The 144,179-nt window shown below is 47.7% G+C and overlaps 1 protein-coding gene across 2 annotated transcripts; it reads right to left on the bottom strand.

The window, feature by feature from the left end:
* Positions 1–28,726: 28,726 nt before the first annotated feature.
* Igsf3 (immunoglobulin superfamily member 3) lies at positions 28,727–140,356 on the bottom strand. Of its 2 annotated transcripts, XM_045138882.1 has the most exons (11): positions 139,801–140,356; positions 78,681–79,058; positions 74,526–74,936; positions 69,606–69,995; positions 68,151–68,210; positions 65,497–65,898; positions 61,443–61,847; positions 48,013–48,423; positions 43,576–43,983; positions 33,329–33,808; positions 28,727–31,594 (listed from the first exon to the last, which is right to left on the bottom strand). In XM_045138882.1, the coding sequence occupies exons 1-11, from the start codon at positions 139,841–139,843 to the stop codon at positions 31,344–31,346; spliced, it is 3,639 nt and encodes a 1,212-aa protein (XP_044994817.1). In that variant the 5' UTR covers positions 139,844–140,356; the 3' UTR covers positions 28,727–31,343. The 2 variants fall into 2 exon arrangements, with proteins under 2 accessions (XP_044994817.1, XP_004667578.2); XM_004667521.2 differs by lacking the exon at positions 68,151–68,210 and having other exon boundaries at positions 139,801–140,353.
* Between the last annotated feature and the right edge of the window lie 3,823 nt (positions 140,357–144,179).

Raw genomic sequence — 144,179 nt, 5'->3', positions numbered from 1 at the left:
CCTTTTTGAGGAAAGACAAATAATTCATGTTTTCTCACATATGCAAAGTCTAGATTTAAGTGTATGTGTATGTGTGTGTGATGAAAATAGAAAGGGGGGCTGGAGAGATGGCTTAGCGGTTAAGCACTTGCCTGTGAAGCCTAAGGACCAGGGTTCGAGGCTCGGTTCCCCAGGTCCCACGTTAGCCAGATGCACAAGGGGGCGCACGCGTCTGGAGTTCGTTTGCAGAGGCTGGAGGCCCTGGCGCGTCCATTCTTTCTCTCTCCCTCTATCTGTCTTTCTGTCTGTCACTCTCAAATAAATAAATAAATAAATAAATAAATAAATAAATAAATAAATAAATGAACAAAAAAAATATTAAAAAAGAAAATAGAAAGGGGACTATGAGAGGGAAGGAGAAGGACCAAATAGAGGAGAGGGGAGAGTAAGAGAGAGCCGCAGTGGACCACATATAACATGAGAGCAGGAGGAGGGAGTATTTCACAGCGAGAGAGGGGGCCAGCAGGAGGGGGAAGGGCACGGGGAGGACAGTGGGGCAAATAATAACAAAATATAATGGTGTGTATGTATAAAAACTTAAAATGTCACAATAAGACTTATTACTTTGTACACTAATTGTTTGTTTTTTTTTTTAAAGAGAAGAAATGAAAGAGGAACCAGAAAAAATGACCACAGACAGCTTTGAGATTTCTAAAAATACAGAGAGCCAGACGAGGTGGCGCTTGCCTATGGAGTTGGAGAGCAGCCTTGGCTTCATAGTGAGATCTGTCCCCAAGACAGGCACAGGGTGCCGGAGGGCAGAGCGGTGCCGAGAGGGTCCTTAGCGAGGTAACTGGCAGCATGTTTGTATGCTGCGGAGAACAATTCTAGAGTGATATCCTGAAGAGGGTGGGAGAGGTGAGACACAGGCCCCATGTGGGACTTTGGCCTCAGGTCCTTCCGGTGGAGAGAAAGCGGGTGCGGCGGGTGGGGGAGGGGTGGGCATCCTCCAGTTATGCTTCAGCTGAGAGCCGGGCGTCTGAGGCTTGAGGAGAGGGGAGGTATCTACTAGGAAATACTGGTTTACTTGAAGGAAGTTATTATAACTTGTAAGTTAAAAGAGCAGGACTGTGCAGGGTGATGTGTTTGTGCCCGCAGGATGTGAGCGAAGAGCAGGAAGGTCACGGGGTTAATCTAATTGTAATCTGGCCATGTGAGGAAACCAAATCAGAGAGTAAGGAAAAGCCAGTGTGCTGGTGCACACCTATAATCTCAGCACGCGTCTGCACGCACTCTCCACACACACACACACACACACACGAAGAAACCTGCAACATACCACTCTTTGTTCTTCTACATCTTACTTTCTGGAGATCCACCGTTTTAAATAAATTCCTCTTATAGACTGTTCACCAAGCCCCAAAAGAAAGAACCGACGTTGCAGTGGGGTGCAGTCTGAAGCTCTCACTGTTATGAACCGATGTCAACTTGGAGTCAGCAAAGCCCGATGCAGCGCTCCTGAGCCCTGCCCGCGAGCGCTGGGAAAGCTCTGCGCTTGGTTTTCATCCTGCTCTGGCTTTAGTCCTTTTGGGCTCTCATATGCTCTCTGACGAGCATCTGACTTGGTGTCTTGAATGCCACACTCTTGGGGGTCACACCCTATGAAACCCAGAAGTGTGCCTAGAGTCTTAGGGCAGAAGACACAAGCTTGGCTTGACCAGTCAGCCCAATGCGCCAGTTGCAGAGAATGGCAACGGTGAAAAGCAAAGAAAGGAAGGAAGAGGACCACAGAAAGGGTCCGGGGACTGAGCCCGTCGTCAGGGCAGCGATGCTATCTTGAACAGACAGCTCTGCTTCTCCCCCATCCTTCCTGCCTCTGCCCCAACCACAGCAACAGTCTTGGTTCTTTCGCTCCACAAGGAGAAAAATCCGCCAGAGCTCAGGCAGAGGAAGGAACTAATCTTTTTAATCTTTTCTTGACAATTTCCATACATGTACAGAGTGTATTTTGATCATAATCCCCTAGTTACCTTCCCTTGTCCCTTCTCCCCCCTTCCCTCCCACTGAACCCCGTTTTCTTTCCCATAGTCCCTCTTCCACTTTGCTGTCTTTTTCCCTCCTCCACCATCTGTGATGCGATGTGGAAGGACCCAATAGTGTGGAGATCCTCTGTAGGTAACAGTAATTGCTGTGAGGTTACAAACACAATAGCAACTTTGTACTTGGAAGGCAGTGTTCATAGCACTCCTCCCCATCTTCCAGCTCTTACATTCTTTCCACCCTCTCTTTGGAGCTTTGGAGGGAGGCATGACATAGATGTCTCATCTGGCGTTGAGCACTCAGCAATCATCCATTCTCATTTCTTTCACAAGCTTTGAGTCTCCCCAGTCACTGGCAACAACAAAAAGAAGCTTCTCTGACCACAGGTGAGAGCAGCACTAGTCTTTGGGCAGAAACATAAATACTTAGGGGACAATTTTCAATGCTTATTTTTTAGCAAGCAAATGTGGAAAATCGGTGTTCATCCAGAATGGAGAGTGGACCAAGCCAAGGAACAATGGCAGAAGGTTGCCTCCATGTTTACCATACCTTTTCCTTTTGTCTAGGCTGTTCTCTTATGCTCAGTTCAGTCTGTTACAAATGGTTGCATTGGGGCTGGAGAGATGGCTTAGCGGTTAAGGCATTTGCCTGCAAAGCCAAAGGACCGAGGTTCGATTCCTCAGGTCCCATGTATGCCAGATGCCCAAGGGGTGCACACGTCTGGAGTTCGCTTGCAGTGGCTAGAGGCCCTGGCGTGCCAATTCTCTCCCTCCCTCCCTCCCTTCCTCCCTCCCTCCCTCCCTCTCTCTCTCTCTCTCTCTCTCTCTCTCCTTTCTAGCTCTCTCTCTCTCTGCTTGCAGGTAATTAAATAAAAAAATTTTTAAAAAGTTGCATTGGATGCAGGAATATGTAAAGGTGTAGTCACCCATAGGCTGAGATGTTAACTAGGGGACGTTTACTGGTTACTACGCAAACTTCAGCTGCAAGCCTTTCATTTACCTTCCTCGGCTTCCCTGTCCTCCAGTTTAAACCCTAACATGTGTCTCAACAGTAACAGTGTGTGATTTAGGGTTAAATTGTGGAAGAATTGGGACAGTGGGCAGGATGCATAAATAATTAAGCAGTCCTGGTCAAGGAAGGTGTGGCTCGGAGCTGCTGTCCTCACTCTATCTCTTCACAGAGCATTGTTCTCATCTTGGGGTGGCCTGTGCCCTTGTTCCTGGAATTTAAACTGACTATCTTTGAGCCTTCAGTTTCAAAGGGGGGTGAAATAGACTAGGATTTAAATGCCTCTTATTCCAGGCTTGACTTTTCAAGAGAGAAGGGCACTATTTACATATTTATTTATTTACTTCCTTATTGGTGAGACAGAGGTCAAGCCAGGTCTCCTGCCACTGTAAACAACCTCCAGATGCCTGCACCACTTTGTGCATCTGGCTTTCTAGGAGTACTGGGGAATTGAACCAGGACATCAGACTTTGCAAGTGAACACCTTTAGCCACAGAGCCCTCTTCCAACCCCAGGAGAGCACTATTTTTTTTTTTTTTAATTTGAGAACAACAAAGAGAGAGAGAAAGAGGCGGGGTGGAGGAGAGAGAGAGAGAATGGGCACACCAGGGCCTCCAGTCACTGCAAAGGAACTCCAGACGTGTGCACCCCCTGGTGCATCTGGCTAACGTGGGTCCTGGGGAGTTGAGCCTCGAACCGGGGTCCTTAGGCTTCACAGGCAAGCACTTAACCACTAAGTCATTTCTTCAGCCCAGGAAAGCACTATTAGAGTTATTGCTAAATCTGGAAGTTTTTGGCTACAAGCAACCAGGATAATTGAAAAATGGCAGGAAAAGTCAAGAACATAAATAGGCAACTATATTCATTAATCTTTAATGAGAAGCAAATGTCCCCCATTTGCCTACTTTCAAGGAAGACCCTTATGCAGGTGGGGAGTTGTTCCTAACAAATGCACCTTCATCCTTGAATGATTGCTTTACCAATCATGCACCATGTCCACAGAAAGCACAGGGAGGCAGAGGAAAAGCAGAGCATGCTGTGAGAGCGCATCCGCTCATAAACTTGGGGGCAAACGCATCTTAGGTGGGAATGACTGAATGAACAACGTTGGCAGAAGGTAGGAGATAAACTGCCACACGTGGGCTGCATGGAGATGGATATGTGTTTCCCAAACAGCTGGAATAGCTCCTGGGCTGGAGAAGAAAGAAGTCGAGAATTGATCTGCTGATAAGAAAGGACAACAGGGAAGCCTTCAGCTCAGAAACACACACTCTCTCTCTCCCCTTCTCCCTCTCTCTCTCACACACACACACACACAGTAATTTTAAGCTGGAAGAAACTTAAAATGTTGTAGTCAAATTACTCTCATTTCCCTGGTGAAGTGACAAGGCACCAAAAAAAAAGAAAAATAATTTTGGTGAATGCCCATCTCTGCTGGCTATGCAGTCACATCCTCCCAGGTCTGTTTTCAGGTCTCTGCACATCCTCGTGCTCTCGTGTTGTAACCCCGTTTTACAAGGAAGGAAATGGGCTCCACAAAGCTCTTCAGCTTGCTCAGTGTCTCTCAGCAAATTTATAGTGGCACAGGGACGAGAATGCACATTTTTCAACTCCCTGTCAGGATTTATATCAGCATGGTCGCCTCATTCACAAGATAGTCAGTGGGCATCTATATTACTTTCCTCATTGCTCTGATAAAATACCTGACAAAACAACTGAAAGACAGATCATCTTGGCTCCTGGCTTCACAGGGTCCATCATGCCTGGAAGTAAGAAAGTGAGGCAGCTGGTCACACTGTCCACAGTCAGAAGCAGACAGAGAATGCTGGGGCCCAGCTGGCTTTCTGTTCCATCCTTTGATTTAGTCCAGGACCCCAGCCCACGTGATGGTGCTGCTTGCATTCCGGGTGGATCTTCCCTCAGTTAAACCTCTCTGGAAATGTGCAGTGCATCTTCTAGGTGACGCTAAACCTCGTCAAGTTCACGTGAAGATTAACCTGCATAGCACTCCTTCTTGAGAACAGCACAGACGTCATTCCCATCCTCTTAGAGCTTGCTTTCTAGTAGGAGAGGCTGTCTGCAAATAATTAGCAAATACCAACTGCAGCTGTGAAAGTGGCATCTAGTAAAAGGAAGGTTGCCACATTGGCACATACATGTGTATACACCACACACACCACCACCATCACCACATTACATGTGCCTAAAAAAAGAAAGGGTGCCATAATAGTTGAGCATGGTGGTGCACAGCACTCCAGAAGCAGAGGTAGGAGGATCACTGTGAGTTCAAGGCCACCCTGAGTACCTAGTGAATTCCAGGTCAGCCTGGGCTAGAGTGAGACCCTACCTTGAAGAAAAAGAAAAGGGAGGGTGCCAATGAGAGCGTACACCTTGGGAGCCAAGGAGGAGTTGCTGGCTCCCCTGAGTACTAGATCGAGGCGGTGTGTACAGTTGTGGCTCTGGCGGGAGGTGGGCTGCATTCCCACCGGGAGAACATATGTGAACACAAGGTAGGAGAAACAATGCTGGTAGTTGAGTGGTATGAGCAAGTTGGCCACTCTGTCAGGACCATTCCTCACATAGGCCCAGACAAAATTTTACTCTTTATTTTGAGTTAAGAAAGGCACCAAAGACAGATGCACAAGGGGGCGCACGCGTCTGGAGTTCGTTTGCGGAGGCTGGAAGCCCTGGCGCGCCCATTCTCTCTCTCCTTCTATCTGTCTTTCTCTCTGTGTCTGTCGCTCTCAAATAAATAAATAAATAAAATTAAAAAATTCTTTAAAGAAAGGCACCAAAGAGTTCAAACGGCACAGTGACAGCACAGGCTTCTCTTCAGAAATGAATGCAAGGCACTGGGGAATGGCTCAGTAGGTAAAATGCTTCTGTGTAAGTATCAGGACCTGAGTTCAGATCCCCAACACCCACATAAAATAGCAGGCATGGTAGTGTGTAGCTATAACCCCAGCACTGGGGAGATGGAGGCAGGAAGGATCCTCAGGGCTTACTGACTAGTTAATCTAGAAGAACTGGTGAATTCTGAGTTCAGTGAGAAATCCTGTCTCAAAAAATAAGGTAGAAAATGGGCTGCAGAGATGGCTCAGCAGTTAAGGTGCTTGCCTGCAAAGCCTAAGGGCCTGAGTTCAGTTCATCAGTATCCATGTAGAGCCTGATGCACAGGCTCAATTCCAGTGGCTGGAGGCCCTGACACACACCCATTCTCTCTCTCTCTCTCTCTCTCACTCTGTCTCTCTCTCTCTCTACCTCTCTCTCAAATAAATAAGTAACCTATTTTCTAAACACAAGTTAGAAAGTAACTGAGGAAGATACCCAATGTTAACATCTGGCCTCTACACACACCTGCTCCTGCACTTACCCCACAAGCACCTACATACACACACATGCATTCACACCACATGCACATACACATGCAAAAAGTATGGAGAACAAAAATCATATGTAGATATATGCATATAATTGTACTCAACTACATCATAATCATGTATGTGTTTTAACATGGTAATACAGGGTTTTCTTTGTTGAAGTACCCCTTCCCAGCCCCCGTGACAACCTCCAATTCTGCACTCTATGTTAACACTGGGGACATAACCTTCATTCTTTTGCCCACATAGAGACAAATGTTCATCACATAATGCATATGTAGATGGAATTAGTCATTGCTTAATTAAAATGAGTTTGTTTGATTGTTTGCTTCAAGGCAGGGTCTCACTCTAGCCCAAGCTGATCTGAAACTAACTCTGTAGTCCTAGGCTGGCCTCATAGTGATTCACTTACCTCAGCCTCCTGAATGCTGGGGTTGGAGGCTCAGGCCACCATGCCTGGCCATTAAAATGGTTCTCATGTACATTTTCTAGCCAAGCACCTGATATGGCTGTACTTCATTCTTTTCAGTAGTACACAGTATTCCAACATGCTAATGTGCCCTCATTGATGTGCCAGCCACCACCGGTGAGCACCCCGTCTCTGGTTCCATCTACCGCAGCAGCCGTCCTCCTGTAGGCATGTTCTCATAGCTATGACATGATGAGCCATGAATGGGGCTGGGGTTGTTAAATCAAGGAGCAAATAGATCTTTTTATTGTGATATAAGCCACCATACTACTTAGAAGAAAGATGTTTGCAATCCCGATTTCCATTAGTAATGTCTGAGTCACATTTTCTATGTGCTCCTACCAGCATTAGGTAATATTTTCACATTTAACTACTCGATAGAAAGTGACATTTCATAGTTATTTGAATGTACATTTCCCTGACCTTTAGAAATCTAAGCATCTTTTCTGTTTGCCAATGATTTGGATTTCCTGCTCTGAAAATTGTCTTTTCATACCCTTTGCCATTTCCCCCATCAGTTTGCTTGTCTTTTCTTGTCAAATTTAAGAGCTCCTGACAGATGAGATTTTTTTTTGTTATCAGTATAATAACTTTTTAAGATCCAACCTTTGCCAACTGACTTTATTAAATAGATATCCTCCATACAAAGCATCTAAACTTTCCAACAATCAAAATATCTATCTTCCCTGGCTGTGGTGTGGAAGAAGATGGGAGGGGCAAGACTAGACAGCAAGCAAACATTCAGATAGGAGGCCAACCCTGTGACCCCTGTGTGGGCAGCAAGCAATGGCTATGGGTCAGGACAGACAAGACCAGCAGGGGGTGACATAGAGCTCCAAGAAGAGACAGCACTTGAAGTCATAGATACATGGTGGGAGGATTGCTGTTACTTCAAGACCACCCTGAAACTACATAGTAAATTCCAGGTCAGCTTGGGCTACAGTGAGACCTTACCTCAAAAAACAGACAAACAAAAAGAACCAAAAAATTTCCCACCAGGAATACATGTTAAGACCCTATTGCTGAAGACTCCACACACTTGAGCTGCAAGGCCACTGAATAATCCTGCTGGCACTGAGCTGATAACCTCCTCCATGTAGACCAGTTGACAGATAGCTGGAAGAAGCCATTCTACATGTAGTTCAATGGGAGAAAGAGATACCACCAGTGAAGATACTCAACAGTGGACACTGCAAGCCTTATAATTGGCCAGTCAGGCCTAATGAGCCAACAGGTGCAATAGTGGCAGGTCTGTCATGGTGGAAACCAACTGCCCTACAACTGGACTGGAGGCCCGCTCCATGGGAGGGAACACATCCCTGACACTGAAAACTTAAAACAGGGGTGGTCATGAGCCCTAGGGGTGTAACATCTGCTGATATCTGGAAAAACATATATACTATGCTTATCAAACTGCCCAGTAAGCACTTTTCTTAATATTTATGCCCTTATATTAATACTACTCTCACTTTGGGCAGAGAATCTTCTCTTTTCAGATGGCAGTGACTTTGAGATGACTCAGAAGTTATCATAGTGCTGGAAAGAAGTGACTGGAGTACTGAGTAACATCTCAATCACACTTTCCAAGGCTCAGGGTCTAATGTGGAAGAGGTGGCGGAAAGAATGTAAGAGACAAAGGAAGGGTAGGACTCCTTACAATGTACTTCCTCCAGACATAAAATGTCCTGGATATCCATGACCTCATAGTTCCTGACACTACATACACAAAACCATTATAAGAGGAGGAAAGTTCATGACATCAAAATAAAAGAGACTGATTGAGATGGGGAGGGGATATGATGGAGAATGGAATTTCAAAGGGGAAAGTGGGGTGGTGGGAGGGAGGGTATTACCATGGAATATTTTTTATAATCATGGAAAATGTTTATAAAAATTGAGAAAAAATTAAATTAAAATTAAAAAATTTAAAAAAGAACCTATAAAAAAGGAAAGTAATAGTATAAACTATATGAAGATACATGCATAGTGGCAAGCACTTAAAATCCTTTCATAGTGACAAGAAAACCGCCTAGCTCAGGAGTTCTGTGTCATATGATGGTTTATGATTGTAGCTATTTGTGGTGGTTTGATTCAGGTATCCTCCATTCTTTAAGTGTTCTGAATGCCATGTTCCCAGCTGATGACAATTTGGGAATTAAACCCTCCTGGATGCAGTGTATTGTTGGGCTGTGCTTATGGGTCCTCTTGCCAGTGTTCGGCACAGTCACCTGTTGCTGTTGTTCATCTGATGTTGGTGAGGTGATATTCATCCTCTGCTCATGCCATCATTTTCCCTTGTCATCATGGGGTTTCCCCTTGAGTCTGTAAGCCAAAATAAACCCTTTTTCCCACAAGCTGTTCTTGGTCAGGTGATTTCTGCCAGCGATGAGATCCTGACTGCAACAGTAAAGTTGGTACTGAGAATGGGGTCATTGCTGCTAGATACCTGACTATGTAGCTTTGGTCTTTCACAACTGATTTTTAAGAGGAATGTGGACGGATTTGAAACCTTGGCCTAAGAGACACCTTGCACTGCTATAAGTACAGCTTGATGGATTATTCTGATCAGAGTTGAAAGACCTGAATTCAATAAGAACTATGAACTGTCAGGTTTGGCTTATGAGGGTGAGAAAAAGCTTTGCCTACACTGGGATAGAAGCAGTTTGTGTGAGAGGCTTGCTGTTATGGCTGTGTCCTGAGAAGCTGTGCAGGGTTGCATTGCATAGAAATGGATTGCTGTGAGTAGAGGGCTATGGCACAGAAAAAAAGTGAAATATTTGGGCCAAAACTGCTGCCATTCAGCAACCATTGTCTAAAAAACCAAAACCATTGAGATTGGGCCACCTGACCTGCACTGGGACAACAGAAAGAATGCAGAGTCTTTGGAAGGGGCCTGAGTGCCCAAGGAGTGTCCTATTATTCAAAGTCTGCTTTATTCCCACTGGATTAACAAAATGGCACTCTACCTGGTATTATGGAATATAAAAATGCAGGAAAGAGGGGGTCATTGAATTTGCAATGTGGTCTTGTGTTTTAGAAATGGCCATGGGCAGTGTGAAGCAGGTTTCCTATATGCCTGCATGCAGACATGATGGAGCCATGAGGATGAACCGTGGATTGCAGTGGAGACCCAGTGGAAATGCCGGGACCATGAGATGGCTGCTAAGAAGAGCTGCCAGCCCCGATGAAGTTTCCCAGGACTGTGAGTAGCCTAGCTGGAGGGGTGGAACTGGAACTCCAGAGGATTATTGCTGGTTAGAATTAATCAGATTTGGAGACTTGTCACTACCTAGAGTTGTTGGACCTGGAGCTACAGAGTTTGGTTTTTGCCCTGGTTGTTTTAAATCTTGTATTGGTTTAATATCTCTTTGCCATATCTAATGCCATCTTTGCAGTGTGAATGTTTATTCTGTGCCATTATGTTTTTTGGTATTATGGCTCAGTTAAAAGATCTTATAATATGGTGATGTTTGAACATCATTCAGATTGATAAAAACTATGGGGCCTTTTAAAGATGGACTGAACGAAGGGCAGGGTGTGGTGGCACATGCCTTTAATCCTAGCACTCAGGAGGCAGAGGTAGGAGGATCACTCTAAGTTTGAGGCCACCCTGAAACTATACAATGAATTCAGGTCAGCCTGGGCTACAGTAAGACTTTACCTCAAAAAATGATGGACTGAATGCATTGTATTTTACATCATGTATATCTGTTTGTGTCTCAGGGGCAGAATCTGGTGGTGTGATTCAAGTGTCCCCCACAAACTTTAAGTGTTCTGAATTCCATGTCCCCAGCTGATGGCAATTTGGAAATTAACGCCTCCTGGAGGCAGTGTATTGTTGGGGGAGGGCTTACAGGTTTTATAACCAGCTTCCTCTTGTCAGTTTTTGACACACTCTCCTGTTGCTATTGTCCATCTTATGTTGGCTAGGAGCTGATGTCCATTCTCTGATCATGCCATTGTTTTCCCCTGCCATCATGGAGCTTCCCCTTTGAGTCTGTAAGCCAAAATGAACCCTTTTTCCCACAAGCTGCTGTTGGTCAGGTGATTTCTGCCAGCAATGTGAGCCTGACTGCAACACTATTTTTTTTAGTTTTTAATATTTTATTCATTTATAAGAGAAAGAGAGGGAGGGAGAGAATGGGCACTCAATGGCCTCTAGCCAACTGCAAAGGAACTCCAGACACATGTGCCACCTTGTGCATCTGGCTTTACATGGGTACTGGGGAATCAAACCTAGATTCTTTGGCTTTACAGCCAAGGGCCTTAAGCACTAGGTAATGTCTCCAGCCCTGATTATAGGTATTTTTTTAAAAGGATAAACCATCCTTTTCCTATTGGGAATTTGGAAAAAGTCTTTGATATTAAAAACAACAGTCAGGGCTAAAGAGATGGCTTAGTGATTAAGGTGCTGCCTGCAAAAGTGAAGACCCATGTTCAACTCTCCAGGTCCCATGTAAGCCATATGCACAAGGCGGCACAAATGCACAAGATCGCACATGTGCACAGGATGGCACACGCATCTGGAGTTCGGCTACAGTGGCTGGAGGCCCTGGCGCACCAATTCTCTCTCTCTGTCTCTCTCTCATGAATGTTTTTTTAAAGTCACAGTATGCAGAATGATCTTGCCATAAAACTATCAAGAGCAGAGCAAACAGTGTGCAGTGGTAGAAGACCTGTGTAGCATATGCAGGACCCAGGGTTCCAGCACCACACCACACACACACACACACACACACACACAAACTAGAGATAGACATATGAATACAGAGGTGTGCGTGCATTTCTACCCCTCTTTTCCCTAGGCTGGAGGCATCTGCATTACCTACCATGGCTACTTCCAGAGACTGAGGTTTCCACCTATGAGTTCCCTTATTACTTTATATATGTCACAACTGGCAAATGTGTTGATTGTAAAGATACATCTCACAGGGCTATTATAAAAATTATTATCCATTCTTAGAAAATAAATAAGGCCATTCCAATATGAAGGGCAGTTGTTAAGACTTACCTCCCATGCTACTATGGGCCTTTACGTAGCATGCAGCCACGTCCGCATTTGCTACTTATACGCAGTCCTTCCTCTGGCACTTCCAAGACTGATCCTGATGTTGCCGCTCCTGATTTTCAGTGCCGAGGAGCACACAATACTTCTTTCCTTTTCTTTCTTTTTGATCCTCCCACCTCTGCTTCCTGAGTGCTAGGATTAAAGGCGTGTGCTACCACATCTGGCTATTTTGTTGTTGTTGTTTTGTTTTTGGTTATTTTGAGGTACAGTCTCACACTAGCTCAGGCTGACCTCAAATAGTCTCATGGTGGCCTCGAACTCATGGTGATCCTCCTACCTCTGCCTCCTGAGTGCTGGGATTAAAGACATGTGCCACCACGACTGGCTTTTCAAAAATATTTTATTTGAGCTGGAGAAGCAAGCAGAAACGTTCACATCAAGAAACAATGCTATGCTCTTCCACACCCATCCACCCAGGCTGGGTGTTCAAGCAGAGATGAGAGGGAATCCAGAGAGACCACCCCCCCCACCCATACACACCAAAGGTCAAGAAAGAGGGAGGAAGCTGGGTGTGATGACCCACACCTTTGATCCCAGCGCTTGAGAGTTCAAGGCCACCCTGGGACTACATAGCGAATTCTAGGTCAGCCTGTGTTAGACAGAGAGCCTACCTTGAAAAACCAAAAGGAGAGAGGGGCACAATGGTTCATTTTGATTGTTAGCTTGGTTGGGTTGAGAGATGCCCAGGGCATTAGTAAGGTACACTCTGAGCATGCCCATGAAGGCATTTCAGAGAAGGTTAACTACAGGGGAAGGCCACCCTGAATGTGAGTGGCACCATCCAGTTGGCTGTGAATTCAATGGAATAAAAAGGAAGCCTGCCAGTAAAGGCACCTCTCCCTCCCTATCCCTCCTCTCTCTCTCCCAATCTCCTTCTCTCCCCTTCAGCTACACCCTCTGCATGAGGTGATGAGCTGAAACTTCTGAAACCATGAGCCAAAATAAATCCTCCTTTACTTAAGCTGTTTTGCTCAGGTATATTGTTGAATTTTGTTTTGTTTTGTTTTCTGAGGTAGGGTCTTACTCTAGTTCAGGCTGACCTGGAATTCACTAGGTAGTCTCAGGGTGGCCTCGAACTCACAGTGATCCTCCTACCTCTGCCTCCCTAGTGCTGGGGTCAAAGGTGTGTGCCACCATGTTCAGCTTTTGTGAAGCTTACATAAGGAATGATTTTTTTTTTTTCCAAATTCAAAAGCCATGGTTGTATGGATGGATGGATACACACACAAACAGCTGCAATGAAAGGGAGCAAGCAGAGATCTAGGTTGTCGTGCTGCTAACAATGAGTCAGAAGAGAGGCCACAGGATGCTTCCTAACCATGCCAGGATGCGCAACAGGTAGTGTCCAAATTGCCAAGTGTGGGGGTGCATGCCTTTAATGCCAGCACTCAAGAAGCTGAGGTAGGAGGATCTCCTTGAGCTTGAGGTCAGCTTAGGGCTACAGAGTGAGTTCCCAGTTACCCTGGGCTAGAGTAAGACTCTACCTTAAAGAAAAAAAGAAACTGCCCAAATTAGAAGCCATATGAGCCCAGGGTAACATCCTATGGTAATGTAAATGTATCTACCCCATAGACTCAGGTGGTTTTTAAAAATTATTTATTTATTTGTTTGCAAGCAGAAAGAGAAGAGAGACGGCGAAAGAATGGGTGTGCCAGGGCCTCTAGCCATTGCAGATGAACTCCAGACACATGTGCCTCTTGTGCATCTGGCTTACGTGGGTCCTGGGGAATCAAACCTGGGTCCTTTGGCTTTGCAGGCAAATGCCTTAACCGCTAAGCCATCTCTCCAGCCCTGAGGTGTTTTATTAAGCTTGTAACTTGGGTCTCCAAGCAGGCTATCTGGAGGAGGTGTCCCTGGGGTCTAGCTCAAAGGTGTGTTTAGGGACAGATCTGATTCCAGCCCCAAAGGTATAAGGCAGCAGTGTGAGCTCCGCAGGCGTGAGCTGGAACTGGTGTTCTGGTTGCTGCAGTTGTTTCTCTCTGCTTGGATCTGTGGAAATTAGGGTCTTCTTCCATCACTGATGGCACTTTCCCTGGATCTGTAATCTTGAAATAAATCCCTTATTCCCATAAACTCTGTCTGGCTGGATGATCCTTCCAGCAATGTAAACTGTTTACCACACACCCTACACTGGGTTCCCTGGATGGTAAAGCAGAAACAAGGCCTGCCACGAAAGCTGGCTTTGGAACTTGGATGTGCCTGAGTCTGCATACTGGCCACATGGAGGAGGCTTTCCAACAGGACTCTCTTCTCACCAAAAGTCAGGCCGGCATCAAGGCATTTCCCAGGGCTGAATTCACTGGGTGAGAACTGGATATGGAGTGATCTCTTGCTATTTCAGGGAACAGAGCTGGAAGAAGGGACAATCTGAACAGATTTTCTTTTTCTTTTTCTTTTTTAAACAATTAGAGGCTTGTTTTGAAGACTTTTTTGTGGCACTAGGAATTGAGCTAGGGGTCTAATGCTTATTAACTAGGCATTCGACCACTCAGCTACATTCCCCAGATCACGTTTTACTTTTGATAATCTCACTAAGTGCTCAAGTTAGCCTTGAACTCAGTCTGTAGCTGAGGAAGATCCTGCCTCAGTGTTCACAGCAGCTGAGTCTTAAATATTTTTCTTTCTAAAATTAAAATGTAAGGGCTGGAGAGATGGCTTAGTGTTTAAGGCACTTGCCTGCAAAGCCTAAGAATCCAGGTTTGATTCCTCAGAACCCATGTAAGCCAGATGCACCTGGTGGCACATGCATCTGGAGTTCATTTGCAGTAGCTGGAATACCCATTCTCTCTCTCATAAATAAATAAATATTTTAAAAGATTAAATTAAAATGTGAGAGTGCCTAACACCTGTTAGTCCTGTATACACAGAATGGCCATGCATGTAAAAATCTCTCATTTCAGCCAGGCATGGTGGCGCATGCCTTTAATCCCAGCACTCAGGAGGCAGAGGTAGGAGAATCATCATGAGTTTGAGGCCACCCTGAGATTCCATAGTGAATTCCAGGTCAGCCTGGGCTAGAGTGAGACCCTACCAAGAACCAAAAAAAAAAAAAAATCTCATTTCAAATATTCTGTTACAGACCCTTTATAAATTATCAATACCAAATTCTGATAGTTCTTGATCTTGGTTCTCTTCTGTTTTCTCTGTCATCTGTAAAATAAAACAGATTCTCCAGCTAAGAGTGAGAGCAGTTTGGGATAATGGGGAGACTCAAAGTTATTTGAGAGATGTTTTGGTGTACAAGAACTTCTTCTCCAGAGTGTGTGTATGTGGGTGGGTGGGGTGGTGGGGCTTCTCTCTGAAGTCTATGAGTTTCCTGACCACGGGATTCTGACTTGATTTCTAGTACCAGATATGAGTTCTCTCCCACGGAGCTGGACTCATGTCCTATCAGAGAACAGCTGGTTATTCACAGAGGCTGTGTGCTACTATTGCACAAGTGTGTGCTTCTTGACCAGGGGGTTGTTTTTCAGTCTGAAGCGTCCCCTGCTTATTCAAGCTGTTGGTGGCCACTGTCCTCCAGCAACCCTCACGGGGCTTCCCAGCACTATGACAGCCAGGAGGGAGCTCGTTTCCCTTTCGGTTCGAGCATGCTATTCCGATGTCCTATGACTGCAGCCTGTGCGTCTTCAGCAATAGGGTCTTACCTCTTAGCTCTGGCAGGTAAGCAAGTGCTTTGGCAATGCCTTACATTGTTTTGGGGACTTCATTGGCCAACAGCTCACTGTGTGGATGTGTGGGCAGGGGGCCAAACCAATTCTGGGCCCAAGCCTTACTGGTCAGAATCTGGTTTTAAGATTAAGTTTTATCTACCTTCTGTCTGGACCGCTCCCGTCCCCCTTTATTGGATCACCATATTTCTTACTATGGGGTTAGCAAAGAGAACCCCCACCTTTGTTCACAAATTCCTCTGCCAGGGCTTACACGGGTCCTCAGATTTAGGTTGGGAGATACTTTTATTTGCTTAGTCTAAGAACTGCATAGTATGCAACCAGAGATCAGCCAGCCAGGCTTGTAGAATGTGAGGGACAAGTTCCCTTGAGTTTGTTCTTACACATGGACAATGCAATTACACAATCTTTTGCAGGCAATGAAGATGCCTCAGCAGTTAAAGACGCTTGCAAAGCCTGCACCAGGTTCAGTTCCCCAGTATTCATGTAAAGCCAGATGCACAAAGTGATGCATGCTTCTGGAGTTAGTGTGCAGAGGCCCTGGTGTGCCCATGCTCTCTCTCTCTCTTTCCCTCCCTCCTTCTCCCTTTCTCTCTAAAAAATAAAGATAAAATTATAAATAACATAAGCCTTAGGGGGAAACTACTGCCATTATCTAGCTAAATGAATATATTATGCCCACTAAACTGCCCACTAAATACTTATGTTTATGCCCATATGTTAACCCTACTCTCAATTTTGGTTAGTGACCACTGGGATGACCCAAACTAACCAAAATGCTGAGAAGTGACAGTGGAGTGCTCAGCACTGAGACATCTCTGTCACACCTTATAGTACTGTCTTCAAGACACAAAGTGGCCATGGGATTCATGACCACACAGTGGCTGATGCTACCTGTACAAAACCTGTATAATAGGAGGGAAAAATGATGGCATCAAAATAGAAGAGAGATTAGTTGGAAAGGAGGGATTCAGTGGAGGAGAGATTTGGAAGGGAAGATAGTAGGAGGAAATTATGATATGGTATATTGCTTATACCTATGGAAGTTGTTAATAAAAAGTTTTAAAAAATAAATTAACATAAAAATTTTCCTTATTTCCAGGCTCCTCATTGTCTACAGATTTTAGCAGTCAGTATAAAAAATTTATTTGGCATCATTTGGGAGGCAGAGGTAGGAAGATCACTGTGAGTTCGAGGCCACCCTGAGGCTACATAGTGAATTCTAGGTCAGCCTGGGGTAGGGTGAGACCCTACCTTGAAAAATCTAAAAAAAAAAAAAAAAAAATTATTCGGCCAAAAGAAAATAATTTCAGTATCCAAATTTGTAAATCTTTGTATTTCATTCTGAATGCCTGACATCATCGGGTAACTGGGTTAAAGTTTTGCTCCAGTCCTGCAATAGCAGGGTTAGCCGTGGGACAGTTGGGTTCCAACATGGCTTCTCTTCAGCCATGATCTGGGATGCCACACCTGCTCTGTTCTCACTTCACATCCCACTTCTGGCAGAAGCCCTCCTGGAGGGTCGGAACACAGTCACCTGGGAGGCAGAGCTTCCCTCTACACACACATTCATGCAGAGCACATATTTGATATCAAATAATCTGTCTAATAAAGGCATGAGCTCAGTTCAGAGCATAGTCTGTATACTCAAGCCAGTTTGGAGCAACTTGTTTCTTTTTACTGAGCTCTTCAGAAACGCAATCCAGCGAGCCCACGGCCAGCCCAGCCTGCTAAGTGAAGTTTCGTGGTAGGAGCAGCACAGACATTCACAGAGCTTACAGCAATCTACAAGGCTGTTCCTATTCTTTTATTCATTCATCAAATGTCTGTGGAGTCTTTCCTGTGTGCTGGCACAGTAATAAGTGCTCAGGGCAGAAGAGTGAGCAACACAGACAAAACCCCTGTTTCCCTGAGTCTACGCTATACTGAGGGCAAGGGCACAGAAAGGCGAAATCACTAGCTGTGAGGGGCTGATGGCTGCTTCCCTGGACCACGCAGACTGAAAGGAACATCTGAGAGGAGGAGGAGAACTTCACTATTATTAATATTATTTTGGTTTTTCGAAGGAGGGTCTCATTCTAGCCCAGGCTGACCTGGAGTTCACTATGTAGTTCCAGGTTGGCCTTGAACTCACAGTGATCATCCTACCTTTGCCTCCTGAGTGCTGGGATTAAAGGCATGTACCACCACACCTGGCTATTTTTATTTTTTTGAGAACTTTTTAAAACTTCTTGTTGACAGTTTCCATAAATATAGACAATATACTATGATCATCATCTCCCACTTCTCCTTTTTCCCCCTCCACTGATTCCTTCTTCTTTCCAACATGACACTCTTCTATTTTGATATCATCATTTTTGTGCCATTATTCAGATCCTGTATGAGTAGCATCAGTCTTTGAGTCATGAATATCAAGGCCACTGTGTGTCTGGAAGACAGTATTGTCAGCCCTTCTCCCCTTCCTCTGGCTCTTACATTCTTTCCACCACCTCTTCTACAATGGTCCCTGAACCTTGGAGGGTGTGATAGAGATGTCTTGCTTAGCACTGAACACTCCACTGTCACTTCTCAGCACATTGTACAGTTTTTAAATATTTATTTGTTTGTGAGCAGAAAGAGAAAATGGACATGCCAGGGCCCCTTGCCACTGAAAACAAACTCCAGACACATGTACTACTTATGCATCTGGATTTATGTAGATATTGGCTAATAGAACCCAGGTTGTCAGGCTTTTTCAAGCAAGTGCCTTAGCCACTAGTGAGCACATGAAATGTGGTTAGTGTACATTGAGACGCGCTGTGAATATAAAACACATACCAGACTCTGAAGGCTTAATATGAAAAGATGGAATATGAAATCTCTTATTAGCATTTTTATAGTAACAACATGTTGAAATAAAAATGTTGTGGATAAGGTTAAATAAAGCACATTATTAAAATTAATCTCACATATTTATTGCTATTTGGTGGCACAATGGCAGCCTGTCCGTTCAAGACCCTCACATCCATCATGCTCAAAGGCCACATTTACCTTTGACGGTGCCCATGTTAGGCCAGAGGTAGTAGAGATCGACAGCATGCCTTGGGGAATAAGGTTATATAACTAGAGTCATTTAAAACCCAGTGAGTCTTTTAAGATCTATTATCCAAGGTGCCTTTCACCATATTGGGAAACATCATGAGCTTGTTTTTGTTGTGCTGGGGCCTAAACCCAGGTCCTTGAGAGTGCTACACAAGTGCAGAGCAGTCAGCCCTTTGGTAACATTATGAAAAGCATGGGAAGGTCCGTGGGATCCCAAGTAAGTCTGTTTCCTGAAAAGACACCTATGGAAACAATGTGGATCCCTGCAGAGGTCATCAGGTGGGTGGAGCAGGCCAGGGTCATAACTGACACAGTGGTCCCCAGGTGAGGGCAGGTGGCAGGCAGGCATGTTTCAGTGACTCTAGGTGGGAGGTTCAAGCACTTGCCATGGTTTTCCTCTGAGCCCTGAGTCCATGGCTAAAAAAAAAAAAAAAAAATCACCGGCACAGTCACTAACAACAGCCAAGAAAGGGGAGGCCAAGGTGCCCAGAGAAGAATGAGAAAGGAGCCAGGTCAGAGAAGAGGTCCCAGGCCTAGAAGGAAGCAAAATGCATCTTCCACTATGGCTGGGAGCAGACACTGTAAGAGACGCTGGAATGCATTTTCCCGAGGCGTTCCAGGGACCATCTCTTCACCTCATAGTCACACAGCACATTCGGGGGAGGCAGCCTGGTTGCATTCCTAACTCTGACTTGCCATGTGGAATCTGAGGGACTACACCAGTCGTCACCTCACAGATAAAAGTTTCAAATGGTATTCTGCACCTGAGCAGAAACAACTTGAGAAGAATTCAAAGGTGAAAAATGTGCTAAACATGACTGGTCAATGGCCACTTCCCTGGGTAATGTCTGCTCTTCCTCTGGTGTCCTCCAGTCCCCGATATTCATGGGGACTGCCCCTTTCAGTTGCTTTTGCAAATCTTTAAGATTATTATTAGGGGCTGGAGAGATGGCTTAGCGGTTAAGTGCTTGCCTGTGAAGCCTAAGGAGCCCGGTTCGAGGTTTGGTTCCCCAGGACCCATGTTAGCCAGATGCACAAGGGGACGCACACGTCTGGAGTTCATTTGCAGTGGCTGGAGGCCCTGGCGTGCCCATTCTCTCTATCTGTCTCTTTCTCTCTCTGTGTCTGTCGCTCTCAAATAAATAAGCAAAAAAAAAAAAATTATTATTAGCATCATATAATGCAACTTCTTTGTTTGTTTTGAGGTAGGGTCTCACTCTAGCCCAGACTGACCTGGAACTCTCTATAGTCCCAGGATGGCCTCAAACTCACAGTGATCCACCTACTTCTGCCTCCTGAGTGCTGGGATTAAAGGCGTGTGCCACCATGCCTGGCTAATGAAACTTTAAAAAAAATTAAGTATTTTATTTTTATTTATTTATTTGACAGAGAAAGAGGGGGAGAGAGAGAGAGAGAGAACATGAGCATGGGTGCACCAAAGCTTCCAGCCACTGCAAACGAACTCCAGATACATGCACCCTCTTATGCATCTGGCTAATGTGGATCCTGGAGAATCCAACTTGGGTCCTTTGGCTTTGCAAGCAAATGCTTTAGTTGCTAAGCCATCCCTCCAGCCCTAATGAAACATTTTTACAGAGGACAGCACTATCTATGAAAGCCCAGCATTGTGTATCTCCAATTAAGTGCCAACTGGTCTTGGCTGGATACTAAAAATGAAACATTAACAAGGTGCACTCTAAATCATTCAGAGCCACCATTGAGCTAGTCCACCAGGCCCTCATTTTCCTGGTGTCACCTTAGGTAACGTAGCTTTGCCTCAAGGAGGGATGTCTAATTATATTACTCAGTTTCTCAGCTTCCGTACCACTCAGAGCGATCCCATTTGCCACAAGCCCCCCATGCGCACAAGCCCCCTGTGAGGACTCCTTCATCCCCTGTCTAACCAGCGTAGATGCAGCTAGTCCTTAATTGCCACAGTTTCTAGACTGGGCCGCTCCTGAGACCCCGTCTGGGTGCCATCACTTCTTCCGCACTCTGCCCCTGCTCACTGTCTGATTCTTCCCTGGAGTCCCAGTCTTGGGCCCCTAAGAAGGTTCTCTCACACAGCTTGAATTTGTCCTCATTCCCTGGTGTCCTGCCAGCTGGAAGACACGGGAAGCCAACACTTTCAGCTCATCCTTCCGTTTTCTCATTTCCACTGCCACACAGGAGGCTGGTGTGGAGGATGGCATCCACACGTCTTGTTCCCACCGTAATTCCTCCATTACATTACAAGTGCTTTTTGGCAGTCAATTCAGCCTCCGTTGCCTATCCACAGCCAAGGCCATTCAATAGCCACCACACAGGACTTATGACACCATCCCCGACAAGCCATGTCCAGGGACTGCAATATATTTTCTAGTTCCTCTGTCACTCACATGAAAGACTACATGGATCAAGGAGAGAGGACAGAAGATGGCCGCCCTGGCATTCCCCTGAGGGAAGGTCCGCTCTCCAGCAGCTTAGCCTCGGTTGCATGCCTCGTGATCCGCCGCAGGGAGTGTACGCCCGCCACTCCAGCAAGCCACATGGGAACTGCCATACCAGGGTTGCCCCACAGATGCTGTACCCACAAGGAGGTCTGCTTCGGTTGTGTGCCTTATGACTCACTGTGAGGCCATGCAAGCACTTCCCACCTCATCTGCTGGTCTTTAATGCCAATTGTGGGGCTTCTCCTGTGGAGATGTGGATAGACATCTGTGCACCCCAGACACAGCACTAGAGACAGACCAAAGAAGCAATTCCACCTATGTCTAGCTAAGTAGACCAGTGAGTTTATTGGGGAGACTTCCAGGAGGATGGCTGAGGGATTACTTACACGAGTGACGAGAGACAGCTGCCTCTGCAGAGGCCACCCTGGCATGCGCAGTGACTCACGAGGCCGCATCCCCAAGCTCCACGCACCACTTACAGAGCTCCACCTGAGGATCCTCCCTGCGCCCACCAGCAACTGCTCGCTTATTACCTTCATGGCTCGGGAAGGGGCCTCAAGACTCTTGTAACTTTCTGAGATTCCTGAGCCTTAAGGTTTTGTTAGCTCCTTGAGTCTTGGGAGGCTTCCTCCCATCTCCAGGAGTTCAGAAGGAAAAAGCTACACTCAAGCTACTCTGCTATTAATGTCCTGAGCAGACTAGGCCGGCGTACTTGACATACTCCCTTCTCCCGCTCACAGGGCAAACCTTGCAGCAGAGGTGTCACGGCCAGGTGCGGCGGTGACCACTGTAGTCCCAGCCACTGGACAGTTAGACTGGCAGCGGTGGGAGCTTTGGCGTAACAAGGGAATGAACACGAAACACTAAGTCTACCACCTGATGTAGACCATACACTTGAATCCTTATATATAGCCCATCATGACGCCGTTTTCACTTGGGTTCCCTTTTATAAATAAAAGCAAAAACTGTAGAAATCAAGTTCTCCACAAAGCATGTGAACGAGTGTCACATAATACTATGACAACCTCAGAGGGAGAAATTTTTGACAAGTACCCTACCAGCTCATGTCCAGGGGGAAGAGTCTGTACTGCTAAAGAAAAACAGCAGGGCTAGAGAGATGGCTTAGCGGGACCCTGGTTCGAGGCTCGGTTCCCCAGGACCCACGCTAGCCAGATGCACAAGGGGCTGCATGTGTCTGGAGTTCATTTGCAGTGGCTGGAGCCCTGCCATGACCATTCTCTCGCTTTCTCTCTATCTGCCTCTTTCTCTGTCTGTTGCTATCAAATAAATAAATAAAAATTTAAAAAAAACAATCAGGTACGAGGGTTGCCATGAGTTCGAGGCCAGCCTCAGACTACATAGCAAATTCTAGGCCAGCTTAGGCTACAGCAAGATCCCACCTTGAAAAACCAAAACAAAGAACAAAAAAACCAAAACAAGTCAATGAAAGGAAAATGTTAGTGAATATGGTTCTCACATACAAGGAACTTAAATTCTGGTAGCTGGGGACATGGCTGGGGAGATAAAGGACCAGCCACAGTAGGATAAGGCAGGTGCTGTGAGAAGCACTGAGCAATAACAAAACTGTACCTGTTGTGTTTCCACTTCTTGCCTGGCACTGCCCAGGTCCTGCCCATGTCACTGCACTGATGCTACCAACATTGAACCCTGCCAGCTCTACCCTCAACACCCCCACCATAGCATTTCCATTTCTCACGTCCTGCACCGCCAGTTCAGCTCTCACGCATGTCCTACCCCTGTTGGAACTTCAGCCTCCCTGCATCTTCCCTGGGCCTCTACAACATGCTGTTAAATGCTCAAGCCATCACAACGTCACTCCACCGAGATACTCCAAAGCTTCCCAGTCTTTAAGACTTCCTAAAGACTCCAGTCTTTAAGAGACTCCCCCAAAAAAATACCTTATGGGAATGGCCCTACTTTCACAGCTTAATTTCCTGCTACTCCTCTCTCAATGGTTTCCTGGAAGGTATTTTGGGGCTCAGTGCCTCCCCGAGTCTTTGTCCCAGCTGTCCCCTCTCCCTGGCATACTTCTCACCTGGATGAGTCACAGCCCACTCCCTCAACTTCACTAGGTCTTGATTACTATTCAAGAGACACTGCAGACAACACTATGTAATACTAACCACAGAGAAAGAAAATGAACTACACCCACACAGCACACTATCAGCTGTTATGAAAGTGCAGTGATGACCTCTGTGAAGTGGTATTTTGTATACATGGCTAAGGGATTAAAAACAAGGAACAAGGAAATTCATATAGTACTGCCTTAATTAAGAAGGGCAGCTAGAAATAAAATGTATTTACAATTCTAAAATGCAATAGGAAAAATAAACCAGAAACAAGCCTTATCTGTTAGAGGAAAAGGAGAGTGTAGTGATGGGCTTATTGATGGAAGGGAATTATGATCATGTCATATTGTTTATGTTTATGAAGATTGTCAATAAGAAAGCTTAAGAATAAATAAATAAAATGAATTCAAGGGGGAAAATCCTAAGATTGACTAGAAACAGCAGCAAATGAATGCATCTCTATATCAAACTGAAACATGGTCACACGGAAGGAAACGATCCGAGGAACCTTGGATTACAGTAACTCTTCACGTCATCACAGGTTACATGCAGCAGTTACCTGCTCACTGCTGGGACAAAACACCCAACCAAGAGCTGTTTGTGGAAGGAAAGTATTTATTTCAGCTAACAGCTACAAGGGAAAGTCTCATCTTGGCGGGAAAAGCATACCAGAGTGGACAGCTGAGGCTCACATCTCAAGGCAGCAGGAAAGTACAGAAAGAGAGAGAAAGAGAGAGAGAGCGGCCTAGCTCTCCAGGCTAGATTATAAAATCCTAGGCCCATCCCAAGTGACACACATCCTCCAGCAAGTCTCCACCAGCTGGGGTTCAAGTACAAGGCTTAACCACAAACACATGAGGCCGTGGGGGACATTTCACATTCAAACCACCACACTGAAGAATGAAGAAACGCAAATGAATCATTAGCTATACTTTGGAAATTGATGGTTAGTAATGTTATTGGTGTAACAATTTCAAATGAACCTTGCTGTGTTTAGATCAACTGGAATACTATTTTGACTGTACTACAAATGGACTCCTAATGTGAGAGAAGGGCAATGCGGACAGGGAGCAGAGAGAGGAGAGCTGAGCATTAGTCTTGGAGGTGTCAGGGTAAACCCCATTTCTCAGCTCTGAAACATGACAGGGCTGAAAAGCAATGACTTCATCTGCCTTGAATACCCCCAGCATCCGAGTCATTGTTTTCAATGCCCTCCCCGCCTCGGGCGGCAAGGACAGCTAACGAGTGAGTCCAAGGCTGAGTGGGAAGATCCAAAATGAGTCCAGAAGAGCCTTCTAGTCCTGGAAGGAAGTACTTAAAGACCACATGGAGGTGGGGGTCCCTGAGCCTCAGAGTGGAAGATGAGGATGTTTCTGGACAGGTGGGCATGGTGTCCTTCCCTTGGCCCCGGTGAACACACAGGCTGGGAAGGCTTGGGCCCTGGGAGCGGTTTCCTCTGTACCTGCAGCTTCACAGCCTGTGGGGAGGGGATCTTGGGAAGGACATCTGTGGTGGTTTGATTCAGGTGTCCCTCATACACTTAACTTGGGTATTCTGAATGCTAGGTTCCAGCTGATAAAGATTTGGGAATTAACGCCTCCTGGAGGTAGTGTATTGCTGGGGGTGGGCTTATGGGTGTTAGAGCCAGTGTCCCCTTGCCAGTGATTGGCACACTCTCCAGTTACTGTTGTCCACCTTATGTTGGCCAGGGGGTGTTGTCCACCCTCTGCTCATGTCATCGTTTTCCCCTGCCATCATGGAGCTTCCCCTTGAGCCTGTAAGCCAAAATAACCCCCCACTTTTTTTCCCAAAAGCTGCTCTTGGTAGGGTGACTTCTGCCAGCAATGCAAACCTGAGGGAGCCTGTTTCAAGAAAATACTGCAGAATTGTGAAAGGAATGCATTCAACATCATCTTCTGGCCTCCACACGCATGCACTGGGCACACCCATCTGCACACATGAGCGCACACACACGCACACAAGAGTAAAGGCCCAGAATATACTGCACAGGCTGAAGCAGCTCAGGCAAACCAAGTTTTTCTTCCCGCCGTCATCTCCCTCGGTTACTAGACACATGAACATTCCTGCAAGAACTCACTCATATGTTCGTAAGTTAGCCATAGCCCCTCACATGACTTTGGTGTGGATGCATCAGAATGTGCACACCCTCCTCTATCACTCCTGCATGTCTCCCTGACGGAGTCTCTCCTTGAATCCAGAGCTGTGCTTTCAGGCTCGCTGGCCAGCAAGCCCCAGCGGTTTGCCTGTCTCACCTCCCACAGGACTGGTGTCGCGGGACGCGTGACCAAGCCTGGCTGTTCATGGGGGAGCTGGGGGCTGAGCTCAGGCCCTCGCGCTTGGACAGCAAGTGCTCTTTCCTGCTGAGCCGTCTCCTGGGAGTAAAGTCCTGCTCCGTGAAACCGGTCACCTGCAGCCCAGGAACCAGGCAGGTGTAGTAGGCCAGAAAGTGAGAAAGTCCTTCCTGACTGGGACCTGGGCTGCCAGAACATGGGCCACCTTAGGGAGGCAGGACGGGCCACACCTCCACCCGCAGGTCAGCTACTCGGCGTTTGTGAGCTGGGAAGAAACAGCCTGTAGCGAAGGATCAGTAGAAGCCAGGGCCTGTGTTAGGTGCACCATCTGGATGGGTTTTATTGGACTGATGTCTACTGTTACAGACGAGGAAACTGGCGTGGAGACAGTAAGTGGCTTGTCAAGAGACACAGTAAGGGGAAGAGCTGAGTGGGAGCCAGGCTAAGTTCAAAGCCCTTCCCACACAGGAACAGGCTGGGATGAACAGACTTTGGGGATGAGCTGCCAGACCCTAGTCAGGCTACAGAAAAGACTGCCATCACCTGGGGCTGGGGAAGAGCCCAGGTCATGGTTGGCACGCACTAGGTGAGGAGGGTTGCACCCTGGCCAGTGAGCAGTGCCAGCCCTCTCATTAAGAAGTGCCGTGTTTCCATCACGCATTTCTAGCCATGCTTATGTGCCCGGCCTAGCGGCCTTCATGAATAAATTGGGCCCGGGGAGACGGCCCTCGCAATGCATTCACAGCCAGCCAAGAAAGCTCCCTTGCCACGCTGGGAAAAGGGAAGGCCGGCCGGGTGTGTTTTCATCCCGCGACTGGTGGTGTGTGGCACGGCTTTACCTGCTTGTCGCCGAGGACAGTCATGGATGCGAAGGTGAGAAAGGACGGCCCGAGCCTAGAACTGCTCTTCGTAGCACGCCGCTCGCTGTTGCTGACTGTAGTCATGTCAAACCCTTGTAACTTCCCACCACACTCAGAAACCAGAGCATAGTGGGTAAGACGTAGCCCCAACCTGCATGGGCCCCAATCACCATTTTCACTGTACAAGTCATGGGGCGGGGTGATTTATGTACACACTACGAGGATTTTCACAAAGGGGTAATCTTATTTTTTCAAGGTAGCGTCTCACTCTAGCCCAGGTTGACCTGGAATTCACTCTGTAGTCTCAGAGTGGCCTCGAATTCATGGTGATCCTCCTATCTCTGCCTCCCGATTAAAGGGATTAAAGGAGCGCACCACCATGCCTGGCTTATTTCCCATTTGAAAATGTACTTCCTATAGAAAAAGAGCATTTGGATGAAAATTATGTAAAAATAATAGCCAAGACCTACATGGAACCATTGTGTGTACCTAACAAAGTTTATATATTCAACTTGTATGCAAAAAATAATATACAGTATCACTGTAGATACCTAAGGGGTAAACAGTCACATTTTCAACTCATGGCCAAGCTAGCAGCTGCTAGGAGGTGATGAGGATGCAGCAAAGGGGCTGGAGCTGGGAGCAGAGGAAAGCAGCTTTGGAGAGTACACACTGAAGGCAAGAGAGGAGAGGGAGAGAGAGGAGAGGAGAGGGAGGGAGAGGAGAGAGAAGAGAGGAGAGGAGAAGAGAGGAGAGGACCGGAGAGGACAGGAGAGGGAGAGAGGAGAGGAGAGGAGAGGGAGGGAGAGGAGAGGAGAGGAGAGGAGAGGGAGGGAGAGGAGAGGAGAGGAGAGGAGGGGAGGGGAGAGGAGGGGAGAGAGGAGAGGAGAGGAGAGGAGAGGAGAGGAGGGGAGGGGAGAGAGGAGAGGAGAGGAGAGGGAGAGGGAGGGAGAGGAGAGGAGAGGGAGAGGGAGGGAGAGGAGAGGAGAGAGAGAGGGAGGGAGGGAGAGAGAGGAGAGGAGAGGGAGAGGGAGGGAGAGAGAGGAGAGGAGAGGAGAGGGAGAGGGAGACGGAGGGAGAGGAGAGGAGAGGGAGAGGGAGGGAGAGGAGAGGAGAGGAGAGGGAGAGGGAGGGAGGGAGAGAGAGGAGAGGAGAGAGAGAGGGGAGGGGAGAGGAGAGGAGGGGAGGGGAGGGGAGAGAGAGGAGAGGAGAGAGAGAGGGGAGGGGAGAGGAGAGGAGGGGAGGGGAGGGGAGAGGGAGGGAGAGAGAGGAGAGGAGAGGGAGAGGGAGGGAGGGAGAGGAGAGGAGGGGTGAGGAGTGGAGAGGGGAGGAGAGGAGAGGGGAGGAGAGGGGAGGAGAGGAGAGGGGAGGAGAGGGGAGGAGAGGAGAGGAGAGGAAGGGGGAGGGGAGAGGAGAGAAGGGGAGGGGAGAGGCGAGGGGAGGGAGGGAGAGGAGAGGGAATGGGAGGGAGAGGAGAGGAGGGGAGGGGAGGGGAATGAGAGGCGAGGGGAGGGAGGGAGAGAGAGGAGAGGGAGAGGGAGGGAGAGGAGAGGAGGGGAGAGGAGAGGAGAGGAGGGGAATGAGAGGCGAGGGGAGGGAGGGAGAGAGAGGAGGGGAGAGAAGAGGAGGGGAGAGGAGGGGATGGGAATGAGAGGCGAGGGGAGGGAAGTACTCCCTTTTCTTTTGGCCCTCTGTTCGGCTCCTCTGAATGTTCTGCGAAGTTTAAGGAACCATGGGGGGAGTTCCAAAACGCACATATCACTTGGCCTCCATCAGCCTCACACGGACTAGTGTGCACCGTGGCCAGCCCCTCACAGCAGTGACAGGTGTATTTCTTGGGCTCATTATAAGGGACCACCCAGCTCCTGCCCTTACCCCACCCTGGAAAATGCTTGCTGACCCCCTTCCCAGACCTGGTGAACTTCATGGTTTGAAAAGGAGACAGCGGCTTTGCTGCAGAGGCCCTGGTGACCCGGAAAGCCGTCCGGTGTCTCTGCTCTGCTTTCCTCCTCACCCAAACTTCCCACCAGAGATGATGCCCACAACACACGCTGGCTTCAGCCTTTGACAGGACACAGGCAGTCACGAGATAGCTCAGCATATGGCAACAAAGTCTCTTGAGAAAGTGATTTTTTTTTTTAACCATTTGTAGAAAAATATAGTTCAGACTAGAGGCAGGGCATGCTCATAAAAGCTGCAACTCATGGACCTTGAGTCCAGTGAGCCACTACCCAGGGCAGAACTCCAGGGCACCCACCACAGCACATTTCACAGGGAAGGTGGCTGGAGAAGTGAGGGGAAGACAGGCATCAGACTCCAGAAAATGCAAGCAGCCATATTGTCAACATAATTTACTACAGGTCTCTGAAGTGTATATAAAAGTCTTAGTGCAACATGTTACAAATAGTTTTTCCTTTAAAAAACGAAACAAATCAATAGCTCTCTACATCATGCATGGGTAGTTTTCTTACCCTATCTCTTTTCTTCAACAATGAACGCAGAGAAACCATTGTTTGAAAAGAATATGAAAAGTTGCTACAGAAACACCCTGGTGAGAGGGCGTGAGCACGTCTGCGTCAGGGAGCGCCGGCACAGCGCAGGTTCTCATCAATGCAGCACTGTCCAGTACTAAGCCGTGAGTATCCAGCAGTTTTCCGCTCTGAGCAACAATGTGCAATAAGGTCTCGCAGCCACTGGAGGGCACCATCACCACTCATCTGGCACCACATTTCCATAGAAATGGCCACAGAAAAGTCCTGCGGTTTTTCATAGAAAGCTCAAAAAGCTCAATCTTTGATGGTATTCCCAGTCCCGCAGAAAATACACACAAAAAGCAACTGTTAAAATACTGGCTTCGGTTTCTTTCGTCCTGTCAAACATTCTGCAATTGCTCCACACGTGTATGTGCAACGCCTACTCTTTACTGCTGGGAACCAATTCGAACTGACGTCTTAATCCCGGCAGCCCTCCGGCATCTGTCTACTCAGACAGGAACAGTCAGTCTCTTGTTGACTCAGCCTAAAGATTTGGAGTCAGCACTTTCCCACTGGACGCCCACACCCCTGAAATGAAGAAATGGAGCAAAAGACATTCTTTCTTCATGGCTGGGTCAGTTCGGTACCTCTTCCATGTTGGTGCAGCTTAAGTGAGAATCAGCAGGGCAGGCACCAGAGGGATAAGGTGGTGCTGCCCACCTGCCATCTCGGAGAACCGGAGTGTGGGGAGGGGAGGGGGGGTGGGTCTGTGAGCCCCGCAGTAGAGCACGGCACCACTGAGCAGCCCACGCGCCCTGCGGACCTCTTGGAAAGATCTGCACCCACGGGGCTGGAGGGTGAGAGGGGGAGGGAAGTGGGGGAGGCTGTTCCACAGCCTCCCTTAGAATGTTTATTCTTAGGGCCTGTTTCCAAAGGAATTTCTCATTAGATTGCCTTTCAAGATTCCTAGTGGATTTTTCCAAATGGGGTCCATCTTGAGATTTATGAACTGAGTTCCAAAAAGGACGATGGCACATTTGGCCAGTGAAGTGCGGGGAAGCAGGACATAAAGGCTCCCTCGCAGAGCGAGCAAAGGTAACAGTCAGCAATGACGTCACTCTGTGGCAGCTAGGACCTGGCCAACGGAGCAGACACACTAAAACATAACCAAATAGCCTAAAATGACAAAAAGATCCAAGAAAGAGAAGGGGAACCCCACTCAATATATGTGCTGCATCCCAAGCCCAGGCCCTGCCTGGACCTTGCCAGGATGGTGAGGAAGAAGATGCCATGAGGTGTGGGCAGAGGTCAGTACCAATAAGGAAGACCCCAGTACTCAAGAAGGCTCGCTGGAAGGAGTTGCAAAACCTGCTCCCAGGGAGGCAGACATTCCTCCAGATGCTGCAGTGTCAGGATTTAGGAGCCACTGCCACACTATGCCAAGCTCAGCAAGGTGGCCCAGTGCCTCTACTGGGCAGGCAGAGTGACCACTGTGCTCGGCTCAGGGCACCTCTTCAGACTCACCACAAATTCCCCTTGAGAATTTGGCAAAGCACCCCCACAGAGAAGCCACCTGCCCCAGGCCTCTGAGACCGCTCCTGGCAACACCCAGCCTTCCTCGCCTTCTCTGCTCACTGGCTCATCATCAATAAGGGCTGGGAAACTGTGCGCTGCCTGGAGCTTCTGACCCACCCTCCAAGGTAGTTTCCTCATTTTCTGGCAAGGACAGAATAAAGCCTTTTTTTTTTTTTTGCCTCCCTGACAGGCTGGCTGAGCACCATCTACTCCTAATGGGGTTATGCAGGATTCTGCTTGCACATATGCAGTTCTTTGAAGCAGAATTCAATGCTTTCATCTTGACTACAAAGTCATTCCAACAACTCCAGCTGAGGGAAAAGATAAGATACAAATTGGGCCCACGCTACACACATTTTCCAAGTCTTGTTAAGAAAGTAAAAAAAAAAAAAAAAAAATGTTTGGGTATATTTTGATCTGCGGGTGGCATTTTCAAATGTGCAAAAACAAAATGTCTTGGAAGAGATTCCTTGTTACTATAAAGTCATTCTTCCTCTTGCCATCAGTTGTATATAAGAGAAACTTGTCCACAACATTACTGGATCTGGAAGGGGTAAAACAAAGGGACCTTAAAAGAGTACGTCACAAAGAATGAGAACCCTCGTCACATGGATCTGAGAATACTAGATATCGGTGACTAGATGTGGCACCTGAGGCTACTCGCTACATTACCAGAACCAAAAACTAGAAACCTAGGACGGCAGGATCACATTTGGGCGAATAGCTAACCAACCAAGACTGCCCCCTGGAGGCAGTCCATCTCTGTGACCAACTGGAGCTTCGAACGCTTCCAGGTCTGACAGATGCTGCGAGGCAGGTTCAGTGGCTGTCGTCACAGAGCAGGAGGCAGGGAGGGAGAGCCGCAGCTCCTCCAGGGCCGACGTCCACTGGGGTGCCGTCCTCCTTAATCGATGGCGCCCGGGTGGATGCTGAGTACAGGGGGCTCCAGACAAGTAGGGGAATAGTTGAGGTGCGGTTCTTTGATCCACAGCAGGGGCACCCCATTCTTGCCGTCAGAGTTCTTGCTGGAGTTCCGGCTTTTGAAGCGCACAAGTAGGATGGTGATGACGAGAATGCCGAAGATGGGGAAAGGGTAGAAGACGACGAAGTAGAAGAGCGCGTCGTTGGAGCAGATGAGTGACTGCAGGCTGGAGCCTGGCAGGGGGCAGGGGGACAAGAGGGCAGAGATGGTGAGCGCGGACTGCACATGAGAGTTCCCAAGGACCTCAGCTGCCCTGACAGAAGCTCCCTGCCTTTTCCAGTACCGGAAACTGGGCGGGGGACCCCTGGACTCTTCTCCTACCACCACCTCTTCCCATTCACAATTATAATGCTTCCTTTTCCACTGAGCTCCAGTATTTCTGCTTGAGAATCATACTGTAAAAGAAGCATTCATTGCTTGTGAACTCAACTGCGTCCAGCTCGGTAAAGAAGCTGACTGCAGCTCATGCTCGGCCTCCGTGTGCTCTGGTTTACACACCCCTCCACTTAGTTCCACTACAAACCTCCTGTCTGGGGAACCTAACATGCTCCCTTCCTGCCAGCTTCAGAGAGCAGTGGCACCAGAAATGACACCTGCTTCACATGATCACTTCAGATGCCACTGTGGGCCACTGGCAGAGCCCCGTGTGTATGGGAGCGCAGAGCACAGATGTAGCCATAGAGGAGCATGAAGCCAGGTGCCTGGACATCAGTCAGGCTGCTCAACTCATCAGACCTCGGCCTGGCCTGGCCTGTGGTGAGCCCCATCCTCCACAGAGCTTAATAATTGTAGGTGTCCACTGATAATGTGTGGCCTCCACACCTTCTCTTTTACTCTGGTTGCTGGGTTATGCAGTGGACCACAGCTCATGCTCGATGTAGGCTTTTTGTCTTTTTCCTTCCATTGCACAGCTAATGATCAGTATTATTAAGGAAAGTTAACACACTTTATACTTACTGGATTGCCACATACATTAAATTACTGACGGTCAACCACCTTCAACCTATAAAATCTCAATCTCATTTAATGCCATGTTAAGAGGAGGTGATTCAGGCTGAGAAAGAACTGAGTTACTCACAACCCCCAAGCAAAATGTGATAAAACGTTTTAACTGAAAAGATGAAATTCTAGCATTTTTTTTTTAAATTCTGGATTCTAGTCTAACGTTATTGAATCAAACACCATTTTCAGTCTGATACATTTTACATTTTGACCAAAAAAAAATCCAATCAAAAGAGTGCTTTGTTAGAACAAATTACCCAAACCAACAAATGTATCTTCCCGTCTCTGTTCGTGGTGAGCATCCCTCTACACAAAGAAACCATGCTGAAGTATGGACCGCTCTGCTGCTAGGACCGTGGCTTTCCTGGGGTACCAGGGCCTTTCTAGGCTGGTCTCTGCCAGCAGCCAAGCAAAATCCACCTAAACCCCCAAGGCAGCCTCCATACTACAAATGATGCAGAAATGTCGGTGGGGGGGGGGGGAATGACTGACAGTGAGGAGTCACTTCTCCCCTCCCCCAGTCTGGGACACTTGATAATTCACTGAAGAGAGACTGGGTTTGATATTCTAAGACGTAACAGAAGAACCCTGAATGATTATACTCACACAATGAATTCTTACAAGATAGTTGAGAAATGAAATGAAATCTTACTAAATAGACTCTTGTGGAGCATCAAGTTTATTATAAAAATTATTACCATGTTATCACTTTAACAGGAACCTCTATTTTTGCATGGCCAATCAAAGGTCAAGTACTTGGATCGGTATACCAAATTCTACGGCATCTCAAACTCTACCCACGAATGCCCACGACAGGCAGGAAATCTGATGAGTAACCGTAATCAAGCTCTGGATTTATTTCAACACAGCTAGAATGCCTTTCCTCTGTAACTGGAAAAACTTACTTGTGTCCAGAACCCGGATGACAATGGGGGCAGACTCCTCCTCAGTCAGCCGGTACCACTCCTTCTGGGGGCTGGGCAGCCACTCCTCCACGCGGCAGGAGTAGTTGCCGGTGTCCTGGGGGCTGGCCTGCAGCACGGTGAGCCGGTACAGCAGGGGCGAGAGCCTCTGGTAGCGCAGCCTGCCCTCCCACGGGCTGCCCTCTGGGCCAAAGACAGCGTCTGGGCCTACGCTCAGCAGCACCACTCGCTCGGCTGGGTCCTCGCTGTCCTCTTCCTCCTCCTCCTCCTCCTCCTCCTCTTCCTGTTCTTCACTGCCAAGGCTGCTCCTTTTCCCAACGCCATTAGTCCTGAGGGAATACCAGGCCACAGCAAAGCGGGAGTCCTGGCTTGAGCGAGACACGATGCTACAATCCAACTGGAAAGCTGCTTTCTCAGACACTGTGGCGTTAGGGACCACTGTGTCCACCTGGAGGGCGGCATCTGTGGAAGGACAAGGGATAAAGGAGACAAGGCTGATTTGCTCACAACTAAATGTCACTGCTGATAATATTAACTATACTAATGCCATGCCCTGGGATTCTGTACAGCTGCTAGAAACGCACAGAGGCAGTGAGCACTGTGTGCAGAGATGTGGGGCTACAAGGACAATTGCACACCAAACACTATTCTACACGCTGATGTCTGCAGAGAAAAGCATTTTATTGTGACAGCCACAGATCTATTTATACATATTTCAAAGATCTGTGGGAGAGTTTCTTAGAAGCAGCTCTGTCGAGAACCCAGGGAGGAAGGCACACTTTCACTGCAATGGTTGAAATGCTCCCCTCAAAATCCATGTCCACTCACTCAGAGCCTCAGAATGTGACCTCATTTGGAGACAGTCTTTGCAGACATCATACTTGGCTAAACCAAGGTCCGACTGGATTAGGGTAGGTACTCAATCCAGTAAATTGTGTCTCCGTCAAATTCACATGTTAAAGCCCTAATCCCCCATGTGACCGAATCTGGAGGTGAGGCTTTTAGGAGGTCACTGGGGTTACGTGAGGTCATAAATGGGCCTGAGCTCATACTACTGGTGGCCTTGTAAGCTGCAGATCTCTCTAGGAACTCGCACACAGGCCCAGGGAGCCCACCAGGAGGATGCAGCCATCTTCACGCCAGGACTTAGAGGTCTCACCAGAATCCCCCCACCCCCCAGGCCGGAACCCTGGCCTCGGAACACCAACACCGGAATCTAGACCAATGAGAATTCCTGCTGTTAAGCACTATGTACTTTTGTTATGGTAACCAAGCAGATTAAGATATAACTAGTGTCCCTGTAAGAACAGGACAGGACACACAGAGAGCAGAAAGCCAATAGGAAAGGAGAGACAGCTTGCAGAGACACAACTCTGTGCCCAGGGGTGTCTGGGCCACCACAGCCGAGAGGAAAGAGGGAGGTTCTTCCCTAGGACCTGCAGGGTGTTTGGCAGTGGTGACAGTGATGGCACGCTTACTCCAGACTGCTGATTTCTAGAACTGCGAGGGAAGAAGTTCTTGCATGCTACCACATTTGTGATAATTTGCTATAGCAACAGTACAAGATTAATATATCCATCCGAGAACTTGGGGATTTGAACTGTGTGCACAGTTCATTGCCTAAACCACAGTAAAGCCGAGGGGGTAAACATGCTGATCAAAGCATGAAGGTGAAGGGCCAACTGCCCTGGCCGGCCCCTCAGAGCAACGACTGCCCAAGAAGACACCAGGGGACAAAGCTCTCCCAGCGTAGGCAGGAAACACAGAGCAATGGCTGAGTGGTGACCCAGGCAGGTAAGTCACCGCTCACAGACACCACCAGGCAGGGTCTCATCTGGAAATTTGAATGTTTTTCCTTTTATCTCTGGCTTACTGTGATGGATGCCAAGGAAGGAACTCACTGCTTACGAAGTGTTTATGACAGACAATAGGGCTGGGTGCGGTGGCACTTGCCATTAATCCCAGCACTCGGGAGGCAGAGGTAGGAGGATCACCGTGAATTCGAGGCCACCCTGAGACTACAGAGTGAATTCCAAGTCAGCCTGCGTTAGAGCAAGAGCCTGCCTTGAAAAACCAAAAAAAAAAAAAAAAGTTTTTTTTATTTTTTATTTTTTTTTTTAGTATTTTATTTATTTGACACACAGAGAGAGAGAATGGGCATGCTAGGGCCTCCCGCCAATGTAAACAAACTCCAGATGCATGTGCCCCTTGTGCATCTGGCTAACATGGGTCCTGAGGAATCAAACCTGGGTCCTTTGGCTTTGCAGGCAAATGCCTTAATGGCTAAGCCATCCCTCCAGCCCAACAAAATGTTTATGAAAGACAATAAACGTAACATCTACAGTGAGCTTACCAAGTCAGATTCTACTGAATGGAAACTGAAACTGGTACTTTCCAACTTGTCTTAGGCTTTCAACAAAATGTTCAATGTTGCTTGAAGGTAAACCTAAAGCTGGGGTTCCTAAGCTTTTGTGGAGCCCTGCAGAGCCCCTCCACCTTCCTGGCCCACCCAGAATCCCAAGTATGCTCCAGGCATAGGGAAGTTTAGTAAGTGCCAATTGGCAAGCTGACAGCATGGGCTGAGGTCTCACAGGAAGAATGGGACCGATATGAATATTTCCCCTGGTGAACCTAACTCACACAACTGGCCGCCTATCCTTACAGACAGCACAGCTGCCAGGTGACCAAGGTCTAGAGAGCTGTTCTCTCGGCCAGGGCTGTCCTGTACTTCTCTTTCAGGATCCAACACGGCATCACACAGTGCCTGTGACTGCTGTGTCCAAGGAAGCCAGAAGATGCTGTCAGAGGTACCTGAGTACCTCAGGTCCTCTTGGCTACCTCTTGTTCCTTTGCTTTCTGGTCTGCCGGCTTCCAGGGTTCCAGGCCTTCCCAAAGCCTTGAGCACATTAGTGGCTCCATACAAAGTTCCTGAATGGAGTCAATGTCCACCTTCCCACACTCTCCTTCCATGAACAGGCTGTCTCCTCTCCATACTTCAACTGTCTACTTGTTTCTTCATTTTCCCCACTGTCCCTTGGTCTAAACAGAGACAGAATCTCACTGTTCTGCTTTTTCTTTTCCTCATTCTCTTAGGCCAGGACAAAATGCAGAATGGAGTCACCAAGGACAGCGGGGATGGGGGTGGGGGGACAGATACCAGGGAGTGGGTCATCCACAATCCTGAAGGAACCACCCAGCCATCATCCTTTCCTCGCCTAACAATGCCCCAGGTCTAGGCGTCCTGCCCCTAATCGCTCAGGACACCAGGTTACTATTCTGATGTCACACCCTGGCTATTTTAGATCTCCCCTGAAGACACCTTTCTTTTACTCCCCCTTCCTCACCTTCCCCCGACTGAAGAGCTCTATATAGCCCATTCTCTGTAACCCCAAGGTGACTTGCTCCGCTCTTGAGAGTCAGTCCTGGTAGCTTGTGTTTTTCTCAGATTAAAAACTTCCATCTTTGCTGCAGAGTGGTCTCTGTGGTCTTGGTCACTCCTGAACCTTACATGTGGTGCCCTGACTGAGATAGGAAGGCTTCTGATTGTCCTCTTAGGCGGCCAGACCTCCTTGTCCCTAACCGGACCACCAAGCTGCCATTCGGCCCTCGGAAGGCCTCGGACCATCACTGCCTGATACAGGCTCTCACACCCACCACGATGCGGCCCCACTGTTCTTCCCATCTCCTCCCTCCTCCTCCGTGAATGTCCCTCTCGGTTGCCTGCTCTCGGATTCATCCCTCCTCGTGGAAGCCGTGACGGCATGCCAGGCTACAACCCTCGGCCGCTAGGCCCCAACCCCAGGTCTCCAGAAAGACACACACTCAACACCTGGGCCTCTCGCTCTCTGATCTACCGTAGCCCAAGGGGCGCCTTTTGGTTCAGTTGCACTATATCGGGAAACACCCTCTGCCTCCCTCCTGAGCTCTCATCTTCCACTGCCAACCACTTTAATCTTCCACAGCCAGCAGCTTTCGCCACCGGGAGCACAGGTGCCCTCCTTGCCCACTAACAGGCTAAAGAGCCGACAGTTGCAACCTGTACAGCCTCTACCCACATGGGAGGTGCAGGCCCCGTTCACCCTAACGGGCCAGGGAGTCATATTGGTGTCCTGTGTAAACCCAGCTTAAGTTTAATATAGCTAACTTAATTTCAGGAACTAACATATAGATTGATGGACATCTTATTTAGCTTTTAAAAGTACTAAATCTCCTCATAAATTATATATATACACATACATACATTATACATATATATGATAAAGGTATCCCACCTCTGATGAGCTTTAACAATTATCTAATTTTTCATGTCTTCATATTTAAGCCAAAAATGGTACTAAGTAATATAGAGTTCTTGTTTATTTTAAACTCTGTCAACAGATCTTTTGTTCATTGTTCACTCTCTGTAGCCTCATGGGCTTTAAATATGTAAACTCTACTTTTTGTTAATATCAGATTTTTCTAGATATCAGAATATTGTAATTTGATTTATGCAAAGCTCGTGATGTTTAGCTATTGATAAGCATGCATTGCCTGGCTAAAACTCTGTAATTTTAAGATGGTTCTTGTCTTGTTCGTGCTAGTTTTGTTAGATGATTATCACTGAGTTTATAATCTAAGCCTCATAAAAAGTGATTTATGGACTTCCAGGTAAGATGGTGGCATAGGAGCCACGCCACACCAGCCTAGGGAGCGATTTAAGCAAAACCCCAGCAAAATATACTCTTCTTCTGCAAAGGGAAGGAGTATAGGTTATTCTTGGACACAGCGGAGAAGCTGGAGAGACCAAGATCCTCAGAAAGGAGGACATGGCCGGAGCCCCACTGAGGCCCTCGCAGCCGGCAACCCGCCCAGCGCCGTCCCGCCAGGCGGCGGCGGCAGCAGAGACCAAGCAACAGCTGTTTAAACTCCATCAGCCTTCTTGCAAAGTTAAGAATTCTGAAGGAAAGACAGCTGAGAACAACCCCAGAAGTCTGAACTCTCCCATCCCCCACCATAAGAACCGCAAACCTCTAGCTCTCCGCCCCCAGTGGCAGTGCAGCCCGCAGAGCTTTCAGAGATCGGCTGCTCTTTCCAGAGGGCGAGGACCACTGGGATGACCCAAAACGCAACACAGTGCTGGGAAGAAGGGACGGAGGAGTGTCCAGCACTGAAACATCTCACACCCTCCAAGGCTCAGGGTCCGCTGCAGAAGAGGTGGCAGAAAGAAGGTAGGAGCCAAAGGAAGGGTACCACTCCTTACATACCAACTGTCCAGGGAGAATTTGCCCTCGATATCCAAGACCTTGCAGTGCCTAGCAATACCCACACAAGACCCTCATAATAGGAGAAAAAGATGATGACATCAAATTAAAAGAGAGACTAACGGAGAGAGGGAGGGGACATGACAGAGAGCCGAGTTATGAAGGGGAAAGTGGGGGAGGGGAGGGAAAGACCATGGTTTACTATATGTAAGTATAGAAGTTGTCAATAAAGAAGTATATATTTTTAAAGTGATTTATTATGATTTTGTCCTTAGAAAATCTAAGCTCCCAATATCTTAAAAAATCCACTATATACAATGTAACAGTCATGTAAATAGTTCTTTAGCTCATTAAAATGGTTCAACGGTAAAAAGTACTTATTTAAGAAATTACTTTGTGTCTGTCATACTGTTTCTAATGTAACTCAATAATGACCAAGTTTTATTTTATTCTTGAGCTATGTATAGTCAGTCCCAGTCAATGTTTCACTTAATTAATTGTCTCATTTCTGACACCTTAAGTTCACTGCTTATAGAGATATTGATACTTAAAACATGAAAATACAAACAATGTTAATATAGTTTATCAAAGCTTTATGCAACAGTCATAAATATTTCTTTAGTTATATATAATTCTCAGTCACTATTTCACTTAATGAATTCTCTCACTTATGGTATCTCTAGTTTATTGATTATAGAGATATTAATACTTAAAACATGTTTCCTACCCTAAAAATAATCTTAAATTGCTGTTCTACTTCAGTTTGGGGGGTAATTGGTACTTGCATTGGTATACAGACTAGCCAAAGTTGTTTTCAAACACATATGCTAAGCTAAGTTTTTATCCTGTCTTGTCTTCTTCCTGGCATACAATTTCTAGATTAAATCAATTGCCTTAAAGTTATGATAAAATAATTTATAAAAATATTGTTTTCAGGACTACTAAAATGTTCTGCCTATACTTATAACTGACAGATACTTAAAAAAAAATAAAATGTGTGTGCTTTCTATGTCTCAGATATAGCTTACACTTTCACCTGACAACTAAACTTAAATATTAATCAGAATGATTTTAAAGTATTGTATCATTCACTAACCAGATCTGCTCTGCACCCTTTTTTAACTAATCTGCTTTGTTAATCAGATATGTACAGTCTCTCTGAGTAATAACCATATGTAGAAGCCAAAATCAATTGGAAACATTGGAGTTAAAAGGATAACCAATATTTTGGCTCCTGCTTCCAGCTCAGTAGGCTGCAGGAGATGATGGGACAATACTGACTTCTAGCTTCTGGTAAGTTACCTTTCTTCTTGACCAGAGAGGATGTGGAGACCCAGAAATGAGTTCCAAGTCAGTGTGTTTGCAACAGGAGAGTCACATTGGAAGAAAACCGGTCTTCCAGGCTTCCCACAAAGAGGGAGGGCCACCTGGTCATCATGGCCTTGACTTATCCTAGCAGATGAGAGTCACAGAACTCCTCACGGGTCCCTGAAAGTCTCTCCTATAGAGCCATTATTGACCTCCAAAATATGCAGTTAATTCTGGTAGCCTAAACAGTCTTAACCACCCAATGAGAAAAATATAACTAGAAAATGTAACTACAATATAAACAATGATTCGGACTAATAGGTTTCCCTGTCTGATGCAGACTTACAGTACTAGACTCAAATATTAACTCATGCCTTCTGCCTCTGCCTGGCCCAGATTAGCTTCACCTGTCCTGACCCCAGTTCCTCCCGCTTGCCTTAGCCAGAATCAGAGCGATTCCTCGGACCCCCTCTTTCCTTAGCCCTTACCCTATCTCATCCAGGGATAAGTACACTCCCACCCCAATGGACACTCTAAAACTTAAACTCTCTTGTGTTCCTACTCTTCCCCTGATCCCCAAATGCCCCTCTGTCTCCTCTCTCTTGCCCCAAGCCCTCTATCTCTCACCTCTGAATGATCGGCCTCCCTTTATACCTGGCATTATTGATAAGAATAACAAGCTCCTTTATTCTCCCTTCTGTCTTTTCACATGCTGCACAGAGCCCATCTCCCTCACCTCTCTATAACAGGTATCTGCCAGCGACTGCCCTGAAGCCAGCTCAATACAGGGACGGTATGAGAGAAGTCTCTGCTTCACTCAGGACCAAGTCATCACAACATGCTACACTGGCGCTACTGATCTCACCACTCTGCCACCTCTAGCCACCATGAAACTGCCTCCTCATCACCTGCCCTGAGGAAAGACCCATTGACTGCATTATCTAGACTCTCCAAGCATAAGAACTCATCGCTCTTAGGGTTAACATAAAACAATTAATCTGCAACTCTTATCATTAACAAAAGGCTAGAATGTTAGGTCAGGACAAAATGGAGTGGGGAGTGACAGATACCAGGGAGTGGGTCATCCACATTCCCCAAGGAACCACCCAGCCATCATCCCTTCCTTGCCTACCAACGCCCCAGGTCTGGGTGTCCTGCCCCTTATCTCTCAGGACACCAGATTACTACTGGTCTGATGTCACACCCTGGGTATCTTAGATCTCCCCTGAAGAAACCTTTCTTTTACTTCCTCCTTCCTTACCTTCCTCTAACTGAAGCGCTCTATAAAGCCCACTATCTGTAACCTCAAGTTGACCACTCTACTTTTGAGAGCCAGTCCTCATGTTTTTCCTGAATAAAAACTTCTATCTTTGCCACAGAGTTGTCTCTGTGGTCTTGGTCACTTCTGAACCTTACACACTCAAAATTCACTGCTAAGCATTATTTGGTGTTGTCTTCATTTTCTAAGGGTAAGACACAAGATCGAATTCTACCCCACCTGTCTCTTTCACCTCAAACAAGTTTGCTACTGGGCCATTACTCTGACTTCTCTATCCCTGGGTCTGTGGTTGATGTATGGACTTTTCTCTCACGTCTACTCACCTACAACCATTTCATGTATTTTACCCCCTCACTCTCAGATTTTATGTTTACAAATCCTTTATCCATTCAACTTATATCTCCAAACAGATCCTGGAGAAACACCCACACACAAGAGTGCTAAGCAGTCAGGGACAATGGTAATGAATTGCATTCAATGACACCAAATAACGCTCAGCAATGAACGCTGGGTTGGTTAAAAAAAAAAAAAAAATCACAACAGTGAGATTCTGCTTCTGTTTAGACCAAGCAACAGTGGGAACACAAAGAAACAAGTAGACCCCCCCCAAAAAAAAAATTATTAACAGAGTGAGTCAAAGTAGGGGTGATTTCCCCTTCATTGTAAGCAAACCTTGGGAATGAAACAATACGCCCCTTCCAGTAACAAAGACCGTGTTCACCTCCCTGAAGCATGTTCCACGACGTATGGGGCACAGCGCCCCTGTGAAGCTCCTGTGTGCTACCACAGCCAAAAGTGGCTTATCCCACACATGACACGGGGACGAGAAGGTCAACAGTGTGGACACCCAGAAGCGCAAAAAAGAAAAGAAAAGGAAAGGAAAAGAAGAGGAAGGAAAAAGAAAGAAAAGAGACAAAGCGTCCTTACCACCAGAGGCGTCACATTTGTTCTCCTCTAACACAGATCAATGAAGTTGTGATTGTTGTAAACGCCACAGGGACTCTGCACATCTTAGCTTTAATTATGTGTCTAAATGTAACAACTACACTTAGTAATTACATGGACTTAGATATGTTAGAAACAGTAGTATAGAGGAGAAGCAAAAGGTCACATGGAATAGTCATTAGCAGTAATAAAATTACTGAGGTGAGAGGGGAGGCTAGAGGTATCTGTTGCTTTCTATTTAAAGCATCATCTCTTTTCCACTGAAAACTCACCAGCTTAACTCTTGAATTAAATGGCTACAGACTTTTGTCATATTAACCACTTGTCCAGATCTGAATGTATTCCTTAAAAAGAAAACAGTCGATGACCTATAATAATTATCTGGGAACCTTTATTCTATCTAATTAAGCAATCAAATCTATAGGCCAAACCAGATGTGCAATTTTCCATTCATAGGAAAAAAGTTGAGAATTTTGAATACAAATGCACAATATGGGCTGGGGAGATGGCTCAACAGTTATGTTTACAAAATCTACCAGCCTGGGGTTAAATTCCCTCTCCATGTAAAGTCATAAGCATCTTTGAGTGCTGAGCCATCTCTCCAGCCTCCTAGGTAAGGTCAGATGAACAAAGTGGTATATGGTCTGGAGTTCATTTCCAGCAGCAAGAGGCCCTAGCACACCCATATTCTCATTCTCTTTCATATTTTCTTTCTCGTAAATAAGATTTTAAAAAACACAAATGGGACTGGATAAATGGCTTGGCAGTTAACGTGCTTGTCTACGAAGTTTAATGATCAGAATTCTATTTCCCAGTACCCAGGCATAGCCAGCAGCGCAAAGTGGCCCATGCATCTGGAGTTCTTTTGCAATGCTGGAGACCATGGTGTGCCCATTCTCTTTCCCTCTCTCTCATCTGTGTCTCCTGTCTCTCTGCTTGCAAATAAATACATCTTGTAAAAACACAGATAATATTCATGTCAATAACTAATAATAGTGTAGTAATTCTATTCAGTACTGCAACTGTTAATCTATTGTTAACCTGATGGGACCTAGAATCCCCTAGGAGCCATGCCTCTGGATGTGTCTGGGAAGGTGTTTCCAGAGAGTTAACTGAGGTATGAAGGCCCATCGTGAATGTGGGCAGCACTGTCCCCTTGGCTTGGGTAGCACATGCTCACGTAGAGAGACAACAAACTGAGCAACAGCAGCCATGTCTCTGCTCCCGACTGGATGCAAAGCGAGCAGCCACCTCACACCCCTGCCACCCTGCCTTCCCTGCAACAATGGGCTCTGTTCCCTAAAGCTGTGAACTAACACAAACCCATCCAGCTTCCTTAAGTTGCTTCTTGCCAGGTATTGGAGACAGTAACTAGAAAAGTCACTATTAAAAGCACCTAAAACAGGGTTCTTGAAGCAGAAACAACAGCGTGAGGAGGCTGGGGACATGAGCCTTACCTGGTCGCATGACTGTGACCACCGTCTGCCCGGCTGTGTCCTCGGCCCGCTTATACCACACGCCACTGGGGCTGGGCAGCCACTCCTCCACACGGCAGCTGTAGGTCCCGCTGTCCTGCACTGCTACATTCTGGATGAAGAGTCTGTACACGCCAGAGGAAGGACTCTCCATGTGCAGCCGGCCCTTTAAGTTGTTTTTGGCTGCCTGCTCACCGTAGTGGAAGGTAGCATCTCGGCTCAGCTGGGCCACGGTTTCCCGCTCCGGGTGGTTGGGCTTCCACACAAACCACTCCACCAGGAGCTGGGAGGCTGTGCTTGTCCGGTTCAGGACTACACACTCGAGCTGTACCTGCACAGTCTCCAGAACAGACAGGTTCCCCTGGGCCTGGCTGAGCTTCAGGCGGCTGTCTGAACAGGGAGGAGAGAAATGAAATGACGTGAACAAGCAGCTCATGGCACCTCCCCAAGGGCAGGTGAATGGCACCTCCAGGTACAGCACACCTCAGACACGTTTCCCAGATGTGGTACCTAAGTGTGCCAAGTCCCCGATCGCGTGTGCAAAAGTGCGTGGGATCCAGCGCACAGCAGCAACTGTCACTGGTGCAGGACTCTGTGGGCTCAGATGGTGAGGAGAAGCCAGGCCCACGATTAGACATTCAAACAACAATGGCCCCAAACACATGACTGAATAATGGGGCAGCAAGGAAGGCGAAGGCACAAACGAACCAGGGGCCCCTCTCACAGCAACAGGAGCCAGCCCTGCAGGTGGCACCAGGAGTCAACCCAGACATGCATGCATCACCAGCCCTTTTGAACTTTTAAATTTTGAGACAAGATCTAAGTTGCCCAAGCTGACCTTGAGCTCACTCCTTCTGCCTCAGCCTCCTATGTAATTAGGGTCATAGGCCTAGTGAGGAATTAAAACATCACAGCTGGAATATGTGGAGGTGTCAATATCAAAACTGTAGGGAAGAAAGCCTAGTTTACTGTGCTTAGGCACTGGTCCTTAGAATCGCTTCCCTTTCCGGATGGAGAGAGGACTTCCTGATGTCCGGAAAGAGAAAATTGATGGTGGTCTAAAATTCATGAACATCATTTCCCTGCACTGAGGTCGTATCATTCCCAGTAGCATGCGCTGTAGCATCCCTGTTACTTCACCAAGGGCTCCAACAAGCCTTCCGGGACCAGCAGACTCTAACAGCTTCAACACTGTAATGTAGATCGCCCGGGGAACAGCGCCCCTGAGGGACTTGTGAGGGGAGGGAGCACTGCCACGTCCACTCTTTAAGCACTTCACTACGGTCTGAGTATTTACAGTCTGCGTATTTCATAATGCTTAGAAGATTACTGTTGCAACTAAAAGGACAAAAATGAAAAAAAACCCCAAACATATACTTTAAATAGCTTCACCAAAATATACATGAATGATGTCACCTCTGGCTATTCTTGGGTGGCAAGATTGTTAACTTTTCCGCTGTCACCCTTGCCACCCACCTCCTCCATGCAAAGGCTTAGTAATGGGCTGGAGAGACAGACTGGACAATAACCTGCTAACCTTGCAAATACAAGAACCTGGGTTTGATCCCCAGAACCTACATGCTGAGCATGGTGGTGCAGGCTTGTATGTCGACCTGAATGTAGCATGTCCCCACAAACTGGTGTTTGAATGCTCAACCCCAGCCAGCAGGACTATGCACGGAGGTGGTGGAACCGGTAGGAGGTAGAACCTTCCTGGAGGAAATGTGTCCCTGGAGGTGGGTCTTGAAGGGTTTTTCTCTTTTTCTTTTCTTTTTCTTTTTTTTTTTTTTGAGGTAGAGTCTCACTTTAGCCCAGGTTGACCTGGAATTTACTATGTAATCTTGGAGTGTCTGCCTCCCAAGTGCTGGGATTAAAGGCATGCACCACCACACACCTCTTTGAGGTTTTTACAACTCTGTCCTGCAAGTTTTCTTTCTCTCCCTCTCCCCTCCTGCCTGCCTTCTCCTTGCTAATGCAATGACAGAACATGAGCTGTCTGCTCCTGCCTGCTTTCTCCCTGCTAATGTGATGACAGAACATAGGCTGTCTGCTCCTGACTGCTTTCTCCCTGCTAATGTGATGATAGAACATGGGCTGTCTGCTCCTGACTGCCTTCTTCTTGTTAATGTGATGACAGAACATGGGCTGTCTGCTCCTGCCTGCCTTCTCCCTGCTAATGTGATGACAGAACACGGGCTGTCTGCTCCTGACTGCCTTCTTCTTGCTAATGTGATGACAGAACATGGGCTGTCTGCTCCTGCCTGCCTTCTCCCTGCTAATGTGATGACAGAACACGGGCTGTCTGCTCCTGCCTGCCTTCTCCCTGCTAATGTGATGACAGAACATGAGCTGTCTGCTCCTGCCTGCCTTCTCCCTGCTATGTGATGACAGAACACAGGCTGTCTGCTCCTGCCAGGCTTTCCCATCATGATGGACTTTCCCTGGAAACTGTAAGCTGAAAATAAGTCCTTCCTTAAACTGATTCTTTCTGGGAATTCTATCCCAGGAACAAAAAAATTAACTGATATGTCTTGTTATCCTGTCTTTGGGAAGGGGGAGACAGGAAGATCCCTGGGGCTTGCTGGCCAGCCAAGTCTAGCATAATTGGTGAAGTCCTATCTCAAAAAAGGGTGGGTTGCATTCCTGAGGAATAACATTGAAGGTTGTCATCTGATTGCCACATGCATACATATTTATTTATTTATTTTTTGGTTTTTTGAGGTAGGATCTAACTCCAGCTCAGGCTGACCTGGAATTCACTATGTAGTCTCAGGGTGGCCTCGAACTCATGGCAATCCTCCTACCTCTGTCTCCCGAGTGCTGGGATTAAAGGTGTGCACCACCATGCATGGCTTTATGCACACATTTTTATTTGTACTTATTTAGTTGAGACAGAGTGTGAGCTTGCCAGGGTCTCTTGCCATTCCAAACAACTCCAGATGCATGCCCCACTTTGTGCACTGGCTTTATGAGGGTACTGGGGAATCAACCTCCAGCAAGCAGGCCTTGGAAGCTAGCATCTTTAAACGCTGAGCTGTCTCCCCAGCCCTACACACACACACACACATTTTTTAAAAGGCTTAATAATGTGTGACTTTTTTCATCTGAAAAAAAAAAAATAGGGTGTAGGGTAAGGATCAGGATTAAAAGATTCAAATGGACTGGAGAGATGGCTTAGTGGTTGAGTGCTTGCCTGTGAAGCCTAAGGACCCCGGTTCAAGACTCGATTCCCCAGGACCCACGTTTGCCAGATGCACAAGGGGGCGCATGAGTCTGGAGTTCGTTTGCAATGGCTAGAAGCCCTGGCGTGCCCACTCTTCTCTCTCTCTCTCTCTCTCTCTCTCTCTCTGCCTCTTTCTCTCTCTGTCTGTCACTCTCAAATAAATAAATAAAAAATTAAAAAAAAATAAAAGATGCAAGCCACAAATCCACAAATCTTAACTGAAAAAGCAATTGCTGTTTGTGGTGCTTTGAATCAGATGTCCCTTATAAACTCATGTGTTCAGAATGCTTTAACCTCAGCTGATGGCAACTTGGTGCAGCCTTGCTGGAGGCGGTGTGTTGCTGGGGGTGAACCTTGATGTTCACTAGGTCCTAGCCTGCCAGTGTTAGTTGGCTCATTGTCCTGCTGCTGTTTTCCACCTGCTGTGGCAGGGGTGATGTCCAGCCTCTGCTCATGCCATGCTGTCCCCTGCCACCATAAAGTTTCCCCTTGAAAAGTTTTTGATAAATATTCTCTCCCATCAGCTGTCTTTATTTGGATGTTTAATCCCAGCAATGAGAAGGTAACTTCAACAAGGATCTAATCAGCACTCTGCGATTTTCTATCCATAGTGCTAACATGAACTGTAACAAAGATGTCACTAACTCATGTCAGCGATCCTTATATCCCTTTTGCACTATCCCATTTGTCCTTGTCACCCCTCCACTCCTCCACCTCTCCTCTCTCACACCATCATCACTTCCCTTTTCTTATTTGAAGTCAAGAGACTTTTCATAGGTCCAAAATTTCTCGGGGGCTTTCCCCATCTGAGAGAAACGCTGACTTCTATACTCAGAAGGAAATGACTAAACTTACTGTAGGTTCAGGGGACCAAGGTTACCAGGAGACTGCTAGAGCTGCCCCAGAGCCTTGAAAAAGGACTCAGCTTGTTCTCTAGTCCCTACGTGTCTGGCCCTATTTGGCATCTCAGGGAAGATGCTGTCTGTGAAAGCCAAGGACACTCATGTGTGTGTCCCATCAGAATCAGGACCATAACAAGCCTAGGAAAGTGTCAACAAGACACCAGGATGACTGTCAGGGCACTGCAGCCACACCCTGGGTGCTCTGCTGCAGTCTCATGTGGGTCCCATAGAGTCTGCTGGCTCTGAAGGCATAGCAGGAACACGTATCCAGGATAGCCACACCTCCACCCTTACCTGGCTGTTTCACAGTGACCTCTGTGCGTCCCGAAACCTCTTCTGCCAGCTTGTACCAAGCGTAATTGGGGCTCAGCAGCCACTCCTCCACATGGCAGTAGTAGCTGCCACTGTCAGTGACCTCGGCTCTCTGCACAGTGAGGCTGAATAGGCCCCCGGACATGTGCCTCTCAAACTGCAGGCGGCCCCGCAGGCCCTCCTCCTCAGCGTAGGTGCCATACTCAAAGGTAGAGCTGTGGGTGGTTTTGAGGATGAGCTTGCCATCGGCGTCCGAGGGCTTGTGGACATACCAGAGCACAGCAAAGTGCGAGTTCTGGCTGGTCTGTGACTTGACGGAGCAGTTCAGCTGAATGGGCCTGCTTTCCACCAGGGTGAGGCTTCTCTTGGACTTGCTCACCTGAAGCTTTGTCACTGAAAAGGGAAGAGAGGCAGCTCAGAGCTGTCAGTCCTGAAATGAGGCCTGTCTCCAGTTCACGTCCAGGCTCGAAGCCTAGTCCCGTCCAGCACAGTCCCTACAGAACTTACCATGAACAAGTTTCCTTCAAAACTGGGCTCTGTGTAAAGCACCCCTTCATTGACCTCCCCCTCACCACATCCTGGCTCAGAGACACCACCCATCTCCTGCCTGCTCTCCCCATCAGCCCTGACGATGAGCCAAAACACCAAACTGCATATGTACTGTCCACGATTAAATGTGCAATGGTTCCCAAATGCCTGTAGATTCTAAACAGAACATTCTTTTTGCCAGCACCAAGCCTACTCAGAACCTGGCCCTTGCTCATCGGTCCTAACTCTCCTCAGGCACCTCCTACATCCCCATGACCTTACTCTGAACTCTGCCCATGGTCTCTGCGGTCCTCTTTGCCTGTGTTCTCTGTCACATCCCTGCCTGGACCTTCTCTCCCTCAACCTCTTATCTCCCTCTGTTCACTGTCTCATTGGACACCGTGCCCTCCCTTCCTTCTTAGCTATTTTTTCTCTCATCTCTTCAATCCTAGAGCCTGATCACCTGAGACTAAGCGTTTCCAATAGTCCAATATTGCTGAACACTCAATCGGCTTCCCCAGGCTGCTTAAAGCTAGGAATTGCTAAAGAACATACTAGTCCTCAGCCCTCAGAGCTTGCTGCTGGTGGACCTTCTCATCGCTGCGCTTGAAAGAATGGGCTTCAGAAAATGGAAAGTGGGGCTGGAGAGACGGCTTAGCAGTTAAAGTGCTTGCCGCAAAGCCAAAGGACCCAGGTTCGATTCCCTAGGACCCATGCAGGCCAGATGCACAAGGTGGCACTTGTGTCTGGAGTTCATGTGCAGTGGCTGGAGGCCCTGGTGCAGCCATTCTCCTTTGCTGCGTGCCTCTCTCTCAAATAAATAAAAATAAACTTAAGCAAATGGAAAGTGGTGGGAGGCTCTCTCGGTGCTGGAACGTGCACGAGTGGCTGAGCGAATGAGCGCGCAGTGGAGCCACGTGGCAGCAGACAGCTGGGGGTGGCAGCATGCGTCTTCCTGGGAGGGGAGCTGAAAGATGGTGACAGCAAAGGGACAAAGCAGAGCCAACTCCAGCCTCTGCTTCCTCTCACCAACCTGGTCCAAAAGCAGCAGGGAGGGCTGACTCCCATAACTGCCCTGTTGGCTAATGAAGACGGAGCTCACCTTTACGATGGCAAGAGGCCAAGCTCTAAAACGTATCTAATGAAGGTACTTACTCCGCTGTTTCTGACCCCTTGCCTTCCGTACGAAAAAGGAAGAGAAGTAATTCTGAGCGTCTCATCGCGAGCACCACTCCACACCCGCCCCATTCCTTGCTCTATGCTTTGGGTTTGGGCCACTTGCCAGCTGAGGGCAGCCTGGGGTGAAGGCCAGGCCCCACGGGGAACGGGGCAGCTGGCGCTTCTTCCAGCTGGGGCGCTCGGCTAGTCTCCAGAGCTCGGCTTTCTTAAGGCCAGAGTCCAGCAGTAGGAGCAGAAGCGGCATCCAGGCACAGGACTGAGCTTGCCGGTTGTGACCCTGGGGCTCCAAGCCAGCTGGCCGGCACACTTGCTTAGAGGCCTTACAGAGACAGGGCTGAGTGTCATTTGTCAAACGTCTGAAAACCATGCAGACAAATGCTATAAATGTGGGGGCTGGAGGCCCTGCTGTGCACCCATTCTCTCGGTCTGTCTCTCTTCTATCTTGCTTGCAAATATATAAATAAATGTGATGAATATATGAAAAGAGAAGGTATGGCAAAGTCCCACCCAGCACCACTGCTACAAAAGCGCCTCTGAGGATCCATTTCCTACTGCGGCCCAGACACCTCTACAGGACCTCTGAATGCACACGGAGCACCCATCTGACTGTAGGGCCCCAGTGCCATCCCCTGCCTTCTCCCTTCCTCAAACCCCAAGTGCTTCGGGGCTTACTGGAAAGCCAGGGCAGGGCTTCCAGGAAGCTACCGGCTCTGGAAACTGCACTGGCATTAGCCTGTTGATCAACTTTTCCACGTGCACTCCTGTAACGCTTGAAACAACCGGTTCCCTTTTCATTCCTTTCCAATCCAACTCACCACATGTGCATGACATCTCTATCCAGGCAAATGACACCACCTGAATTATTTGGTTCTTGCCCCCCCCACCAAAAAAAACTGGGTTATTCAGTGTAGAATAGAAAGAGTTTTAGAATGTATTATTAATTGGGGCCAGATTATTTTTGCAACTGTTACTAAGGAAACCTCAATTGCTATAGTAACTGCATATGTTAAACTAGAATCCTATGACTCAACTTCAGTCCCACGGTCTGAGAGCCAGAATCCAGGGAAGAGAAATATTTCAAAGCATTTCCTTTTTTTTTTTGCCTTTCCATGTCAAAATATTGTGAAGCATTAAGGAGCTTAAAAGAGAAGAACTCTGCAACTTGGTCCATGCCTGACAGGTGGGCAAGAGGTCAACTCTTATTATACGCTCTGCATTTCCTCTGACACCTCAGGAGCAGTGAGGATATGTCCTGAACCTGGGGACACTGGAGGCTCCACAGCTAATTAGAAAGGGCTCACATGCCCACCCCAGCACTGCCCGGGGCAGCGTGTATGGGGAACCTCACTCCCTCGGGGTAGGAGAACCTGGATTCCTTAAGGACAGTGTTTTCATCTACAGACAGAGCAACAAAGAGTGCATCTCGTTCATTAGGAGTGCTGTGCAAATTAAATGCAAGTTTACAGAGTTTAGAGCCAGGCCTGGTATATTAACACTCAGTTTTAACTATTCTCATTCCCTCTTTATTTCTGCCTCCAGTCCAGAGTTCAAAGGAGAACATTAGATGGGAAACTGACAAACATGAGGCAGCTGAACTTTGAAAAGTGCTACTGGCCGGGCGTGGTGGCGCACGCCTTTAATCCCAGCACTTGGGAGGCAGAGGTAGGAGGATCGCCGTGAGTTCGAGGCCACCCTGAGACTACGTGGTGAATTCCAGGTCAGCCTGGGCTAGAGTGAGACCCTACCTCAAAAAACCAAAAAAAAAAAAAAAGAAAAAAAAGAAAAAAAAGAAAAGTGCTGCTGGGTTGGGGAGATGACTCAGGGCAGTGCTTGCCTTGTAAACACAAGGACCCATGTTCAACACCCAGAACCCGTGTAAAAATGCCTGGTATGGTGGTACACGCCTGCACTCATAGTGCTGGGCAGGTCCCTGGGTCATACTAGAAAGTCAGTCTAGACTCATTGGTGAACTCTATCTCAAAGGTAGACTGTATGTATACCTGAGAAACAAGGCCTAAGGTTTCCCTTCAGCCTCCACACATGTATACCCACACATACGGAAACTCAAACCCAGGAAACTCGGGGCTTGGCTGTGTCAGTGAGCACACCTGGGCAGTAAGTGCAGTGGTGAACGTGAAGATGATCAGGACTGAGGCTGGGTCAGGGCCCCACACTGAATCAGCAGCAGGAAGAACCCAGCAGGAAGAAGGGGAGGGATGCCTGGCCTGCAGGAGCAGACAGGACTTCTGGTCAAAGCTTGAAGAGCGTTTGGTAGTCATCCCAGGAGATCCTTTCATGCTACAAGCCAGGACAGGGGAGTGTCAAGATGTGAGAAAGAAGAAAACAGATCTGGGCAGCAAAGAATGGCAGTTGCTTCTCCAGCCAATCAATGTGCCCACCTCTTCTCGTGCCAAACGCATTTATTTCCTCAGACAGGATTCTCGAAGACTTGACTACAGGTATCTTATCCTGTAAGTCCTCTTCAAAGGCTTTCTTTTTGCAAAAGAACTATGAACCATTCATTGCTAACCACATAATAAGGCATATAAAATGTGATTAATCTCTTAAAAGAAAGGCAATTAATTCAGGCTGTGATAAGAAAGGGAACCTCTGAAGAGCTGTGATTCCTGAGCCAGGCTCTGAGAGACATGTGAGCAGGCATTCACGAGGTGAGGAAGGGAAGTGAAAGGGCACCTGGGGTTGGCTGACGCCAGCTTCTCTGTACACCAAGGGCATGGTGGACAAAGTAAGAAGAGCTGCAACTAGACCCACGAGTGTTCTCGAGCCTGCCCACTCCTGGCTTCCACAGAGAGATTCATGAGACTGCAGCACAGCTTTCACCTGGGAACTTGCTAGAACCTGCTGGACAGAAATTCAGCGGGCAAGACAGCACCCAGCAGCATGTGGGCCTGCCATGACCCTGATGCACACTCAAGGTTGAGGAGCCACAGGCGTGGAGGCCAGGTGGCTGCTGGGCAGTTGGGGCACAACAGTTCCTGGGTGGCGAAGCAAGCGGAAGGCAGAGGTGGCAGGGAGAGGGAGATACCACTCTTTCTAAAACACCTGGCAAGAATGGCAGCGACACAGGAGGCTGGTAACTAGAGCAGGAGAAATGCTTCAAGTGGAGAGAAGCAAGTGAACCAAGAGACTGGGAGAGAGCCGGGCATGGTGGTGCACCCCTTTAATCCCAGCACTCGGGAGGCAGAGGTAGGAGGATCGCCATGAGTTCGAGGCCATCCTGAGACAACACAGTGAATTTCAGGTCAGCCTGGACTACAGTGAAACCCTACCTCGAAAAACCAAAAAGAGAGAGATATTGGGAGAGAATGAAAGGACCAGTGCTGGGGACACACACCCTCCATTCTCAGGGAAACGGGCAGAAATGTGCCCGTAGACACAGTCACTGCCATGAAAAGTGCCCATGTCCCTCACTCCCATCAGATCCCTGCTGTCCTCCCTCTGCACAACCATGACCTACCGAACCCCTAAGAACCTCTTCCTCAGGTGGTCATAATCAGGACACTCGACTCTCTGAGCCTGTAGCCTTAGCCCAGCCAGGGGCACCTTCCTAAGGACAGGCAGGCATCGTCACTCACCAGCTTACCACCTGCCCTCAGCTCCTTGGGGCAGGAGCACTGCTTGGGGCATCCAAGACCCTGGGATCAGAAGATTCTGTAAGCAGGTTTTTAGTATGTGCTTGAACACTTGCCCCCTGCTAGTGACACTGTCTGAGCTTGTGAAGCCTTTAGGAGGGGCAGCCTTGCTAGAGAAGTGGCCACTCAGGGCAGGCCTTGAGGCTTTACAGCCTGGTCCTACTTCCTGTTTTTGTCTGCTTCCTGACTGCGCAACGATGAACCAGCTTGGCTTCATGCTCCGGCCACCATGACAGAAAGCACCCTGGGGAACTGTGAGCCACAAGCCTCTCCTCCCCTAAGCTGCTTTTTGTCAGGTATCTGGTCCCAGAAACAAGTAACCATGCCAACAGTGTCACACTGAGTGGAAGTGGCAGGCAGACACAGAGTGGATCAAAGTCAACAACAGATGGACAACATTCACAATAAAATTCTGTCTTGTGTCCAGTATGATTTTCAAGTGACATTCACATGAGTAAAAATTCTGCTTTTAAGCCTAGAACCTACTTTTACTATAAACATGGTCTTTTTTATTTTTCATGGTTTTAATCTAACCTGTCAGTCAGAAGACATGTGTCCTTTGTGTTCTTCAGATTTGCCAGGTCTTCAGAAAACTGCATGGAAGGGCTGTCACTCTGAAGCCAAGAGCGGCATTCATAGCCTCTCTGTCACTCTGCAGCTAAGGGCAGCAATCACAGCCCCTCTGACCACTGCTGTGTGTCCTGGTTCGTGTCACTGTCTCTGAGCGCAGTGAAGTATATTATTTTACTTTGTTTTACTTAAAGTGCCTGTAATCCTAGCACTTGGGAGACAGGCAATAAGATTGTGAGTTTGAGGCCAGCCTGGCTATATAGAGAGGAAATGTCTCAAAAATATGACAATAATAATGGTAATGATGATCCTTTATTCTGCATTAGGTAACCAAAGTATGAGAAAACTTGTGTTTTCTAAAGATTAAGACAGTTATATTAAGCTGGGTGTGGTGGCGCACACCTTTAATCCCAGCACTTGGAAGGCAGAGGTAGGAGGATCGCTGAGAGTTCGAAGCCACCCTGAGACTACATAGTGAATTCCAGGTCAGCCTAAGCTAGATTGAGACCCTACTTTGAAAAACCAAAAGCAAAAAAAAAAAAAACAATAAAGTTAATACTGGTTATGAATTTCACTTCAGGATAGTAAAGGGAAGCTTACAAGTTGTTATGATAAAGGAGTATGTTGGGCTGGAGAGATGGCTTAGTGGTTAAGAGCTTGCCTGTGAAGGCTAAGGACCCCGGTTCGAGGCTTGATTTCCCAGGACCCACTTAGCCAGATGCACAAGGGGGCACACACATCTGGAGTTCGTTTGCAGTGGCTGGAGGCTCTGGTGTGTCCATTCTCTCTTTCTCTCTCCGTCTCTCTGTCTGTCACTCTCAAATAAATTTAAAAAAAAATTTTTTTTTAAAGGAGTATGTGATTTGCGCATGATCTAAAGTCCTCCTTCCTCCGATTAGGGTATTCTTATCTATTAAAAGAGCTTTCATATAATCATCTCTTTCTGAGTGTTCAGCACTATTCCCAGCACCTGACAAGTCTTCATGAATCCTGTAAAAATTATTACCCCGAGGTAACAAACATGTTTCCTAGATGGTGGCTCATGCTTCTTGTCTTCTGGGGCCCTTCCCTGCGCTGGCCCCGCCACACCTGGAAGGCCTGATTACAGCTCTCTACTGCAAGCCTGCACCTTTTTCTGACAGAACCATAAGGCAGGAACTGTGTGATCTACCCATTTCTGCTGTCTCAGCCCTCACCAGGGCAAATGACACCCAGTGGTTGCTTACACATGCTAACCGGGGTGCAGAAGGGGCGGAGCAAAGGAAAAGTAGCAGCGTCTGGAGGTGAATCAGTTCATTAAGAGAAACCTAGGCACAGCCCACCATGCCTGACCTGTCTGCTGACAGCAGTGTTCTGGCTGGCTGTCACCAGTAACAAGTGTACTTAGTGTCACCATGACAACGAGACTGGGGCACAGACCGAGGGCTGAGACTCATCCTAGGGCTCCTGTCCTCACCTTCACTCTGTCTTGCACAGCAGGCGTAGAATCACACTGGACAGGAGGACCCAGGCTGCCCTGGGAGAAAGCCAGGCCATTCTTCGGAGGGCTGGCACAGCTAGCCACTGTGACAAGGACAGCCAATGTTCACATGCTCTGGACTCACGGAAGTCCAAAAGAAAGCCCTCAGCCAACCCAGCCTGCTAGGTCAGCAATAAGAAGGAGAAGAAAACGGATTTGGCTACATCCAGAAGGCATTAAATATTCATCCTGACTACCGTCAGTGCGCTCCCAGCAGAACGCACCCTCTGACAGTGGCCTTCCACCACCGGAGCCTGTCCTCCTGGACGCTTGTTTATTGCTTTGTCAATTTTAATGTGCACGATTTAATAGCCAGACCAAGAGACGGCCATAAGCATTTGCAAAATGAGTGCTGGCATTTCCCTTAGTGCTCTGTAAATAGCTATGTATAACTGGAGGGGGCTAAGTACTGACAATCAGAAGAAAGCAAGGTGGTGCTTCCCAATTAGAAGAGAAAAGGCACTAACTGAGAATTAAGAATGGAGCATGCTGATTGGCTGAAAGTCCCTCCTAAATGCCCCTTGGGATGTCAGTATGCGATCAATGGGACAAGACTAGCTATATCAAGCACAGGAGGGAGAGAGGTGCCCACACTCCGTCCTGAGATGTACACACAGAAGAAGAAGCACCCGTGCTGAATGGACAGTGACAGGCAACAGCAGGCCAAGCGCACCATCTAGTCAGAGCCTGATGAATCAAGTTCTGGCACTGAGGTCAGGATCAGCAGGTGGCTATGTCGGGTGGGTCTGAGAACAGACCACACAGAGCCTTCCTGGGGGAAATGACATCACAGCAGTAGAAGCTGACGATAAATGGATTGAGCTCATATAGTCACCAGGGCCTGGGTTTCTACGAGATTCTCTGAGCATAATATTACTCACTGAACTATTCTTTAATATAAGGTAAGGGTAGGAAAAGGGACATTTCTTTGGAAGACGCCGAGCAGGGCTAAGGGTTCATGCTCTCAGAGAGCAGAGCCATGCAGACAGGGCAGGTGGCGAAGGGCTGGCACTCCTTTGGGGCTCTGGTCTTCCCGGGTCCTAGAGCCACCTTGTGGCAGAATGTAAAATCAAGAAATTCAAAGAAACATAAAGTAAACTTTTATGCCATTAGCAACCAGTATCTCCAGGAAGTGCTAAGGATGCCTTTGGATTCCAACTCCCACAAAATAGCTAGAGGATCCAGAAATCAAGGTGGCAGACCAAAGGGAAAACCTCAGATGAAAGTACATGGGGGTGGGGGACGCTTCAGCGGGTATGAGTGTTTGCCACTTAAGCATGAGGAGCCCTCAGGCCGGAGAGCCATGTAAGAAGCTGGGGTGGGCATTCACCTCCGTAACCTCAGCCCAAGAGGCAGAAACTGAAGAACTGCTGTGACTGCTGACAAACAGCAGTGCCAGGTTGAGGGACTGACACCAGCAAGGGAATATGCAGGTAAGCAGTAAGAGAAGAATACCTGATCTTCTCCTCTGGCCTTAGCACTCACATGTAGGGGCACACAACTGCACACATGCATGCATTCATGACACACACACACAACAATAACAAAAATGGCCTTGGGAACCAGGCGGGGTGTCACATGCTTTTAATCCCAGCACTGAGGAGGCAGAGGAAGGATGATCACAGTAAATTGAAGGCCAGCCTGAGACTACATACTGAATTCCAGGCCAGCTTGGGCTAGAGAGCGAGACCCTTCTTTAAGAAACAAAAAATTGGGATAAGGGGAGTAGCTGGAGCGGTAGAGTGCTTACACAGAACACAGGAGGCCTACATTTCATCCTTGGCAGGTGCCCCCAACATGCACTTGGTACCAAAGGATGCCCAAGGAGGAAAACACTAAATAAGTAAAGATAAGTATATTGTCTAGACAGAACATAGCATAATAAAATTAGGACTTGGACTCTGGGGCCAGACTGCCTATCTAGTTGAATCAAGGCTCTGTCACTTACTATGGACAAGTGGGCAGCTTATTTTCCCTGTTGGCCACGTCCACCTCTGTAACTGGGTGAGGCAGCACCCCTCGTGACACTGCCTGGTTTAAGGAAGAACTACGTTATCAGATGGAAAGCACTCATGGCTGTGATGGCCACACTAAAGCGACCTGCAAATAGAACCTTCTTCTGTAAAGGATGCTGTGAGCTGAAGGCAGGAGAAATAATCAGTGATTACATGGCCTTGAAGCAGGGCAAAATATCCCCACTCCAAGTGCTATTCATTAAGGCACACCTTGTTTCAAATCTCCATTTCCCACTCATTGCTACTCAAACAGGGGTGTTCATTGATCGTTTATCACACAGGAATGTGACACCTTTCTCCAGGTTGCAGACTAGACTGAGTGAGCCAGCACACACCCAGCATCCAGGACTGTCTCTAGGACAGTTGTTTCTACATCTTCCCTCAGAGAAAATCACCTGTACATGAAGCATAGAGGAAAAAGAGGAGAAAGGAGCATGGTGCTCTTTGGAAGGGATTAAGTGCTAAGTGTATAAATATTTAATAAAGGAGAAACAGTAACACTTAGAGGAGGCACTCTCCCCAGTGTCTCAGCCATGCCAAGAGTCATATGCTGTCTTGGCACCTACCACTTTTGCTTTCCCCACCTCCAAATGGCCATAAAGTGTATCAGTGTATACCTTTAAGCAGAGGTCCGTGACAGCCCAGCCCAGAAATGCTCCCATGTCCCCAGTGCTAAACACCGCTCTACTCACTTCACACTGAAATTGTAACCAGACGTGAAGTCAATCCTAAGAGCTCATCCAGGGTCTCCAAGCTCTCTGGCTATTTTCTATCAAGCCGCAATTAAGATGGTAAAATGGAGAGTGCAGATGTGCGGCTGGGGAGATGGCTCAGAGGTTGGAGGAGCTTGCTTGCAAAGCTTACCAGCCTGAGTTCAATTCCCAAGCCACCCACATAAGCCAGATGCAAATGTTCATTGGCAAGCAGCAAGAGGCTTTGCCATGTGTGCACGCACGCATGCACACAAAACACAAGCCTAAGGACTCATGTGTGACTCTCCATGTCCCCCATAAGCCATAAGCATAGTGACACAAGGGCACAATCGCACATGCGCACAGGGGGCTCATGTGTCTGGGGTGCAACTGCGGTGGCTAGAGGCCCCAGTGTGCCAATTCTCTCTCTCTCATTAAAGGGGGGAGGCAGACGGCCTTTTTGGCTGCTCATTGTTCCTGAACCTCCAGGTCCCTGCTCTGGTAAGCGCCCCTCACCTCAGTCCACCTGGGCTGAGATGGGGGTACCCCTACTCTCACGTGGGCTCTCTAGCCCCTCCTACTTCCCACAGGGGAGGAGCTCTGTGCACTTTCTTCTCTCTCCTTCTCTAAATCTAATAAAGCCTCCCTAAGACTTTTTTTTAAGGGGGGCAGATGTACAGGCTCAGAAGGACCTACCTCAGGCCACCTGTCAGTTCTGCCACGTAACTGACTGGTTGGCTACTGTCAAGGCCCCAGTCACTATGAACTTGGCTTTCCTCTTTCACAAAACAACACAGACATCTACATTCTCAACTTTTTGAATGACTTTAAAGAGAAAATATAAGAAGTCAGCACACCCTTCATAATTCTTATAATTGTCTCCTTCTGCCAAAAGTTGTCACCATAAATCAATCTGAATCTAAATAATGGAAATGTTCAATGAACTAATTCTGTATTTGTCCTTTTGGTGTTCCAGTCTTAGATTCCAACTAGAATCAGAAACAAGCAATAGCAGGGGTTAATTCAGAGACAACGACAGTGTGTGTGGGGGGGGGTGAGACAGCATCTCCTCTACCTTCCCAAGTATGACAGGCACTGCTGCTCAAAACATTGACCTTCAGTGGCAGAGGAGACAGCAAAATACAGTTACACTCTACTCCATACGGCAGGCTAGTGAGCCTCTGCATCTTCTACAAGCTCTCACATCAAATGGGGTCCCTGCTTAACCCTCCATTAACCTGGACATCCACTTAAGAACAGCCTCCTCCCCGAGCATCCTGCCAGCCCAGGTTCAACTCTAATTGGCCAAGGAACAGTCTCACCATTTATGTAAGTGCTTATTCCAAATCCAGCACAGAACACGCCTCTGTGATGGGGTCAGACGAGGGTAGGGATATACTCAGACATTACCGTCACCTAACCTCACATTGCTGAGAATGGCCCTGTGGCCATCTGAGGTGACCAGGATGGGCACTAATCACAGCTGTTAGTGTGTCAGTGGGGGTGACAAGGGAGCTCTTCACATGAAGTTCACATCATCTTTGCAAAATGAGTGGGTCAGGAAGTCAAGAAAAAGTTTTTGCAAAGTCCGACCATCTTCACCACTGGCTGTGACAGTAGCTGGGTCAAGGAAAGAATGTAAGAAAAGGGCCACAACTCTTTAAATCCTGTCTCCTCCAATGACTACCTGTGGTCCGTTAACCTTCTTGGAGCTATGAAATTCTATGGTATGGGTTTGTTTTTGTTTTTTTTTTCCTCAACCTAGAGTCTAGCTCTAGCCCAGACCGACCTTGAAGTCACTATGTAGTCTCAGACTGACCTCGAACTCACAGTGATCCACCTACCTCTGCCTCCTGAGTGCTGGTGTGCACCACCACGCCCAGCTTGGAGCTGTGAGATTCTAATCACACAACTGATCTTCCACACCTAGCAAAAACCATTGTCTTTCCCTTCTCCTGGGATCTCTTTTTTATAAACAGGGGACAGTGAAACCTCTTTCACAATGTTGGATGGTAGTTTGAATGCATGGTCCCAGAGACTTGAGATGTTTTATTAAAATTGAGCCCCTAGCAAGCAGATCCCTGGGCATCCTGAAATCCAACACACGGTGTGTTTGGGGCGGATCTGGAGCCCAGCCCTAAAGTGCGTGGAAAGCAGTCTGGGGCTCTGCTGCTCACACTCTGTGCTTGGATTTACGGGACCGAGTCAGCGTCTTCTGCCACTGATGGTGTTTCCCTGGGAGCTATAAGCCTGGGATAAACCCTTTCCTCCTATAAGCTGCTTCTTGTTAGGGCTCTGCCCAGCACTGAGAAGCTGACTGTAGCAGTTGCTGAAGAATTATAAGAGATGAGGTTAAAGAGTTGGCTCTTTCCACACAAGTGGCCTGCCTGCCAACATCAACACACATGGAGGCTGAAGGATTATCATGGATATAAGGAGTAGAAACAGGTAATAGGACAACAAAATGTACTCTGTGATCCAGATTGAAGCCTGGTTGAAAAGAACAAAAAATAGCAAAAATGAAACACTAGAACTGAGGATACGGCGTAATACAGAGCTGGGCTGGGCCTGGGCCTCAGCGCCACACAGAACTAGGCAGGGGGGCACACGCCTGTGATTCTAGCACTCAGGAGGATCGTATCAGGAGTTCAAGGTCATCCTCAACTACACAGCTGGTTCAAAGGAGTCTAAGCTACATGAGACTTTCAAAAACAACCAATTAACAAAAGGCACATACTATAAAGGCATTACTGGTACACTTGGAGAAACACAGCTCATGGGACTATACTAATGCATAAGTCCAAGTGCATGATAATGGTGCTGTGTGCCTGGGCAAAACAATGTCCTGTTCTTAGGGGTCACATGCCAGAGTCCTAGTGAACACAACTTATCCTCAAATGGGAGGGAGGGAGGGAGGGAGGAAATACACAGTGAGAAAACAAATGTGGTATGACATTAACTGTCCACACCCCTTAAGGAAAGGACATGCAGACGGATACTGCACAAGTGTAGCAACTCCTGGTGGCGCTGAGATTTCTCCAAGGGTTGGGAAGCAAAGATGTAGTGCCAGGGCTCAGTACGCATTTCTTCCCTCTTCCCTTGTCTCCCTGTCACGCGGACATGCACCCTCACACGTCCACTATGGCATGCAAGAACGTGTCCTGTCAGGAAAGCACAGGTGCCTGTCTCACCACACCATGTAGGAGCACGCCCCTCAGACCCCACAGCGGCGAGGGCCTCACGCGGCGGTACGTACCTGGCTGCAGCACCCGAATCTCCAGCAGGTTGGAGGTCCTCTCTGCCAGCCGCGTCCACGTGCTGTTGTCGTTCTTCCGCCACAGCTCTGCCACACACTGGTACTTGCCTGCCTCTGTGTCACTGGCCCGGCTGATGCTCAGGCGGACATTGTTGCTGGACTCAGCCTTCTCGATGGCAGTCCGAGTTCGGAAGGTGGAGGACCTGTCCCCCCACTGGACCCCTCCATCCCGTGTGAAAGTCACAAGATCATGGAACTCCAGAGTTCCCACAGGCTGGAACCGCCATGTCACCGACACGGGCACCCTGGCCGGATAGTGGGGTTTGATGATGCACTGCAGGTCAAAGGAGTCGCCGTAGGTGACTCCTGGAGTCCGGGAGATGGCCGTGACCGCAAAGCCTGTTTCTGCAGGGAAAGCAGAGAAATGAACCAGGGGAGGAATCTGCTCTCCTGGGGCCGAGTGACAGTAGCCATGGGCAACTGGCAAAGGAGTGATCCCAGCAGAGGCTCGCGATCTCCCTTCTGACTTTTGACTTTTTGTTCACATGTAGGCTAATATTACTTTAGATTTCAAACTAAGGGATAATCCACCAGTTTCCAACCAGCTCCTGGGGCTGGGGAGATGGCTCGTTGTTAAAGGTGTTGGTTTGCTAGCCCGTGGTCCTCCCAAGAAGCACCAGTACAATCCAGTTTGCACTATGTCCTCCTCTAGAGTGAGACCCTAGAGCCCTCTCAGGGTTTCAACACATAGCCTAGGTCTATACCTGGAAATCCCAGGATTCTATGCAAAAACAGGGAGAAAAAGCCACAATGCATATTTCCTTTACTGCCTGCAAGGAGGATGCACTTCTACCCTTACACCTGACCCTGCCTCTACAGTGCGTGGTGACAGGGGGACAGGGGGAGGGGGCAGTCACACCTGACCCTGCCTCTACAGTGCGTGGTGACAGTGGGGACAGGGGGACAGGGGGAGGGGGCAGTCACACCTGACCCTGCCTCTACAGTGTGTGGTGACGGTGGGGACAGGGGGACAGGGGGAGGGGGCAGTCACACCTGACCCTGCCTCTACAGTGCGTGGTGACAGTGGGGACAGGGGGACAGGGGGAGGGGGCAGTCACACCTGACCCTGCCTCTACAGTGTGTGGTGACGGTGGGGACAGGGCGAGGGGCCACCAACCTCTACTTCTCCACAAAGTCCAAGGGGAGTGAGGTGGCAAGCAGCTCACGGCAGGCAGGAAGCCTGACGGTCAGTAGCATGTCATCCCAGGTGCAGTGCAGCAAGGGCCTGAAGTCCAGGATTCTAGACTCTCAGTGGACTGTGAGCCTCTCCATATACCTTACTGACTAGGCAGCAAAACGAATTTAATACTAACTTCTCAGTACACATGCCTCAGAGTTCCTTCAGGGTGGGAATACTAAGTCAGGTTCGTGTATGGGTTTGGGATCTTTGAGCCCTGAGGTCAACTCTCTCTCACCCTTCACTGAGTCACACTACCTGCAGCAGGGAGGCTTCGTGTTTCTTTCTGCGGGATGCAAAGAAGTGAAATAAACTGCCCAACACTATGGTGCTAGTCAGTGACACATCCAGGCTACAAACCTGTGCACCTCATTCCAGGGGCTTCTTGAGGTTGCTCTGCACATGGGAAGCATAACACAGTGGTCAAAGGTATAGACTCAGGTAGCCATTGGACTGTGACGTGTGGAAATGATCACCTTCACTCTGCCTCTATTTTCCCTTCTGGGTCCTGCCAGCATGGTGGCACACACCTTTAATCCCAGCACTTGGGAGGCAGAGATAGGAGGGTTGTTGTGAGTTTGAGGCCAGCCTGGGACTACAGAATAAATTCCAGGTCATCCTAGGCCAGAGTGAGATCTTACCTCGACAAAAGAAAAAAAGAAAAAGAGAGAGAGACTCAGAAGCCCATCATTAAATAAAGATTATGTGGCTGTTGAGGCCACATGGCTGTGATGGTCACTTGGGCGCCTGTGTGCATCTTTCCATAAGAATGAGGGCACCGGGCGACAGGCCCTGCATGAGGGCATTCCTGGCCCCACCCCTGAAGGGGAGACAGAGACAGGCATACACCACAGTGACAGACGGAGCACAGTGCCCGAGCGCTCCTTAGTCCTAACAGCCTGTGGGTGTTTGGAACATGTTCTTCCTATTATCTTGTCCATGGATCCTGTCACTATAACCTCCCTGCTAAGTGAGCATCCATACCTAACTGCATCGATAGCGCGCTTTCTGTGAGTCTGTTTCCTTCTGGCAAACACTGAGGCTGGAAAAAAGTGTTAGTCCAGGGTCTCCTAGCCCTGCTCCCCAGATTCTGGCTTTAACTAGACACAACCTGAGAGAGAAAGTCAGGGGAATAGACCTGGCCCCAAAATCCCAAGGTAGCATGACTCAGAAAGCTGCTAGGCAAGATGTGTGGTGAGCAGGACCACACTCCGTGGACAGGTAACCTGACACCAAAAACTACTTCTAGAAAAACCATCTGGAGTAAGCATTCCCTGAGAACCCCTGTCCTCCAGGATGGAAAAACTACCAGTTCTGGATGCCCAGAAATTCCCCATGTTCGCTTCCCAGGGCCATGCTGGTGCCTAGCACAAGGGCTGGAATCATCAGAAAATTGCATCACTGGAGGAAGTTTCTAGAGAAAGCAATGTGAGCCTGAGACTGGGGAGCTAGCTCAGTTGGTAAAGTGCTTGCCTTGCAAGTATAAGAACCTGAGTTGGGTCCCCAGCACACACATAAAAAAGCAGTGTGTGGTGGCACATGCTTATGATCTCAGCACTGGGAAGGTGGAGACAGGCAGGTCCTTGGGACCTACTGGCCAGCTAGGCCAGCCTAAGGGGTGAGCTGCAGGCCAATGAGAAACCTTGTCTCAAGTGACGATGGTCTGCCTGAGAATGGCCCCGAGCTTGTCCCCTGGCCTCCCCCCATGCACATTTCAAACAGGAATGACTCCAAGCTGCACAGTAGCTGCAGAAAGCAGCCCATATTTGGGATGAAGTTCTGGGGAAACCACTGTTTTGCTACGCTCACAGGAGATGGAGGATGAAGGATGTGAGGCCATCTTTGATGCATGTCCAGCAGCACCAGCAGCCCTACCTGTGGGAAGCAGTGATAAGGGTCCCCAGGGAATGGGACATGGAGCTGCTGAGGTAACTGACATCAGCCTCCTGACGAACAGATGACCTGACAGAGGCTATCTTCCTCACAAAGTGGCAGGCTGGCCTCTGAAAATTTAATCGACTGATTGTGTTTGGCAGATAAATGTTGGCAGAAGCCTCTTTAGCAACCCGGTGAGAAGTAAATCTAATCAGCTTTGGTTTTAGCGAATCTCAAGGTATCTTTTCACTCTGTGCTAATGAGGAAATGGCTTTCTTAAGTGGGTGCCTTAGAGAGGAGCAGATAAAAACACAGGCCTTGAAAAAAGGGTAAGATGAAGTGCTGGGTTCCTGAGTCATTGACATTGGACAGCTATAATCTCGGGCACATGTGTCAGCCTGTCTTCACCTGTTTCCCGGTAGATTGAAAGTTTCTACTACCTCCTGGCGTGATGGGGGTTCAGTGGTATTTCCTACGCTTGGCCTTCTGGGGAAGGCTGGGCTATGAGCAGCAGGGCAGGACACCATAAGGGCAGGAGACACTTGCAGCAGCACTCAGTTGCTCCTCCCCTCCCCTCCCCTCCCTTCCTTCCTCTCCCTTCCCCTCCCCTCCCTTCTTCTCCCTTCTCCTCCCCTCTCTTCCCCTCTCCTCGCTCCCTGAACAGTTTTGCCAGTGGCCTTGAGCCTGATGGTGATGGCACTAACCTGACTAGAATCCCGACTTGACCCACGCACATATGTTACCAGTACTCAGGAATGATAACAGCACCCAGGGGCCTCTAAGCACCAGAGTTGTCAACATCCACTGCTGGCTCCCTCCACCCTTCACACATTACCCAAAGGGTCCCTTCAATAAAAGTCTTCAAGAGATGTCAGAGCTTCTAATCAGGGGATAGGGCTTGACATGGCAGCATCTGTCACGGTGGTCCCACCACTCACTTACCCAGAGCCGTGATGGAGATAAGGGTGCTGGCACGCCGCTCCCCCACTATCTGCCACTCCCCATCCACTGCTCGCACCCATTCGGTCACGTGGCATTCGTATTGGCCCTCATCCTCCTTCCTGCTGTTGAAGATCCCGAGGCTAAAGGAGTTGGGCTGCACCTGTTCCATCTGGACGCCCCCAAAGCTGCTGCGCTCCCAGTAAGATGAGCCCGGCTGCATGGTGCCGTCCCGGTCTAGCCACATGATGTTACTGCGGCGGTTCTGCCTGTCCACCAGCTGCCAGATGACAGAGAAGCGGCCCTGCAGCCTGCCCGCTGTGCGGACGCTGCAGGAGAAGCGCAGGTCCTCGCCCTCAAGAATGACGCTGGCATTGCTGGCCACCTCCACGGAGATGCTGCTCTCTGGGGAAAGGAGAGAGTGCCATGCTGGGGATGTTATGGTCTCTGGGGTGCCCTCCCCGTGGCTGCCACAGGAGGTGGGTGCAAGCAGAGTCATGGTGACAATGGGCTCAGGATTGCAAACATGCTAACACGTATCGCTGCAATATTGGGCTGGTTCTGGGATTCTAGATCTGACAACCATGGGAGCTCTGCTTTGTGTGGAGGACTGGGATAATGAGGTGCTAAGATCTGAGAATGAGCCAGAACCTGAGAAATACAATGCAATTACGTGATGTTTATGGCATAAAATAATTTATGGGGTAACCTCTTCAGCTGGAGTTTAGGGCTTTCAAGTTGGATTTTCAGCATGATGATAAATGTGTCCCACATCCTATTGCGTCTCAACCCTCCACCATTCCATGCTATAGCTAATGCGCCATTTGAGCCCTTAGGGGTAATGTTAGGAAGTAGAAAAACCATCAGGAAGTATTTGGAAAATGGTATGAGCTTGCTTGCATGTGGATAATGGATGGTCTAGTTAAACAGAGTGTGTGGGGAGTGAGCTTTCATTCTTTCACGAACACAGAGGGACAAACCACAGCGAGCGGTTTGCATCTACCCTCTCTTGCTCACACCCTCAGCTCTGGGGCTCCTGTGCCTCTACCAACCGAAGTCTGGGCTGTGCTTCACCGCCCCCTCGCCTTTGCCACTCAGCTGAATGACTACAGTTTGGCAGGCTTCGGTTTCTTCTTCTGTAAGGTAAGTAGAGCACACAGTACGTTTTCAAAAAGTAGTCACCATGAGCAGGATTACTTTTACTATTCCCAAGAATTTTGTTTTTATAAACAGCACGGACACCTTATTTATTTTAGTTGTGCATATGTAAATTTTGTATAATTACCTATGTTGAGTTCACAAGGCCCATAAGTATTAAACACCACAAAACAGTGCCATAATCAATTTATATCCAATTTTCTGGGCACCACTCACATGAAGCATACAGTAATTTTAAACCAATCAATTAAATCAAATCCCAGATTAAGAAGCACACCCAATTACCAGAAACACACATACACATAATGACTTTTGGATCAATCCTGTCTCCTCCAGGCGAAGACAGACAAAGATGAGCTCCGAGCTCAGCCTTGGCTTCTGTCACAGTGAGCATGCATGCCGCACATTCTAGAGGTGCCCGCTTCTCCGAGAAGAAGCCTGCACACAGGGGGGAATGCAAGTTTCCAGAAGGGCAACCTGCAAGGAGTCCTGTCAAGCAAGTGATAGACGCTGAGCCTCCTTCAGAGCCACCCTCCACCTCACCAGTGGTCAAGAGGGGAGCTCAGGTATACGACTTCCTAGCTCTGGAAACTTCTTACTTAATCGAGCTAAGCCCTAACTTCTCATGTGCAGAGCAGAGACACGAACGGTGCCTGCTTCTCGGGGTCATGAAACTGAGAGGATTAGATGAGGCACTTGTTTCCTTCCTTCCTTTCTTTTTAATCATCATTAATAACAACATTCCTCTTCAGGTAAAGGACTCATCCCCACTGCCTTCAGTTCAGAGTTGGGAAGTGAAGGAGCAACTTCAGCACCGAGGAAGAAAACCCTTTTGCGTGTCTTAAGCAGAAGGACGACTTGGAGGACATTAGTCCTGTGCTTGTTTGGGCCGATTTACTGCAAGGGCTGCCGTCTGGAGCAAGCTTAGAAAAACACAGTTAAGGGCTGGGGAGATTGCTCAGTGGTTAAGGTTGCTTGCTTGAAAACCCACAGTTAGAAGAAAAGCCTTTCTGGTAGCCAAGGCACAGGTAGACACAGACCTGGTGCTGGTGGCCCATTATGACTATGATAAAGGTTTCCAGGCCTGTAAAAAGGCAGCCAACAAGTTAAAATTCTCTGGATTAAATGAAAACTAGGACAGAACTAATGAGAGTCTGAGTACATGTTCACAAATGAAATTTAAAATCAGGAGGCTTATGGTGGAGTACAGGCCAAGCGCAGAGCAGTGGATCTGGAGTTAGAAGCAAATGTTTCTAATGCAATTGCAAGTTTGACCACTAACTGAACAACGGGCTCAGGCACATCCCTGTGTGGTGCTCTGGCGTCGTTGTTCACAGGATGGATGATACAACAGTGGCCTCCACCGGGCCTGGAGAAGTGAAAGCACAGAAAAAGACTATGCAGAAGCACTTGGGGCTCATGGGAAGAAAAGCGCTATTGAAATCCAGGGAATAATCACCATTACCAATGTGATTGTCGTTGTTCTTTAGCAGACTTACCCAAGTGGCCTTGGGGCAGGATCTGGTGGTGCTGGGGAACTTTAACTACCCAGTTATCTGCTGGAAAAGCAATATAGCAGGCCACAGATCATCAAACAAGTTCTTGGAAGGGGTTGGGGGAAATCTTTTAGTACAAACGTTACAGGAAGTAAACAGCGTGGCTGCCCTTCACTCCATCCTCATGAAATGAAGAATTAGTCGCAGATTTAAAAGTAGAGAGCCCGTGGTTAAGGTGAGCAGAGAGTGGTAAGAAAACAGGAACGAGCATGGACATTCAACAACTTTAATTGAACAAGCGCTCAGGAAGCACTGACTATGCAAAGCACCATGCCAGACAGCGCAAGAGAAGTATGAAAATAAAAGGAGGTCAAGACAACTAGGGTATGTGTGCATGTGTTTAAAAAATAATAACTGTGATGGAAATAATCCTGTGGATGAGAAAAGAAAGAAGAGTGGCAGGCCTCCTGTATTTCTGACTTCACACTTACAGATGATATTTTTTAAATTGTAAAAAAAATAAATAAAAATGTAAAGGAAATCATTACAAGGCTGAGAGAGAATAGTGTGCACAGCTGAGGAAAGGTTAAAGGTTAGTTTTATAACCTTATCATCTTGTTTAAAATCAGAGCACTAGAAGTCTTATGATTATTTTACTCAAATTAGAACTAGGAGAGAAAGGAGGTTAATAAGAACATTCTGACGCTATGGATATGGACATGACATGCCCAAGCCCTGGTCCATCCTGGATGCCCCAGGAACGGATGCCATCCACCCAGTTAACACCAGTGCGTGTGGAAGTGAGACCCCTGGAGCAGCCTTGGAGAAGCCTAAGCTCTCAAAGCATGCTCTAGGAGGACTGAGAAATTCTAAAATAGCCTAGCTTTTGTGGGTGCTAGGATGGACCCATTGCTTCATGCATTCCTGGACAACTGCTTTCCCACCCACTTACTATTAACAATGCAATCTCACAGGGAAGAGGCAGTTAGGGAAATGCCCAACGTTCTCCCAGGAAGACCCCAGATAGCAAATCTTCATAATGCACTTTATGATTTAAAATCTTCCCATAAGAAATCAAGTTTCCTTATGTGAGATTTTTAAGATAGGCCTCCACCCACTTCTGGGATTTAATTCCTACAGAGGGGCAAATGGTGGCTTCCTGGACTTCCTGCAAGCCGAGCGGGCAGGGCCGGGGTTTACGCAGAGCTGCTCGAGCGCAGGTCTGCAGCTGCCACCTCCAGCCTGACCTCTGCCCCGGCTGCTCTGTGCACCGGGCTGCTGGGTGTGGGCAGGTGGGCTGGAGGAGGCAGAGAAGTCTGTGCTCCCTGCGGGTCAGCTTTACCCGGGGCTCTGCCTTCCCTCCCCACAGCTATTCTTTCTCTCGCCACTTCTCCGAGGTGTCACTAGCCACTGTACCAGGCCCCGGGGAGGACAGGCATGCGGCGTGTCTGTACTTACTGAGCGGGAGGACCACGATGGGGATGTTCTTAGGACGCTTGCTTTCCTTGTCAATGAACTCGCCGGTGACTGTCTTCTCCCGCTCGGTCACACGACAGTTGTATTTCCCACTGTCCTCCTGGCGGAGGTGGTAAATCTTCAGAACAAAGACACTGTCACTTTCTTTGGCCACTTTCAGCTGTCCCCTGGCTTCGCGGTGGGCGAATTCGCTGTTGAGGACCGGCACAGCATTAGGCCCCATGCTGGCAATGAGCGAGCTGTTGAAGGCCCAGGAGACGGCGAAGTATCGGTCAGGAATGTTCTGCGCCTCTAGGATGCACCTGAACTCCACCGGCTCGCCCACTGTGTGCAGCCGCTTGTCTGTTTCCAGCCGCACGGTGAACTCTTTGTCTGAGGAAACAAACAAAACAGATGCATTCGGGGCGAATGAGATCTGCAGCTCTCCACATTGCCTGGGCTGCCATACCACCGCAGCCCTCTTTATGAAGCTAACTACAGAGGCGGCTCCACAGCATTTCCTGTGAGGGAAAATCTCACTCTTCTGAGGCTCAGAGGAAGCCATGAATATAATCAGAGTCCCAGCTTGACCTGGGCAGTCTAAGATGCTTCCCATCTCTGTCTAGACCAACACGGCTCTGTTTAAGGCAGACACTGCCCTCAATTAAACTGCAAGGGCCCAGCAAGCAAGCTTGGTTATCAGAGATGGCAGACTGCAAAGGTTAGGCTGGATGTACATGCCCAGAACTGCGCTACAGGAACACCAGTACAAGGGTGTTCAGCAGATACTGTCAGTCTTACCCCACAGAGGTCTGTGAGACAAACTTACAGAGCAGCCTAAGTGCCAGCCCTAATCCTAATCAACATCCAAAGATGAAGATATGGAAATTCTCTCTCCAACCCCATGAAAACACTGAAAATCAGATGTGGATATAAAACAGCCTTGCGTCTTTTCATGGGCCTACCACCTGGTAAGTCTCGTCTGTGGGAAGAGTGGGAAAGTACGCACTTCAGCTAAGAGCCTGAAATGGTCAAGGGAACCAGGCGCTTGCAAATGAAGTGTCTAACAAGGCCAAGGATGACCTAAGCAGGGATTGTCACAGCGCTACACAGCGGGTACCTAGTGACCTCAGTGGCACCCATGGCAGAAGTGAGGAGAACAGAAAAGGAGCTGAAGGTTGAAGGATGAATCACGAGCTGGCTGTGGCTGTATCACTACCCGAGTCCTGACTCCATCAGCTCTGTGCTCTCCGGGGCGCATGGCAGGGGGACCACAGTGCATGAAGCTCAACTCCCTACAGACTCGCCGCCTCCACTGCAGCTGTGCTCCCTGTGCAGCGTGCCCCAGCCATCCCACCAGCGTCGGGACCCATGCTGCGGCCGTCCCCAGCTCTGCAGGCACAGGAGAACCCTGGTTCCTTGAGGACACAGGGATTGCAGTGAGCTGCTTACATGTTATTCTTCTGCAGCCTCCACTAGCCTATGCCCTGTCCTCCCACATGGCCACACACTCCTTGCCAGTGACTAGCTCTTCCCTGTATCACCCAAACTTCCTGACAGCGCCTCCATCTGCAACATCTCCAACAGGCTAGCTGCCACACCACCTACCCTTCCCAAGGGAGACATGAGCAGAAAGCAGCCAGTTTTGTAACTCCATCACTGTCTGCTAGATGAACACACCGAGCTGGGTCTGTGCCCGTGTCATCTGCTCTCGTGTTAGACCTCTGGTCAAGTGAAGTACAGTAATTCACAATCCACCATCAATGCTAGAAAAGCACTTACTCCACATGAGCACCAGCATGAGGGCGCAGGGGGAGGGAAGACAGACTTCAGACTTCCTGTTGGTCCCAGGCTAGGCTAGCTACTGTCCAAGACCCTGCTTATACCATGGGCAGCCCTCCATGGCTCCACAAAGCCCCCATTCCCAGCTGAAGAAGCACACCATATCCCTGTCTGCAGAGTAAGTTCTTGCCTACACACCCGCCAACTGAGACTCCAGTCTTTGATTTGAGCCCTTTGTCCACAGTCAATGACCCAGCGAACAGCACCATGGTCAACCCTACCCCACCCTCACCTCAGGCCCTCAGGACGACTCTCCTCCCTTGATCCCAGGGCAGCCTTGCCCTCCTGCCTCCTCTGTGCCTGACCCCTGGCTCCTAAGCCCTATTTTTCACCATGGGCTCCCCTGAGCCTTCCTCATTGGCAGGTTCAGTAACCGAGCTCCAGATGTCCATGTGTGGTGGTATACTCTGAGCTTCTCTGAATGCCTACTTTGCAAGATGGATTCCTTGACACAAACTTACATAAACAAAAAGAGAACCAGTGCTGCCATGACCAGGCAAGAAGAGACTCTGTGTGTCCCTGTTGCTCTGCCTCCCTCCTTCTTTCCCATAGCTCAGGGAAGGACGGGAGTCACAGGCCCAGAGTTCCCAGCTAGCTGGCTTCCTCCTTCCCTTAGTCCCTCCCTCCCTGGCTGTGACAGCCCTGCCTTGGCTATATAAGCTCTTTGCTACCTGGTCTCTGTACTTCATACCCAATCTGTATAACTCTGTCCGTGCCATCCTTCCCCCAGAGTTGTGCTTTCTACATACTCGATTGAATATCATTTTTAAGCAGACTTAAAAATATCTATCTTGAGCCAGGCATGGTGGCACACGCCTTTAATCCCAGCACTCGGAAGCAGAGGTAAGAGGACTGCTGTGGGTTTGAGGCCACCCTGATACTGCACGGTCAATTCCAGGTCAGCCTGGGCCAGAGTGAGACCCTACCTCGAAAAACCAAAAACCAAAAAACAAACAAACAAAAAAACACACTATACCTATCCTGTACCCCACAACTGCCAGCGGTAAGGGTATTCAAACTTCATCATGTGGGCTAAGGAGAGGGGGATCTCCTCTTCATGAAAAATCTTTGGCTATCCAATATAGTGATCATTAGGTGGAAGCAAACGGGGTGAATGTGGGTCCTCATGTGCTTACCCAGCACCCCGTGTCCACACATGTCCATGAGTATGTGTACCTACTCCAACGGGTCCCTAAATTTCTAAGAATAGCCTGAAAACCACCGGTTCAGAGTCAAATCCATGCTGTACCTCAGAGCACATAACTGCAGGCTGCCTTTACCTTCTTTGTCAGTCTAGTACTCAGCATCCAGTCCTTTTCTTTGCTGGCCAACAAACAAGCAACTGGGGGTTCATGCTTTCCTCCTGCTATCTCCTCAAACTCAAGACAGCCGAGCGACTGGAAGTCCTAGATGCGTCTTACCAGCTAGCCTTCCAGGGAAAACGCAAGCAGCAGCAAGAACCCTCCCGTGCCCGGCCTCTTTATGCAGATGCTTTCCCAGCACCCAACACTTTCCACTTGGTCACTGTGCCAACTGTTTACACAGACCGAGGTGAGTCCTTGGGCTGCAGAGACTAACTGTTTTCTGGGCGGGACTAAGAGAAAGGGCCTAAGGTGGAGATGTGACGACTGAGCCCGAACAGAAGCAAAGTGAAGTTGAAGTCATTAACTTTTTTTTTTTCTATTAAAATTTTTCTCTGCTGGCTTAGTTGGGATACATTTACAGGAAGAATTCAAAATGTCCTAATTGCAAATTGGTAAGATTAAAATAAAGAAGATTAACTGATGCAACCTAATATAAAGGATTAACTCAAAATGTGGCCCAGACTTTTGAAGCTGATCTTAAAGCCAATCCAGGAAGGAAAGTGAGAAACAGGTAAGGTCTGTTGGGAAACTGCTAAAAAGCCCAGGGCCCCAAAACTAGACAAGTCTGCTCTCCCTATTCATGAGCCCAGCCCTGCGGGAACACCTCTCACATCTGCTAGGTGTCCAGAGAATCCACTCTGGCCTCACCTGTCTCGGTGGAGCTGAAGGAACACAGACAGTGTTCCACCTGGGAGTGTACAAAACCCAGGAGTCTCAGAGGTGGGCCTCCCGGGATGAGTCAGGAAGCAGACTATCAGGTGAGGATGAAGCACTCCTCTCAACTGTCTGAGTAGCCAGGCGGAAACCAGACAAACAGTGACCAATGACAAACACCAGAGAGGCAGTCATCATGAAAGGCTCACTGGTCACCTCACCAATGGCAGGAGAGTGACCCTCCACAGGAGGACATTTTCTCCCCATGCCTTCACCACCACCGCACCACACACTGCCCTGCTAAGGCCACCAGAAACAGCTATCAGCCCCAACCTGGAATTCAGCAGGCTCATGAGGGTAACTGGGGATCACAGGAGACACCAAGAGAAGCCAAGAGGGACTGCAGCTTGCCGGGTCATCATGATGCCCCAAGCAAAACATCAGATCCCCTTGGGTGCCACAGGTCTTCTCTTGTGGAAGTGTCACAGTGGGACCCGGTACTCTATGCTGGTTGCCTCAACACACGGTCTGACTGTTTGCAGGGCTGCGCCATGAAGTACACTGGACTTGGCATGCTCACAGGGACATGGGAATGCCTTACCATTTACTTTGCAGAACCTCTGAGGGGCTGTGACAATATGTGAAGCATTGTTAAAATTATACAACACCATTATAGAAAAATTAACATGAAAATAATAGTGTAAATCAACATTTCCATAGCTCATATTTTTATACCTCTAATGGAAGGCTCAAATGTCTTCTATAAATAAAATGTCATTAAACTGGGTGGCAATTGTGGTTAATAAGAACTGACACCCAGAGTTGAGCTAAAAAAAAGTGTTTTCTGTGAAGTCTCTCAATAAATCTCTTATTCTTTCAGGTCACCATGTAGGTAAAGAAAACATGACCATGAGCAAGGGGGGTATAGCACCTATCTTTGACTTGCTTGAAGGTCAGGTCTGAACACCACTCTACATTCCCCAGCCCAGGGCAGGATCATCCCGAATTTCACATAAAACCCCACTTTACTGTTGCAATCACCACCAGGATCACAGAGACTGACCAGTGGGCTGGATGTTGACCACGGCACCCTCAGAGCGCTTTCGGGTCATGGCGTACCACGACCCATCTGGATCCTGGATCCACTCGGCGGCCTCGCAGTAGAACTCGCCCTGGTCAGAAGGCTGCAGGTGGAAGACGGTGAGTCGGAAGGTGGTCCTCCCCAGCTTGTCCAGCCGCACTTCCCCCAGGCTCTGTCTCTGGGCATACTCGCTGCTGGAGTGCAGGACGAAGTCTCGGCTCAGGGAAATGACCTCCACAGGCCTCTCGCCACCCCTCTGCCGCAGCCAGGACACAGACAGGTGGCTGTGCTGGACTGTCTCGGTGGCCACCTCACAGCTGAGCTCCAGAGGGTCTTGTTCCACTTTGTGCAGAGTCTGGGGCATGGCAGTGGTCTGGAGGGTGTCTGGGATCACTGAAACACAGAAGGTCCCCATTGGAAACAGTCACAGAGCTACCTAATCTGAAAGTGGCCTTCCAAGAAGTACAGCCCTCACACTACACAGGTTCCACTGTTACTATCCCAATAAAGTATCCTCTGACAATAAATTCAAAGCCACAGACAAATCCAAAAGCATGTAAACAAAGAGTTTTATGTTATAATACCAATTTTTTTGGCATTTACACTTACCTGGTTTTAGTGACAGAGCAAACATGGGGTGGATTTTGAAAGTTTAATCCAGCAAATAAATTCCCTCTCCACCTGATTTTTTTGAGACACAGTCTCTCATTGTACCTGAAGTTCACCAATTAGGCTAGGCTAGCTAGACAGCTTAGGCCAGAGATCAGCCTGTTTCTGCTTCCTCAGTCTGTGAATTACAAGTGTATGCTGCCATGCCGGTATTGATGTAAATGCTGGGGATCTGAACTCAGGTTCTGTTTGTGGTTTGACTATAAAATACTCCATAGATCCATGTGTTTAAATACTTGATCCTCAGTTGGTGGCACTGTTTAGGTTTGTGGAGCCTTTGAGAGGTGGGCCTTGCTGGAGGAGCAGTTCTGCTGCAAGCAGGCACTGGGATGTTGTAGTCTAGCTACCCTTGCTGCACTCAACTAGCTTGCCTTTCCTACTTCCTCCCTGCTGATGTGAAAGTGTGACACTGGCTGACAGCTCCTGCCATGCTTTCCCTGCCATGAGGAAATGTCTCTTTGAAACAATAAGCCAAATAAACCCTTTCCCTCCATAAGCTGCTTCTGGTTGGATGTTTTGTCCCAGCACCAAGACAGTAACTACGCAAGTGCTTTACTGGCTGGCTAACTGGGCCACCGTGCAGCCTCTTCCTAATTTCACATGTCTGAACAATGTTCTCATTTTCTGTTTTCACCAACCTACTTTCCTTCCCATCTTATATTTTACTTTAGTCATGCATTGTCTTTGCAAGGCTACTAAAGGGAAAACATTGGGTGATGCACAGAGAAAACCATCATTATTTCCCAGCCCCCCACCCCCCGCAAAACAAAACAAAACAAAATAAAACAAAACAAAACACATACATCTATTTTGTTGTATTAGAGCTTGAGCCCAGGAGCTCACGCCTGCCAGGCAAATACCCTACCACACACTACAGCCCCAGACACACCCCTATATCTTGAGACAGGGATTTTCTTTATCCTTTTTTTAAAAATTTATTTATTTACTTTTATTTTCAAAGTAGGGTCTTGATCTAGTCTAGGCTAACCTGGAATTAACTATGTAGTCATGTGGTCTCAGGATGGCCTCGAACTCACAGGGATCCCCTTATCTCTGCCTCCCAAGTGCTGGGATTAAGGGCATGTGCTACCACACCTGGTGAGACAGGGATTTTTTTGAATTCCCCAAGCTGGCCTTGAACCTGTGACCCTCCTGCCTTAGCCTTCTAAGTACCTCAGAGTATAGGCCTATATCACCAGGCCTGGCTTATTACCCAATTATTAGCAAGTTAATTTTCATATAACTCATCAAAGTGGCCCACAGAGGAAGTAAGCCACAGAAAGTGGATTACTCACGCAAAAGAAGCAGTGTTCTGAGTCATGAGGTTGCAGTTTTATCCCACCCTTCCAATCTTCATGGAGACTAAACCCTACCTCCCTCTGTCTGACAAGGGGGTGAGTCCTAAAATCACCTCATAAAGACACAGACTCATTAAAGGAAGGGAAAGTAGACAAAGGCAGAATCCATGTTGGTACAAGAGCCAGTGGCACTCCTGGCACACAAACCAGAACAGCCTCGCTGCTTTTCGCCTTTTCACACTGGCAACTCAGATGCTTTCTGGTGACTTGACACTCACCTGTGATTATGGGCTTAGCTTAGCCTTGGTACCTGTCTGTGAGGGACTATACGGATCGTAGTCGCTAAGGGGCCATTGCATGGCTGGGTTCCTGGACTGCATGAAGAGGAGCGCTGGCCGAGCAGCAGCACTCCTGCTCCGCTTCCTCGCTACGACCAGCTCCTGCCACCAGGCCTCCCCGCCATGACGGGCTGCCACCTGGAACTGGAAGCTGAAATTCAACTCTTCCTCTCAGAAACTGATTTTTGTCAGTTCTCTTGTCTCTTCAACAAGAAGGTGATTGATGCAGCCACAATGTGGCCAGGGACCTCCACTACGAATGGTCCCCGCTCCTCCTCCTCCTCAACCTCCCCCGTCACTCAGGGAGCATCCAGAGACAAGCAGTCCACCACTCTGTGCATGCAGCCACGAGGGCTGGGAGGGACCTGCAGCCCTTCTCTCATCCTGACTCAGCAGTGCCTGCAGCTTCAAGCCGGTCTAAGGACCCATCAGTTCTGAGAGGTGGAGTTCAGGAATTCCACCCCAAAATATGAACCACAGAATGCTGATTATATTGATAGTTACTGATATTCTGATTGATAGACAGATAGTTCCCTATGTGCCTAACAGGCAGTCCTACCACAGAAGAAAGCAATTACCTTTGTTCCCAATCCTGGATTTTCACTAACTAAACGCCTGCTTACAGGAAGATTACAGAGTGCAACCACACCCAGGCAGCCTCCCTCACAGGCTACCATCGCCCAGGCCCATTCATTCACAAAGAAAATCATTTACTAACTATTGTCCTGCTATCAGCACAGCTTACTTACTAAACGTCACTTATTATCCCTCTAAACTGCTTCATTCCCTTCTCTCACCCCTATGAGCATCTGGACTGTGCTGGAGTACCTGGGCAGAAACTCTCCAGTGATCCCCTATGAGGGGATTTGTCACTATTCCGTTAGTTTATCAGCAGTCACTCCATTCCAGCAGCTGGAGGGTGGGACACTTCCCTCGGCTCCTAGGGGGTTTTGCCTCTCATCCTAGGCCTTTCCTCCCATGCCACTTTCCAGATCACTGCCCACAGGTGTCCTTGCCCTCCCCCTCCTTTCCTTTTATTTTGTAAAACAGAGTCTCACAGGCTGGCTAGAATTCTTTGTGTAACTCAGGCTTGCCTCAGATTCACAGCAGTTCTCCTGCGCCAGCCTCTTGGGTGCTGGGTTTGTAGGTGTGCACCACCACACCTGGCTCTTGCTCTGTCTTTTCACATTGCCTTTCACCAGCAAGAGGATTGGTTAACCTCTGGCATTCTTAATATTTTCATGACATCTTTTCTAAATTTCAATTTTACAAGTTTACAAATGAGCTCAGAAATTTTGTTCCTGGGGCTAGAGAGAGAGCTCAGTGGTTAAAGATGTTTGCCTACAGAGCCTGACTGCCAAGGTTCAATTCCCTAGTACCTATGTAAAGCCAGATGCATAAAGTGGTGTGTGCCTCTGCAGTTCATCTGCAGTGGTAGAAGGCCCTGGCATGCCCAAACACACACAGAGACTCACTCTCTCTCTGCTTATAAATAATAAAATAACAAATTAAAATACTTTAAAAGAAATTGTTCCCATATGTTGTTGAGTTCTAAAATAGTCTGGGTAGCCAGGAGAGGTGGCACATGCCTTTAATCCCAGCACTTGGGAGGCAGAGGTAGGAGGATCGCTGTAAGTTCAAGGCCACCCAGAGACTTCATAGTGAATTCTAGGCCAGCCTGAGCTAGAGTGAGACCCTACCTTGAAAAACCAAAAAAGAAAAAAAACATAGTTAAAATATTCGGGGAATCTTTTTTGCAGTCAAATGTGTGGTATAAAACAAAGGTGTAATGTAACCACAACACCGGCCATGTGATAATACTGTCTTCTTACCTACTAGGTTCATCTTTGCACTGTAACTGCCAAAGTAGCGCTCATCAGTGTTGGGTGTGTGGCATTCATACTCCCCGGCATCCCGGGCCTGGAGCTCTGTGATATGCAGTAAGGCCGAGTTCCCCTGCACTCTCTCCACATAGATCTTCCCGCCTCGGACACGCTGGGTGTAGATGGCGTAAGGGAATGAAGAGTCCACGGTGCTGACGATCTGCACCTCACGCTCTGGGGCAGAGGGCAGGTAAATGGACCACTGGAAATTCTGCTCTGAGGGTCCCTGGTAGCCACTCACGTTGCACCAGATGGTGATGTGGGAACCCTCCGCGCGGTACAGTGGTCCTTCCTGGACAGTAACTTGCCGCTGTGCAGATGCCACACCTATAGGGGAGACAAACACATTATGCTTGCTGACTTCTCAGACCAAATGCGAAACAATCAGCAGTCTCCAGAGGGTTTGTTATCTGCGTGACACGATCATAATAAGAATAGCTTACTAGCCTTTCAGAGGCACTCTGTGATTTATAAATATTAATTAAAACACTGTGCTAAAGCACTGCCTCTAATTTGCATATATGGGAATTTAATGGCGCAAGGACATGGTTTTGTTACTTATTAGCCGCTGACCCTTGTAAATTCCATTTAGTCCCTCTGTCGTTTATACAGCAGTCTTATATCTATTTATTAATGCTGTTTATAAAGTTTTAATAAAATGAGCAGGAGAAGTGGAACCACTGGCACAAGTTCAAATGAAGACAAATCAAAGCAGCCATCTTGCAATCTGGCTGAAGTCTATGAGGGCTGCCTGGCCAGAGTTAAGCCTGTTTTTGTGGGAGGCGCGCTCTTCACTTTGATCGTACCCCAAGAAGCATTCCTTGTCCCCCTTTCCTCCACAAATGGAGGCCAGCCGTCACAGCCCACACCTGCAAACTGAGCGCAGAAGAATGTGAAGGCTGAGCTGCCCAGACACCCCCAGCTGCCAAGCAAGGGAGCTGAAACCAGGACAGTCAGGCTGCCCTGCAGTGCCCGGCTGACGAGCTCACCTCGCTCCACCTTCCACCATAGACAGTTCCCAGTGCCACTTCTGCCTTCTCCACATTCTCCTTGCAGGGGTGTAATTTCTTATTCCATGCCATCTGCTACTGTTTAGACATAGTTTGAATGCGTCCCCCAAGGGTTCATATGGTGGAAACTGAGTATTCTATGACAGTGGTGAGGTAATAGAACTGTAAAGAAGTGGGGTCCATTGCTCTTGGTTGCCCAAAAGAAATAGATGGTAGGGCTCTATTCTGAAGATACCACTTGATTTGGCTCTAAGACAGAGAAGTCCAGCGGGATTACGCCGGACGCTTCCTCCCAGGGCTAGCTTTCTTAGTGTTGGATGCTGCTATGCCGGCTGCCGGAGGGGAAAGGTCGCCAACGGTCTTATCCAGCTGAGAACCCTCTGAGCTACACAACTGACCTACCAGGCAAAATGTGCCAACTGGTACAACAATGACATGACCGTTAGGGGGATAACCAACTACTCTCTGCCTGGATTTGATGCCCACTCCGCAAGAGGAAACTCACGCATTGCAGTGTAAGCCTGGTTAGCAGTCCACTGCCAGGGAGGCTGTGGCTGCAGAAGGTCACTACTGTGGTTCTGCTAAATGGGCATGCTGTGCCTGACCACCTGCCTGCGAACGATTTGTGTTACTACCCATAGGTCAGTGTTGCTCTAGGCCTGGTCAGAGGAGGTTCTTTTCCCAATGGGCAGCTGCTGTGACAAAGGCAGAAAGAATGTAAGATGGGAGGAGTGTAGTGGAACTCTGTCTTCTGGACATAACACAGCTGCTGCTGCGGTTTTCTGAACAAGACCTGCACCTAAAATCAGGCCTGTCAACCTTCCACCGGAGACAGGGGAGGGACTCGTGAGGACCCTCTATCACTGAGGAAATACAGAGAGTTAATGTTGCTGGGGGAGGGTGACATGTTGTCTTCAGTGGTGCTGCCACTGATAAATTATCTATGCTTTAGTAAAAGCCTCTTACCCACGCTCAAAGAACCCTAGTTAAATTCAGTGGATCACACACACACACCATGAAAGTAGGAGGGGACTTGTTGGGAAGAAGGTGAGTTCAGTGGGAGTGGAGGAAGACAAGAGAAGGTAATGATCAAATCATATACATGTATGAAACTGTCAAAAATTAGTTTAAAAGATATGGGACCTCGGGCAAAGTCATGAGGTCAGTGTAAGCGGCCTGTGGAAGGGATCAGTGCTGGCCACTGAAGGAGTCAGCTTCTGCACAAATACTACTAAAGCGAGACAAAACCTCCACCTCTGACTTCCCGCCTCACCATGTGACGCTTCCTGCGCCGTTGTGACACAGCCAAGGGCTTCACCACAGGCAACAGGGTTAGGACGTTCAACTTCAAAACTGTGGGCAGAGTAAACCCATTTTTTTTAAAAAAAAAAAATGTATTTATTTAAGAGTATATTGGTGCACCAGAGCCTCCTGCCACTGTAAACAACCTTCAGATGCACACTCCATCTGATGCATCTGGCTTCACCTGGGTACTAAAGAATCAAATGTAAGTTGTCAGGCTTTACAAGCAAGGATCTTTAACCACAGAGCCATCTTTCCAGCCCTAAACCTCTTGTTAAAATAATGGGGGGCTGGAGAGATGGCTCAGCAGTAAAGGTATTTGTCTGCCAAGCCTAAGGACCTAGGTTTGATTCCCCAGCACCCAGGTAAAGCCAGATGCACAAGGTGGCACATGCGTCTAGAGTTCATTTGCAGAGGCTGGAGGCCTGGAATGCTCATTCTGTTTCTTTCTCTCTCATAATTAAATAAAATATATTAAAATAAAGCAATGGTCTGGAAAGATGGCTCAACAATTAAAGGCGCTTGCTTAAGTAAAGTAGCCCAGTGATGGGACTGGAGAGATTTCTTAGCAGTTAAGGCACTTGCCTATGAAGCCTAAGGTCCCAGGTACGATTCCCCAGAACCCACATACGTCAGATGCACAAAATGGCACATGCATCTGATGTTCGTTTGCATGGCTAGAGGCTCTGGCAACCCATTCTTCCTCTCTTTCTCTCAAATTTAAAAAAAAAAAAATATTAAAAAAAAAGGAGATGGGGCAGGAGAGATGACTTAGTGATTAAGGCACTTGCCTGCAAAGACAAAGGACCCAGGTTTGACTCCCCAGGACCTATGTAAGCCAGATGCACAAGGTGGCCCATGTGTCTAGAGTTCATTTGCAGTGGCTGGATGCCCTGGCATGCCCAGTCTCTCTCTTTCTCTCTACCTGCCTCTTTCCCTCTCTCTAATAAATAAATAAATAAAAGTAAAATATTCTTTTAAAAAAGGAGAGACGGCTCTTGCCTACAAAACCTTACAACCCAGGATCGATTCCCCAGTGACTACATACAGCCAGATGCAAAAAGTACTGCATACATCTGGAGCCTGTTTGCAGCAGCTGGAGGTCCTGGTATGCCTAATCTCTCTGTTGGCCTCTCTTCTATCCTCTCTGCTTGCAAATAAATAAATAAAAATCTTTTTAAAATATAAAGTAGCCCACTGAGATAGGCAAGCATAGGGACAGCCAAGCAACGCAGTGCCCCTCCCTCTGGCCACCCCATTCCAGGCCGGGCAACACCCCGCACCTCCGCTCCTATGGGCAGTGTATACTCAGGCAAGTCCTAGTAGAAAGGAGAAGACAGGACAGTTTAGACTGGTGTGGGAACAAGCACAGTGAAGGCAACTAGTCTTTCAAGTGACCCCGGTTACAGCCTGTTTACCACCTCCTGGGTATGCATGATGGAGCAGGCATATACTTAAAATAACAGGATGTACAGCCCGCACATTTGCTTCCTGTCAAAACTCATAAAAGGGCTGGAGAGATGGCTTAGTGGTTAAGGCACTTGCCTGCAAAGCCTAAGAACCCAGGTTTGATTCCCCAGTACCAATATAAGCCAGATAAGGTGGTCCATATGGAGACACTGGCATGCCCATTCTATCTGCCTCTCTCTCTCCAATAAACAAACAAAATATATTTTTTAAGCTCATAAAAGAAACCCCAGGAGAGGGCTTGGGATTCTTAAGCCATGCCCGCTTGTTCCTGCTTCACCCTGTGGAGTGCATTCTACGCTTTTACACTGACTTTGGGGGAGTCCATATTTTCACTACTAGTGCTCCATGATTTTTATACTTTGCTGTTCGAGACACAAAGACCCTGTATGTCATGTCACAGTCACCCGACACCCACTCTAGTAACACCACCTCAGGTGTTTTGTTCTAACAATGGAGAATGGAATAGCACTCCAACCAAACACTGACTATGCTAAGCCACGTAAGAATGGGAGGGGGCTGGAGAGATGGCTTAGCGGTTAAGCGCTTGCCTGAGAAGCCCAAGGACCCTGGCTCAAGCCTCCATTTCCCAGGACCCTTGTAAGCCAGATGCACAAGGTGGCTCATGCATCTGGAGTTCCTTTGCAGTGGTTGGTGACCCTGGCGTGCCCATTATCTCTCTGTCTCTCTCTCTCTCTGTGTCTGTAGTTCTCAAATACATAAATAAAAATAAACAAAAGAAAATTTTTTTAAAGGAATGGGAGGAAGTGTACTCCTGGGATGCCCCAAACACCAGGCAGAAGTGGCATGAGCAAACACAGCAATGCAGTGGGACCCTAAGTTGCAGTCCTACAAGTGGCCACAGGTCAGACCAGAACTAGCTGAGTCATCTTGGACAAAGTGCTTTTCCCCTCAAACCTCCATCCCACTTTATAAAAGGACTTCTAAGACGGCTTCAGAGAGGACTAGCCTCAGGTTCCCTGTGTGCGAGGTGGGAATGATGAGCTGTCGATATGAAGATGTCTATCAAGCTTGTAGCTCAGGGCATAGGGCTCAATGAGCCCTCTGTAAAAGACTGCCAAGACTCAAGCTGTCTGGAATATTCAATGGCTCTGCATCATATAGACAGGCCCTGGCCAATGACTGTTCAAGGGCATTTCAATGGCCTCCAAAAATGACACGATGTTTGGGCTGCCCATGTCCAGCGCAGCTGCAGCCCACTTCATGAGAGCCTCTCTTTCACCATCAGCGGGAAGGGCAGCTGGCCAGCAGAGTAAGTGGATCCAGCTGGTAAACCGGCAGGAAAACTCAAATCCCAGTGGGAGGCAGCTCGCTCTGCCAAGGGACTCAGCCCGCTCACCTAATCTGCAAGACAACAGAGCTCTGAAGGTGGCTGTGCAAGGGGAGGCCCGTGGTTCAGAACCTTTTCTCCCAGAAAACCCATCTTGGCTTTAGCAGAAGCTAAAATTTGGGGAGATGGCTCAGTGGTTAAAGGCACTTGTTTGCAAACCCTGTTGGCTCAGAATTCAAGTCCCCAGGACCCATGTAAAGCCGGATGCACTGCAGCTACAAGAGGCCCTGGTGCACCCATACTTACTCTCTCTGCTCATAAATAAAAAAAAGTATTTAAAATTTTAGCCCATAACATAGTTACATATATTTTTCTGACTAGTTAAATACACATACACATATATTGTGACAGCTAAACGTACAGTACTTTGAAAACAGTTTCATCACACTCATAACACAAGAAACCTTTCCAATTCATGTACTATCACAGAGCAGATACAGACATGCCTGACCCATTGCAAAGAAGGCAGGTTAGGAAACTGCACCTTCCTGTCAGGACTACTTCTCAACCCTGGTCTGCTACTAGACTCATAGGGACACTGTGGGAGGGAAAGTTTTTAAAAACAACAGTGCCTGGGGGTTCCTGTGATATCACTGGTTTGGGGTGCAGACTTGGCACCTGGCCTTTTTTTTTTTTTCCCTTTTTGCTTTTTTGGAGGTAGGGTCTCACTCTACCCAGGCTGACCTGGAATTCACTATGTAGTCTCAGAGTGGCCTCGAACTCATGGTGATTTCAACTCCTACCTCTGCCTCCTGAGTGCTGGGATTAAAGGCTTGCACCACCACATCCGGATAAAAAATATATTTAATTTGAGAGAGGCAGAGAGAGAGAATGAGAATATGGGTGCACCAAACCCTCCAGCCACTGCAAATGAACTCCAGATGCATGTGCCTCCTTGTGCATCTGGCTTATTGGGTACTGGGGAATCGAGCCTCAACCCAGGGTCTTTAGGCTTCACAGGCAAGCACTTAACTACTAAGCCATCTCTCCAGCCCTGGACATGGGGACTTTTAAAAGCACCCATGTGAGCCGGGCGCGGTGGCACATGCCTTTAATCCCAGCACTTGGGAGGCAGAGATAGGAGGATCACTGTGAGTTCGAGGCCACCCTGAGATTATATACTGAATTCCAGGTCAGTTTGGGCTAGAGTGAAACCCTACCTTGAAAAACCAAAAAGAAAAAAAAAAAAAAAGCACCAATGTGATTCTAACCAGGTGGTCCAGGGTCAAGAACTGCCTGCCTTGAGATGGCTCTACCTACATGGTGTCACCCAAGAGCACAAACAAAAGAACACATTGTAAATTACAGCTCTCAATAGTTTTCTGCTCCCATCCCCCCTTCTGGAAATTCTCTAATCCCACTCAAGAAAGTGTCATTTCCTTGTCTTCCCTTGTCCAAAGAAAGCAGCTGAACTTCCTCAGATGTTATCCACCGTGATGGAAAGAGTTTAACCAGAGGGTGTTCTATTCACAGACCTTACATAAGCACCAGACAACACATCATATACAATCCCCACCCCACAAACGTAAACAGGGTTAAAGGGTCTGAAAGAGTGAGGGCACCAGAGTCAAAACAACTTGTCCAGGCCGGAAGCAGGTTATAATCAGCCCTGACAAGTAAACACGTGACTGTACCTTAACTGCACGCAATAGCTGTACCTATTATTAATCATCTCCTTAGTTTTTTAATATTCCTCCCATTCTACAAACAGCCCTTGATTTCTAAAAATTGTGCAAGTCTTAAGTAGATTTTTTTTCTTTTTTTTTTTAAGATATGGTTTTGCTATGTAGCCCTGGCTGCTGACCTTGAATTTATGACAGTTCCCTGCATCTGCCTCCCAAATATAGGTATTACAGGAATGCACTACCACACCCCACAGGAAAAGTTCATTTTCTTCTCAGCAGACTGATTTTTCTACCATACTCCACTTTCACAATGTCCTTCTGCTGTGCTGACCTCTGCTGCCTTCAAACAGACCTGGACCCAAGCCCTGACCGAGGTACCACTCACCCTCGCCTCACAATGTCCTTAGTCTACAAGAGAAAGAGCTTCCCTGTGAGAACCAGTTCTTCAAAATCATAACTTTAACTTTAGATATGCTGGATGGATCACTCTGAAATAAGCAAATAGCACTCCTGAAATGAAAAAAAAGCTCAAAGTATTATATATATGTAAAAAGGACTAGAAGGAACATACAGGGCCATAGGACAGTGATTTTCATTATATTTCACTCCTTTGCAATGAGCATGGACTAAAGCTTTAACCAAAAATACAAATTGCTGGGCATCATGGCACACACTCTTAATCACAGCACTCAGGAGGCAGAGGTAGGAGGATCACTGTGAGCTTGATGCCAGCCTGGCATTACAGAGTGAGATCCAGGTCAGCCTGGGCTAGAGTGAGACCGTTCCTTGAAAAATAACAAAAAGCAATGCATGCCTGCTGTACAAAATTTCTTCTGCAGTCACCATTATAATATACATACACAAATACATTAGTCACTATTATAGTGAAATATATATACATACATGCATTTGGTCTTTGTCCCCAGTTCTACATCCTGAGCTCCTAAACCCCTCGGAGCATGAATAGTCCTCATAATGAGTCCCTTTGGGCCAGACCAGAGTTTGAGCTAAATGAGATGACTCAAGGCAGTCCTTAGAGAGTTTCAGCCCCACCGCAGACATCCAGGGACAGAAGGTTGGAGATTGAATGTAATCAACAGTGGCTGATGATTTATCAGGCATGCCCATATCATAAAACCCCTCACAGAAACCTTCAGGAATGAGTTAGGGGGCCTCTGGACTAGTGAACACCAAGGTGCCAGAAATGTGGAGCCCAGGACGGGCCGTGGAGGCTCTGCACAAAGGGTTCCACACCTTGTCCTATAACCAAGAAGGGCTGGCCTGCATGGACCGGGGAAATGCAAAAACACTGTGTGAATCAGCCTGGCTCTCGCAAATCCCACACTCAGGAAAGCTGAATGCTATGTGAGGAAATTAAAGAAACCTGACGGCAGGGGCCCACATGAGGCTTGTTGTCAACAGCCAGAACTAATCTGCTAGAGCTACTTTGCTCCATGTGACAGACCCACTCTGCAGTGGGTCTTCTAGCCCCAGTCAAGCCTTTAGACAATAGCAGGCCCAGAGGACATCTCACTACAACCTCCTGGGAGAGCCCAGGTCAGAACTGCACAGTAATATGCCACTAAACTCCTGAGTCACAAAACCGGACAAGATGTCACTGTCTGTGCTGCTGTGAGTCTGGAGTAACTCATCTGGAGCTGATACATAATGACTCCTCCAGGTCCTAACATTAAGTGGAAAATTAGCATGCATGTTTGCATATTCAAAAGATTCACAAAGAGGGCCGGAGAGATGGCTTAGCTGTTAAGGCATTTGCCTGCAAAGCCAAAGGATCCCTGTTAGATTCTCCAGGACCCACATAAGCCAGATGCATGAGGGGGCATATGCATCTGGATCTGAAGTTCAATCACAGTGGCTGAAGACCCTGGCGTGCCCGTTCTCTCTCTCTTTCTCAAATAAATAAATAAAATATATAAATAAATAAGATTATTTTTTAAAAAAAAAAGATTCACAAAGAAGAGCAGGGCGTGGTGGTGCACACCTTTAATCCCAGCATTTGGGAGGCAGAAGTAGGTGGACCACCATGAGTTCAAGGCCACCCTGAGGCTACACTGTGAATTCCAGGTCAGCCTGGACTAGAGTCAAACCCTACCTTGCAAAAATAAATAAATAAAATGACTCACAAAGAGATCCAAGACCCAAAAGATTACAAACTATGGTCAAGGGCACAGCCATGGCCTTCTGGGTGGAGCTTGTCAGTCCCTGGCCACATAATCAGTGATGCCATCTAACTCATTTTCAAGATGCTTCCTACCCAAGGATACACCCACATTCACTGTGCTGATGTCCTGGTGAGGCTGGCTAAGACTGAGCAGTTAAGGAGCAGGGGAATGGACCCGTGTTTTGCATGCATTTTTTTTGAGCATGCCTGGGCTCAGGGATCTATACCTATTGCCACAGAATCTAATTTATGTGTTCAAGATCCGTGGCGGAGGAAGTCCAGTGTGTCAGCAGAACCCACCTTACTGCTCTACAGCTACTTCTCCAGTGGTGGCCTCCACACCCAAAGCTCATTCTAGATGCTTCATGCAACTTAGCCATGCTACAATATTAACTTACCTAGAACAATGTAATATATCATGTACAATCTCACAAGAAGCCCTAGAGATCAAACAATACTATGAAAGCCAACAAATGAAATGAATAAACAAAACTTCATCCCATTTGCACCAGTGTGAGATCTCAATCTAAAACAAGAGAGAAAAAGTTGCAAGTTCAATAATATTAAAAAGAACATTAGCCAGGAGTAGTGTTGCATGACTTTAACCCCAGGACTCAGTAGTCTGAGGTAGGAGGATCACTATGAGTTTGAAGCCACCTGGGACTACAGAGAGAATTCCAGGTCATCCTGAGCTAGAGTGAGACCCTACCTCTCTACACACAAAAAAGAAAAAACAGTAAATTTAGTTAAAGATGCAAAACTGCACATGCAGTAAAAGTATGTTTTTAAAAAATCCAGGGATCAAACTACAAATAAATAGCAAGAAAATCTATACAGCATACACAAAATCAAGGAAACTAAACAATACACTACTAAGTGATGAAGGGGTCAATGAAGAAATCAAAAAGGAAATCAAAAAATTCATAGAGTCAAATGATAATGAGAACATAACATACCAAAACCTTTGGGACACAATGAAGGCAGTCCTAGGAGGGAAATTTATAGCTTTAAGTGCCTATATTAAGAAATTAGAAGCCGGGCGTGGTGGCACATGCCTTTAATCCCAGCACTCGGGAGGCGCAGGTAGGAGGATCGCCATGAGTTCGGGGCCACCCTGAGACTCCATAGTGAATTCCAGGTCAGCCTGGGCTAAAGTCACACCCTATCTCAAAAAACCAAAAAAAAAAAAAAAAAAAAAGATAAAGATAAAAGAACAATGATCGTGATGGGGCGGTAATATGATGGAGAATGGAATTTCAAAGGGGAAAGTGGGGTGGGGGGAGGGAATTACCATGGGATATTTTTTTATAATCATGGAAAATGCTAATAAAAATTTTAAAAAAGAAAAAAGAAATTAGAAAGGTCACAAGTAAACAACCTAATGCTTCACCTTAAAGCCTTGGTAAAAGCAGAACAAGGCAAGCTGAAAATCAATAGATGGGAAGAAATAAAAAAGATTAGGGCATAAATTAAGGAAATAGAAACCAAAAAACCAATCCAAAGAATCAATGAAACAAAGAGTTGGTTCTTTGAAAGGATAAACAAGATTGATAAACCCCTAGCAAAGCTGACCAAAAGAAAGAGAGAAGAGACACAAATTAATAAAATTAGAGATGAAAAAGGTAACTTCACAACAGATGCCAGAGAAATTGAAAAAAATCACAGGGACATACTCCACAAAGTATGAAAATCTGGAAGAAATGGATGATTTCCTTGATTTATATGACCTACCTAAATTAAATCAAGATGAGGTTAATCACTTAAATACACCTATAACAACTGTGGAGATCCAAGCAGTTATAAAAAATCTCCCAGTTAAAAAAGGCCAGGCCCAGATGGATTCACTGCTGAATTTTACCAGACCTTCAGGGAAGAACTAACACCATTGCTTCTTAAGCTTTTCCATAAAACAGAAAAAGAAGGAATCCTACCAAACTCCTTCTACGAAGCCAGCATCACACTGAGACCAAAACCAGGCAAAGATAGAACAAAAAAAGAAAATTATACACCAATCTCCCTCATGAACATGGATTCAAACATTCTCAACAAAACACTAGCAAACAGAATACAGGAAGATATCAGAAAGATCATTCACCCCAGCCAAATAGGCTTTATCCCAGAGATGCAAGGATGGTTCAACATATGCAAATCCATAAATGTAATATATTATATAAATGGACTGAAGGACAAAAATCACATGATCATCTCATTAGATGCAAAAAAAGCATTTGGCAACATCCAACATCCCTTCATGATAAAAGTCCTATGTCCTATAGAGACTGAGAATAGAAGGAACATATCTCAATATAATAAAGGCTATTTATGACAAGCCTACAGCCAACATATTACTAAATGGGGAAAAACTGGAAGCTTTCCCACTAAAATCAGGAACAAGACAAGGGTGTACACTGTCCCCGCTTTAATTTAATATAGTACTGGAAGTCTTAGCCATAATAATAAGGTAAGAGATGCACATAGAGGTTACAAATTGGAAAGGAAGAGATCAAGTTATCATTATTTGCAGATGACATGATTTTATACATAAAGGATCCTAAAGACTCTACCATCAAACTGTTAGAGCTGATAAACAGCTATAGCCATGCAGCAGGATACAACATAAATACACAGAAATTAGTAGCCTTCCTATATGGTAACAACAAATATACACAGAGGATGAAATCAAGAGACTCATTCCCATTCACAATTGCATCAAAAAAATAAATAAATAAAATAAAGTACCTTGGAGCTAGGGAGATGGCTTAGAGGTTAAGAGTGAAGACTAATGAGCCCGGTTAGAGGCTCGATTCCCCAGGACCCACTTTAGCCAGATGCACAAGGAGGCACACATGTCTGGAGTTTGTTTGCAGTGGCTGGAGGCCCTGGCGCATCCATTCTCTATCTCTAACTGCCTCTTTCTCTGTTACTCACAAATAAATTAATTAATTAATTTTTAAAAACTGTTAAAAAAATAAAGTACCTTGGAATAAACCTAACCAAGGAAGCGAAGGATCTCTACAATGAGAACTTTAAAACTCTCAAGCAAGAAATTGCAGAAGAGACTAGGAAATGGAAAAACATCCCTTGTTCCTGGACCGGAAGAAACAATATTGTGAAAATGGCAATCTTACCAAAAGCAATCTACATATTTAATGCAATCCCCATCAAAATTCCAATGACATTCTTCACAGAAATAGAAAAAAACAATCCAAAAATTCATGTGAAATCACAAGAAATCTTGAATATCTAAAATAATACTGAGCAACAAAAATAAGGCTGGTGGTATCACCATACCTGATTTTAACCTGTACTACAGAGAGTAACAAAAACAGCATGGTACTGTCACAAAAGCAGACATGCAGATCAATGGAACAGAACCGAGGACCCAGATGTAAGCCCAAGTAGCTATAGCCACCTGATATTCCATAAAAATGCCAAAAATACTCATTGGAGAAAAAGTATCTTCAGCAAAGGGTGCTGGGAAAACTGAATATGCATCTGTAGACAGATGAAAATATATTCTTCCCTCTCCACATGCACAAAAATTAAGTCCAAATGGATTAAAGACCTTAACATCAGACCTGAAACTCTGAAACTGATAGAGGATAAAGTAGGGGAAACCCTTCAACATATTGGTCTTGGCAAAGACTTCCTGAATAGAACCCCAATTGTTCAGGCAATAAAACCACAGATTAACCACTGGGAACTAATGAAATTACAAAGAACACTGTGAATAAAGCAAAGAGGCAACTACAGAATGGGAAAAAATCTTTGCCAGCTATACATCTGATAGAGGATTAATATCTAGGATATACAAGGAACTCAAAAAACTTAATAATAAGAAATCAAACAAGCCAATTAAAAAATGGGCTATGGAACTAAATAGAGAGTTCTCAAAAGAAGAAATATGGATGGCATGTAAGCATCTAAAAAATTGTTCTACATCCCTAGACATCAGGGAAATGAAGATTAAAGCTACGTTGAGATTCCATTTCACTCCTGTCAGATTGGTAACCATCATGAAAACAAATGACCATAAATGCTAGTGAGGATGTGGAAAAAGAGGAACCATTCTACACTGTTGGTGGGAATGCAATCTGGTTCAGCCATTGTGGAAATCAGTGTGGAGGTTCTTAAGACAGCTAAAAATAGATCTACCATATGACCCAGCTATAGCACTCCTAGGCATATATCCTAAGGACTCATCTCACTACCTTAGAGATACTTGCTCAACCATGTTTATTGCCACTCAATTCACAATAGCTGGGAAATGGAACCAGCCAAATGTCCCTCAACTGATGAGTGGATAATGAAGATATGGCACATTTATACAATGGAGCTCTACTCAGTGGTAAAGAAAAAATGAAGTTATGCAATTTGCAGGAAAATAGATGGATCTCAAAATAATTATACAAAGTGAGGTAACCCAGGCCCAGAAAGCCAAGCATCGCTTGTTCTCTCTCATATGTGGATCCTAGCTACAGATGATTGGACTTCTGTGTGAGTAGGAAGAAAACTCAGTAGCCAAGGCCAGTAAGTTAGAAAAGAGATATAAAGGGAAGAGGAAGAAGGGAGGAGGTACTTAACAGGAATGTATTGTATATATGTAAATTGAAGACTAGATTAATGGGGGCGAAAAGGCCCAAATGAGGTCAGGGGAAGAGACTGAGTAAAGGAAAGGTGGAGGGAAGACTAATCAAAATCTAAGAGGATATAAATAAATCATATGGAAACCTCCTTTTTTGGACAATGAAACACTCAGGAGCCATAGCTTATTGTTAGAAAATTTTTAATGCCAGGGATGGGATAACTTCCAGTGAGTTGCTGGACAGGGAGGTCCCTGATGGCCCCAAAACATTATAGGCCATTGCCAAGGCCCTTGGTTTCCCACCAGGAATCGATGGTAAGACCCTATTGCTGAACACTCCACATACTTGGGCTGCAAGGCCACTGAGAAATTCTGTTGGAACTGAGCTGATAACCTCCTCCATGTAGATCAGCTGACAGAAAGCTGGAAGAAGCCATTCTGCATGCAGTTCAATGGGAGAGATACCACCAGTGAAGATACTCAACAGTGGACACTGCAAGCCTTATATTTGGCCAGCCAGACCAAATGAGCCAATGGGTGCAATAATGGCACATCTGTCCTGGTGGAAACCAACTGCCCTCTAATTGGACTAGAGGCCTGCTCCATGGGAGGGGATAAATCCCTGATACTGAAAACTTAAAACAGGGGTAGTCATGAGCCCTAGGGGTGTAATGTCTGCTGCTGTCTGACTAAATGTATATACTATGCTTATCAAACTGCCCAGTAAGCACTTCTTTTAATGTTCATACCATTATATTAATGCTACTCTCACTTTGGTAGAGAATCTTCTCTTTTCATATGGCAGTGACCTTGGGACAACTCAGAAGATATCATGGTACTGGAAAGAAGTGACCGCAGTGCTCAGTACTGTAATATCTCTATCATACCTTCCAAGGCTCAGGGTCTAATGTGGAAGAGGTGGTAGAAAGAATGTAAGAGCCAAAGGAAGGGTAGGACTCCTTACAACGTGCTCCCTCCAGACACAAAATAGCCTGGATATCCATGACCTCACAGTTCCTGATACTATCTATACAAGACTATCATAATAGGAGGAAAAGATGATGACATCAAAATAAAAGAGAGACTTATTAAAATGGGGAGAATGAAGTTTCAAGGGGGAAAGTGGGGGGAGGGAGGGCATTACCATGGGATATTTTTTATAATCATGGAAGTTGTTAATAACCAAAAAAAATTTTTTTTTAAATCCTGGGGATCCTTGAAGATGGCTTAGTGTTTAAAGACACTTGCTTGTGAAACCTATCAGCTCAAAATCAGTCCTCTAGTCCCACATAAAACCAGATGCACTAAGTGGCACATGTGTTTGAAGTTCATTTGCAATAGCAAGAGGCCCTGGCACACCACCCATAGTGTCTATGTCTGTCTGTCAGGCAGACACACACACACACACACACACAAAAATGACCAAGTACAACACCCATGATATGGGGTTGCAGTGCTCAGTTGTGAAGACAGGGTGAGGGTCTCTCCCTTGTTGCAGGAATAATACTTCCTGTTCTCCATTTCCCCTTTCCTCTCAATTCTCCCAGTCTTTAAGTAAGCAGGTGGATGGTACCTGATATAATGAGGCTGGCATTGGCACTTCAGCCAGAGCCTATCCCTGCTGCTCTGTACTCATCCTCCCTCTGAATCCTCCTGGAGACGGAACAAGGTCGACTTCATTACAGCCACACTTAGCAGAGGAGGAAACGGTCTTCAAGATTAAGTAACTTTCTCCATGACACAGAGATGACGAATGGCTTTCCCAGTCCACGGCTCACACTCAGTGTGGGTCGTGAGCATCAGAGACAAGTGATAAAGCATCCACTGGTCTTCCAGTCCAGCTGGTCCTGGAGTGCATGACAGGGAATCTGGAAGGCCTGAGTTAGAAATGAGAACTGCCACAGCAGGCTAGATGGGGGTATAGGGCCAACCAAGGGTTTCACGAAACTTAAGGTCTTTGGATAGACAGCATCAGGAAAGCCATTTTAGCTGGGACATCAGTGACACCTGGGGGTTCCAATTTGTTAGCCTCAGCCAAGGCAGGACCAGAAATGGCATGAGCTACAGGATCCTTTGTCAGATTCCTTTCCAGACTGTTCAAAGGAAAGCAGCCTGCACTCACTGAGCCCCAACCAAATACGTAGCTCTGTTCCATGCACTCCGCGTACATGAACTTCCTTTAACCTTCATGGGAGGGGTATGAGCTGCACATTCTCAGAGGCTTCATAAGACAGAGACAGAATGTGATGCAAGGACTTGGGGAGTAAGCAAAGCAGGAATTAACATGGCTGCACAATAAAAAGCATGTTAAAAATAGAGGCCAGGACTATGTCAATGTCATTCCCATCCAAGGACATGCTAAACAAGGCCCATATGAACCAGGGCTAGCCACAAGCAAGATAGCCTAAGGCTCAGCTTTGTGAGGCCACAGGAACAAAGACCTGCATCTGAGTCCTTACTTTCATTAAAATAAATAAATAAATAAATAAAAATAAGCCCTGAAGATGAAAAATCCAGGATAGAGGGTATGAGAGGTTTTAAAAAATAAAAATAAAACCCTTTGAGTTGGATGAATTGATACATAACAACCAGCCCAGATACTCTAGAGGCTGAAACAGGTGGAGAAACTGAGCCTAAGAGTTTAAGACCAACCTGGGAAACATAATGAGACCTTTCCTCCAGGTGGGGGGAGGCATTCCTTCAAACAGCACGTAAGTGTAGCGCTACACCTCAGCAGAAAACCTAAGTAATGGAGAGAATTCCAAATCGTCCCCTCACTAACTTTCATAGCATAGGTAGTGCCTGTGAGATCCTTGGATGGCTACTTAACCTGTCTGTGCCTCAGTTTCTCCATCTATATAATGCTAAAATCTTCATAGTGCCACTGAAAGACTGAATGAAAGCCCATGTATGTAACATTTATTTTGTGTCATGTCGGAAGTGCTCAATGCCTGTTAAGCTACCAGCTGTAGCAGCTGCAGTATTAGTTCTAGCAATGGAGATAATTCTAGCCCCCTCCCAGCATGGCAGGTGGTAGTTTCCAAACACAGCAATAGTAGTCTCCTGTCCCACATTCTCTTCTGCTATGTGACGTGGTCACAATGCCATCAAGAGGTAAGAGTTTGGGACTAGGAATCTGGTGCAGGGTTAGGTGTCCTGAGCCACCATGTAATAGGCTCAATGGTCCTGGGGACCACTAGATTGTGAGGGAACCCGAGACACAAAGACACCATGGTCCTGAGCCCTCGCAACCGCCTGGCAGTCATGTGCAGACCCACTTCCGGTGTGGGCCTTAGAACCTCCTGCTGAGGCCCCAGAAATAACAGTTATGCATCACCCCGACTTCCCAGCCCATAGATTTGGTGTGCTGAATAGCTGCTTGAAGCTGCTGCCTTTCAGAGGGATTTGGTACACAGTAAAGACAACTGATGCGTACACGACATTTCTGATCAGCTCTTAGAACCTCTCGTGTGACGGAGACAAAGCAGAAGCAGTGAGCAGGGGGTAAGACACAGGGTTTGCTGGTGGCAGCGTTCCACTGCAGTCCCAGCTGGCCTTGAACTCTTGGTGTCCTAGCTCAGTGTTGGGATTATAGCTTTGAGCCACCACATTCGTTTTCAGATACAGTTTTCTAAATTTTTTAAAAATTATTTATTTATTTATTTGAGAGCGACAGACACAGAGAGAAAGACAGATAGAGGGAGAGAGAGAGAATGGGCGTGCCAGGGCTTCCAGCCTCTGCAAACGAACTCCAGACACGTGCGCCCCCTTGTGCATCTGGCTAACGTGGGACCTGGGGAACCGAGCCTCGAACCGGGGTCTTTAGGCTTCACAGGCAAGTGCCTAACCGCTAAGCCATCTCTCCAGCCCCAGATACAGTTTTAATCTAAATTGATATTCCCAATACAAACGGGCACTGACTCCTAATCCAACAGTGTATGGCTGCCGTGAGGCGCACCATGAAGGCCTCTCAGGAGAAGGTTGGCCCCAAAAGGCTTCACAGGATCGGTGCCATCAGAACAGGGTCTCAAAGGAAGTACATGGCACAGGGAAGCAGCAGCTCCAGGATTAGCAGGAAGTTGGCAGGGTCTGTCACATGACCAGAAGGCATGTCAGTTTCAGGTGGAAGAGGGCACCAAAAGACACGGTAATAAAGGCCAACCCACTGGGGAGGTGAGAAAGAACTACCAAAGGTAGAGGGAGACAGCGCAGGCTCATTTTCTGAATTGCCAGTATTGGGAGGTCAGAGCAGAGGGCAAAACTGGAAGCAGGGAGACCAAATTAATAGTCAAGGGAGAGAAGGGGAGGTCTGGTCTGGCCTGATGTGAAGCCCAAGGGCAAAAGTATCACCCATTTCTCTTTTTAGTCTTATTGTTTAAATATGTATCTCCTCCAGTGATGCCCAAAATAGAGCTGGCCTAACGATGATTAATAAGTGTTAAATTATTCATGCCCTTTCTAAGAAGGTATGACTACCAATCATTCACTTCACCCGGCCAACTTGGTTCCCGACACCTGCCCTGCTCAGTGACCAGAGAGCAGCAGCAGCTGCTGGCCCAGGGCAGCACCGTTTCCAAGTTCCTGAGACAGCACTCACTGCCACATGCTGAAACCACTTCCTCGAAGGACAGCTAAACTCTGCACAACATTATAATAATCCTTACTTACGTTATGATATTCCTGTGAAAAATCTTCAAACTCTGCCGGCTATCAGACTCCTAATGCTGTTTCAGCCTCATTTTCTCAGATTGGCACTACGGTGCCTCGGGAATCTCTCTCCAGACCTCATACATGCATACAAGTAACAACTGAAGAGCGAAATTTTTGTTCGATTTTTTGAGGTAGGGTCTCATGCAAGCCCAGTCTGACCTGGAATTCATTATGTAGTCTCAGGGTGACCTTGAACTCACAGCGATCCTTCTACCTCTTCCTCCCAAGTGCTGGGATTAAAGGAGTGCAGGCCACCATGTCTGGCTGAAAACAGTTTTTTGTTTTGTTTTGCTTGTGTGTGGGGGGGGGGGGGTGGCTAGGGTAGGGTCTCACTTTAACCCAGGCCAATCTGAAATTCACTATGGAGTTTCAGGTTGACCTTGAACTCACATCGGTCCTCCAACCTGCCTCCGCAGTGCTGGGATTAAAGGAGTGTGCTTCCACACCAAGCTGAAAATAATTTTGAGTAATAAGCCAGCCTTGGTGGTGCACACCTTTAATCCCAGCACTCAGGAAGCAAAGGTAGGTGGATCACCGTTAGTTTGAGGCCAGCCTGAGACTACACAGTGAATTCCAGGTCAGCCTGGGCTACACTGAGACCCACCTTGAAAAACCAAAATCACAAAGAAATATATAGAATTGTTTAGAGCTTTTACATAAATGTTATCCTTTATATTGACTTACGCTCTTTATGTGTGTGTTTGTGCACATGTGAATGAGTATACATGTGTGTGCACTCATGTGAATGCATATATACGTGTGTGTGTGTGTGCACATGTGAATGCATACACAATGAGTAGGTCAGAGGTCAGGTTCTTCTATAACCCTCCACCTCACTCTTTTTTTTTTTATTTTTTTTTGTTCATTTTTTTATTCATTTATTTGAGAGTGACAGAGAGAGAGAGAAAGAGAGAGAGAGAGATTGAGAATGGGGGCGCCAGGGCCTCCAGCCACTGCAAACGAACTCCAGACGCGTGCGCCTCCTTGTGCATCTGGCTAACGTGGGTCCTGGGGAACCGAGCCTCGAACCGGGGTCCTTAGGCTTCACAGGCAAGCGCTTAACCGCTAAGCCATCTCTCCAGCCCCTCCACCTCACTCTTGAAGACAGGGCATCTCACTGGACCTAGAGCTCACCTACTCAGCAGTAAATGCCCCTGTCTGGATATAAATACCCATATTCTGTCTTCCATTGGGGGTGGGGATTAAAAGATGGGATCAGATTACTTGCCTGTAAATGCTCTCCCTGTAATTACCCTGACCACTCTCTCTCCATCCATTCATTCAGTTCCAAAGATAAAGGAAATGGCCCGGAATCAGGCTGCTTACTGGAGAGGGCAGGCTTCTGGCGGGGCTCCCCTGCTCTGTGAGGCACAGTTTAGCTCACGCTCCTGTGAGGGACTGGAAGCAGTACAGGCCCAGCCCCTCGCAGCACACATCACACAACCGCTGACTGTGACATCCAGTGTCTCCAGATTCTCAGGCTGGGGAAAAGGTGGCTGCTGGACTTCAGAACAGACCCTTTACCAACCCACCACACGAGGCCCAAAATAACTAACTCCCCCTCAGCTCCTGGCACTTCCGCCCCTCCCATGCTTCCTCCTGAAAGATGGCAGGGCACCATCTGCACACCCCTGATGCCCACATGGCACTAAGAAGAGGCAACTAAATGTGGTCCTTGATGAAAACAGGCCAAGGCAGCACCAGGAAGTTTTTCAGTTGGGCAGCAGAAGGTGGCAACAGGCCATGAGGGGCTTCTCAACCAGCTTCCAGAACAAAACCTGACTGTGAAGAGATGGCTGCCACTTCCAACTGCTCATGAGAATGCAGTGCGTCCTGTCTCCCAGCAGTATCCCTTCATTCTGCTGCTGATGGCCAGCCATCGGGATACAAAACTAAGAAAATGGAGTGTTAACGTTCCCAAGAAACGTGCAAGCTTTGAATTAGCGCGTTCAGAGAAGCCTCCACATTTCCAACCCCAAGGCAGCCCTGCTAGGCCCCCAACACTTGCTTGTGCAAAACTCTAGTGCTCTTCCCACTCCGCAAGGGCCCTTCTTGGCAATGCCCCTCCTTCCTCCTGGAGGCACTGCAGTGGGTGTCTTACTGGAATCATGAAGATGAGCCACCACCACCCTCTTGGCTATTAGCTGGTTAACCACAAGAAACAGCGTCACCAACTAGCTGGAGTGTGAGGGAGACGGAAGGGCAGAAAACACATTTTAAAAAAGACCCATGGTGGGATTCCAGAGCAGCCCAAGGGCACCAACCACAGCACAGTAAGCCAGGAAGGACCAGGAGAAAGCCTGGTAGCCCAGACCCCTCTCCTCAAACTCCCACTATCTCTGCCCTGGGGGGATGTCATCCTTGACCCGGCCACAGTGCCAGAGCTCCACAGGTTCTGCTCATGTCTGCCCACTGCCACTGCACCCATACCTGTGGTTCTGGGAGCCCAGTTTCCAGACAGCCATCTCAATGGCTGAGCTATCCTTCCTGACCAGTTCCCCAAGTTGTAGGTTTGGGGTCATCTTTGATATGCTCTTCATTCCACCCAGGTCTAGGTGTAGGCAACCAGATGGGCATTTGATCTCTGTTAACAAGCACATAACCTCTCAGGGAAACAAGGCTTGTGGGGCTTTCCTTGCTAAGAGCGCAGCCGGGCGTCCTGAAGCACAGCCGGCGCTCACAGAGCACGGTCTCCCTTCACCTGAGCCCGCAGTCATGGTCTCCCTTCACCTGAGCCCACAGTCATGGTCTCCCTTCACCTGAGCCCACAGTCATGGTCTCCCTTCACCTGAGCCCGCAGTCATGGTCTCCCTTCACCTGAGCCCGCAGTCATGGTCTCCCTTCACCTGAGCCCGCAGTCATGGTCTCCCTTCACCTGAGCCCGCAGTCAGGCACGTGGACACCGCTTTGGGGGATCTTCCTTCTGCTCAGCCTGGCTGTCAGTGTTGCTGGCCCAGTCTCTGGCCCGCTGCCCTCCCTGTGGGCATCCACAGCTCAAGGAAGGTGCCTCGGACAACACAATGAACAGGTAGCAAGCTGTGGACCTGTTTCTTCTTCTAAGGGGCAAAACAGAACCCTGGGGGCAGAGGTGAATCCCCCAGAACACAGCGCCTGAGGATGCGCGGGGGCCAGTAAGGCACCATGAGTGGAGTTCACAAGGATAACACGTCCACTACGAAAGTAAAGGTGAGCCAGGAGGACTGAAAGCTTGAGAGTAGCCAAGGACACCATGGCAGATCTTGTTTCTGGGAACGGAAGGGAGGGGAGGAGAGAGGGGAGGGAAGGAGGGAGGGAGGGAGGGCTGGGCATGGTGGCACATGCCTTTAATCCCAGCACTTGGGAGGCAGAGGTAGGGGGATCATCATGAGTTCGAGGCTACACTGAGAATTCAGTGTGAATTCTAGGTCAGCCTAGACTAGAAAGGAGGAGTAAGTCACAGCACCTCCTCATGTGTGAAGCAGTATGCGCCCATAAGTCAGAGAAAGGCCAGGCATGGTGGTGCGTGCCTTTAATCCCAATACTCAGGAGGCAGAAGAGGATTGTCATGAGTTTAAGGCCAGCCTGGGACTACAGAGTGAGTTCCCAGGTCAGCCTGAGCTAGAGTAAGACCCTACCTCAAAAATAAAACAAAAAAATCAGAACAGAGGCTGGGAGATGACTTGGCGGTTAAAGTAGCTCATTTGCAAAGCCTGTTCGCCTGAGTTTGATTCCACAGTACTCATATAAAGCTGGATGCACAAAGTGGCACACGCGTCTGGAGTTTGTTTGCAGTGGCAGAGGACCCTGGTGTCCATTCACTTTTGCTTGGTCTCTTTCTCTCTCTCGAACAATAAAAAATTAAAATATTTTAAGGCAGGTATGGTGGCATGCATCTTCAATCCCAGCACTTGGGAGGAAGAAGTAGGAGGATCACTATGAGTTCGAAGCCAGCCTGGGCTAGAGTGAGACCTTACCTGGGTGGGGGGAAGGGAAGGAAAGGGGGAAGAAAATCTGTTATTGAGCCAGGTATGGTGGCACAAGCCTTTAGTCCCAGCACTTAAGTGGCTGAAGTAGGAGGATCACTGTGAGTTGGAGGCCAGTCTGGAGCTATAGAGTGAATTGCAGGTCACCCTGGGCTACAGTGAGACCCTGCCTCTAAAACAAGCAAAAAATCCCTATATATAAGTGGAAAAAGTAGTTTGGTTTTTTAGCATCCATTAAGAAAATGCTATTGGATGACTGAATAAAAAAGGGACTGCAATTCTCTGAACTGTTTTCTAAGAATTCCACACGGAATGGTTGCCTTCATAATTAGTGCAATCAGTCACCTGCCAATCTCTCTGATCACTTACCTGTGGAACCTACAAGAGGAGTGAGAGGTCAGTGATTCAGTGCGATGTCTAAGCGGCAGCATAAAGGAACAGAAGGCCTGCGCGAGGGCCCAGAGTGGGATGGGAGCCGATGGGAAACGGCAAAGGGACAAAAAGAGAACCGGATGGCAAAAGTCATAGGGCCCAGACTGGCCAGGTGACAGCTGGCAGGTGTGTGGGTGACAAAGCCTTACACTTGCGATTCTAAATGCTCAGGGGCCTGTTTGAACAGGTTTGACCTCATTTACTTACATTTTTCAAAGCTGTTTAGTCACTTTCCTAAAAACTCATTATTTTCTGACTTATTTCTAACTTTCAGCTTTAATTCCATGTTGATCTCTTCTGAGCCTTCAAGAACATTTCTGCTTTCATATGTGTGTCTTCCAATCAGATGCCTTCCCACAGTATTAACAGATGCCCTGAGCCCTGATGAGAGTCATCCTTCTGGGGCACGAAGAAGGCACCTAAATGACAGCTGGCCGGAGGAGTCCTGAAAAAGCAGAGGTGTGGGCACCAAAATTCAGGCTTGTGCTGCCATGCATGCAGCCTACAGGAGACCGCAGTCAAGGATCCGACGTACAGCACAGGGCTGTTTCTAAATCCCCACTGAGCGTGAGGGCCCTGTAGCAACCAAGACTGACATGCAAGCTTTGAACATTTGCTGCAGGGCTGACAAGGCAGTGAGGGTTCAAAGCCTCCACCCTCCCCAGAGGCAGACCCTGTTCAGATTCTGTAAGGAGCTCCCCAGGTGCACCCTCTTCTTTCAGAGCAAGAGCTAAAAAGCCCTCTTTAGAAGAAGGTAAAGAGACACACTGAGACACATCATCCTGAAGTAAGACACTGTCTCCCTGGGCACCATCTGAAGAAGTGAGCCCTGACTGCTTGCTATTCCAGGCACTATCCACACTCGACTGTACTGGATTCTGAGGGGCGTCTCCTCCTGTAATGTCACAAGCATCTTGTGGGAAAAGTGTACCGTCCCCATTTTGCAGATGAAATTTGTAGGGTAAGGCTCTGAGAAGCTGCCACGGTGTGTTCAGAACCAGGCAGGAGAGGCTCTGGAAATGCAGACAAGACTCTTATGAAGCAGGCAACGAGGTAGCTATCTAGAACACTCCTGGGTCTTGAGTGACTGATGAGGGAAGCGATCTACTTATCTTTCCATGTACCCCTAAAAAGTAGTGCATGTAGCCAGTACTCAGCAGGACAAGGGAGCGAAGGGAAGAGTCATCCAGCTGATGAAGGCACGCACTCCCACTGAAGGGGCCTCCACAGGCCACAATAACCTGTCCATCAACCTGAGAAAGGTGTCAGGAGACGCCGAATGCCAGGCTGCTTTAGAATACCTGGCATTCAATCCTCCTCAGACCCTAAAACCCCCAAATGAACTCCACTTGGCACAAAGGTGGAGACATAGCCAAAGTCTCCAAGGCAGAGCCTGTTCCTGGAGAGCAGTGACCCCAAAGTGACACAGCCAGCCAAGGACGGGCTCCAGAAGCTTAAGGAGAGGAGAGGGGAGACAAAGGAGGCACTCGTTAGAAAACAATCCCACTGGCTGCGGAGGCTCGAGGTGGATCGTGTGCTTAGCATGGGTGACACGCCACATTCCATCTTCAGCAACAGGTACGTGCCAGTGATGCTCTGACAGCCAGCTGTGAAGGCTGTCACTCGGTAGAGCGGCACATTTGAAATGCCCATCCGGGAATCAAAACCCAGAAATGCTGACATGCCAGAATTCTCCCACCTTATCTAGGGCTGAGAACCAGGGTAGTGCCAGGAAAGCTAGGAATCTAAGAGAGGGGCAGCAGCCCTCAGCAGACGGCCATCAGCTGGGACACGTTCTCTGGGCCTTGCACAGCACAGTGAGGAGCCTAGTTGCTGGAGAAAGCAGCCCCGCAAGGCCGCAGACTGAATAGAAGGCTGTCACTCTCCCTGAACATCTCAGACACACATGGCACACATCTCACCAGAATTAGGAAGGGCATTAAAAGAAGTCTGGGCTCTTGGGAGTAAAAAGAGATTTTGCTCCTGAACTGTGGCTGACCTTGTCTGGCAAGACGAACCTGCTGGACCTGTATGGCCGGAGCACTGCCACGGTGAGGGGTAGGTCAACCGCAGGCAGAGGCTACAGTAAGGAACAAATGAGGCTGCAGACAAACACGGGCTTCAGAAAAGTTCTCAGTCTCTACGGCAAGGGGAGGCGACATACATGAGTGTGACTACTGAGCTTTTGACAGAAGTGCTAAGGCAAAATTCCAGAAGGAAAAGAGTCTGGGACCTGAGAAGAGAATTTCTCAATGTAGCAATCTCTGCCAGGCTCATTGTAATGAAATTTGCGGACATTCACAGAGAAAAATAGCTTTGACTGCTACCGATCGATGCTGCGCACTGCAGAGACATAGCCGTTGGCTTCTCTGAGCTGCATTTAGGCACTACGCAGCCCAACAGCATCTGTCCCTTTGAAGAACAGCCTTGTAAAAAGTCAGCCCCACGCCTGGGCACCACGGCCCCACACTCTAACCATGGGGATACCCTGGCTTCAAGCTTCTGGTCACAGCTGGATCTCAAGTGCTGGCCCCTCCTGCTCTAGGGGCTGGAAATGTCTCACGGGGACAACCAACTCCTGTGTTCCAAAATGTTCAGCAGAGATGGACTGGGTTTGTGGATCCTTTGTTGCAGGGATGGGGGTTAGACAGCATTTTAATTTCCTTTCTAGGGATAATTCCCTACATGCCAATTAAAGAAGGAGAGAAACAGTCCTTAAAATCTCTTCTGAGTCAAGACTATAATTCTATAGTGCCAGTATTCAGAGCACCTGTGTTCCTCTAAAAGAAATTATACATATATATATATATTCATTTCTCTATGGCAGGGAAAGATGCATGAAAGCAATAAAGAAAAAGGAACTGCAGAATCATGATGTAAGGATTAAAAGAACACTAACTACAGAAAGCAGAAAAAAAGAGCAACATGAAGTGAATCTGACATGAATTAGAAGCAGCACACAGAGGTTCAGAGAAAAACAGCAAAATTCAGGACTGAAGTTCGCCCTGGATCTGCAGGCTCTGCCTTGTCTAAAGGTGGCCAGATAGGGCCTGGAGGGGTGCCCGGGGCCCCATGGGAAGGCCACCATTCCACAGAGGCCAAGAGCAGACCAGCTCTGCTGGTGAGAGAAGTTTTCATCAAAGAAGCAGACACGGTGGAGGACAGTTTCTGAAAGACATGCAAACCAGAGCCACAGCAGTCTCGGGGCGGGGGGGGGGGGGGACAGGGTGAAAAATGGACTTAATCTGGACTGGCAGCATATCTTGTGGTATTCTCTTTTTAAAAATTATTTTATTATTTATTTATTTGAGAGAGAGAGAGATAAATGGGCGTGCCAGGGCCTCCAGCCACTGCAAATGAACTCTAGATGTGTGCGCCCCCTTGTGCATCTGGCTAACGTGGGTCCTGGGGAATTGAACCTGGGTTCTTTGGCTTTGCAGGCAAGAGCCTTAACTGTTAAGCCATCCTTCCAGCCCTTGTGGTATTCTTTTTAATTAAACACAGTGCATATATCACCTACTTAAAAATACATGCCAAAATAAAACAAAGAGATGGTTTTCTTAAAAAAGGCAGAGATAATTTTCTGTTTCAAAAAGCAAGGGAGAAAAGGGGTGAGGGCGTGGCTCAAGCCAGCAAAGGAAAAACCTAGAAAAACAAGCACATGGTCCTGGCCAAGCCCACTTTTCCCTCTGTCAGTCTGTGCTCCTCACAGGTACCTGTGAACAGCCACTGAGCGCCCAGCGTGCACACTCCCTTCTTGGTCATTTATCGCCGCCTCTCTTCCCTGTCCCTGGTTCTCAAGTTGCCCACCAAATCTCAGTTCGTGCCTTCTATTATCCTCCACCCCAATTACACAAGGCAGCACACCTGTTCATACCATGTTCCCACCTAGTATCTCCCAAGATGGCAGCAAAGTCTGTCTCCCTGTCCCATTCTGCTGACAAGTGACTCTGACCCACCTCCCCTGGAGAGGGGGCTCTGTGCTTGCATATGTTATGACAGAGCTGGCAGAAGTCACACCCTGGGACCAGGTTAGGTCATTAAAAGCCATACAATTCTGGGATGCTCACTTGAAGCCCCAAGCTGCTGTGAGAGTTGTCTAGCTGCCCTGAGCCCATCATCGTCTGAGGAAGCCACCAGCAGCCCTTGGGAGGAACTCGGAAGAGGAGGTGCCAGGCCCTGACCGCCCAGCTTCCAGCATCCTCATACCTGCTGAGAAGCTGAGGTAGAGCCACCAGCCATGCCCTTCTTGAAGTCTTCACTTCAGAGCTCATGAAAAATAGAATGGTTTTGTCCTAAGCCACTAAGACAGGTGGTTTGTTACACAGCATGGGACACTGCAATACCCCAAACACATGACCTTTCCTCACTCACCGCACTACTTCCTGTTCCTTATTGGCTCTAAGGCTCCTACCCCTCCCCTCCCCCAAGCCCACTGCTCCAGGCTTCCCTCTCTCTTTCCTGCTCTACAGGAGTCTGCTCTTCTGTCCTTGTCCAACTTGACCCTCGCTCACAGAGCTGACCTATGTTCTGCTTATTTCTAGGTCTGTTGGCCAGGCCGCCCTCCTCCTCCCACTGCCGCAGCTTGGCGACTTCATCGGGCCTCTGCGCCTGGGCCGGCATTCAGCACCCTGCAGAGCATCACCCTTCCTGACACCCCACACACAGAGAAGACTATTTTTTATCCCCCACCCACAATGTTCCAGAAAAGACTTAAGGAAGCAGCTCAGGCACAAAGACTCCTCCTCAGACATCACAATGATCATCTTTGGGTGATCCTGGAGCAAAACCTCATCATTTCAGGAAACAAATGAATACGTGGTTGGGGTCTCTGGCCTGCACCCAAGGCAAAAGTCACAAAGCATTCTAAAGCCCTTGACCTGGTCAAGGCCTGTCCCCTACCCTGAGCCCAGCCTAGGCACGCTTTAAGTCATCCATACTAGGAAACCTTCACTGCTATAAGCAGTTAGCTCTTCTTGTGTTGTGTGCCCACAGCACTCTAACTCACTGACATGGAGTCCTCCATACAGCCTCATCTCATCTTTATGTCTCTCTATGCTGCCTGCAGGAGGTGGCCAATAAATGCTTATGAGATGAATCACTGGTCTTCTCCTGCAACCCCCACCCAAAGAACAACATTGCCTATCAGGTCCTCCACTCAGCATCTCATCGAACAAAACTCGTCCTGAGAACCCCACTCCACAACCAGCTTCCCTGGAAAGAACCCTCCACCAGCTCTGGCATTCCTCCACAGGCATCTGCGCAGCCTGCACACCTCTCATGCACTCAGGCATGGCTCTCTTTCCCATTCAGCACCTCAGCAGCAAAGGCCAGAGCCTCTCCTGTGCTCAGGACAGTTCTTGCCTGTGTGCTTTTTATGTCTGAAGAAAGGTTGCGCTAGCATTAATGAAATAGATGTTCTTGGCATGTTATGTTTTAAAGCTAGAAAAAATATATATATCAGTACTACTGAGTTCCTAGATGGAGTGTCTCACATAAGCACCAAGAACAGTAGCAAGCCCACGAGGAGAGAATGGAAACACGTCTTCTGCTTGGCCACACAGGGCCTTCCTCCGGCCAGATCCTGGTTTCTCACCACTCACCCTCCCACATTCCAAAGGCAATGTCTCCACTGGAGGGTCTGAAGAGCATCCAGGAGAATTTATCTTTCAGGCTTTACAACAAATTGTGACAAATGTCTCTGCAGCTCTACTGGGCCATGGAACTGAGCAGATGGACCTAGAGTTCACACCACTAGCTTAAATTCTCTCCAATGCTGTTTTGAATTAGGGCATTTTATCTAGAAAAATTATCAAAGCATGGTTTAGGGGTAAGATGCACCTGAAAGTCTTCCAGCAGACTCAGTTACAAATCAACTTGATCCTGGCTTCTCCCTGGCCACAGATTTGTACCCACTTTCCTTTATGCTCCCCAACCTCAGAACCTAAATAATGTGGAAAGTAATATATTCTTAGGGCCCACAGTCGTAACCACCCCCCAAGCTTGATGCCTTGTCTCTGTGGACATCCCCCTGCAGGTACAGGGTTCCAGGGACAGCACCCAGGGTAGAGAACTATAAAAGTCCCTGCTTAGGGGGGAGGATGCAGCCCAGTGGAAATAGCTTGCTTAGCATAGGTAAGGCCCTGAGAGGGAAGGAAGAGAGGAGGGAGGGAGGGAGGGAGAGAAAGAAGAACGGAGGGAGAGGAAGGAGGGAGGGAAGGAGGGAGGAAGGAAAGAAAGGAAGAAGAAGAAAGAAGGGAAAGGAAAGGAAAAGGGGAAGAAAGTCCTTTGAACTGAACCGGCTCCAGGGGCAGCCCAGTCTCACTTACCTACTTGACAGTACTGAGCAAACACAATGACACGGCACTAAAGCTCCAGAGAAAGACATCAAGGAGCTCTCTGGGTCAGCGCTGCCTCCCACTTCTTACAAACAGGCTCCAGTTTGTCTCTGTCCTTTGGTGTGTTGGCCAGAAGCACATACTATTCTCTAGTTGGACTATCCTAGTCCAACCAGGATGGAGTAAACAGGCTGCTGCTATCTTCCAGAGGACCCAAGACGGTGTTGCTAGCTGGCCACACCGCATGCTTAATTAATGCCTGCCAAACTAGAGCCTCCATCCATCGCATGCCCCCCACCCACCCTGACAATGAGCTGGATTCAAACCATCAGCCGTCCTCGTTACCTGTCAATCTGCACATCTGCTGTCGCTGATTATTTAGACTCATCCAGAGCACTTGCCTAGCATGGAGAGGCCCTGGGCTCAATCCTCAGCCCCTGACACATAAAAAAGCACATGGGCGGCTTCCAATGACTCAGATGAGTGTGGCCTCTACCCTCACACTCACTAGGAAAAAGTTCAAAGATCAAGAATAGAACCCCTTAATATACCAGTGCAGACAGAGGACTCTAGAAACCCATTCTTTATCTGCTCATGGACTTGGGCTGCTCTTGTCCTGCCTGCAAGGACATCAGAGCGCAGTCTCTCTTGCTGCTACTTAAATATACCAAATTGAACCCAAATCCTAATTGTTTTGTGTTGTTTTGTTTTTGAGGTCGGGTCTCGCTCTAACCCAGGCTGACCTGGAATTCACTATGGAGTCTCAGGGTGACCTCAAACTCGCAGTGACCCTCCTTCCTCTGCCTCCCAGTGCTGGGATTAAAGGCATGTGCTGCCACACCCAGCTCAAATCCTTATTTTTCACAGATATGATGGCATACACTTGTAGTCTTAGCACCCAGGAAGCTAAGACGGAGGGTCTTTTGAGCCCAGGAGTTCAAGACCAACCTGGACAATACAGTTGAATCCTGTCTCAAAAAAATTATTCATGGGGCTGGAGAGATGGCTTAGCGGTTAAGCGCTTGCCTGTGAAGCCTAAGGACCCCGGTTCGAGGCTCGGTTCCCCAGGTCCCACGTTAGCCAGATGCACAAGGGGGCACATGCATCTGGAGTTCGTTTGCAGAGGCTGGAAGCCCTGGCGCGCCCATTCTCTCTCTCTCCCTCTATCTGTCTTTCTCTCTATGTCCGTCGCTCTCAAATAAATAAAAAAAAATTATTCATGCCATCCTTACTCTCCAAGGCTTGTTGCAGTCTGACTGGAGACGTCAGGCAAGGCTCACACTCCCTCCAGTCCCTTTATCTGCCTAGTGCATCTGCACCTTCCTCCTTTCTCCCTTGAAGCTATCCAACTCACTGCCACTGCCACCAGCCTAACCCAGGCACAGGGCTACTCAGTACAAGGTCTTAGGGGGTTTGGGCTCTAATCTTACTGCCATTCTCTGCAACGTCCTTGCCACTAGTAAACCACTGGTCAGGCAGGGCCCCCTCTGGTTGGTCAACACACAAGGAACAAACTCCTTTTCTGTACACTCAAGGCTTTGATGTTCTGACCCCCTTCCACCTCTACAGCTGCCTGCTGGTCTCTCCAAACACGCCTGTGTGCCCTGATGGACTGAGCCCATTGCCCCCAAATCCACCAATTACCCCTGTGACCCAGCAAAGTCATACGACTCCGCTCAGATCTCAGATCCATCTCCTCCTCACCCATCCTTCCTACTTCTGTGCAAACTCCAGGTGTGGAGACAGCTGTGAAGCAACAGCGGGTGGCGGGAGAGAAGCTGTAGCTTGATCTGTCCACACAGAGGCAACGGAGGGTCCTGCTCAGTCCTCTCCGCTTCCTGGGCTCTTACCTTCTCCAAAGGGGAAAGGAAAGAGACAGGCTCACTGCCTCTCCCCCAGCTTGTTAAGTTAAACCATTAGAGCAGCATTACTTTGCTTTCTCTAGCTATTAATACAAGTGTCTAGAAACACCTGAAGTCATGGGCCTCTAGGAACTCATTAAGTTTAGAATCCATGAGTTACTATCATTTGATCATGAAGAAAATATGCATTTTCTTTTCAGGACTGGGTGAAAAAAAAATGCTGAGTTATCAAGGCTCAGTCAAGATAGTAAAACCAAGTGACACTGAGGCACCTCTTTATCTTTTTTCCTTTCTTTTCCCTCTCTCTCTCTCCTCCCTCTTCTTTCTCTTCCCCCTCCTCTCTGAGACAGGAAATCACTGTTTCCAAAACTGACCAAGCCGGCCCCAAACTCACAATTCTCCTACTTTAGCCTCTGTCAGTGGCTGGGCCTTCATGAAGTACAGTTACCCAGTTTCATTTTACTTTTTACTTTATTTTGCTGTGCTTTTAAAAAAAAAAAAAATTAGTAAGAATTCTTTTTTTTTCCCCAAGGTTGGGTTTCATTCATAGGGAACTCACTATGTTGTTTCAGGCTGGCCTCAAACTCATAGCAATCCTCCTACCTCTGCCTGAGTGCTGGGAGTAAACACATGCACTGCCACATCCAACTGAAATATTTTCTGTTTTTTCTTTGTTTGTTTGTTTGTTTGTTTGTATTTGAGGTAGGGTTTCACTCTAGCCCAAACTGACCTAGAACTCTGTAACTCCAGACTAGCCTTGAACTCACAGTGATCCTCCTACCTCTGCCTCCAGAGTGCTGGGATTAAAAGTGTGCACAACCACGTCTGGCTGAGAACTTTAATATATGAAAATCAAGTAATTTGATCATGTTCCTCTCCCTTTATCCACTTTCTTTTTCTTTCTCTCCTTCTCTCATTCCCTGAGGACCCTCCAAGGTAGTCCTTCTTTTTTACCTTTTTTCTTTTTAAAACAATTGAGAGAGAGAGAGAGACGTTAGCGAGGGAAGGGGGAAAATGGGTGTGCCAGGGCCTATAGCTACTACAAATGAACACTGAACACCAGACACATGTGCCACCTTGTGCATCTGGCTTACGTGGGTACTGCGGGACCAAACTCGTGTCCTTGGGCTTTGCAGGTAAGCACCTTAACCGCTGAACTATCTCTCCAGCCCTAGTCCTTCCTCTGTTTTTCTGTCTCCTTCCTTTCTCCCTCCTGTGTTCTCCATATCAAAATGCTGATGGGCTCAGAACCATGCTGGTCTTGTGGGGTACTGTTGTCTGTCAGAGCCCACTGTATAGTATATACAACGTACACTGCATACGACTGCCGTCTGTCAGAGCCCACACTGTACACTGCATACAACTGTTGTCCATCAGAACCCACTGTACACTGGAGAAAGAGAAAAGGAAAGACTATAAGGCATCTGGAGCTAAGAATGTCCAGAGAGCAGCAGAGGCAAAGAACGAGCCAGAGCCTCTGCCACCACTAATGAACCCAGATACACGCACCACTTGGTGTGTCAGGCTTTACTTGGATACTGTCGAATCAAACTTGGGCTGTCAGGATTTGCAAGCAAGGCTCACATGTCTGGAGTTTGTTTTCAGTGGCTAGAGGTCCTGGTACACCCATTCTGTCTATCTGTCTGCTTGCAAATAAATAAATAAAATATTTCAAATAAAGAAAAGAAAGACAAAAAAAAATCCCCCCCCCAAAAAAACATCTGGGCTGGAGAGATGGCTTAGCATTTGAGGCATTTGCCTGCAAAGCCAAAGAACCCTCGTTCCATTCCCCAAAACCCACGTAAGCCACATGCACAAGATGGTGCATGCACCTGGAGTTCGTTTGCAGAGGCTGGAGGCCCTGGTGTGCCCATTCTCTCTCTGGCCCCCAATTAAATTAATTAAAATATATTTTTGAAAACCACCCCACGCTGGCTGTGGTGGCTCACATCTTTAATCCCAGCACTTGGTAGACAGAGATAGGAGGATCACCGTGAGTTCAAAGCCACCCTAAGACTACCTAGTTAATTTTCCCAGTCATCCTGGACTCTAGCCTATGAGACTCTACCTCAAAAAAGGAAGGGTTTTGGGAGGCTGTACAGATGCCTTAGTGGTTAAGGCACTTGCTTGCAAAGCCTAAGGACCCAGGTTCAATTCCTCAGGACCCAGGTAAGCCAGATGCACAAGGTGGCACATGCATCTGGAGTGTATCTGCAGTGGTTAGAGGCCCTAGTGCACCCATTCTTTTTTCTCCCTCTCAAATAAATATAAACAAAATGTTAAGAAAAAAAACTTAATATGATGGAGAATGGAATTTCAAAGGGGAAAGTGTCGGGGGGGGGAGGGAATTACCATGGGATACTTTTTATAATCATGGAAAATGTTAATAAAAATTAAAAATTTTTTTTAAAAAGTAAAGCAAAACAAAAAAAAAAGAAAAAAAACCTGTCTTAATTCCTAAAATTTTGTTTTGCAATACACAACACTTTATTTGTTTTCATACACTGTATTTTTGTACTGTATGTGCATGTAATTTGAGTCCATGTGTGTAGGTGCATGTTCGTAAGTGTGTGGGTACACATATGTGAGCTGTGTCCACATGGGGGCCAGAAGTCTTGCACTAAACTTAGGACTCACCAATTTGGCTAACTAGCTAGCTAGTCAGCCCTAGGAACCTCCTCTCCCGTCTCCCCAGAGCTAAGAAGCAAGCACAAGTCACAGCGCCCGACTTGTATGTAAGTGCTAGGGATTTGAACTACGGTCCTCAGGTTTCTACAGCAGGCACTACCCACTGAACCATCTCCCCAACCCTGTGTTCTTTTTTAACACTTGCCTGAGTTACCTGTTATTTAAACACACACATAAAACTCTTTTCATTTTTTTTTTTTTAATGAGAGAGAATTGACACACCAGGGCCTCTAGCCACTGCAAATGAATTCCAGACATGTACACCAATTTATGTATCTGGCTTATGTAGGTTCTGGGGAGTTGAACCTAGGTCCATAGGCTTCGTAGGCAAGGTCCTTAACTGCCAAGCCATCTCTCCATTCCATAAACTCTTTTCAGTATTTTTACTGTTTGAGAGAGAGAGAAAGAGGGAAAGAACAGGACTGTCGGGGCCTCTACCCACTGCAAACAAACCCCAAACACATGTGCCACCTTGTGCATCTAGCTTTATGTGGGCACGGGGAATCAAACCTGGGTCCTTAGGCTCTGCAGGCAAGCTCCTTAACCACTGAACCATCTCTCCAGCCCTCACAAAACTTTTTAGTTGAAAAAACAAACCATTAAGGTTTGTTGGGTTGTGAATGGTAGTTTAGGTCTGGGATGACTTAGCAAGGATAAAAGGCCAAACTGCTTTCTTTCAAAGGAAGCTTCAGATAAGGTTAACAACGCCAGGATTCTGGCAGCTGGAGCAGGCTCCTTGCTGAAGGAGAGGGGTCTAGTCCAACTAGTGTTGGTCAGGCTGCCCAAAGGTAGCAAACTCTGGAGAGAAACAAAAAGTGGGCACTGTGCCTCACACATGTGACCCAGTACTCTGGAAGAAAGCTAAGGCAGGAGGATTGTTGAATTTAATTCCAGCCTGGGCTATATAATGAGTTCCAAGCCAGCATGAGCTAAGAATAAGATCTTGTCCAAACAGAAGAAAATAGAGAAGGCAAAAGAAAGAAAGAATAAAATTTGAAACACAGCAAAACTTGATCTGGAAGGGAACTGAAAAGTCCTGTCATACCAATAGCAAGAAGCATATGGGTTTAAGAAGGCAAGAAAATGTGGAAAAGCCTCAATAAGAATTTAAATCAGAAAAAAAAATTAAAATTAAAAAAAAAAAGGAATTTAAATCAGGCCAGGCGTGATGGCACACACCTTTAATCCCAGCACTTGAGAGGCAGAGGTAGGAGAATCACTGTGAGCTTGAGACTACCCTGAGACTACATAGTAAATTCCAGGTCAGCCTGAGCTAGAGTGAGATCCTACCTTGAAAAAACAAAAACAAAACAAATTTAAATCAGCTGGGCATGGTGGCGCATGAACTTAGGAGGCAGAGGCAGGAGGATCACTGTGAGTTCAAGACCAGCCTGAGACTACATAGAGACTACACAGTCTACATATGTACACACTACACACATAATTCCAGGTCAGCCTGGGCTGGAGTGAGACCCTACCTCAAAATAAATAAACGAATAAATAAATCAGCCAGAAATGGTGGTGCACACCTTTAGTCCCAGCACTGGGCAGCTAAAGTAAGAGGACAGCTGAGTCCAGGGTAAGTCTGTGGCTACAGAATGAGTTTCAGGTCAGCCTGGGCTAGAGACCCTGCCTCAAAACACAACAAAACAAAATTTGAATCAATGGTTTGAAAGGGAGCACTGAGATCCCACGTGCTGGCGTCCTGACCCGGGGGCTAGCATGGCAGGCGCCCGCTCTGAGCTGAGGGATCGGCTCTTCCCAGCGTCAGCCTTCACTGCTCTGTGCTGCGGAGCTAGGCTAGCAGATGTCAGCAGGGGCCATCAGGGCCACTTGCCAGCAAGCCACTTGCAAAACTGCTTAGTGAGGTCATTCTCAGGTGCTCCTGACCCATCTGGAACCAAGCCATCGACCCCGAAGCATTACTCTTCCCAGAGACTGCCCACCTGGAACAAAGAAGCCACAAGGCTCCTCTGTGCGCAAGCTTCTCATCCAAGCAGCACAGTGGGGATGGGCTCCTCTGCAGATGGAGCCTCGCTCCCAGGACAGTGAATCCAGTTTTGTCCCCTCATCTTACAGAAAAGGAAACTGAGGTCAATCTTGGCAAGGCCCCACAGCTAGTTCCTGTCCATGGGTTAAGGAAGCCAAACGCACGCTCTTACCCTTCCCACGCTGTCTCTCTCCTCTCAACACCACTCAGGGCCGCTCCTCCTGGTGCAGTCACAGCTACTTTTTCATTCACACCTCCAGGTCACTAAGGAAATCCACGGATGCAGGAAATCCACGGATGCCAGACAAGTGACCTACAGGCACCCTCACTCACTGCCTCCACAGCCCTCGGTGAAAAGGGCCACCAGGCACGTCTCAGCATCTGTCCTCTTCTTGCATTCGTTACTGTCACTCTGAGGCCCTAGTAGAAAACTTCCACATTTGTGATCAGCAGCAAGCAGGGGCCAGCCGCTTGCCTATCCAAGTCACACCAGCCATAGGAGTCCCTGGAGACGCAGGCCCCATGACTGACAGGTGGCTTTCTGGAGGCTAGCTGTGACTCCTCAGACAAGCACACGATCAGGGCCGTGGCCACCTCCCGGCTTCACACTGCCACTGAGGCTAAAGGGTTCCGGTGCAGCAGGAATGGTGTTTCTACTCTGAGATGACAAAGTTCAAGTCCACGAAGACTGTGAAAGCTAGCAGGAGTCAGCGAGGAAACAGGGCTTCTAACTCCAAGGCCGTCTTAAGCCCAGCAGGCAGGTTCCCCAGTCTGTTTCTGCCCTTCCCAAACAGGACCAGGTTTGGTGCATATTCTCCATGAAGGACAAACTTGTACTTTCCTTCATCGACGCCCCTGCACCAAAGAACACCCAACCACCAGTGGTCTCCACTCAGGAAATTCCGCTGCAAATGCAGAAAGAGTAAATCCAACCACGTATTCCCGAGTTCCTTCTCTATTTCAGACTCCACACAGAGCAGAACTGTAACCTGATAGCGCCCCTGTCTGGTTTTGGCTCTTTCAAAACACCAGGGAACTCACAGGAAAGCAATGCTTGAAACTGCAGTCATCTGGCTGCCAGTCAAGAGGAGCCTTGAGCGGAGAGCCAGGCCAGGATGGGCCACAAAGCAGGAGCCCAGCCCACAGCCCCTCCTCCGCACACACAGACACAGCACCCCAGGACTTCCACACTCAGGCTGGTCGGAGAGGGGGTGTGTCTAGCTCCAGCGCTGGCCAGAAGCCAGCATTACAGGAGGCCCTGGACGCCAGAGAAGTGAGCCACACCAGCACAGACTTCAGTGTCCACAAACTGCAAGTCCACCGGCAGGAGCCCCAAGGGTGGGCAGTAATGCCAAGGCAATACGGAGTTGGAGCCAGCTGAGGAGGATGTGTGGGTGGTGGGCGGCCCTCGGGGAAGGCAGGAAACCATCACCTGGCTTCCAGGCTCACACTTCCCAAGACACCCACTTAAAGAGCAAGCTTGGGACACACTAACTGTCCTCAGCCAGTGACACAATCCTGCAGCAGGAAAGGCTCCGGAGTGGCATCGAAGCACCCGCCCTCTAGTATCTGACTGCAGAAAGTGTGCAATGTGCAGCCACTTTGGAAAACTATATGGCAATTCCTTATAAAGTTAAACACAAAGTTACTAAATGACCCAGCAACTTCACTCCTCGGTATTTACCCAAGAGAAATGGAAATCTGTATCGACACAAACACTGACTAAATGGCAGCTTTATTCATAAGAGCCACAAACTGGAAACAACCCAGTATTGTACTGGCACTGAATGGAAAACATGGAGCAGTCCTCAGCTGAAAGGAATCACATAGTCAGACACACACACACACACACACACACACACACACGAAGTGATCATAGAAGCATTCAGTTAAACGAGGATACGCTGCAGGGCTCCATACACATCATGCACGGGACAGGGCAAAACGGCACAGACCCCACGTCAGGGGCCTGAGGTGGGGGCGGGGCCGACTGCAGGGAGGCACAAGGGAACTTTATGATGAATGTGACCTACTATTATGTGTTCATGGCCTCTGTGTCCATGGTTTCCATGGCTGCTGAGATGGTCATTGTATGACAGTTCACATTGACAACACTCAAAGACCTACACACTTGAAATTGGTGGATGCGAATGATACCACAATAAATTGGATTTAAAATTCCGTGTTCCAGGCTGGGTATAGAGGTGCATGCCTTTAATGAGGAGACATCATTGTGAGTCTGGAGACTTCAGAGTGAGTTCCACATCAGCCTGGACTCTTAGAGTGAGATACTCCATCAAAAACAAAATGAAATAAATAATAAAATAAGATACTGGGTTCCTCTTACTTAGCTAGGACTCAAAGACACAGGCATACTGGTTGTGACTTGGGGAACTCAATGACATTACTGGCTTCAACTGTGCGGCTGCCCTGAAAGGTGCCTGGACGACTGAAAGCGAGCAAGCACGACGCGAGGGTACAGAAAACGTCCACGTCTGCGTCCCTTCCTCAGGGGTCATCGCTCTAGTGATCCCCCAGCCTCTGAGCCAGCTGGGTCAGGGACAAGCTGGAGGATTCAAACTGAAACACTGGGGACACAGGGACAGAGAAGACAGCCAGGCGGGCAGGGAGCCACTGACATGGGGCAGCTATGGGTGTGCGCTGTTGACAGCAAAGGGCAGGACAGCATCCCAGGACAGCAAAAAGCAAAGGACAGGACAGCCACTGGTTTGACCTTCTCCTCAGGGTCATTTCCTCCGCCTTAATGAGGGGTTATATGAGTGCCCTCCTCACGCATGGCATCTCCCACAGAACTGAGCCCAAGTGGGACAAAGTCTCCTTTATGACTCACTGTGATTTGTTCCCACTACACATATGAACCCTGGGGCTGTGAGACACAGAACACAGCTTCAGTAGTTCTGTCGCTTCCCACAGGCAGGGGACAGAGTACTCTTGTTCCTGCACTCAGATAGAATGCTGTCACATATCCAGGGGGGAGACGGAAGCCAGAAGGAGAGGCCAAAGAACCTTGAGATGACAGCCCCAGAACACTTCTAGAAATGTGAAAAGGCGGGAAGTTCATGGGGACAGTTCGTGAGTAGGTCTAATTTTTCTTCAGAAGTTCCTCTTGGCACAATACAACTTACCTGTCAAGACAGCGTTAGTTTGAGGCTCACAAACAATGAAGGAGAAAGTTTCTTAATGCTGACAGGCAGAAGGCGGCACTGAAGAGTACTCCAGGTGACCAGGTGATGGAGAATGCCAGTGGCAGGCAGGCGCAGGGAGCCGCCAGTGACTGGGAGGAAGGCAGAGCGCTCAGCGGGGCAGGGGAGGGAGGCTGAGGGCACCACCACCAGCCAGGACAGCTTGCTGGCTGAGCAGCATGCTGCCAGCCTGTGTTTCAAACGACTGTACCTCAGGTAATGTGGTCCAGTGATAAATCACACTTTCCCCAGGATTCCTCTAATTAAGTGTTTTGCCACTACCCTACACTCAAATGGCTAATGCTAGTTCTCCCTTAGACACAGCAGGGGACAAGAGGTGACATCAGCTCTGTGGAGCACAGGGAGAAAGTCAAACAAAGGCAACCTTAACCAGTGGGCCACAGAAGGACGAGTACGAGTACAGTAGAAGGGAAAAGGGGAAATAAAATGCTCAATATGGGGGCTGGAAAGATGGCTTAGCAGTTGAGGTGCTTGCCTGCAAAGCCAAAGGACCCAGGTTCGATTCCCCAGGACCCACGTAAGCCACATGCACAAGGGGTGCATGCATCTGGAGTTCATTTGCAGTGGCTGGAGGCCCTGGTGGTGTGCCCATTCTCTTTCTCTTTCTATCTTTCTCTCTGCCTATTTATAGATATAGTCTCAAATAAATAAATAAAATTGTTTTTAAAAATGCTCAATATGGAGGAGATAGGCAGAGGCCAAGGCGTAACAAGTGGTCCAAAAGGTGACACCAATGGGCAGAGAAGACTTAGGACATGATGCTCCACAGTGATGGGGATCACCCTGAAACTGCCTCTTCTCAAAGACACCCAAGGCTGCTGACTACCCAGTGGCCTGAAGATGGCCAGGGCCCACACTTCTAGAGTCTGGTTACAAAGGCCACATCATCAAGACTGAAACAAGGACTCGGGAGGCAGAGGTAGGAGGACTGCCATGAGTTTGAGGCCACCCTGAGACTACAGAGTGAATTTCAGGTCAGCCTGAACTAGAAAGTGAGACCCTACCTTGAAAAAACAAAAAAGACTGAAACAAGTATCCCTTTTTACCATGCTGAGTTTGCATTGTACAGAAATTAGCAGCCATATTGGTCTAGAAATGTTAAATTTATTTTTTTCCCATTTGTACAGGGGTAACACACTGTATTAAATAAATAAGGTCTTATTTATGTGGGTTTGATTATAGAAACTAATAAAGTATTCTCTTTTTAAAAAAAGACTGAGGGCTGGAGAGATGGCTTAGTTGTTAAGCACTTGCCTGTGAAGCCTAAGGACCCTGGTTCGAGGCTCGATTCCCCAGGACCCACGTTAGCCAGATGCACAAGGGGGCACATGCGTCTGGAGTTCGTTTGCAGTGGCTGGAGGCCCTGGCGCACCCATTCTCTCTCTCTATCTGCCTCTTTATCTGTCTGTGGCTCTCAAATAAATAAATAAAATTTTTAAAAAAAAAGACTGAAATAAAGGGCTGGGGAGATGGCTCAGCAATTAAAGGTGCTTGCTTGCAAATCCTGTCCATATGGGTTCAATTCTCCACATAGCCAGATGCACAAAGAGGCCCTCTCTCATGCTCTCTCTCTCTCTCTCACACACACAAATAAATGAATAATAAAATATTTAAATTTTAAGAAAGTGCCAGTTGTGGTGGCACAGGCCTTTAATTTTAGTACCAGGGAGGCGGAGGTAGGAGGACTGCTATGAATTCAAGGTCAGCTTGGGGCTAAAGAGTGAGTTCCAAGTCAGTCTGGTCTATAGTGAGACCCTACCATGAAAAAAAGAAAAAAGAAAATTAAATAAGACTTAAATAAGAATAGCAAGAAATCCCACAGGAGGTGGCAATGTGGTCCAAAGGTCAATATCTTTATGACTTGAGACTATGTACTATGGCAGAAATCCAACCTCCAAGTGGCCATGCCATGAGAAAGACAGCCAGTGGCCAGTCAGCTGAACAGGGTGGCAACCCTGGCCCCGATCAGCAATCATGACGCCTGGCTGAGCTCTGTGTCAGGCCCTGTGCCAAGAGCTTTCCTCATGACTCCAAGAAATCCTCACCAACACCCCCATGACATCTATGGTTTCACAGAGGAGGAGAGACCCTAAAAGAGTTACCTACCTGCCCACATGCTCTTGGGGTGGACAGAGGGCTCAAGCACTCCAGAGACTGACCGGAGAAAGCCTCGACTGACTGATGGCTCCACTACCATCCTCTTGGGTGGGGGCAGGGGGCAGGAGGGCAGCTATTAAACCCAGACCTTCTAGGCCTGTCAGAAAGATGGCCAGAGGATGTGGAATAACAGTGGCTGCCAGTGAGCAGACTGACACTGACTCATGACTCCCAGGTTAGATGAAGACAAAGGAAATGGAGCTCTCCCTGAGAAAGAGAAATGGCGCCAGCCCTGACCTTAAATTCTCAAACTCAGAAAGAAAAGCCACAGTTGGGCAATGCTGTGTGCTTCCCACTTCAAAGGGTTTGCTCTGGGCGGCCACACACAACAAGCAGGAGAGGGTTTGTTTAGAGCAAGAGCGGCTCCACGCACTCCGGCGCACTTGCTGCTTGACGAAAACCAGCCGCCTGGAGCCTCCCAGCCCAGGCAGCTGCAGCGACCTCACCGCCACAGCAGCGAGCAGACTACGGGGCCTCGCGCCAGACTCCAGAGGCTCCAAGAAACGCATCTCTGCGTTTGCATCTTTGGAGAGTGGGCAAGGATCACAAGGTGGACTTGGCGCTCGTTCTTAACTTAGTCTGGCCGTCTAAAACATTTTCTTGAAGCTCTAGAATGGGTGGGTGACTTAGGTGGTCCATGTGGTCACCAGTAGTTATCAGATGCTTGACTTTCTGGTGACCAGAGGGGAGAGGAGCAAGGGTCTCTTCCCCTGAAGAGCTAAGGGGCCGGGGGAGCCAGGGTGTAAAGTCCAATAGGATGGAGGGTGGGGATGTGAAGGGGGTGGGGGAGGGGCGGAGCTTATCATGGTTTACTGTCTGTAAGTATGGAAGCTGTCAATAAAAAATAAAAATAAAAATAAAGAGATGGGCTGAAGTCAACCTACAAGCTCAGCCCTTTCTCAGGGGAGCCATGAGCAATTCAAGTCAGGGTGGAGCCTAGCGTCACTGGGGCCCTAAAGGAACAAAGGCCAGCAATCTGCCATGCACTGCTGTTCCTCCTCTCCTCAGCCTAATCCATGTTTTCAATGGATTTAAGGTCTTCTTACTTAGATCTTCCATTATTATCTCAAAACCCCAAAGGCAAAAAGCAAAGGACACATTCCTAAAACCTGCCTCTTTTCCAAAACTTCCACTGCATGTCATTTTCTGAGTCGCTGGTTGAGCTCACTCTCCTGGAGTCAGCATGCAGACTTTTCCCGCAAAATCCACTCAGCCCTTCACCAGGCATGTTACAACTTTCCTGGTCTTCACCACCACCCCTTGACCGACAGCTACCTACTCAAATCTCACCGCTGCCCCCAACACACACAAATGAATTGTTCCAGATTAAACTGGCCACTCAGCCTTGACTTCTTTCCCTTCCAGCCGACCTGCTTCACAGCTCCATAATTCTACTATCCCCAAGGTCCACGTGCATTAGTCTCTTCCCTGCCCAAGAGGGCCTACAATTCGGCCCCAAGTACAAATCAAGTGTCAACTTCTAGCACACAATCTGAGGTGCTGTAGAATTAGAAGACAGTCTCACTGTTGGCTGACAGAACCACAGCCACTCCTGCTTCTGCTCACACCGTCCTCCTCAGATGCTCTCAGGCTCTTCCTATGCAAATCCTAATCCTTCTTTAGGATCCACTCCAGATTCAATCTCCTCCCTCAAATCTTTCTTGCCAATACATTTTCCTCTCTTCTTTCTGCCTTACCCCAAGGCTAATCACTGGCTCCTCTGAATAGCATGCTTTTGGATGACAATTTGAATGGCATGGTTTTATGGAAAGAAATTCTATTTCATGCTCTTTTGAGGAAGTATCTGATACAGGTTGCCTTCAATGCCACATGAATTAAACAAGAACAAAACAGATAGAGGATGGATGGCTCAGTCTACAGGGCTCAATCAGGTACCTAGTTATTCCTCAATTTTTCACTCAACAAAATTGTCTTCCTCATGGTCATAAAATAGCTGCCTCTCAGAGTCTAGTAGAAGGAACCTTCTATTTTCTGGTGATTCTAAAGAGAGATTTTTCCAGCATCCCCCAGCCAGTCCTGTCACACGTCCACATCTCAACTATGGACTGCCATGGCTGGCTTATTCAGCACTGACCCCAGACCTAGAAGCAGCATCACCTTTCCTGGGGAGATGTGCAGGGAGGGGTAGCATCCGAACTAAATTGGGCAGAGCCCACAGGAAGAGAAAAGAATGGCTGCCGCATGTGCAATCAATTGTGCCCACCACCAGCGGGGGCCAGCTCATCTATTTGTGCTTCCCCTCACACGCCACCCCCATCCTGTGCTGGCGCTGGCGGGTGCTGTATGGCGAGCTCTGATCAAGCTGAACTAGAATTATCCTGCGTGTGGAGAAAACACCGAGCATTATAATGCGGTGGCACAATTGGACATTTGTGCACAGAAACTAGTAAGACAGCCATGAAATCCAAACAGATGCACAGCAGTTCACAGTAGAGGACTGGGTAGCTCTGGTCCAAGTCCTACCCTGGGCCCAACTCCCAGTTCCACAGATAGGGAGCAGGACCTGGGCCAGAGAGCTGGGCTTCTCTAGCACGCCCAGCTGGGCCTTCTCCTCCGTTCAACCCTAGCCTCAGATGGACTAATGGGCTCCAGTCGAGCCCACAGCTCATCACATACAAGTTACCAGCCCACAGGAGTCTCTCAAGGACTGTTAATGTCTAGAAGGTAACTGAGCTCATGCTGGGTCCGTCAGCTTTTCACTACTGTGACATGATGGCTCAGACAATCAAATTAAAACAGGAAAGGTTTGTTCTAGCTCACAATTTCAGAGGTGTCGGGCCATGTTTGCCCAGCCCTGTGGCTTTCCGGACTATAGCAGAGCAGACAGTCATGACAGGGAGCAAGGGAGGGAGCACTCCTCCTGGAAGCCAGGAAGCAGAGATAAACAGGAAGTGGCCAGGGGCTCAATCAACTCTTCAAGAGCATGTCCCCAAATACCCAACTTCCTCCCATTATGCCCCACCTCCCAATAGCTGACAACTGAGCCTTTAGCACCTGGGCCTTTGATGGACATTCAAGATTCAAACCAAAGCTCTGTGGGCACATACCAACTGCCAAATAATACTGTGGTCACGCAGCCTTGAAGAGAGAACTCCTTCAGCTGGGCAAGTCTCTTCTTCCTCTTCTGGTCAACCAGCTCCTAGCCTTGCTTTCCATCTCAAATCTCTCTGCGCTGTGACAGCACTCCACCCAAATACATACATCTCCATCTGAGGCTGAGAAGGGTCTTAAAAGCGTCATGGGAAATTCAGAGGACCCAGGCTCTCTAGCCACACAGACATCCCCATCTATATCAGAAGAGTACAAATTCAAGCTATTTGAAGTTCTGGGCTTCCTTTACAAATGCTTTCATTGACATTACCACATTGATTAGGGCATGCATTCAATTCCAATACATACTAACTGAGCGGGATGAGCCTAAAACACTGCTGACCTGCAACCTCTGCTGTTGTTGTTGTTGTTTTGTGTTTTTTCAAGGGAGGGTCTCACTCTAGCCCAGGCTGACCTAACACTTAACTCTGTGGTCCCAGTTCAACTTAATAATTATGTTGGGCAAGAACTAAAAAGAGTCATGGGCTGGAGAGATGCCTCAGAGTTTAAGGCACTTGCCTGTGAAGCCTAAGGATCCAGATTTGATTTCCCCAGTACCCATATAAGCCAGATGCACATGGTGGCATATGTGTCTTTTCTCTCTATCTGCTTCTTTCTCTCTCTCTCTCTCAAATAAATAAAAATATTTATAAAAAAAAGAATTGTGAGACACCATGACAATTTTTTTTTTACAAAATCTCTGTACTGGGCTGGAGAGATGGCTTAGTGGTCAAGGCACTTGCCAGCAAAACCAAAGGACCCAGGGTTCAATTCCCCAGTACCCATGTAAAGCCAAATATATAACGTAGCACACGTTATCTGGAGTTTGCCCTGGCATGCCCATTCTCTCTCCTTTTCTCTTTCTTTTTTCTCTCTCTCTACAATCCAGTGTGTTAAACCATTAATTATGAAAGTAATACCCAGTTTGGTTTCGCTGCTGTCATTAATAACATGTGCACCTATCTAGCTGCCTGACTTCACTGCTGACCTCAGAAGACCTCCTGGTAGACCCTACGATAAGGCATGCAGACCAGCAAAGGTCCTATCTGCACAGGCACACTCTGCCAAGAACATATTACATACTTGTAAGTGCACCAGGTTACGTCATGACAGACAAATGTAGGTGCTTTGAGAGCACCTGGAAGAGAAGGCAAACCTAATCTTGGGAGGCAAGGATCAAAGACATCACTAAAGTGGAATCACTGATGTTGCTGATACAGGCTGGTCCTTATACATCTATAAACCACAGCATGCTGGGGCTTTCACAGGGACTATTTAAAATACTTAAGAGAACAAACGATTTTCAAGCACAATCTAGTATTTCAGGAGCTCTATTTACATCAACAATTGGTCTGCTAATTGCAAATCATTCTTACTTCTTTCCTAAAGCAGGATCCCCCAAGGATCTTTATTAGGCACTCTATTAGCCTAGTTTGAGTTACAATATTTACTTACAAGTAATAACAGTGAAGTTCTTGGAAAATATTTGTTAATTTGGGCATTTTACTAATTCGAACTAATCTCTCTAATTAGTCTACATTGGTGTGTATTTTATCATTCTATTAAGAGAAAGTATCAAAGGCTGCACTCACAGGCATAATCACCAAAGGCTCTGGAAGGACACCTTTAGTAGCAGGAACCTGCGCTAATGCTGGTAGGAGGTGAAACACAAAGACAATACGTGACAACTTGAGCAACTGCAATCCAGTTCAGTGCCACACACAGCACACACATGAAGTCACATTCAAACTCTATGCAAAGCACATAAAAATGTCAGATCCTCCACTTTTGATTAACCGGGTCGAGGTTGTAAGCAGCAGACCCTTGTTCAATTTTGCAGCATCTCCCTGGGAGCCAACCCCAGGCACACACGACAGAGTCATGAATGAGCTGGGATGGGACCTTCACGCCAGTTTAGCTTGTCATTGTCCTTGGTACCAGCATGGAGATTTAGTAACACACTGGTCACATTCAGGGAGCATCTTGAACTCTCTTGACATGGAAAGTGAACAGCAGGCTTTGTCCTCAGGCCAACAGCAAACAAAAACCTGTCACCAGCCAGAAGGACACCCAGTCTTTCCGAAGGATGCCAGTCCCCATGCAGCCTCCTTTGCAGAACCCTCACAAATCTCCCAGATATAGGCAGGATGCTCATGGACTGCGGAGATTACACTCTGAATGTCTTAAGAGATTACTTACTTAAAATCCTCCCCATGACTTCAGTCATCCCAGCTACAGATCACAGAGTAAAACCCACTTGATTAAAGCTGAATGCCTGCACATTTGCAAAAGGGAAAAGATGCAGAAGAAAAGAGTCAGATTCCTGTTGAGCACAGCACCAGCTCCAGGATGGGAGGTGCTGAATATTGATGGCAGCATGGAATCACATCTTTACCATCAAGGCCAGGCCCTCCTATTCACTTGTTTTCCTCTAAAATAGAGATAAGAAGACTGAATCTGTCTTTATCCTCAAGCGAGGTTCTGCTCTCCCCAATGCCTTATACAGGAAATTGTAGCTCCTCTATAGTGGGGGAAAGAATGGAAAGGCAATGTTTGCAGTGTAATGTTTTAAATAAAACAAAGCTAACGAACACCCTAGACAATGCTCAAAGAATTTTCTAGTCCTCTTTCCAACAATTTTCTCCCCTACCCAAGGCCACTAGTTTTTCTCTGAGTAATTCACCTTTAGAATAAAAGGGTTGAACAAAGCCAGGCATGGTGGCGCATGCCTTTAATCCCAGCACTCCTGAGGCAAAGGTAGGAGGATTGCTGTGAGTTCAAGGCTACCCTGAGACTACATAGTGAATTCCAGGTCAGCCTGGGCTAGAGTGAGACCTTTCCTGGAAAACCCCCAAATAAATAAATAAATAAAAGTTTGATCAGGAGACTTATAAAGGCTTGTTTTATTCCAAAATAAATGCAAGTCTAGGGGTATGTTAGATCTGGACTTGCTTCCTCCCTCCAAGAAGCCCACAGGTAGGCTCCCTGCCAGAGAACACTGCCCAATGCAAGAGAAGGAAGGAGGAATATGATCTTGCTTCCCCCCCCCCCATAATGTAGTACCAGAAATTAAACTGCAAAACTGTTCAGTAAGCTATGCTTTGTAGGGAAACAGCAGAAGATGTTATGGACCAGCTCAGCAAATCATCTCCAAGCAGTGTCATACAGGGCTGTCTAGTTCGGGGGTGAGGGTGGAACAGATGCACAATCACCCCTCTAATAAAATAACAAATGTGTGCATCTGTGAGGCAGAATTCCTAAGAGACCAGCCATCTCCAAATCATGGTGTTACAACTGCCAAACAGAGCCGATGAGGGAAGTCAGGAAAGCCTGGGGACGTGGGCCCAGCACACAGGTCCCAGGAGCAGCAGCTGCCGCTGCAGGCCAAGGCCACTTCCCTGGCACAGCTTAGAACCAGCTTGGCCAGCCCACTGGGGACTCCTGGGGGAGAGGAAGCCCCTTCCCAAGAGGCCAACAGTGACTTGTGAGTAAAGCGCAGAGGGACGCCTGCTTAGAGTTGACCCCAGGAGCAGAGGGTGACCCCAATGAGCTGAGCCCTGGAAAACAAACCTAGCGAGATCCTGAGTCTCCTCCCATGGCTCCGAGAGGAATCACACCATCAGGAGAGAGACTTATAAGGAGAAACAAATCAACCTCACCACAGCACAAGCCCAATAAGAGAAAGCCTGGCACTGACACTACCTCTTCCTCTCTGATGGCAAGTGGGCCATTTTTCTATTTTTACTTCTCTTTTGTTCTGGCTTTCAAGAAATCCAGAGCCAAGAGTGAAATTCCCAATCCTCAGAGAGCCAAAAATCCCTAGCAGTCTATAATGGCATTCCATGGATCCAGGAATCAGGTTATCTGGGAATTCTCATGAGAAAGAATTTTCCCTTTAACCAACCACCTCCTACCTCAGTTCCTCCAGCCTGTCATCACTGGTAGTCACATCTTTTTTATAAAAGACCCTTCATCAGGGCATCCCTAGAGAAAAAGAATAGCCAAATCCAGGCGTGGTGGTGTATGCCTTTAATCCCAGCAGTAGAGATGCAGAGGCAGGAGGATTACTGTGAGTTCCAGGTCAGCCTAGAGTAAGACCCAAACTCAAAACAAACAAACAAAAAAAAACAAAACTGACAACAAAACAAGAAGGACATTGAAGAACAGAAAGAAAGAAAGGACCTCACACAGAGAGAGAAAAAAAAGCTCCCTGTGTCAGTGTTTTAAATTAATTCCTCTATTTATTAAAGATTAAAAATACATATCAGGGCTGGAGAGATGGCTTAGCGGTTAAGCGCTTGCCTGTGAAGCCTAAGGACCCCGGTTTGAGGCTCAGTTCCCCAGGTCCCACGTTAGCCAGATGCACAAGGGGGCGCACACGTCTGGAGTTCGTTTGCAGAGGCTGGAAGCCCTGGCGCGCCCATTCTCTCTCTCTCCTTCTACCTGTCTTTCTGTCTGTGTCTGTCGCTCTCAAATAAATAAATAAAAAATTTAAAAAAAAATACATATCAGATGATTACTTCAAATGTTCACCATGATGCTAACTTTTAATTTTTGGCATTGGAATTAACAGAACCATAAGGGCTTGTAGCAGGCACTCAAATATTTGCTGATGAACCGTCTTTAGGCAAAAGTCATGTAAATAGATTCTAACAGAAGACAGAAAGGTGACAGCAGGTCAAACTGATGTTCCAGAGCTTTGCTGTGCTATGCAAATCCAACACCTATTCATCCAAAGCAGCAACAATTTTTAAAACTCCAGTGGAAAGGTGAACCACTTTGGCTTTGGGGTTTTATGAAAGTCATACCAGTGAACCTGAAGAGGTAAGTCGTCACTTTGAAATGATAATCTCTTCACAGCAGTAGCTCTGCAGGCTAGAGGAAAAGTGTCCTTCCCAGGGTTAGTCTTAAGTGTGGAGCTGGCAGCCCAGAGCTTCGTGGTTACTCTAGTCCTCCACCCTGAGCTGGAGACACCACGCATGTAGGAATGCTTGGTTTTTTCTGTCCATGAATAAACAAGAACACTTGATTGAGCCAGACACAAAGCCCAATGCTTATGGTTGCCTTCTAAACAGATTTCCAATAGGCTACATTTTCATTTAACATGATTTCAACGTTATGACAATAGGTCAGTAAAACATGAATGTGCTTAATTTGTCAAATTTATTCATTTTCAAAGGAAATATTAAGAATAAACAGATCAATTATTTTCATTAAATATATTAAAATTTAAGAGTAGTGTTTTTATTATGCCACTTACTTGATAGGGCAAGACAAAATTATTCCACTATTCAGCTATTGAATGAGCTTCACTATCCCCCAATGTCTTCACAAATTACAGCTTCATCTAGCTATAAAGTAACCAAATCAGTTCTGATATGACTATAAAATTAAGCTTGAGAAAGTAGGGAAGCAAATCACCCCTTTAAAAATCACGTTGTTGAACACTATGTTCTGTACCATTGCATTTATGTCAGAAAAAAAAAATCTGTATTTGAGTATACATATAGAGAAGGGTCTGAAAATACCTGTATTAAATCCAGAAAATACATACATATACATATCGATGCATACATATACACATATCTGTAAGGCACATGGGGACAAATGGGACCTTCCACACTTTGTGCATTTCCTTTTTTTTTTTTTTTGTTTGTTTGTTTGTTTCTCCTTGTTCTGTCTTATAGATGAAATCCCAGAACTCATGCAGGGTTGGCAAGAATTTTACCACTGAGCCACATTCCCAGGCCCTACTTTCTATCTATCTTGTTTTTTTGTTTTGTTTTCTTTCTCGAGGCAGGGGCTCACTCTAGCCCAGGTTAACCTCGAACTCATGGTGATCTTCCTACCTCAGCCTAGGGAGTGCTGGGACTAAGGGGGTGTACTACCATGTCTGGTTCCTACAGCATGTTTGTTGTTGGTGGTGGTCTTTCAAGGTAGGTCTCGCTCTAGCCCAAGCTGACCTGGAATTCACTATGTAGTCTCAGGGTGGCCTCAAACTCATGGCGATCCTCCTACCTCTGCCTCCCAAGTGCTGGGATTAAAGGCATGCGCCATTACACCTAGCTTCCTACAGCATTTCATTAACTGTTTTAAATTATGGTTTAATTCAAATCAAATATTCAATAAAAATTTACAATTCCTGTTGTGATATTCTCTGGCAGACCTTTTTTCCTCCCCCACCCCGCTTTTCTCTTTTTCATTTTCCTCTTTTATTTGCACACATCTGTGGAGTGCAGTGTGGGGTATTTATTTATTAGAAAGAAAGAGAGAGGGAATGGATATGCCAGGGCCTCTAGCCACTGGAAACAAACACCAGACTATGAGCCACCTTGTATATCTGGCTCACATGGGTCCTGGGGAATCAAAACTGAGTCCTCAGGCTTCACAGGCAAGTGCCTTATAACTGTGAAGTCATCTCTGCAACCCAGGGTAGTTTTGATTACACAGTGAGTACACTCCCTGGAAGTCTTTAACAAACAACAGAATGTGTCCTTGTCTGGACCAGACAGGAAGGAGTGGTCTGACCTGCAGCACAGGGTGACTGCTCAGTGACACCCTTTCCCTCTCCTCACTGAAAGAACTTCCTGACAAAGTCAATCAAGGTCACTAATGCAAACAATCCAAGGTCCTTGAGGCCCAAAGCAGCTCTTGGGTCAGGAAGCTGACCCCTTAGAGGCCTCAGAAACACCTGGCAGACATGCACTTTCCCCAGCCGAGGGGCAGGGATAAGGGGCCAAAGCTCATAGTGGAAACAATGCAGCGTAGGCCCAGTTTTGCTTTACAGCTGAATTGAATCAGGGTTGAGCTGCATGCCTGTTACCACACAGGGGGAATAAGCATTAATTACTACTCAATAAGTGTAGTCTCTGAAGAGTGTGATAATAGGACCTTGAAAGGTAGGAGCCTGCCTCTTGCCACATCACCATCAGCAAGAGCAGAGGTGGACCCTAGCCCTGCTGAGACGAGATGGTGTTCTCAGAGGTCATCCCCAAGAGAAGGTGCAACTACACCCTGGAGTATCAGACAGTGGGTGCTGCAGACAAAAGTGGATTCAAAACCAAACAAAACTAAACACTAAGTTAGGGCAAGCCTGGACACTCTTCTGCATCAGAGAATCATCATCTGAAGAAAACACACCTGGCATCAGAATGGGTTCTTTTTTGTTTCAGAAGAGAAGGTGGGGCACCTGAGAGCTAATGGGAACGAAGGCCCCTTGGGAACCAGACACTCTCTTCCTTTGAGTTTAGTTTCACAGAATGTCTGCTTTGATTGTCATATGATGGACACATAAAAGCTCTTCTACCTTCCCTTTCGCCACTGGACCCCTCTAAGGCAGTTTAGGGGTGACAGAGTCCCCAAAGTAAAAGCGAGGGATGTTCCTGAGCCTGCCCTTATAGTCTCCTCCTTGCTAGAGGTCACAGAAGGATCTGGCTTCTCCTTGATTTTCTGCCTAAAGGCTGTTTTTCCTTAAAATCAATCCCAGTCTCTCCATAGAAAGTTCCTTTTCCTGGATTCCTGTAAGGATTAAACCTGATTCCCTATGCAGAAACCCCCATTAGCTCAGCCCCATTCACAGACTAGAAAAGATCCCAGTCCGGGTGGGCTTTTTCTTCCCAGAATCCCCTTCTGCTTCCCAGGAGTGTTGTGTGCCTGCTTTCCTTCTCTAATGTTCTACCGACAATCCAAAAACAATCTCTTTAAGCTTTACCCTCTGGTCTATGGTCTTCAATTCTTTGAATTCCTAAGACCAGGACCTGGAGGCCACTGAAGTTTCATGTGACTGTGACAGTAGACACCCTAACTCCTCGTTTAAAGCCCAGTCAGGAGCCAAGACAGGCTCTGCGGCTCTCAAAGACAACCCAAAATTCTCATACCACCTCACTTCCGGCAACACCTGGTACTATCGTGAGGACTACCTTGCCACTTCTCCCAGTGGTCCTCCGGGATGCCCTCTGACAACTTTCTGCTGTCTTCCACGTGTTCAACTCCCAAACACAGCACCATTAGTGCCTGGCCCAAGGACACTTAACCTTCTCCAACCTTCTAGAAATCTTCTCAAAGCAGACCCCTATGCCCAGACTGCTCTCTACACTCCTGCTGGGATGTCACTCCATAGAACTTTCAAAATGTCTAAAATTTTAGCTCTCCCCAAAAGCCTTTCCAGACTGATGATTCAGGATCTACGCCAGCACCTTCCCTGCTCTGGACAGAAAATTCCCTTTTTGGCTCCTGTTAAGCCATGCTGCTGTCCCACAGACACCCATTCTCACAGCAGGCGTCATCAAGTGTTGGGCCAGTGTATTTGCAAATCAATTTGCTCTGTTTCTCTGCTGCTTAGATTACCATGTCCTAGAGGGTCGGGAGGGGGTGTTCTGCAAAGCCTCCTCAGGCAGATGGGGGGAAGATGGTATCTGGTGAACTAATTAGAGGGTTAGGCAGAAACTTTGCCTGAACTCTTACTATTATAAAGCTTTTTAAAGTACATCTGACCACTTTCTAGCCAGGATAGAGTTAATATAATTTAATCTTTGATTTAGGATCTTGCAGGGCCCCAGGCTCATCATTCTCTTCTGCTACTGTAATTATAGATGCAGAAGATGTAAAGATGGGGCAGGCGACTATTTGGAAGCTACACTACAATAAATCCTTCCACTCTGTTTGCGAGTTGTGCCCTTCTGAAGATGGAGTTGAGAAATAAGCACAAACTCCACTTACCTGGGCATTGCAGTCAAGGGGACCCATGGCCTGGTCTTCGCAAAGTACCTGCCACTGTGGTTCACAATTAGTCACTTAACTGGAAGGTACTTGATGAGGGAACTTGGGAACGTGTGATTTTCTGCAATTGAAAGCCCGATTTTGATGCAACCACTCATTTCTTTGAAAATCAGGGGACATTCACACACAGGTGCCCTAAATTGAAAACCATCATTTTACAAGGAATTGCTGTGCTTACTGGGAAGCAGCAAAGAAGCAGGTGTGTGCACATGACAAATGAGGCCCTCTCAAAGGAACCTGAAAATCTTAATCAAGGAGCCATGATTCAGCACGTGCACCAAGACCAGGGACCACCACCGCTCACCTGAAGCCCCTTCTTCTAGTTCCCAGGCCTGGGCTCAGCAGAAGCAACCTGGGCTCAGGATTTTAAAGCCCAAACCCCAAATTACTATAATCTACAACTCTCTTGCCTAACATCATCCCTAAAAGGTGACTCGACTGCCATTATAACTGCTGCCAGGACTCGACTGGTATCCAACGGCCCCCTCCCCACCCAAACCCTGTCGTTCTACATACTGGGGAAGACACTGTGTGGTACTTTGAATGTATGTCCCCCATAGACTCAGGTGCTTTGTTAAGCCTGTAACTTGGGGGCCAGGTGTGGTGGCACACACCTTTAATCCCAGCACTCCAGAGGCAGAGGTAGGAGGAATACAGTGAGTTCAAGGCCACTCTGAGAGCGAAACCCTACCTTGAAAAACAAAAACAAAAAGCTTCTAAGTTAGATCTCCAGCCTCCTGGCTAGAGGTGTCACTGGGGAGGTGATCTGAATTGTATAGTTCAAGGTATACAGAGAGGTCTGAGCTCTGGAGATCCTGCTTCCTACAGATTTGTTCTTGCTGCTTTTTGGTGTGTGTTGGCTGCTGGTGGTCTTTCTCTCTGCTTGGATTTATGAATGGATGCCAGCTTCTGCCACTGATGAACCTTCCTTGGATTTGTAGCTGAAATAAATCCTGTTCCATAAAACTGCGTTTGGTTGGATGTCCATCCTAGCATCGCAAAGCTGTCTAAAACACACTGTGATAGAGTATCTGTGAAAATCAGGGGTAGAGCAGGGAGGGCATTCACACACAGGTCTCCTAAATTTCCTTAAATTGAAAGTCAGTGTTTTTTCAAGAAAGAGTATTCAAGTGTATTAGTGCCTTCCCTAACAACCATCACCTATGTTGTACTTGACTTTGAGCTCTGCCAGAATCTGTGAAGAGAATTCAGGAGGTATGTATTTTCACTGGCCTCTAAATGAACCTTAACAAATCCTCTGATTCCAACACAGTTATGTTTCTAGTACCTGTGATTTGTCACAGCAGAAATCACACACTTTCATATCAAGTCCATAACTATACTTCAACGTCCCTTTTACTCTCATCACTATAGCCAAATTACAATAGACTCACTGCTGGAAGTTATTTAATTGACTGTCATTAAAAGAAAAAGTTTGCTGAACTGGAGAGATGGCTCAGTGGTTAAGGCACTTGCATGCAGAGCATACTGGGGTTCAATTTCCCAGTAGCCATGTAAAGCAGAATGCACAAAGTGGCACATACATCTGGAGTTCGTTTACAACAGCTAAAGACCCTGACGCACACATTCCCTTTCTCTCCTCTCTTTGCTTGCAATTTTCTTTTTTCAAGGTAGGGTCTCACTCTGGTCCAGGCTGGCCTGGAATTAGCTATATAGTCTCAGGGTGGCCTTGAACTCTCAGTGATCCTCTTACCTCTGCCTCCCGAGTGTTGGCAAATATTTTTTTAAGTACACTGCTAAATCATGAAGTTGCCCTTTTTAGATATTTTCAGTTATAGTTTCAATGTAATTGATCTCCTTTGCTAACATGTATTATTATTTAGCTATTTTTTTAACTTTTTATGTGTTCATTTGGAAGCAGGAGGGAGTATGGGCATACCAGGGTCTCTTGCCACTATAAATAAACTCCAGACACATGGACCACTTTGTACATCTGGCTTTACCTGGGTACTGGAGAATCCAACCCAGGCCAGCAGACTTTGCAGGGAAGCACCTTTAACTGCTGAGACATCTCCCCAGCCCAATTAATCCATTTTTACGTTTCTTCTTTTTGATTAAAAAAAAAAAAAGTTATTTACTTGCAAGTACAGGGAGAGAGATGGAATCAGCGAGAATGAGTGCACCAGGGCCTCTTTTGCCACTGCAAATGAACTCCAGATGCATGCTTTGTACATCTAGCTTTAGGTAGGCTTTGCAAGCAAGCTCCTTTAACCACTGGGCCATCTCCCCAGCCCTATTTATCCACTTTTAAATTTTAAATATAGAATGGATTATGAGGCTTCACCAAACTGCCAAAAGGATTCGCATGCATGGCACAAAAAAGGGTGAAGAAAAGCTGGGTATGGGGGCACACACCTGTAATCCCAGCACTCGGGAAGCAGAGGTAGGAGGAGCACTGTGAGTTTGAGGCCAGCCTAGAACTCCAGGTCAGCCTGCCTAGAGAAAGCCTACCTCAAGAGAAACAAGAAACAGGAGGTGAAGAAGCCCTGATTGGTAGAATAAAAGCTTGGCCTCCATAGTCAGAAAAAATTTGATTCAGGTTCTGATTTTGTCAACTTAACAACTCTTCCCTCTGAGAAAAACTATTTAATCTCCTTTAGCCTCATCTTGAGCAAGGTAGCTGTTGTAGTTGATTCAGGTATCCCCCATAAACCTCAGTGTTCTGAATGCTAGGTCCCCAGCTGATGGGAGATTTATTTGGGAATTAGAGCCTCCTGCAGGCAGTGTACTGTTGAGGGTGGTCTTATGGGAGTTATAGCCAGCTTCCTCTTGCCAGTGTTTGGCACACTCTCCAGTTGCTGTTGTCCACCTGATGGTGGCCAGGAGATAATGTCCACCCTCTGCTTGTGCCATCATCTTCCCTGCCATCATGGAGCTTCCCCTCAAGTCTGTAAGCCTTTAAGCTGCTCTTGGTCTGGTGTTTTCTGCCAGCAATGCGAACCTGACTGCAACAGTAGCCAATAGGAAAACAGCATTATCCTTGGAAGGATTGGGAAGGGATATAGTTTAATGGTAGACCACTTGCCCTAGGATGCTTGAGGCCAAGACCAGGGCCACAAAACACAAAAAAAAAAAAAAAAAAAACAAGTATTTAAGATGGGCATGGTGGCGTACGCCTTTAATCCCAGCAGAGGTAGGTGGATCATCAGAGTTGGAGGCCACCAGAAACTACATAGTGAATTCCAGGTCAGCCTGGGCTAAAGTGAAATCCTACCTTGAAAAAACAACAACAAAAAAGATGTATTGTGTGAAACCATTCATTCATAAAAAAAATTTACTGAACTCCTTCCTATTTACTTGTGCCAGGCCCAAGGCTATAGGCTCTTGTAGTAAATATGGCATCAGTCGTTAAGAACTTGATAGAAAAAAAAAGAACTTGATAGAGGTCATGCTATGGAAAGTGTTCTATGAACACAGCACTCACTGCCAACAACACACATGTTCTGTTTAATTATACGCTGGCTTATGTTGCTTCCTAGGTAATAACTGTTGGTTCACCTAGCTCATGCCTTCCAAGAAGGGTCCCTACAGGCCATAGATTAGGTCTCTGTCTCAAAACAGAGGTTGCTGTTTGTTCAATGAAAGAACACAGGATTTGGAACCAAAAGATTCTGGCTGGCTTCAAAATCCTACTCCGCCACTTACAAGCTGGTGGCTATGGCAGAGGCCCATATTTATTCACCAAAATCTGTTCTGTCCTTAAAGCAACAGAACCCCAAATTTTAAGCAGGGAACATGGACACTTAGGACAAGAATAATTCTCAGCCTCCTTTGCAGCTAAAGTGTGGACATATAAACAAGTTCTGGCTGATGAAAGACTTAAGCAGAAGTGATACACATAGCTTCTAGGAGGCAACCTTAGTACATGAGACACTTCATGAATTCTTCCCTCCTTCCAGATGGCTGGGGCTAAAATGGACATGCTGGTGACAGTGGAAGCCATGCACTAGGAACAAGACCAAAGGAGCTGGAGCCCAAATACCATGAAGCACATCAACCTGACCATTAATCAACCTTAGCCAGCTACATATCTCCTTGGACTTCAACAATCCCATCCATGAGATGATAATATAAGGCACCTATCTTGCAGGGTTGTTTGAGGACTGAATAATAGGGCTTGGCTCACAGTAAGGACTAGAGTTCAGAGAGTTGGTATTACTGCTCTTACAGTAATAACAGTAGTCTTGCTGAAATGAAAAATACAGCCAAAGGGCCAGAACACACTCCTGGGTGCCCAAAGGTGACTCAGTGATTTTTGCAGAGTGAGTTCCAGGTCAGCCTGGAGTACAGTGAGACCCTACCTTGAAAAACAAACAAAAAAAGCTGTTAGGGCTGAAGAGATGGATTAGTGGTTAAGGCACTTGCCTGTGGAGCCTAAGGACCCAGGTTCCATTCCCCAGTACCCAAGTAAGCCAGATGCAAAGGGTGGTACATGCGTCTAGAGTTCATTTGTAGTAGCTAGAGACCCTAGTGCACCCATTCTCATTCTCAATCATATTCTCATTCCCCTCCCTCCCTCCCTCTCTCTCTCTCTCTCTCTCTCTCTCTCTCTCTCTCTCTCTCTCTATATATATATATATATATATATATATATATATATATATATATCTGCCTCTCTCTGTCTCTCAAAATAAATAAATATTTTAAATGCTACTATTTGCTCTTAAATGTCCCCCAAAGGCCCGTGTATTAAAGTTTTGGTTCACAGGATGGCAGTACTGAGAGATGATGGAACCTTTAGCAGGGGCCAAGTGAGAAATCTGTAGGTCGGACCCTTGAGAGGTATGGCCTGCTCTAGTCCCCTGTTCCTCCTCTCTTTCCTTTCCCAGCAGATGGGGAGTGAATCTGCTCCACCATGCCTTTCCACCATGGCATGCTGCCAAAATCAACAGAGCCAATCAGCCATGGACAGGAACCTCCAAAACTGTGAACCAAGTGAAACTTTTCTAAGTTAATTCTGTTATAATGATGGGAAGCTAACTAACATAAAAGGTGTTGAGCCAGTCTAGTCCTCCTGACAAGAATTCCTTTCGGCAGCACCCTCACGAAATGCCCTCCTCACCCACGCAGACCACATGTGGAGCAGTGTTAAGACAGCAGTGGTTACTCATCCACTACCATGAAGCCCATCCTGCCTTTAGCGCCTCTCAGCCCCTCACTCAGCCTCCTCCTTCTCAGCCTCTGATCACCAGTCTTGCCTGTGAGTTCATGCCTAACAGTACATCAAAGTTTCTTTCAGTCTCTTTTGGAAGCACCTTCTGGCCTCTCTCCTTACTAGTTGAAAAGTGATTACTTTGTTCCATCCTGTTCAAACAGTGGCTTCCAGAACTGCAAATGAACTTCTACCCCACAGCAGAAAACAAAATGACAGTTGGCCATCTACAGGTTCTCCTACATTGATCCAGAGGTGGCCTGTCTCCCACATTTTCACTGCTAACAATTTTCAGCTATTTCAACCTGTTTGTAACATCAGCACTGGCCAGGGAGGTTCAACCCCTCATAGTACGCAAAATGAGAATGTGCTTTTCTGCATCCACAGCCTACATTATTCTTTCCCAATTATTCTATTCCTGGGCGTACAGACCCAAATCCTCCTCTCTTCCCCCACGGTGGTACCATCACGCACGTCAGTCACTCACACAGACAGACACAGCTGCAGGCGCCCGGTTCCTCCACCCTCGTTCCCTCTTGTTCACACTCACAACCAGCCCTTACTATCTCTCTCTTTCCCTGGCCCTCTGGCTCTATCCATTCTCAGTAGTGGAGATTTTACTGTTTGCATGGTGTACCAGGCCCAGGCTTAAGGTGGCTTTGAAATTGGAACAAGGATTGTGGCAGCAGCAATGACTCCACTCTGGGCTGCAACAGAAGGACACAGGGACTGAGAAAACAGGAACAAAGACTTAAGCAGATTCAGTACCCCAACAGGCAGAGAGAGGAACCTCATCCAAATCCCTGCCTTTAGCACAGAAGGGGGCAGAAGAGCATAGGTCTGATGATGTGGGTGGAGTCGAGCATCTCAAGAGATTCATTCTGTGGTCCCCTCATACACCCAGGATTTTCTAACTCACGTTGCTGTTTCTGGAGGCTGGTACCTGTATCCATCTTGTTTTCAGAAACTTGGCCTCATCCAACTTTTACAGGCAAAATTTTACGCCAGGTATATGGCCCACAGAGGCTCAAAGCCTTAGGATTCTTTACTGTCTTAAATTCATACTACACATTAATTCACATTACACAACAAGAATACTGACACATGATTCAGACCACCAGACTGGAAACAGGAAATAAGCCGGGAATACAGGATTTGTTGCCTCCCCCAAACACCCTGGGCTTCCCCCAGGTTGACAGTAGTAGCCAGGTCTCCTCCCTGCCTGCTTTCAGCTATGGTGTGGTGAGGAAAGAGGAGGGCCCACCAGTGGGCTCAAAACCAGGCACTAGTCTACCTGTCCACGGTTCCAAATGTCCCCATTGCACCCACATCCGGCCTTCTGCCACCATCCCCCGTCACTACCACCTGGATGCGTGTCTTCCTCCACGGCCTGTCTTTGCAGGTGGGAGACCCAGGAAGGGGGATGATAGCACCCACCTGGTGCCAGGGTCCCAGATCGCCTCCACAGAGCTGCCCAAAGAGGATAGCAGAGAGACCAGCAGGCAGCCTCTCGTTTCTTGAGCAGCCGAAAGAAACAAAAGGCACAAATGTCACATTTCCGTTTTCCTACTGATGGCTCCTTCTCCTGCCCCATACCCTCCCCTTCCCCTCATCCCTCCTTACAGCCTCAGCCACACACCCACTCCACACCAGCCTCTCAGAGGCCTTTTCTGGTTTGCATCCTCTTGAATCCACATGAATCACTGATTGTTGATTCAAACCCAGATACGAAATGAATGACAGAGCACAACAAATACAAATACAGTATTAAGACACTGGCAAAGGGAGGGCGACCTGCCTCAGCCTGAGCACTGGGAGATGGAGAGACCTACATCCTATCAGCTGGCCAGGCCAACTAAACTCACTGCCAGACAGGGGTAGGGTGTGTGTATGTGCTGGTTGGGGAAGGGCTGCCACTAATGAACGCACACACTGACTCGGTCATGCATGAGCCACCTAGGACAGCCCAAAGACTCCACTCCCACTCCACCAAATTTGGTTTTATCGGTCTCAGCTTGTTGCCTGAATATCATGATTTTTTGTAAAGATCCCTCAATAATACCAACACTCGTCCAAGTTTGAGCTCCTGACTGAATACATTTATTATAAGTTGCAAGCATTATGCAAAGCAATCAGTGTTTCGAACACCTTAGGTCCCTTAATGCTACAACAGCATTTGATGAGACTCAAATGTGGAGGTGAGGCTGAGGTTAAAACTCGGGTCCTCTAACTTCAAAGTCCACCCTTACTGCACATACCTGTGAACTTCTGAAAGGTGGAGACAGTTCACAGAAGCAGCTTTCACTGCCTGTACAGCACGGTGCCTGGACAGGGGATGCTAAGCCAGCAGTGACACGCTCTCAGCGTGCAAGGGACAGAAAGTAAGAGAAGGTGGGGGGTGTGTCCATTCTTGAGGTTTAGGGTAATAGGCAGAGAGAATGTACCATGTCTGAGGTGTGTTGTCAGATACCACACTCAAGATGTGTTCAACAGGATGAAAAGAATGGATGGAGGGTATGAATCTTCACCGCGGACAGAATCCTTGAGAGAGGAATCAAGGACTAATTTATGTGCCCATAGTTTCTCTCTCGTACTGGAGTTTCTGTGGGGGCAATAAAAAAATCACTCCTAACACACCCCTAACAGCCAGGACTATGAGCTGAGCTTCCTTGGCAAGGAGACACAGGCCCGGTATACACCGCAAATACATTTACAGACTTCTTAGGTAGACAAAGCGTTCCTTCAACCCCATCCTACCTCTCCTACTCCCCTTCAAAAACAACAAAAAGCACCATTTTATCATCAAACCACCTTCCCCAACAGCGTTACGTTGCCTCCTCTAAGGAGCCAATTGCAGCGGACACAAAATGAAGCATCCCTGCCTCCTAAGCCACCCATGTGCGGCCGAGGGGCTTCACCCAAGGCCTGCTGAAAGGCAAACAGTATTCCACTGCGGGCCCCTTTGGTACTCTAATGCACTCTGCACCACACCGGCTGCCTCCTGCTGTCCTGAAAGCCTAGTGTTGGTGGGAAAGATCACAAAAGGAATCCCAGGCACCAAGAACAGGTTAAACTTTCACACCGATCGAGAAGCTGACAGGCTGATAAGCAGAGCCACTTACCCAGCAAAGCCAGACAGCTCAGCACTGGGAAAAAGCACTTCATGTCGGCGGCGGCGGCTGCGAGAGGACACGACACAGGGCTCTTCCAGCTCCTAATCTCTCATTTCTGCCAATCCACTTATAGCTCCAGAGAACAGTTTTGGAAATAGAACTTAACTCGGAAAATGAGAACCAGCCGTCTCGTGAGATCAGAAGGGAGCTGGGGGCAGGGGCGGAGCGGCATGAGTGAGAAGTCCTCCCGGTGCAGGCAGCGTCCACAGCGACCACGGAGGCGCCGCGGGCTCCGGTCACATCGCGTCCGTCCCCGCTGGAGCCGCGGACGGTGGAGTAATCCTCAAGGAAAAGGGGGAAAGAGTCTGAGAAAATCCTTTCATTCGCTGATTATACAGAAATGTCCTTGGCTCCGCAGTGAAGGTGTCGGCGTCTTCCCTCATTCGGATCCCCCAAAGGGAACAGGGCGGATTTTATCCAAACCTCGGACAGCCGAATCATTCCCACGGGTTGCGACAGTTCGGGTTTCTCCATCAAAAAGTCCGTCTCCATGCACGGTGGCCGGTCACGGGCTGCCGCCTGCCCCAGACCTCCGCGGACCCCCGCAGCAGGCTGGCGGCCCCGCCAAGCCCAGGGTTTTCTGCAACACAAGAGCACCGTCGCCGAGCACCGCCCGCCCGCCCGCCAGCGCGCTGACCTTGGAGCAGTCCTCGCCCTCCCCGGAGCCTCAGTTTCCCCGGCCAGCGCGGGGCAGCTGCCGGAAGCCCGATCGTCCCGGACACTTTCCCCGGTGCCGCACCCCCTTGGTTCCCGCGGCCTCCCCGGAGCCCCACCCTCGGCGGCCGGGCGGAGCGCTCCCAGGTGGCCCGCTATTGTCTCGGCGCCCCGGGCTGCTCCCCGCGGGGGGCAAAGCCGACCCCGGGGCCGAGGAGCGGGGCGCCCCGGCCGGCTGAGCGCGCCCGCCCGCCGGGAAGGGTCTCGGCCCGGGACCCGCGCCCAGCCCGCCGCCACGCTCGCCGCCTCCCGGGCCCGCAGCCTCACCTCGCCGCTGCGAGCGTGCGTCCGTCCGTCCGTCCGTCCGTCCGTCGGTAGGTCGGAGGGCCGGCCTGCACGCCTCCCGGGACGGGCCGCTCCGCTCCGCGCCGCGCCGCGCGCCGCCCTCTCCCGCCCCCCGCGGCTCCCGGGCTCGGCGGCCTGCTGGCCCCGCCCCCTCCCCGCCCTCCGCCCGGCCGGCCGCGGCGCCCCAGGACACGCCCCCGGCACGCCCCGCCCCGGGGGACCCGCGGCCGGCCGGGAAGTTGACGGGGTTCATGCTCACACGCCCGCCCGCCGCCCGCGAGATGCACAGGCCCTTCCCCAAACCCAGCCCAGGCCCCACCGACGCGTCCTCGGTCCCAGAAACAAAGCCCTTCGCTGGCGACTTGAATCTGTTCATGTAGTGAACCCCCACATGGTGCTTCGCTTCAAGGGAGAATGTGGGTTCCGATTCTGCCCCCGGTGCTTCCACCTTGAAGCTGTGGACCTTAGCCAGGATGCTTCACCTCTCTTGAGCCTCAGTTTGCTAATCTGTTATATGGGGAAACAACCTCTATCTTGACAGGGTTATGTTGTAGGGCACTTAGATCTGTGCCACATGCTCCATAACCTCTCAGGAAAGATAAACTATTATTATTTTATGACTCACAGTCCTATCCAAGCAAGTGCTTTCATACTCAACGTGCTGGGCGGACAACACCCAGATAGAGTCGGTGGCGAGGCCCTCATGGAGCTTACGGTGTGGCTGGGGACACAGACAACATGACAGGCATAACATGAACATGTTTGCATTGAGGAGGCTCAGAGAAGGCTCTGAACCCCGCAATACTGAGGTGAGCCATCCCAGGAAGCCTTCTCTAAGAGAAACTGCGGAAGAATCCCAAGGGGCAAAAAGTATCAGCATTAGAGGAAGATGGGAGAATCACAGGACTGGACTCACCTTTGCAGGTCCAGAGAAGAAGGAATATTCAAGACAGACAGCAAAAATGTATGCGGGGACCCAAATGGAGCTGTAAGACAGACGTGGTCAGAAGAGTGGTGAGAGGAAATCAAGTAGACAGCAATGGCTTTGGCCTTGAGCTTGGGAGTGTGGTTATCAGATATGCCTGTTAAAAGACCTCCTAGACTAGGTTTGGAGGACGTGTGGGGGAGCTCTGCGGCAGGCTGGGATGGGTGCGCTGCAGAACCACTGAAAATCCAGAAAACACGTGGTGACCAGGACCACAGAAAGAGCAGACCTTGATGTGGGGGTGTAGACTCCATGGAATGTCCAGTTAAGTGAGGGATGAGGCAGAAAGTGCTCTCTCAGCCTCAGTAACTGGGGTAAGGATACAGAGGATGGATTGAAGGTCTTTAATTTGAGATACCCAAGTGGCATCTAGGTGACCACATCCAAAGGAATAATCTGTAAATATCAGAACTCAGAAAGAGGCTGTGTTTGTTTGTAGTGTTTTTCCTCCTATTGGACCAAATGACAGCAAAAGCCTTTAGTGAAAGAATATATTAATAGTTCACTTACAACAAACTCTAATACTCCATCATACAGGACAATGAAGATCTTGCTTATAAGAGATACCAAAGCCAGTCTTGGTGGCACACACCTTTGATCCCAGCATTTGGGAGGCAGAGGTAGGAGGATTGCTGTAAGTTCAAGGCCAGCCTGAGAGTGCACAGTGAATTCCAGATCAGCCTGGGCTAAAGAGAAACCCTACCTCAAAAACAAAAACAAACAAAACAAAACAGAGATACCAAGATGTCAGGAGTCTTATCTGTCCTTTCCCCTTTCCCTTGGCTGTAAATTCCTTAAAGGCACACATCTGCCCTATAATTATCATTTATCCCCAAACAACTTTGGCATTTTATCTGTATATGTCATTGAACTATAAATACTTCCATTGAATCAAATTTAATATTTATCATACATTTAAAGTATTATATTGGGCTAAAGAGATGGCTTAGCGGTTAAGCTCTTGCCTGTCAAGCCTAAGGATCCTGATTCCAGGCTCAATTCCCCAGGACCCATGTTAGCCAGATGCACAGGGGGCGCACACGTCTGGAGTTCCTTTACAGTGGCTGAAGGCCCTGGCACACCCATTCTCTATCTATCTGCCTCTTTCTCTCTCTGTCTGTCCCTCTCAAATAAATAAGTAAAAATTAAATAAATAAAGTATTGTATTGATAACTCTTTTCTGGTATTACTTTCCTTTCTTTTAAAATATTTTATTTTATTTATTTGAGACAGAGAGAGAGAGAGAATGAGGCAGCTGGAGAGAGTGGGCACACCAGGATCTCTAGCCACTGTAGACAAACTAGATGCATGTGCCACCCTGTGCATCTGGCCTATGTGGATACTGGGGAATTGAACCTGGGTCCTCAGGCTTTGCAGGCAAGCACCTTAACTGTTAAGCCTTCTCTCCATCCCTACTTTCTTTTTTGTATTACATATTATTTCTTTTCCCCAAGACAACTCAGGCATCTCTCAGTTCTTACCTGCTAAACTCCTTTTTCTTAAGCACACGTCAAGAAAAATCTTTGCCCAGGAAACATCACAGAGGAAGAGACAGATTAAATCTGAATGTTGCTGTCACTGCTGGCCTGAGAATCTCCTCCAGGGAGATGGTGGTCGACACTGAGGAGACTCAAGAGTCATCAAAGCAGAAATGCAGAAGATGCAGAGTTCAACACAAAAGACTTGTAACACGCCCTCCAAGGCTCAGGGAACGCTGTGGAAGAGGGGCAGAGAGAGTGTAAGAGCTACAGCGTGGGTACGCTCTGAGGCACTCCCCACACACGGAGATTGACGGGTGCATTCATGGTCCCTCAGTAATTACTGATAACCCCACTGAGGGGGTCCCTCAGTGGAATGGGGGGGATGTTTTCGACCAATATGAAATATGTTCATATATTAAAGTGCTCAATTTTAAAAGGGCAGGGGGCAGCATCTTTGTTCCGTTAGTGCATATATTCTAGTGAGAAGCACAAACAACAAAGAAATAAATGTATAGCCAGGTGTGGTGGTGCACACCTTTAATCTCAGCACTGGGGAAACAGAGGTAAGAAGATCACCATGAGTTTGAGGCCATCCTGGGTCTACAAAGTGAGTTCCAGATTAGCCTGGGCTAGTGTGAGACCCTACCTTGAAAAAGAAAAAAAGATAGGAAAGAAGGAAGGAAGGAAGGAAGGGAGGGAGGGAGGGAGGGAGGGAGGGAGGGAGGGAGGGAGGGAGGAAGGGAGGAAGGAAGGAAGGAAGGAAGGAAGGAAGGAAGGAAGGAAGGAAGGAAGGAAGGAAAGAAGGAAGGAAGGAAGGTGGAGGGAGGGAAGGAAGGAAAGGAAATGAGCTCTACCTGAGTTCT

The sequence above is a fragment of the Jaculus jaculus genome, chromosome 19 (genome assembly GCF_020740685.1).
Source record: "Jaculus jaculus isolate mJacJac1 chromosome 19, mJacJac1.mat.Y.cur, whole genome shotgun sequence".
NCBI lineage: Eukaryota > Metazoa > Chordata > Mammalia > Rodentia > Dipodidae > Jaculus > Jaculus jaculus.
The sequence above is the reverse complement of the archived record's forward strand: the minus strand, read 5'-3'. Positions and strand labels throughout refer to the sequence as shown.

What these genes read in the sequence shown, in the direction of transcription:
- Igsf3 (XM_045138882.1), bottom strand. Translation starts at nt 139,843, where the DNA reads ATGAAGTGCTTTTTCCCAGTGCTGAGCTGTCTGGCTTTGCTGG. An exon ending in TGCAAAGATGAACCTAGTAG is followed by an intron (nt 74,937 to 78,680) that starts GTAAGAAGACAG and finishes TCTGTGTTTCAG; the next exon opens with TGATCCCAGACACCCTCCAG. An exon ending in CCTGCCCCAAGGCCACTTGG is followed by an intron (nt 65,899 to 68,150) that starts GTAAGTCTGCTA and finishes TCCTTTCCCCAG; the next exon opens with AGAGCAGCATCTCCGTGGAG.